This window comes from Dromiciops gliroides, chromosome 2 (genome assembly GCF_019393635.1).
Source record: "Dromiciops gliroides isolate mDroGli1 chromosome 2, mDroGli1.pri, whole genome shotgun sequence".
NCBI lineage: Eukaryota > Metazoa > Chordata > Mammalia > Microbiotheria > Microbiotheriidae > Dromiciops > Dromiciops gliroides.
The window spans coordinates 676,449,006-676,592,862 of NC_057862.1; the positions used below are offsets into that span (position 1 = coordinate 676,449,006).

At 45.3% G+C, this 143,857-nt stretch overlaps 2 protein-coding genes, 1 long non-coding RNA gene and 1 other non-coding gene across 10 annotated transcripts; 1 reads left to right on the top strand and 3 right to left on the bottom strand.

The window, feature by feature from the left end:
- Positions 1-12,436: 12,436 nt before the first annotated feature.
- NAGK (N-acetylglucosamine kinase) lies at positions 12,437-28,854 on the top strand. 2 transcript variants are annotated; one of them, XM_043989474.1, is made up of 10 exons: positions 12,438-12,659; positions 16,741-16,825; positions 16,994-17,092; positions 17,882-18,023; positions 18,997-19,107; positions 20,489-20,601; positions 25,217-25,304; positions 26,536-26,633; positions 27,700-27,778; positions 27,859-28,854. In XM_043989474.1, the coding sequence occupies exons 1-10, from the start codon at positions 12,631-12,633 to the stop codon at positions 28,038-28,040; spliced, it is 1,026 nt and encodes a 341-aa protein (XP_043845409.1). In that variant the 5' UTR covers positions 12,438-12,630; the 3' UTR covers positions 28,041-28,854. The 2 variants fall into 2 exon arrangements, with proteins under 2 accessions (XP_043845410.1, XP_043845409.1); XM_043989475.1 differs by lacking the exons at positions 25,217-25,304; positions 26,536-26,633 and having other exon boundaries at positions 12,437-12,659.
- A 4,090-nt stretch (positions 28,855-32,944) lies between these two features.
- On the bottom strand, positions 32,945-96,825 carry PAIP2B (poly(A) binding protein interacting protein 2B). 6 transcript variants are annotated; one of them, XM_043989272.1, is made up of 5 exons: positions 64,125-64,223; positions 63,916-63,969; positions 53,323-53,474; positions 37,217-37,393; positions 32,945-36,659 (listed from the first exon to the last, which is right to left on the bottom strand). In XM_043989272.1, the coding sequence occupies exons 3-5, from the start codon at positions 53,464-53,466 to the stop codon at positions 36,603-36,605; spliced, it is 378 nt and encodes a 125-aa protein (XP_043845207.1). In that variant the 5' UTR covers positions 53,467-53,474; positions 63,916-63,969; positions 64,125-64,223; the 3' UTR covers positions 32,945-36,602. The 6 variants fall into 6 exon arrangements, with proteins under 6 accessions (XP_043845207.1, XP_043845205.1, XP_043845204.1 ...); XM_043989270.1 differs by having other exon boundaries at positions 63,838-63,969; XM_043989269.1 differs by lacking the exons at positions 63,916-63,969; positions 64,125-64,223 and adding an exon at positions 96,675-96,825.
- LOC122744830 lies at positions 47,998-48,104 on the bottom strand. The gene has a single exon (XR_006355172.1). It is a non-coding gene; the product is annotated as a U6 spliceosomal RNA (small nuclear RNA).
- Positions 96,826-121,873: 25,048 nt separating the features above from the next.
- Positions 121,874-136,348, bottom strand: LOC122738084. The gene is made up of 3 exons (XR_006354626.1): positions 136,186-136,348; positions 127,767-127,934; positions 121,874-122,320 (listed from the first exon to the last, which is right to left on the bottom strand). It is a non-coding gene; the product is annotated as an uncharacterized LOC122738084 (long non-coding RNA).
- Positions 136,349-143,857: the final 7,509 nt, after the last annotated feature.

Below are 143,857 nucleotides of genomic sequence, written 5' to 3' on the forward strand. Positions count from 1 at the left end.
ATGCAGCTGTCATCACCACCGTCTTTGTTGGAGTTGTTATTGTTGTCACTGTTAGCTTTTTAAAGTAGTATAATTTTTAAAATGTTTTTCAAAAAGGATACGTGTGTGTGTGTGTGTGTGTATGTGTGTGTGAGATTACAAACTACTAGGAAAGACTGCTAAAGTTTGAGTGGTTAAGAGCCCCAGAATTTCTTAATCTGACACAGGCCCCAGGCTCCCAGCACTCACTGCCTTACACTCATGTCAATGTGCTGGGTCTCTGCCACTTTCCTCCCCATTATCCATTTCTGAGGGGAGCATTTTGTGAGCTTTTGTCCCGAGGCACGGGGAGGTTAACAGGGCCTCAGGTGTTGGTGCTGGGAAAAGCTCTGTAGGTTCCCAGGAACAGACAGATGAGAACCTGACAATGAGGCAAAGCCCTGGAAAGGTTCATTAGTCAATCAGCCAACAAACAGTCATTAAGCCCCCACTGGATGCGCCACTAAGAATACAGAGAATAAAACAGTTCCTATTGTGTTTGTGCTATCCAGCCTGCCTTAGGAGGGCATCTTCTTGGGTCCTTCTGTTAAAAAACCAAAAATCAATACCAATGTTCCTTTGATGGACCTCTTATCAGTTAGGCAGATTCTCAGATGACAGAAACACAATCCGTTGCTCACAGGGAATGAAAGCCCTTCCACCTTTGTAGGACCCGCCCAAGCCTTCATGAAGCCAAGGTCACTCCCAAACCTTGATGCCCTCCCACCCCCACCCGGAGGACTTGGGTCAGGAAGACTTGCCAAAAGTAAATTAAAACCACTATGCTGTGTACCACCTTGAAGCTAAATGCTTAAACCCAATGCTGGTGAGACTGTGGGGAAGCAGGCACTCTCACTGTTCTGAAGGACCCCGGCGAGCGGGCATAGCCATTCTGGAAACAACGCTGCACACAATTCCCAAACCATAAAACCGACCTGCCCTTTGGACCGATCATCTCATTTCTGAACTATGCACCCGGAAAAGAACAAAAAAGAAAAGGAGACTCCCTCCGCCCAAAGGCCTTTGCCTCTGTGTTGACATAAGAACAAACAAGAACCCCAGAACCTCAATGTAACAGAAGCTGTGTCACATGAACTTGAGACAAGCCAAGGGTATGGCCGAAGACAGGAATGGGGAGTAAAGGAGCAAAGGGAACACGCAGAAAACTGCATTCAGAGATGTGGCTATAGTTTAAAAAGAACCTTGAGCAATCGACGGGGGGCGTCCCTAAGTTTGTGCTTTTTCCACTGTTATTGCTGCTTGAAACTATCATTGATTTTTTTTAAATTTCAAAGTAAATTAAAATGATGACAATAAATCAACAGCCCATGATTTTCTAGATGTGGGGATGCCCTTCTCAGGGACTGATCACGACTCCCCCACAGCTCAGGGCAAAAGTCTCAGCCAGTTGCCTGAAACTCATAGAAACAGCAATTTGCCTTTGGTCACGGTAAGTAAGCCAGTAAGTGTCCAAAGTGAGATGCGAACTCAAGACTTGTTGGCAGCACTCTATAGCCTATTCCATGCTGCATTTCAATTAAATAATAATTATTGAAATCTATAGATAATATATTTTTAGTGGTCTAGCCCTAAGATTTTATCAGTATGGGTCATTCCAGAAGAGACTACCTTTACAGATTATCTGTAACCCATAGTCTTGGAGATTTTTCCTCGGGGGCATAAAAAGACTAAATGACTTTTCCAAGGTCATACAGTCAGACCCAGGTCTTCTTTACTTTGAGGCTGCCCCTCTTTCTACTTTGCCATGCCTACCATTTAAACAATAATCACAGAAAAAATTATATATGTATATTCATATACACATATATGTATATATTATACATATGTGCACACACATATAAACACACATATATATGGGTGTATGTACACCCATATATCCTCGGCAACCCCTGGGGAATCCTCAGGTATCCTTCCGTCAGGCATGCTTAGCCAAACTCGGGCTCTTCCTGAGACCAGGCTGAACAGCCGAAATATTTGCTCTTAGGAAGAAGTCTCCCAGGTATCAGATCTTCAAAGTTGCTTCTCTCTGCACCCATCTCCTTCCCCTCACTCTCCCCAGGTCATGAAGACCACCTGCAGCAGCTCCAAGGGAGCCGATCTTCCTCTGTACCATTTGCTGCAGAGGGCAGAAGGTGGGAGCAGTAGGGAAACACCCAAGGCCACCTTCACTACTATTCACACCCGCATATGCTCTTGGTGAAATATTTGTTGAATAAATGAAGAACACGCTGCCCAACACATATGCTGCATGCACATGTATGTCCAGACTCACATGGATACACACAACTGCACAGAAGACGCAAGCATACAAATCACACATCCACAGTCACAAAAACTGTTGCACACATTCCCATAAACACACAGAGCTACGGACACTCAGATTTGTAGATCTACTTATTCTCACATCCGCACACCAACTTGAACACACACACACACACACACACACACACACACTCACCAGCATTTTCCTGCATCTCTCCAGGCACACCAGGCATCAGCATCCTTCAGGACAAGTTCAGAGGAAGGCAGAAGTTGGTTCCTACTTCCCCTCTTCTTACCCTCCCCCTCCTCCCCCAGCCCATGGAGGCTTTGGGGACAGACTGGCTGGTGCCAGCCATTCACTCCAGCCTAGGCTTAATGAGGCTGCGGCCCAGGGGCCCTAGCTGCAGACCCCTCCACCCCAATCATTTCCAAGTTGTTATTGAGGCCTTCCCCATCTGGGGACAATCCAGCACCCTTCCCCCAGTCGAAACTGCTCCATTTTCCATCCCTAAGAAGGTGGAACAGGAGGCTCCTCCTTTCCATGATGAGAAGACCAAGCTGTAGCCCCCAGCCCCAGATCCTGAGAGAGAGAGGGAAAAAGAGAGAGAGAGAGAGAGAGAGAGAGAGAGAGAGAGAGAGAGAGAGAGAGAGGGAGAGAGAGAGGGAGAGAGAGAGAGAGAGAGAGAGAGAGAGAGAGAGAGAGGGAGGGAGGGAGGGAGAGAGAGAGAGAGAGAGAGAGAGAGAGAGAGAGAGAGAGAGAGAGGAAGCGTTATCTCTGTCCCAGCCTTCCTCATTCCAGTGTTTGCTGCCCAAGTCTGCATCCTCATTATCTCCTACATCACCCCACACATACATTTAGAGTCCAGTGGCAACCTCCAACTGCTTCTTGTCTTTCCTTCCTCCAATCCAGCTTGCACCCACTGCCCCTGGCCCCTGGCCCCTGGAAGGGGCTTGCTGATGTTCTCCTCTGGGTGGTCCCTCATTTTCCCTCATCTAGTCTAAGATATTGATGACAGAACCTTGTAGCAAATACAAGCAAACAAAATCCCCTCCCAGGTTGCCCCCATCCTAAAGTTGATTGGGGGACTAGAGTCAGAGTAATTAAGTTGCATAATAGACTCCTAGTTGGTTTAATGTCCAGTGCTGAGAAAAGACCCTCAACCAGAAGATGCATGCCTCCCCAGAGAGAGGTTGCAGGCATGATAGGTGGGCTCATGGAAAATGGGCCTGCGTTGGAGTTTATCCTATCTCTTTAATGATTGACTCGGTAAAACTCTTCAATTTCCCCCAGATGTCTCTGCAGTTGTGAATTAAAATAAGCCCCAGGTATCCACTTAGTCCAATCAAATCAGCAAAAACAGAAACATTCGATGTTGATGAGGCCGCAGTATAAACCGTGGCTGTCGCCGTGGACCGCAAAGCGGGCTGGTTGGTATTCACTCCTCATTCCTTCCTCGTTCCCCTCCATCATAACGTACCCACCACTCGGTCATCCGAGGACTTTGAGGACCTTCCAATGGGGGAGCGGGCCATCTCCTGGCTTGTTTATTCAACGTTGAAACAGCTGTTCCAGGGAAAGGGGGGAGCTGGAGTCACCCCAGACCAGGCCAATATCATCTCACTGGGACCGGCTGGACAGTCTCTCCTGTGCCCTCTCTAAAATCCCAACTGTATCTATCCTGGCTTGTCAAGGAAACCCTTCAAATGCTACTGAAAATGTCTCCACTCGGGGTCCTTCACTTTCTGTGTGTCCTGGGACCGTGCGCTCAGTATGTAATAAACCAGTTACTCATGTCTCTGAATGTAGGTAAGGGTGATTGTCAAAGAGTTCTTAAGAACAAATCCCTGAGTATTTTCTATCCTTAGCCACACCCAATTACATCAATAAACTCATTAGTGTCAAAAGAGAAACCAGAGGTTCGGTTTGAATTTCTGCACGCGGGATGGTTATAAAATAAATTATAAAATAAAACCAAAGCTCTTCGTGCCCCCAGGTGACATCTAGCTGGGAAGGAAACACCTCAGATCATTAAATGTCACAGGCTTCCTTGTGTGCACTCTTTGAACACAGAGACACAACTAGAAAAAGAATTTTTTAAAAAAAATTATATATATTTTAATTTTTCCTTTTTATTTAAAAATTTTTTTTCAATCAGCAAAAAAATCCATCTTCTCTCTCTCCCATCCCAACCACACTGAGAATGAAATAAAAACAAAACTCCTGTTACAAACATATCTAGTTAATCAAAACACATCTCCAGGTTGGCCAAATCCAGTATCTGTCTCCTGCTGCCTCTGACACCTTCACTTCTTTTAGGAGGTGGGAAGCAGGTTTATCCATTAAGCTTGGTCGTTGTGCTGGTCAGAGTTCCTAAGTCTTTCAAAGCTGTTTGCTTTCACCATATTATTGTAATTGTGTAAATTGAAACAATTGCTACTTTTTCTAGTTCAGGAAAAGGTTGCTATGGTGTGGGAAGTGATATAGTGGGAAATCGGGTACGGGTTGGGGTTGGGGTTCTTGGGAATTCCTCCTTAAAGAATTACACCCTCTTGCACACAAAACTGTGATAGTTTATTTAGGAGCAAGGGAAGGGAAGGGTGGGGGGAGGGAAACCATGAAAGAAATCCTTAGACTTTTCATGGGGAGATTTGGCATAAAGCACATGGCTCAGAGGTACCAAATCTCCTCAAACAGGAGACCGGAAGGTACTTTTATAGATGACCCATGGGGGTGGACCATCTGCCCGTGAAAAGTTCCTTTAGTGAGAGAGGACCATCCCCCACTGGTGGTAGCTGGGGGAATTGGGTGAGCAGTGGAGGACCATCCCCCACTGGTAGTGACTAAAGGAATTGGGTGAGGGGTGGCTACAGATCCCTCTTCAGAACACAAAGGCCGAAGCCACACCCAAACTTATCTCTCCAGAGTAAGGGAGACCGGAATGAAGGGTAGGAATCCCAAGCTAGCTCAGTCCGATTTGGTTCCTCTAGGCGTTATCTGTCCTCTGGTTTAGTTTCTCAAGGAGAAGATTCCTCGGTGTGCCCCAGAGAAATTCTGGGGTGCTCTGCGCCCCATGACAGAAGGGTTCTTAATTAGGAGAGTCCATGCACTTGGGGGGGGGCAATGAAAGTTAAGTGACTTGCCTAGGGTCCCACAGCTAGTGTCTGAAGCAGAATTTGAACTCAGGTCCTCCTGAATCCAGGGCCAATAATTTAAATATTCACTGCACCAATGCACTTTTTTTTTTAAAAAGTATTTTGACCACTTTATAAAATTTTATAATATCTTAAAATACTTTAAAAAGGATTTCAGAATAATCAGTTTATTTTGTAATCTTTTTGCACTCTATTTTATGCACTTAAACATTTAAATATACACATTAAATTTAAACATATTTAAATTATTCTGAGACAGACACATCAAAGGCTAAGAGCCCCTAAACTAAAGAAAACCAGATTGAAAGTACTATTGAAACAATAAGGAACAGTTTAAAATTTAAAGGATTTAAACCTTTCAGATAGAAAAGGGAGGGGGAAAAGAGCAGAAAGGAAAAAGGAGGCATCCTAGCCTTTCCCTGAAAAGTTTATTTAAATGGGTTTGTTTATCTCCCTCCCACCCTGGTCCCGATTCCCCATGCCCCTTCCCGGCCATCTAGTCGGCCTCCAGGGGAGAAAGGTGCTCAGTAGGGTGGTGGGGCCCTGGTGTACCTGGCACCGTCTTTCTCTACCTCTGCCACCCTCTTGTCCATGCTTCTCGCCCACCCCCAGGCACTTACTTCCTAAAACTTCCTAGGGTGGCGGTAACTCCATACCATAGCATCCGTTTCATGAGCTAGAAAAAGTAGCAAAAAAAACTCCAAGACCCAGAATCCTTAGCAAGGATCCAGATCACTTCCTCTTCTTTCCGGAGAAGAATCCGTCCAAACATTTGTTAACACTAATATGTTAATTCACTATTGCTACAGTGGTTAACTTGTCCAACCACTTTTAGAAAACTTGGGTTTTTAATAATAAAAGCCACAAAAATGATTTATTACTTTTGGTCTAGTGATCTCACAGCTAGATTCTGACCCCAAAGCATGTTATTGACAGTAAGAAATTATCTATCTGTAAAAAAAATTATATATCTATATATATTTACACATATAGATATATGGGTATATGTATATATGTATATATTGTGTATATATACACATACACACAGAACACTACTTGTAATAGCAAAAAGGTGGAGTAGTGATTAGAACACAGGATCTGGAGACGAGACCCAAATTCAAATCCTGTATCAGAAAATTTATTAGCTGTGTGACCCTGGGCAAGTCCCTTCCCCTCTATCTGCCTCAGTTTCCTTAATCTATAAAATGAAGGGGTTGGACTTTATGACCTCTAAAGTTCTTTCCAGTCCTAATCTTGATTGAGAAATGACTGAGAAACAATGATTGAGATTACCAACCAACAATTGAGAAATAGCTGAATAAACTATGGGAAATGAAGATAAGGTCTATGCAGTAAGGAATGATGAATATGAAGAATCCAGAGATGTGTGGGCAGGTTTTTATGAAATGAAATCCAAATTCAAAAAGCAGAACCAAGAAAATAACACGTATAGTGTCTACAATTATATACAACAGAAGTCTGCTCAAATGCAGTAGACAATGTCAGTACTAACTTATTAAAACACCTGCCCTCCCTTTAAAAAAAAAAATTATTTATTTTTGCGGGGCAATGAGGGTTAAGTGACTTGCCCAGGGTCACACAGCTAGTAAGTGTTGAGTGTCTGAGGCTGGATTTGAACTCAGGTCCTCCTGAATCCAGGACCAGTGCTTTATCCACTGTGCCACCTAGCTGCCCCACTTTTTTAATATTTTTTTTGTGTGAGGCGATTGGGGTTAAGTGACTTGCCCAGGGTCACACAGCTACTAACTGTCAAGTGTCTGAGGCTGGATTTGAACTCAGGTCCTCCTGAATCTAGGGTTGGTGCTCTATCCACTGTGCCACCTAGCTGCCCCTTGCCCTCCGTTTTTTTAACTAAAAGGCAGTTATGAACTCTGAGTCATAAGTGGTTTTTTAATGCTATTTTGTTTAATCAATTTCAGGGAATTTTATTTTGGCTGGGGATTTAACTGTGAATGGTAGGGGTTCTTCCACTTTTCTGCATCCTGGACCCCTTGGGCAGTCAGTGTGGTGAAGCCCATGGACTTCTTATCAAAATTAGGTTTTTAAATGCATAAAAATACACAAGAACATGTGCTTATATAATAGAAAAACATAAGAATATGAAAAATAAAATACAAAAGAAACCATCTATAATTGAAATATAGTCAGGGCAGCTAGGTGGCGCAGTGGATAGAGCACTGGCCCTGGAGTCAGGAGGACCTGAGTTCAAATCCAGCCTCTGACACTTAACACTTACTAGCTGTGTGACCCTGGGCAAGTCACTTAACCCCCATTGCCCCACAAAAAAAAAAAAAAAAGAAAAAAATAGATTTATGAATTAGGCTGGCCAAAAAGCAATAAATTGATGGTCAATGATTTATCTCTGTAATCAAAGACGAAAAGGGAGTAAGTCATCTTACTAAGCCATCTTAAAGGCCCATCTGTTTTCCTTTCAAATAAGTGATTTCTCTCCCTCTCTGTATTCTACTATTGCTCCAAGAAACTGTAGCATGTGCTTCGACCACACCCGGTAAATCATCTTGGCAGATGGGCTACACCAGTTGAGGGTAACTGACAGGCCTCAAAGCCTTGGGCACATTAGGGAGATGTCTACCCCAAGCATGTGAAGAGTTCCCCCAGTGCAACGGGCAGACGAGTACAGTTTGTTCCAATGGGCATGACGGTGGCTGAAACAGGTGTAATCAAAGAGCTTAGACATTGAAGACACCAAAGGCACCTGTGAGCCAGGCTGCCCTGGACTCTAATGAAGGGACCAAGGACACAGGACCCTTTCTGGGCAGCTCAGAGTAAACAATAGCCAGGGTCTCATCTGGGTCTTATGTACTATGAGTCACAAATGCTTTTTTTATGCTGTTTTGTTTAATCACTGTCAGCGACTGTCAGGGTGGGGACCATCTCAAAGTAGTCAGTGAGCAGATGCCTTGGGGATAGGCCATGGCCTTCAGAGACTGACTGTCCTTTTCAGGGGTGAGGTCTTGACAAAAAATAGGTGGGAAAAAAAGGTGGATCACAAATGAATAATTGGTTATTAATATAATAGGATAATATTAAGGTCTCTCCAAATCAAGTTCCCTGATATCTGATTAGTCAAAACAAAAATTACTCATTAAACAAAAATGTCCCTTGAGTCATTCTGGGATCCACTGGATATGCTTATTCAAATTACTTAAGGCTCTTTAGACAGCTTCTGGGATGGTTTTTTTCATGCCTTTGAAATCCCTGTGCCTGGCACTCAGTAGGCCCTTAACAAATATATTTGGCATAGCAAGTGATAATACAGCCCCACAGTGGACTCTGATTGGAAGCAAGTGTACATGTACCCCCCCCACACACACACACAGGAGGTTTTAAAAATGAATTGCTGGGGCAGCTAGGTGGCACAGTGGATAGAGCACCGGCCCTGGAGTCAGGAGTTACTGAGTTCAAATCCGGCCCGCAGACACTTAACACTTACTAGCTGTGTGACCCTGGGCAAGTCACTTAACCCCTATTGCCCTGCCAAAATAAAATGAATTGCTTTCAGTGATCAAGCATTTATTTTTTCTCTCCACAACCCTTCCAACAAATGATAATATATAGCATTTATAAAACTTTTTAAGACTTGTAGAACACTTTACCTATATTACCTCCTTTGATCTTCACATCAGCCCAGGAAGTTAGGCATTATTATTATCCCCGATTTACAGAAGAGGAAACTGAGGTACAGAGCCATTAAGTGACTTGCCCAGCGTCACACAGATAGTGAGACAGAATTTGAACGAAGGTCTTCCTGACTGTAAGTCGCCCTACTCTATCTCCTTTCTTTTTTTTATCGAGGCAATTGGGGTTAAGTGACTTACCCAGGGTCACACAGCTAGTAAGTGTTAAGTGTCTGAGGCCGGATTTGAACTCAGGTACTCCTGAATCCAGGGCCGGTGCTCTATCCACTGTGCCATCTAGCTGCCCCGCCCTACTCTATCTACTTTGACACATAATTACCACCAGATCACCACAGTCAATCAGAACAAATACCCACATTGCTGGTGTCCAAAAACATGTGTCCCATTCCAGTGGGATTTTTTTTAAAAAAGATCCTGGGAAGAGGAGACAGGGAGACGAGGAGGGAAGGGATGGAAAAAGAGGATGGCAAAGCTGATCCTTGCTTGGGTTTTTTTGTTTTGTTTTGTTTTTTTTAGGTGGGGAGGGGCTTTGAGGTTGTTCCTTCCCAGCTGCTGGACTCAGATTTGGGTAGTGAGGCCTTTGTACTGATGAAGTCTCCAGAGATGAAGCACCAGATGGAATGTCCCTGGACAGTTAGACACAAGATACATAGAGTAATCAGAGGGCTACCTTGGAAAGGCACTAGTAGCTGCCTCCCGCAGAAGATGGCCTTTGAGCTGAGTCTTGAAGGAAACCAAGTACTTCATGAGGTAGAGGTTGGGGCGGGGGGGGGGGGGGGGGACATTTCAGGAAAGAGGACCAGCCTGGGCAAAGGCCTGGAGATGGGAGATGGAGCACGCTGTGTGATAAGCAGCAAGTGGGCCAATCTAGAGCATAGAGAGCAACTGTAATTGTACAGAGACCCTGTTAACAAAAAGAAACTTAGTCCCTGCCTTCAAGGAGCTTACAGTCTAAAGGAGAAGTTGTTGCTGTTGTTCAGTAGTGCCTGGTTTGACTCTTCATGAACATTTGAGGTTTTCATGGCAGAGTTACTGGAGTGGTTGGCCATTTCCTTCTCCAGCTCATTTTACAGATGAGGAAACTGAGGCACATAGGGTGAAGTGACCTGCCCAGGGTCACACAGCCAGCACCTGAGGCCAGATCTGAGCTCAGGAAGATGAGTCTTCCTGACGCCAGGTCCAGAGCACTATGTACCATGGTGCCACCTGGCCTCTTCCAGTTCTTGATCTATGATAAAATAGGGTAGTTAACGGGCAGTGCTAATGGGCGAGTTTTGCCCTCAATGATCCCTAGATAGATGCTGGGTCCCAAAATGAGCTGGATTCATAAGCTTTCATTGCAGGGACAGGACATTGAGATTGGCTCACCTGCGGTATCAGGAGCTGATGGATTTTCTCGATATCCTATTGCTTACTATCTTAAAGAGTTCTTGCTTGTTTTTGTTTTTAAACCAGGAGATCCAATCGAAGTGACTTTTAATGCCTTGGGTCTTAGATTGAGAAATGGAAGGGACCTTCAAGGCCACTGAATACAGCCCCATCATTTTACAGGTGAGGAAACTGAGGCCCATAGAGGTGAGTGACCTGTCTAGGATCACACAGGCACAAAAGGACAGCGGTGGGACTCGAACCCAGGACCTCTGATTCCAAATCCATCTTCTCTGTTTGAACCCAGGTCTTCTCGGCTTCAGATGCAGCATGCTATCCGCCCCAGCAGCTCCCACCAGCAGCTGAAAAGAATGTAATAGAAGTCTGGGTAGTCTTTTTGGGGGAAGCAATAAGGAAAAGAGAACTGAGGAATGGTCCTTGTTTTCACTTCCTGGCAACATCTAGGGGAGAGGACTACCCTTGGAGGAAGGGAATAATCACTCCTCAGCATCCACAGGCCCCTGTGTCCGTGGGTCACGTAGGCAGGGGTGTGTATTTCTGTGAGCCTGTGTATTTGGCGTGGAACTATGGGTCAGGGTGAGCATCTAAAACAAAGGTTTGTAGCCAGAGGAGACCCCAGGGATCATCTCCTCCAACTCCCTTTCCTTTTCTTTTTTCTTTTTTTTCCCCCTCGGGGCAATTGGGGTCAAGTGACTTGCCCAGGGTCACACAGCTAGTAAGTGCCAAGTGTCTGAGGCCGGATTTGAACTCAGGTCCTCCTGAATCCAGGGCCGGTGCTCTATCCACTGCACCACCTAACCGCCCCTACTCCTTTTCTTTTAACAAGGAAAAATAAGAGAAATACTCTATTAGAAAGGACAGAATGCTGGGAACCTACAGAAAACCTGGCTTTCACTCCATCTCCGTTACCTGTGTGAAGTGCTTAGTGTTTGGAAGGCTCTTCCAGGTCTCAATCTTGAACCCTACTTTGCGGGATCTCCCCCACCGCCACCCCACCCCGGTCTGTCTGTGCAGATTTCTTTCCGTGGGGAAATGAATGAATGCCCCTCTTTGTGTATCTTCGTAGGGCTTCACCCTCTTGGTCCCAGGTTAACATATGCCTATGTTGGGGTGGGCAGTGTGTATGATGGGACAGACGTGGAGAGCGCGCTTGTGTGTCTGAGGAGCATCTATCTGGTGGCAGGGTCTGGGCAGGGACCCTTCTTTGGCTGTTTCCAATTCTTAGGTGGGAAAGAAGTAGATGGGTGGGAAAGCCACTCGCTGATCTGGGGGGCCCCCTCCTGGCAACTCGGAGCCTCCAGAAGACAGTCGGCTCTTTCTCCACTGGTTCCAGAGAGAGAGGGAGGAGGAAGGAAGCGAGAGAGGGGAAGCTGCTGACCCCAGCCAGCCCATAGCACGAGGAGGGAGGGCGCTTAGGCAGACCGACAGGGACACTCGGACCCACTCACAGGTACATTCACACCAGGTCTAGCTCACAGCTAAAAGCACGGAGCAAGCGCCCAACATCCTTAGCATCCTTAGAGAGGCACGCCCTGCTCCACGCTGCGGGGACACCTCCAGAGATGCTCGGCCAGCCCCTCCCTTGCAAGGCCCTGCCCCCACCCCGCGCTACCCGGTGCCCCCCGCGATCGCGCGCCCTGCAGACCCTCCCCCCCCATTGAAGGGCCTTGAGCCGGAGGCCGGTGCACGCGGCATCAGAACAAGAACCTCCCGGTGCGACGCAGGACACACGGTCGGTCCCCCGGCCTCTGCCCGCACCAGCCTTGGGGGTCGAGCAGCCCAGCGGCTGCACGGGCCGCGGCCCCGAGCCCACCCCGCCCCCAGACGTAACAGACACGCACCCTCCCCCCACAACCACACTCGCGGACACACACGGGGGCAGGCCCGCGCATCCTGGGGCGGGACCCGGTGCTCCGCCCTCCCGGGCTTTGCGGAAATCGGCTGCTGGCGAGACAATGAGGCCGTCACATGACGGGCCGGCCGTAGCCTGAGCCGGAGGTGGCCGGAGTCACGCCGCGCGGGCCCGAGGGACGCCCAGGCAGGAGCCAGCCGCGGGGATCGGCGCGAGGCGCAGCGGGGAGCCCGGCGAGCGGGGAGCGGCGGCCCCATGGCCGACCTGTTCGGGGGCGTGGAGGGGTGAGTGCTGGGAGTGGGGGGTGGCACACAAAGCAGAGGCCCCGAGCCCCGAGGGCCGCGGCCCCCAGCTGCCACTTCCCAAGGAAGGGGGGGTGTGCGGGGCTCGCGCGCCCGGGCCGTGTCCGCTGGTCGGGGGGGGGGGGAAGAGGGAGCACGGACCTGTGCCGCCGAGCGTGTCCGCCCGTGTTTGTGACGGTGTGGGTGTGCGTGAGCCCAAGTGAGCAGAGGACCCTGCCCGTGGGGTCTCAGAGTCGCAGTTGGAAGCGATCGTCCAGTCCCTCCGTTTTACAGGCGGGGAAACTGAGGCTGGGAGCATTCCAGCTACGCGACCCAGCCGAGCCTCTAGCTTGCAGCGCCGTCTGTGCACCTGGCCCAGGAGCCTCGTAATCTCCCGTCTCCTGCCTCCCTCTCCTCCCCCAAATCCTGGCGTTTATCGGGCACCTGTTATGACGGCCCTGGACGTGAGTGTCCGTCCTCCTCGCTCTCTCCCCCTGTCTAAAGGGGGAGACCACGTGGAGATAATGACATGCAAACAAAAGGATCCCCCAGGTAAAGTGGGGCCTTCTCCGAAGGAAGAACCGGACTGGGGACTGCAGCTGGAGGAGACTTGCTGGAAGTCAGGAGGCAGAGATAAGCAGGGAGAGATAGGTGGGTTAGTGGAAGGCAGGCAGGAGGCCAATGTCCCTGACTCACGAGTGCGTGGAGTTACCTGTAAGCAAGAAGACTGGAAAGGGAGGGGCCTGAAGAAATCCACCTCGGCTTGATTTTACATCTGATTCTGGAGCTGATAGGGAATCGCTGGCGATTGGTAAATCTGGGGGTGATGTGGTCAGGTTTGCACTTTAGAAAGATCTGTTTGACGGTTGAGTGGAGAATGAATCGGAATAGGGAGGCTTGAGGCCGGCTAACTCACCAGCAGGCTGTTGAAGTAGTCTGGGCACGAGGTGACAAGGGGAATAGGCCCAGTGTCAGAGGAGAAAAGATGAGAGTCTGTAAAGGTGCCATCCACAGGCCTTGGCAGCAGACTGGATCTGGGGGGGGTGAGAGACCGTGAGGAGTCCAGGGGCACTCCTAGTGCTTGGGGGGACTTGGGACCTGGATTGCTAGCTCACTCAAAGAATGGGAGGCTCATCACACATCTTGTAAAATAAAAATAGATTTATTAGGAGAGGAATATACAGCCAGGGAACAGATCACCTCGGTGACTGACCCACTGGAGTAAGAGATGACCTGGTCTTTTGTATCTTTACGAAACAGCGGAGGGAAGGGCACACAGGGAAACAACAGGGAGGGGATTTTAGAATAAAGGGGCATAAGTAAGACATGTTATCACCCATCCATATCTTGGATATCATCTTCCCATTTTTGTTTGTTTGTTTTTTTGTGGGGCAATGAGGGTTAAGTGACTTGCCCAGGGTCACACAGCTAGTAAGTGTCAAGTATCTGAGGTCGGATTTGAACTCAGGTCCTCCCGAATCCAGGGCCAGTGCTTTATCCACTGCACCACCTAGCTGTCCCCTTTGGATATCATCTTAAAGACCTTGATATTGCTTATCAGCATACTGGGGTCCTGACCTGCTATGGTACCTCAGCCCAGAGGGTCCCACTGCATTCCCATAATCCTAGGAAGACGGCAGTGCCTTCTCCAGTAATAGGGAAGAAAGGAGAGAAGGGGGTGGTGTGCTGTTTGGAGATGTCTGAAAGACAGTTGGACATTCAAGATTGGAGATTGGCATCGAGGTTAGAGCTGGATAAATAATAGACATGAGACTCCTGTGTACCTGCTGATTGTTCCTTTATTCAGTCTCGCCCATTGCACCATCCTCCTGCTCACTGATGCTGCTACCCTGGCCCAAGCCTCTCCTCCCTGCCTTCCAGGATAGAGAGATGTGGCAACCTTTCAATTCAGCAAGCATTAATTAGTTACCAGGTACTAGATTAGCTTACTGGGGATACAGAGATAAAAATGAAACAGCTTCCAAGAAGCACATGTTCCAGCATGCACACAGATGAGTTAATGAAAGCATTTACAAAGTAAAATAGGGAGCTATTGATTGAAGCAGGGAGAGGACGGCACCACCTGGGCAACCCTCAAGTAGAAGGTGGTCAGAAGGCAGGCAGGCAGCTGAGGCCTTTTTTGTTGTTGTTGTTTTTGGTTTTTTTTGAGAGGCAATGGGGGTTAAGTGACTTGCCCAGGGTCACACAGCTAGTAAGTGTCAAGTGTCTGAGGCTGGCTTTGAACTTGGGTCCTCCTGAATTCAGGGCCGGTGCTTTATCTGCTGCGCCACCTAGCTGCCCCAAGGGAGCTAAGTCTTGACAGAAGCTGCGCCCTAAGAGGTAGAGGTACATTCCACGCTTAAAGGCAAGGAGATGGGAGATAGATTGTCATCTGTGTAGGGAGGAGGGGGTGGGCTGGATAACCCAGAGGTCAGTTTGGTTGGAATATGAAGGGGTGTAGTATGGAGAGATAAGGTGGATCCTCCACCCAGACATTCCTCAAATACTACTCCATATCTCCCTTGGCTCTGGAGGGAGGGAGAAGAATCTTCAGGGACAGGTACCTACTTGTTTTCAGTGATGTTCAACTCTTCACGGCCCCACTTAGAGGTTTTCTTGACAAAGATACTGGAGTGGTTTGCTCTTTCCTTCTCCAGCTCATCTGACAGATAAGGAAACTGAGGCCAAGAAAAGGTTAAGAGACTTGCTCAGGGTCACACAGCTAGTGTCTGAGGTTAGATTTGAAGTAGGGAAGAGGGGTCTTCCTAACTCCAGGTCCAGCTCCTCTATCCACTTTGACACCTAGCTGCCTCTGAGGCATTTTCTATAACACTCGGACTCAATTCCTAGAGTACTTTGAGTTAGGAAAATTCCTTTCCTTACCACATTACTCTGGGGTAGGTCGTGTGAGTGCTGTTATTGCCATTTTCCAGATGATGAAACTGAGATTCAGAGAAGGGAGAAGTGACTTGTCCAGGGTCACACAGCTTCTTGTCAGAAGCAGGATTCGATCTTCTGTCCCTCCTGATCCCAAGTACAACTGATAGTTATTATGGAGGGATGTGATAGGATAGGATGGGATGGGATGGGATGGGATGGGATGGGATGGGAAAGGATAGATAGATATCAGTGTGTACCATTGTGTCACAGAATTTTTATATACTTAGACCTCATTGGATTATAGGGCCATTGGAAGTCATCTGGACCAACCCTCTCACTTGACACCAGCCCAGAGAGGTGGGCCCAAGGTGACGCTGCATCAGATTTGAACCAATGCTCATTTACGTCAGATTCAGCACGCTAGGCCACGTTGCTTCTTCAGAGGAAGCTTGGTCTTAAGACCACTGTGCTGGGAGACAAGACACTGAGGTTTCAGTTCCTAACAGTGAGAGCTCCGTATTTCACAGGGAGGCCCCTTGAGGTCAGTGACCTGCTAGCCCAACCCAGATTAGAATCTAATCACTAGGGACCTTGATGTGGAGGGAGAGGAGTGGCTTGGGGGCCTACAGGCATTTAACTAGCCAAGGTAGGAAGCTTGAATAGGCCCACCCCTGTTTTAGCAGAGGCAGCTGTGGCCTAGTGAACCAGAGCAGGCCTCGGAGCCAGGAAGATTTGCCTTCAGGTCTTGCCTCTGACACCCACTGGCTATGGAATCCCAGCTAACTCCCAAAGACCAGTCGTTCCTGATCTGCATGGGGAATTGGGACTTCCCTGCATCAATAAAACCATGGGTCTGTGATTATGGGATCATCTAGCCCAAAGCTTCTTAAAGTGAATGTAGGGGTTGTGAAAAATTAGGCAGTAAAGGTTTGGTTTGTGTACTTATTTTATATATCCATACAACTGGAGTCGCATAAAAATTTCTGGGGCAAAAAGGGGTCACAAGTGGAAAAAGTGTAAGAAGCCCTGGTCTAGTCACTGCTGAGAGGAGAAAGGGAGACAGAGCCCCCATGGGCCTTGGGTAGGATTTGATGAAGAGAAGTTAGGATTGCATCTGCTCCATCAGCCAAGGGGCCTCCTGAGGGCAGGGACTGTTTCTCTCTCATCAGACCAGAGCTGAGACTGAGTTTGGGTTATTCCCTAGGGGGGCCACCCACTCCAGGGTCGTGCTGCTGTCTGCAGATGGCCGGGTTGTAGCAGAAGCTACCGGACCAAGCACCAACCAGTGGGTAAGACAGGCTTGAGGGTGGGGTTGAGGGGAAGGGTTGCTTGGTGCTCATTTGCACCATCTAATTCTGTGGTGGGGGGGTGGGGTGGAATGGGATGATGGGAGGGGGAGGGGGAGGGGGCCTGCATGGCCCACAGCCTGGCTAATGCCTTTTCTCTCCTGGACCCAGCTGATTGGGCTGGAGCAGTGTGCAGAAAGGATCAATGACATGGTGAACGAAGCCAAGAAGAAAGCCGGGGTATACCTTCACAAACCGCTGCGGAGCCTGGTGAGTCTGGGGCAGGAGTCAGAGGGGGATCTGGGAAATCAGTGAAAATATAGGACTGAGAACCACCCCCGGAGATCCCCCTGGTCACCAGCAGGGGACACACAAGTGGCCAACAGGGCAAGAAAGCATGGGCGTCGTCTAGTCTGGTGAGATTGGGGCTGCTAGGGGGCGCCATAGCGCAGAGTGCTGGCCCTGGAGTCAGGAGGACCTGCATTCAAATCTGGGCTCAGAGGCTTACTCACTGTGTGACCCTGGACAAGTCACTTAACCCTAACTGCCGCAGAGAGAGATTGAGAGAACTGAGGTCTGTAGAAGTTAAGTGATGTGCCCAAGGTCACACAGCTAATAAGTGGGAGGGATCATATTTGAACCCTGGATTTAAATCCATCAATCCTTCTGGAGCGTCACACTGCTGCCATGATTTGCCAGTATTCCAAATTCAGCAGGTCCCAAAACAAGTTTCCCCTCTTGACTTCAATTCAGTATAAATTTATTAAGGGCCTACTGTGTTAGGTGCTGGGGTTTTTATTGATCATTTCCCCATGTCCCATCGTCCGTGCCAGAAGCAGGACTGAACACAGGTCTTCCGGACTCAAAGGCTGGCTCGATTAGAGAATAGCGGGGTGATCAGCTCGGTCGTGGTGGAGTTTGGCTGGAGCCCCGAGGTCTGGGATGGAGAGGTTGGATGTGACCCTGAAGACAATGGGGCTCCATGGAAGAGTCTTGAGCAGGCTTAGAGATGGTTCTGCCAGCCATCGGCCCTCAACTCTGACCTTTTGCAAACGACAGGGCCTGACCCTGAGTGGGGCAGAGCAGAGCACGGCCGTTTCCACCTTGACTGAACAATTGCAAAGCCGCTATCCTGACCTGAGTAGCAGCTACTTCATCTCTACGGACGCAGCGGGGTCTATTGCCACGGCCACAGCCATCGGTAAGACTGGCTCCCTTGCCAGGGCCCCCGTCAGGACCTCAGGCAGCCTCGGCTGGGGATGCTCAGAGAACTGGCTTCCTCCAGAATTCTCTGCTCCCCAGAGGAGGAGACCTTCCCTGGAAACACCTGGTACCGACTTCCTTAGCTCCTAAACCTCACTGTAGACGTCCTCTGAGCTGACTATCTGACTTCACCTTCTCCTGTCCACTTCAAGGTAGCCCAGAGCAGGATGGGAAGGAGGCATATTTTGATGAAGGGGAAAAAATGTTGGGGAAGGGTCCAGAGTTAGGGACCCTCTAGAGCAGGGGTTCAAGAACTTTCTCTCGTGTCATAGTGGGTTTTTTGTTTGTGAGATAATGGGGGTTAAGTGACTTGCCCAGGGTCACACAGCTAGTGTCAAGTGTCTGAGGCCGGATTTGAACTCAGATCTTCCTGGATCCAGGGTCAGTGCTTTATCCACTGTGCCACCTAGCTGCCCCATAGTGTTTTTAAATGTATAAAATAAAATATATAATAACATAAAATGACATATAAACCATAATTATATTGAAATATAGATATCAGAATATTAAAAGCATAAAAACAGTGAATTCATGGCCTCATGAAGCAGAAAAGTGTCCCCATGAGGGGTGGTCACAGGGACAGAGTTAAATGTTTGAGCATAGTATGTCCAAGTTAGGGTTTTTATAAAGAAGTAGGAAGAGAAGGGAGATCTGGACACTAGTCACGGGGCATGACCCTTTCCGGGACAGCCAGGGCTCAGATCACAGCCGTTTCCTTTCCATACACAATCCTCACTCCCTGGGAGAAAGGACTCAACAAAATAAGGTCTTTCCTGGAGTATACTCTGTTATCATCAACAGGGGTCTGAAAAGCATCCTCAGTTTCCTGCACCAGATCCTCTAGGGAGTGGGTGTTTAATGATGTCCCTGTCACTGGAAAATTGCTTGAGCCATCTCCACTCTCCCTCCAGGTGGCGTGGTGCTCATTTCTGGGACAGGGTCCAACTGCAGACTTGTCAACCCGGATGGCTCTGAGGAAGGCTGCGGTGGCTGGGGACACCTCATAGGTGACGAAGGCTCTGGTGAGAATGGGAGATGGCGGTGCCATCAGCCGGATCTCTCCCTGCCCAATGCCCTCTAGACTGTCCTGGTCACCCAATGCCATGGCCCCTCTCCAGGGCTTGGGACATTTCACATCCAAGTCTTTTATCCACAGAACGACGCAGTGTTGGAATTGTGGAATCTGATTTGGAAGGGAGGCCTTGGATGCCATGACTTCCAACCCTACCTTACCCGACAAGTAGTCGTCGAGATTTACTTGAAGACCTCTGGGGAGGGGGAACTCACTACCTACATTTCCACCTTCAAACCCTTTCCATATGTAGACAGTTCCAATGGTTAGGAAGTTTTGCCTGACGTCAGACCTCCATCAGTAACTTGGTCATACCTACCCATTGTTTCTGGCTCTAACCTTTTACCAGTTGATGCTATGCTGATGAGCAGTTAATAGTCAAATTAATTCTCCTAAAAGGCAATTCTGACCAAATCAACTTCCTGTTGCCTCCACAATCAAATATAAAATCCTCCAGCTTTTAAAGCCAATCTTCTTATACCTTAATTCCCTCCCCATGGACTCTGGCCTCCTTCTCTGTATATTTTCCCTAGCTATCCCCCTGGCCCAGAACCCTGTTCCTCTCTACCTCCTGACTTCCTTCACAGCTGAAGGTCCTATCCTCTGCAAGAAAACCTTTCTCTTCCCTCTTTTTTTTGTTTTTTTGGGTGAGGCCATTGGGGTTAAGTGACTTGCCCAGGGTCACACAGCTAGTAAGTGTCAAGTGTCTGAGGCTGGATTTGAACTCAGGTCCTCCTGAATCCATGTCAGTGCTCTATTCACTGCACCACCTAGCTGCCCCTCTCTTCCCTCTTAATACCAGTGGCTTCTCTCTACTGGTCATCTCTGGTGGATCCTCTGTGCATCATTTGTACAGAGCTGTTTTCATGTTCTCTCCCATTATATCTTGAGTTTCTTGAGAGTTAACTTTGAGAGGGAGTTTCCCATAATACACTAAATGCTGGCACAGGCCCAGACTTATCCCCCCTGCCCCTTGTAAAAAGATGCCACCTGGAGGGTTGTACCGAGTCCTGGGACCCAGCTTAGGAAGGACCATGGTTGCCTTGAGAGCCTGCCGATGGGGGCACATACAAGGCCCAGCTGAACAAGTTTGAATGCTCTCTTATCATGAGGGCCTTTCAGATCCTTAATGATCACCATCATACCCCCCGAGTGTTCTCCCCTCCAGGCCAAACTGTCCCAGTTCCTTCATCAGTGTTCATGGTCTCTAGACCCCAACTACCTTGGAGTGGAGACCAGTGGGCACAGCGCAGTGCCCAGTCTCCAGTTACCCCCGAAGGTGACGGGACACGGCGGAGGCGTCTCCCTAAGCTTACCCATTTCCTCCACAGCATTTTGGATTGCACACAGGGCAGTGAAGATCGTTTTTAACACCATGGATAACCTGGAGAAGTCTCCTCATGACATAAACTACGTCAAACAAGCCATGTTTAACTACTTCCAGGTAGGTGCATCCTCCCCACACCTGCCATGGTTGGGAGGGGAAGAAGTCTGTGTTTTGTCACAGCAGGACTCTGGGTAACCAGACACACACACATACACATGCAGCAAGAGCCTGGATAAATGGAGCAGGAGAGAGTGAGTCGTCTGGGATAATGTAGGATTACCACCGACCTGGGAGCCTAGAAGGATGGGTGAATGAGGCCAGCAGTGGGTGGGGGGAGGTCAGGGGCCATGAGCTCAGATGCTACTGAGTCTAACTCCCCCATTTTACAAATGAGGTTAAAGTCAGTCTGGCATGACCTACTCCCAGTGAGGCCCCTGCTGGCTCTTGTAATCACTGCTTCCCTTTCGAGATACTTACCAACCATCTCTTTAATCCCTTTAGTCCTGGATCTTCCCCGGAAACAAAGTCAAGTTCACCGGCCTAAAGTTTGCAGTCTCCTCTCTCTCTCTCTCTCTTTTTTTTTTAATTGGGACATTAGTCCTCTTCCAGTGTTGTGGTACCTCCCCCACTTTCCATGGGCTTTCTCATGCTAGTTCATTTAGAACAGGTAACTTGAATTCATCAGGGGACAACTAGGTGCCCTCATTCAAAGTTATGATAAGATACCATCCCTGTTTCCATGCAGGATGCTGTTGAATTGCATGGTACCTTAGAGGCATTTGGTGATACAACTGATAGAGAGCGTTGGTCCTGGAGTCAGGAACACTGGAGTTCAAATCCAGTCTCAGACACTTACTAGCTGTGCGACCCTGGGCAAGTCAATTCACCTCTCTCTCTGCCTCACTTTCCTCAGCTGTAAAATGAAGATAACGATAGCACCTCACAAGGTTTTTGTGAGGATCAAATGAGAGAATATCGTTCCAAAATCTGAGCCAAAGTTGGATGCCTTGGGTATCTCAAAATAGGGATGAGGATTGTTCAGCTATCCAGAATTATGTTGGAAAGGGACCTGAGAGAATCTAGCCCAAGCCTCTCCTCTAACAAGTGAGTTCCAGACAGTAACATGCATTACGTCACACAGCTAGTTAATGACAAACCCAGGACTGGAACCCAAGATTTCTCTGACAAGTGACCTGAGCATCCCTATTGTCTCCAAGGCAAGGAGCAGTCCATTTGTAACATGGTGTCCAATCTAGAAGAATAAAGGCTAGATCTGGTGGTATAGTTATAGCAGATAAACAAAGGACGTCTGAGTCAGGACACCTGGGCCCAAACACTGGCCCAGACACTTAGTGGTTGTTTGATAGTGGGCAAATCCTTCACTTGGGTGAACCACACTTTCTTCACTGCTACAGTAGAGGTGATAATGCTCACACCACCTGCCTTCTCCGGTGATTCTGAAGAAAGTACTTTGGAATCTTAAAAGCAATGTAGAGATGGAAATTGTTATTATTTAATCTCTCTTTTTTTTTTGGTGGGGCAATGAGGGTTAAATGTCTTGCCCAGGGTCACACAGCTAGTAAGTGTCAAGTGTCTGAGGCTGGATTTGAACTCAGGTCCTCCTGAATCCAAGGCCAGTATTCTATCCACTGCACCACCTAGCTGCCCCCTATTTAATCTCTTAAAAGAACTCTTTTTGGTTACATTTGAAGTTCTGAACTGTCTTCCTCCTTCCTTTCCTTTCCCAACCCACACTAGAGAAGAGGCAACCATTTGACAGAGATATTACTCTTCAAATAATATGGCTGTTACTGTGTACAATATTCTCTTGGTTCTGCTCATTTAACTTTTCATTATTTCATGCAAGTCTTTCTAAAATCAACTAGCTCATCATTTCTTACAGCACATTAGTATTCCATCACAGTCACAAACCACAACTTATTTAGCCATTTCCCCATGGATGTGCATCCCCTCAATTTCCAGTTCTTTGCCACCATAGAGAGCTACTATAAATATTTTAGAACATATGGGTTTTCTTTTTTCCCTCATCACCTTGGGAAAGACCTAATAGTGGTATTGCCAAAGTTCTCATATATTTGAGATATAGGACCTTCATCTGAGAAACTGTCTATAAACCCCCTCCCCAATTTTCTAATCTTTACTAAATGGGTTTTATTTGGACACAAACCCTTGGTAATGTAATAAAAATCATCCATTTTACATCTCACAATGCTATCTTTTATTTATTCATAACTTCTATCCATAAGTTTAATAGGGAATATGTTCCATGTTCTAATTTACTTAGGATCTCTTAATATCTAGGTTGTGTATCCATTTTGACCTTATCTTGATAATTGGTATGAGATACTGGTCTATACCTAGTTTCTGCCAGATTGCTAATTTTTCCAACAATTTTTACCAAATTGTGAATTCTTATCTCCAAAGCTTAAATGTTTACATGTGTTAAACACAAAGTTATTTTAATCATTAACTACTATGTATTGTATGTCTGCTCTGTTCCATTGATCTACCTTTCTATTTCTTATCCAGTACTAGGCAGTTTTTCTAATTACTGACTTAAACAGTTTTAAGATCTGATACTGCTAAATCTTCTTCCTTTACATTTGATTCCTTTGATGTTCTTGACCTTTTGTTCTTCCAAATGATTTTTATTAATTTTTCTAGTTCAAAAAAACAAATTTTTTTTGGTAATTTAATTGGGATGGCATTGAATAAGTAGATTTGTTTGGGTAGAATTGTCCCATGAACAATGAGTATTTCTCTAATTATTTAAATCTGGCTTTATTTGCATAAAACACGCTTTATAATTACGTTCATGTAGCTCCTGGGTCTGTCTCGGCCAGCTATACTGCTGGATATTTTATGCTGTCCATGGTTATTTTAAATGGGGTATTATTATCTCTTACTATCTTTTCTTGAAGGGTTTTGTTGGTGATATATAGAAATGCTGATGATTTACGTGGGTTTATTTTATATGCTTCTACTTTGTTAAAGTGGTCTCAACTAGCTAATTTTTATTTGAGTTTCTAGGATTTTCCAAATGTGTCTTCATATCATCTGCAGAAAGAGATAGCTTTATTACCTCAGTGCTCATTCTCATTCCTTCAATTCCTTCTCATACTGCTATTGCTAGCATTTCTAAGACAGTATTGAATAATACTGGTGACAATGGGGATCCTTATTTCATTCCATCTTACTGGGAAGGCTTCCAGCTTGTCCCCCTTACAAATAATGTTTGCTGAAGGCTTTAGGTAGTTGCTTATTATTTTAAGGAACAATCCATTTAGACTTATGCTTTCAAGTATTTTTAATAGGAAGTGAGTGTTGTCTTTTGTCAAAAGCTTTTTCTGCGTCTATTGATATCATGACTTTTGCTACTTTTGTTATCGATATAATCAATTATGTTAATAGTTTTCCTTATGTTACCCCATCTTTACACAATGTGTAATCTTTTGCGACATATTGTTGAAGTCACCTATCTAATATTTTATTTAGGATTTTGGCATCCATATTCATTAGTGAAATTTTTCTGTAATTTTCATTCTCAGTTTTTGCTCTTCTGGTTTAGGTATCAGCACCATATTTGCTTCATAAAAAGAGTCTGGTAGAACTCCTTTGCCTATTCCAAATGATTTATTTAATATTGGAATTAGTTCATTAAATATTTGGGAGAATTTACTTATAAATTCATCTGGTCCTGATGCTTTTTTCTTAGAAAGCTCATTTATGGCCTATCTGATTTCTTTCTGAAATAGGCTTATTTAGATGTTTTATTTCCTCTTCTGTTAATCTAGGCAGTTTATCTTTTTGTAAATATTCTTCCATTTTACTCAAGCTGTTAAATTTATTGGGATATAATTAGACAAAATAATTCCTAATAATTGCTCTGATTTTTTTCTGCATTACCAGTGTTTTCACCCTTTTCATTTTTGATGCTAGTGATTAGGTTTTTTCTCTTTTATATTCTTTCTTTCTTTTTTTGGTGGGGCAGTTGGGGTTAAGTGACTTGCCCAGGGTCACACAGCTAGTAAGTGTCAAGTGTCTGAGGCCAGATTTGAACTCAGGTCCTCCTGAATCCAGGACTGGTGCTCTATCCACTGCGCCACCTAGCTGCCCCTATATTATTTAATTCTTGAGTGCAGGTGGGGACAAAGTCTTGGACTGGAAGTCCAGGGACCTGTGTTTGGGGCTTGGGGTCAAATCCTGAGTACCTGTCGGTCAAGGCTTCTCTCTAGGACTTGGTTTTCAGTGGTAAAATGAAGGCTTTGGTTTAGACTCTCGATGGTCTCTGGTTTCAGGATGAAGTCTTAAGCATTAGCTTTTCCTACAGAAGAGGTTCTGGGTTAGGAAAAAGGCAGAAGTGGCTAGAGAGGGAGGGTGGTGTGAAGAGTGCCCTTCAATGACTATCTGGATTCCTGATCCAGATTTTGTAGTCTGGGACAGGTCCTTTCCCCTGTAAGGATCAGTGGATTCATCTGTAAAATGAGGGGGTTGGACTAGATGACCCCCAGCTCCATTCTCTGGCAATTCTGTGACACTGATTCTGTTTGGGTCACTTTGAACTCCATATCCTTTGAAAATATAATCCCCAGGTTTCTTAGGATTTCTATGAAGTCTAGCCATCCCTCCCGTTGCCTTTAAAGCACTGGTGGCTGCCTGGGAAAGCTCTCTCCTTTCTGATGACCATCTAAGCACCTCTCTGTGCCCTCAGGTGTCTGACCGGATGGGACTCCTCACCCACCTCTATAGAATCTTCGATAAATCCAAGTTTGCTGGATTTTGCCGGAAAGTTGCAGAAGGTACAGGAGGGATGGGGTGGAAAGTCATAATCTTGTGATCTTGTCCAGCCTGGCTCCTACAGAGCCCCCATTAGTGGAAGGGCAGTGGCAAACATGGGAGTGAGGAATTAGATAACATTCTAATCCAAACCCGATCAACTCTTGGTGTTCTGCTTTGGAGACTTTAAACACACACACACACACACACACACACACACACACACGCACGCACACGCGCACACACACGCACACGAGCATTTCCATAGCAATACATCACAAAAAGATGATTTTCTATGAACAGAATCTCCATTGCATTGTTTTCTTTTTAAAGAAATGATTTCTGCATGTTGTTTTCATAACTGTCTTACTTATCTGGGCTTCATTTTGAACTTTTTTCTGTTTTCTTCTATGCATTTTAAAAAGCGTTGCATTGACCCTCTTCTTTGGTGTCATTGCTGCTCAGTTTCTTCATCTTTCCAATGGGTAGACTCATCCTAGCTCTAAAACATTTGTTTTCTTTCAGTTGGCCCAGGTCATTGAGTACCTGTCTCTTTCTGGCATTAATAATGAAAAACAAAAACAAAAACCTTTGCCTTGGATAAATTTCTGGCTCCTTCCCTCATTCCTTTCTCTTCCTTATTTACCCTTAAATCAAGAAGACATAAAATTTACCAGTTCTGGACCCACATGTCCAATTGTCTACCAGCCCCAAGAGTCCTTCAGATACGTGTCTAAAACCACGATAATTCTCTTTCCCACAAATGCATTCTTCCTCTTGACTTCATTCTCTCTGTCGATGACACGACCATCCCTTCCATCCGCTATGTACATAACCTTAGATTTCCCTTTGAGGCTTTCCTCTGACTACCTTTATATGACAACACCTTTTCTACCTGTCCTTTCCTCACCATGCCCACTGCCACCACCCTCTGCCTGCCTGGGCTCTTGCTGTACTCTCTCGTCAGGAATTCCTACATCCGCTCTTCACAATCAGCTGCCAGACCAAGCTTCCTTGTGCATAGATTTGGCCCGGCTGCTCTTGTGCTGGATCAGGTTTCTCGGGCTACAATGGTAACTCCCCACAAGCAGTACATTCACTTCTCCCTTCTCTTCACTTCCTTGAAGCACCTAGCACAGGGATGGACATTTAACAGGTGCTTTATAAAGATTTCAATGGATGGATGGATGGATGGATGGATGGAACTGAGTCTGGGCTCCCTCAATCCTCAGTTTCCTTGCCTTTCTATTTTAGGTGCTTATCAGGGTGACACCCTTTGCCAGAGTATTTTCAAGGAGGCTGGAGAATTGTTGGCCAGCCATATACTGGCTGTGTTGCCTAAGGTAGACCCGGTGAGTGCAGGAGGGGAATGGAGAAGCTGGGCACTGTGGGGATGGCAATAGACAAGCAAAGAAATCCCACCTTCGTGGTTGCTGAAAATGAGGCTTACTTTGATTCCATTTTCATTTCTCTTTCTCTTATCTCTGCTATCTATTCTAGCTCCCCGTACCCACTCACCCACATCTCTGTCCTTCTCCCTTAACCTGAGTCTGTTTCTTCAAGAGGCAGCATGGTGTAGTAGACAGAGGGCTGGCCTTGGAATCAGGAAGCCCAGGGTTCAAGTCCTGACTCCCATAATGGCCGGACCACTCTGGGTATGTTGCTTCCCCTACTGAGAACCCCAGGCCACATCCTAATTCATTGCAATTCAACAAGAGTTTATTATTTTGAGGCCCCATGCTGAGGACAGAAAGACAGAAACAGAACCATGCCAGCCCTCTAAGAGCTTACAGTGGGTGGGTGACACAACATATGAGCGTAGGGGTGTCTGGCACTGTGAGGAAGTGCTGAATAAATACACAGAAGAGTCAATAGGAAACAGGGAAGTATGCTGGGGGATTGGGCAATGCCTCATGTAGGAGGCAGCACCTGGACTGAACCTTGGGAGGAAGCCAGGCATTCTCGGGGGAGAGAAGGGAGTGCATCCCAGGCAGGCAAGCAGAGAGGGCTCCCTAGCTAGCATCAATCTCAGGTGTAGACTCCCCTGCCCCACCCCAGCACCCACACCCGCACAGGTAAAGGGAAGCAGCAGAGTGGCAGGGAGGGGACACTGGTTGTGGAGGCCGCAGACCCACCTTAGAATCCTAGCGCTGTCCCTTAATGGCTCCTGTCGCACCCTGTCTGCTCTTGGCCAAGACACTTCCTTGGTCTGGCCTTGTATCGGGCTCCTGCGCCCTCCCCATTAGCTCCCTTCCATTTACTGTGAGGCTCCCTCAGTCGGGGCTCCTTTGGAGCAGGCCCAGCCACCACAAGCAGGTGGCCCAGTTGGGGTGGGGGAGGTGGGGCTGAAAGACCTTGAGCTGTTCCCCTCTCACCCTCCTAGGAGCCAGCATTAATAACTCTCTCATCTCCCCTCAGATACTTTTCAAGGGGCCACTGGGCCTCCCCATCGTGTGTGTGGGCTCTGTATGGAAGAGCTGGGAGCTGCTGGAAGAAGGTGAATGGGGCTCACGGGGAGGAGCAGGCTGGGAGGCCAGCTTTCCGACACCACTCTCACTATCCTGTCTCTCATCCTAGGCTTTGTCAACACCCTGGCTAAGGGAAAGGCCACCCAGAAGGCCTTCACCCACTTCACCCTGCTCAAGCTGAAGTACTCATCGGCCCTGGGGGGAGCCAAGCTGGGGGCGCACTATAGTGGGTACACGCTTCCCCTGGACTATAACAACAATTCAGATTCCTTCTTTACACACATCTTCTAGTTAGGGCTGGCCTCCCCACCTCGAGACCAAGGGACATCAGATGCTGAAAAACCGCAGTGCTTTTGTTAATCGATAAAGATAGCTAAAATTTATTAGTTTTATACATAGATCACTTCCCAACAGCCCTTGAAGGCAGATTCAAAAACATGCCCACACAATTTGAGAACTGGAAGGATCCTTAGGAGATACTGAGTCCAACCCACTCATAAAAGGAGTCCTCGCTATACAGTCCTCACAAGTGGCTGACCAGCTTCTGCTTGACCTGCTCTCAGGGGTCTGCCTAGCTCACTTGGAGATGGCTCTCATGGTTAAGATTTTTTTCCTGATTTCAAACTTAAATTGGCCTTTCTGCACCATCTACCCATTGCTCCCAGCTGTTCTCTGGGGCTTAAACGAGACCTCTAGTCTCACCGCCACATAATGATCCTTCAAATCCCAGAAAATGGGCACCGTCCCTGGGTCTTTTCTCCAGCCACACTTGGCCAGGGCCCTCGACCAGTCTTCCTGCATTATGGACTCAAGGCTCATCACCATCTTGGTTACTCTCCCGTAGAGGTTCTTCTGCTTATCAGTGTCCTTAAACTGTGGTTCCCAGAACCGAACACAGTGCTCCAGATGAGACCTGATCAGGGAGAGTGGTGGGACTGGCACCTCCCAGATGATGGAAGCTGGGCTGGGCCCCTCCTGAAGCGGGCCAGCGTCCCCTAATTCACATGGTGCTTACAGGCCACTCAAACTCCTGGGTACTTTTCTGAACTGCTGTCAAACTGTGCTTCCCCAATCTTAAACTGGATGAAGTTGATTTTTGTCCCAAGTGCAAGACTTTTCATTTATTCCTGTTAAGTTTCATCTTATTTGATTCAACCCATTTCCAGCCTGTTGAAATCTTTTTATAGCCTGTCACCCAGGGGGTTAGCTGTCCACCAGCAGTGTTTTACCAGTGCGAGAAACATACTCTCTGTGCCTTTATCCAAGTCCCCACTCCCCCCCATCTTATTGGTGAGGAAACTGAGGTAGAGGTTGAGTGACAAGTACAGGGTAAGCTAGTGTGTGTGTGTCTGAGGCAAGATCCCAAGTCAAGCGTCTATCCACAGCGCTGCCTCCCTGAATCAGTCCCATAGGAAACAAAAGACACTATCTTGCCCCCCATCTTCAGACAGGAGTAGTGTTGACTCCACTTTCATGCCAGGTACACATGTTCCTTCCTTAGCCTGGTTCTAGAAACAGATTCTGCCACCTGCTGGGAAGAGCCTAGGCCTAGGAGTCACCGCACCAGGATTCCCTCCCTGACAGCCACTCGTTCCTTTCCTTGTCTCTAAGATGTCCGCACTATGCATATGTGATAGGTGATACCTAGCGAGGGCCAAGGCTCAACTGCGGCCTCCTGGTCACCTAAAGGCATAGAAGGAGTCAGTGCCCTTTGGTCTTGACCAGTGTTCCAAGGGTGCATGAGTCACCACCCCCCCTGGCCCTGCTGACCAAATCTACTTCTGACTCTGGGGAGGAAGGGTGTTCTAGCCTCCCCTTTTTATCTTATGGTTAAATAAACTTCTATCAACAGTCACATGTCTCCTTTGATTCCAGTCCTTATTCTGAGCTACCAGACTATTATTAATAACCAATTATTTGGGGGAGATTGAGTTTCCCTTTTTTCTATGGTCCTCATTTCAAGTTCAGTCTCTTAAAGGACTTTACTGATGAGACTGAATTAATCCTCTTCCACCTTGGTCAGACCCCACCCCACCTCATAAGGAATTTAATCTCACAGGTTTGGGTGGGGGGGTGTAGAGATGGTTTCTTTGTCCAAGAGTAACATGACTGGAGCGAGCCCCCTTCTCATTGCTTCACTGCCATCTTCTGGAACATCCGCTTTTCTAAAAGCAATATAACCTAAGAGCCTGCCACTAGGAGGATCTCTGGCATTCGTGAGGCCGCTGACCTCCTATTAAAAAGCTTCATTATTAACAAAATGACTCATTACCCAGAAATTCTGGAACTTTTTAAACATCACAAGAGCCTAAGCGAAGCTTGCCTACTACACTTCAGCTACCTATAGCTATGGCTACGGAGAAGATGCGTTTCAGATTTTTATTACAGCCTTTCTTCACGAAAGACCCTGATTCAAATTTTACCTTTGGCACTAGCTCTGTGAGCTTTGGTCTTAATGGCTACATAGCTGTTAAGTGACTCCCTGGGTATAAAAGAGGCTGCGTTAGAGTTACCCCCCACCCCCCCCCCCCGCCCCCCAACCCCACGACCCCCAGCCACAGATTCCTCATCAAAAGAAATAGTTAACATAGTTAAGTTAGTGCCAAAGTGTTGGCATTTAGGCCCCGTACCACCTGGTCTACAATAAAGCTGCCTTCCCAGTTCATAAGCATTGAGGTGCCCGCTATACGTCAGGCTCTGCTGGGTCCCCGTTCTCAGGGACTTTACATCTTGTTGGGATACACGTCACACTCAATGCAGACAGATTGGTGGCAAATGGCCTGAGCACACAGCGGCCATGGAGGGCAGACCGGGGATGGCTTAAAGACGGCTAGTGCCTCCAGGCCGTCAGCCGGCCCACACGGGCGTCCGCGCATCAGCAAGCACCCACAGTAAGCATGAAGGGGCTAAAGCACAAGTCTGCTGGGTGAGGCTGATCCTAAAGGTTACAGGGAGCCACAAACACAGGATTTCTTGATGAGGAGAATCTTTTACAAGTTCTGCTAAAGCCCCCCCCCCCTTTTTTCCTTTCAGTGAGGCAATGGGGGTTAAGTGACTTGCCCAGGGTCACACAGCTAGTGAGTGTTAAGTGTCTGAGTCCGGATTTGAACTCAGGTCCTCCTGACTCCAGGGCCGGTGCTCTATCCACTGCAGCGCCCCCTAGCTGCCCCTAAAGCCCTTTCTTTGTAACCCCTTCCTGAGGAAGGCAGGACAGGCGTGATTCGCCTCACCGGACCCAACATAACACTAAGAGGTCTACAAGGGTCTACCCTGGGTCAGATGGCTAAGAGATGGCAGAACAAGGAATGGGACCCCCCCAGGGGACACACTTCTGGATCTGGAGTCAGGCAAGACCAAGGTTTCTCTCCACCGTGCTGTGTAACCAAGAGCAACGCTGTAGGATAAATCAGTTTCCCCATTGGAAAATATGGAGCATCATAACTGTAGATCCTGACTGCTTTGGGGAGGGGAGGGTTTAAGGACGCTGTCCCTCAAACATTTTGCAATCCATAATGCTGTTATGTAAATGGCAGCTATTCTGACTATCCTCATTTCAAAAAAGGATACCGAGACACAGTATCCTGTTCCCTGGAGGAACCAAACCACACAGCTGGCATCAGCACTGCCATTCAAACCCAGCTCCCCTGACTTCTTTGAGCCTAGGACTCATCCACATGATAGAGCTCACTCCTAGGACTGGGGGTGGGGATGGGGCTTCAAGGCTTTCTCCCCACTCTCCCTCTGGTCTCAGCTGTTCCACAAGTGCCAGAAACAAAAACCAGCGGCTGGGCTTTTTGCCCAGCTAGTCAGCCACTGCCCCCTCCTCACTTGCTTCCCTATCTAGTCAATCTCCAGTGTCGATGGTACTCTGTGCTAGGCTCTGGTGATAGACAGAAATGCAATGTTCCTATCGAGGAACAGAATTCCCATCCACAGAGACCTGCTCATGTAAGTGCACAAAATACAAAGGAATCTGGGGGGTGCAGAAGCGGGTCAGGAAAGCTTCAAGTAGAGTCTGGAAGAAAACAAGGGATTCTAGGAGGTACAAAGGAGGGGGGAGGGCATTCTGGCTGGGGGAACAAGGGACAATGTATACAAAGACACAGGGACTGGGTTTTTTTGAGAAACACCCACAAAGCCCAGTGTGCCTGGACCCGAGTATGGGAAGGGGCCGGGAGTCAGAACTCTTCCTAGCTTTGCACAGAACCCCACACCAAGGACTTAATACTTCATAGCACAGTCTCAGGAGAGCATCCTCACGGAGTGAGGGGGCCAGAAAGCTGTGGGGAGGAGGAGTGGGGAGTCCTGAGGTCACACTGCAGACACCAGAGCAGTCAGGATCAACACAAAGCAGCCACAGAAGGACTACCACAGCCCGTCGTTGCCTTCTCATTTTATTGACATTTTCAAGAGCTGCCATTTGGTCTGAATAGCAAAGTTCAGAAAAAGTAACTTGTTTTTTTTTCCTTTTTGACATTTTTATGAAAAAAAAAAATTTGATTTTAAACTCATGTTCTCCCTCTTCCAACAATTATAGATGGAAGCTCTTCACCCAACTACTGTGTAGCCCGTGCTTTACCAAAGTGCTTTTGGTTATTTCTGCAGGAGATGAAGGGCAGGAGCCACACCTGCAGATCTCCCCCAGCCCCGGGAGGGACAAGGGGCCCACTCCAGCAGCCGAAGCTCAGAAAGGCCATCTAGAGCCCCCCCCCCGTACTCACCTCCCTCCTGTGGGAGCCCCACTTCATCAGTCCCCCCCCCCCCTTCCCAACCCTCTAGAGCTCCCTCCTTCCCTTCCACTGCCCTCCCACGGAGAGGTCACCATGTTCATCAGAAAGCTGGTGTAGAGCCTGCTCAATGTGGATGCTTCCAAGTTATTCCATCATCTCTTCCATCATTAGATGCCTTGGGAGTCTCCAGAGCTCTGTGCGTGGAATGGATTGATCCAAGCTTTCTCATGACAGTTCCCGGCTCTTGGAGAGAGTGTATGAGACAGGCTGGCTCGGCAGAGCTGTGCTTTGGTGGCAGCCCTAGTCAGAGGCAGCTGTGCAGCAGTGGTGGCTGACAGCCACGGTGTGCTTTGTATTTGTGATGAAGTGTGCTCTTGAGAGTAGCCCCCACAAAGGTTTCCGAGTTCTTAGCCAGGGCAGAGTGATCATTTAGCATTGGCTACAGCCAACTGCAAATCATTATAGCTTGAAGGAACAAAAGTTTCTGCTTTTAAAATGTGCTTCTGTTTTCCAAGTGGGGAGTGACCAGCATGGTAACAGCCACTCAGCCAAAGAGTGTGCTCAGTACCAGGAAGACCCCAAGGCCTTCTCTCTCCTCTGCCTCCAGGGATAAGCATCTGAGCTGGGAAAGGCCCCTGTGCTCAGCTTCCTGCTCAGCCCAGGCGAGGCTGGCAGGGGAAGAAGAGAAAACCAAAGAGTTAATGGGAAATGGAAGACACAGTTTCCTTCTTCCAGGTCCAACACCCTTAGCAAGGAGGGATGGAAGTTTTAAAATTTTTTCTGAAACTTGCTAACCAGACTGTTGTCTGGGACTGCAACTCTAGTCTGTGACAGTAGAGGGCGCAGTGGACAGGCTTCCACAGGCCACTGGGGAGAACTGAGGGTTTAAAGTGGCCATTCCTGTGGGGATTGGGGGGGGGAAGAAGAGGCAGGAGGTCAGCTGGGACAAACCAGAGAGGAAGACTAGAGCTAAGGACCCTTTCCTACTCCCCTTCTGCCTACCTCTCCAATCACTGATATGGTGTACCCAGGAGGTGAGGGGTGAGCCCCCCGAGACTCCAAGTCTGACCACTTCGTCCAGACTGGCCAATCTCGCTCATCCTCTGTTGGGCACCAGTTTCCGACCCGCTCACAGACCTTCCCAGCAATTCATCACACTATCTGTGGGGCTCCAAAGAAGCCCATTAACCCAGGCCTGTCTCTCTGTCTCTCTGGCCAGGAGACAGGCCCCTCCATATTCCCTAGGACCATATTTCTCTCTTCCTACTTCTTTCTTCTCACACAACCAACAATCCCATTCAAACCGCGGCTCTTTTGCCCAGCACCTGCGCTGACCCTGAGCCCCTGAACCCCAGCTTTGCGCTGCCATCACAATGATGCTGGGTATTACAGCTACCACTGCAAACATAATGCAGGAAGACTCCTGCTACGGTGCCCCCCCCCCCCAACAACCCCGATGACAGAAGCACAGAGGCCATTTATGCCCTGGATGGATTTCTGGCTCCCCGCACACTCCCTACTGGCAAAGGCAAGGGTGACTGCCACCATGTCAAATAGCCTGTTTTAAAGGGAAAATTGAAAAAACACAATTCAATGGGGAATTTCATCATAATCATTAAACAGACCCTAAAACAGAACATCCCTCCTAACGTAGGATTGCCAGGCTTGCCCAAGAGCCACTATTGGAGAAGCAGCTGGGCTTGGAGTCAGAGACCTGAGTTCAAATCCAGCCTCAGACACTGACTCACTCTGTGACCCTGGGCAAGTCACTTAGCCTCTGTCTGCCTCATTTTCCTCACCTGTCAAATGGAGAGGTTGGACTCAATGACCTAATCTATGATTCTATAGCTACACAATTCCATTTCTGATTAAAAGATACTGAAGCTAAAAAGAGTAGTGACTTAAAGTACAACCCTCCCCCCGAAGGAGACCTCTAAAGGGCTGAGCACTAGGAGGGGCCTCCAGCAGCTCTGTCCTCCCCCTCCTCCTCCCTCCTGACTGTTCAGGCTGGTGAAGGGGGGGGGGGCGGGGAGAAGAGCTTTCCCCTGAACACCCAGCACCAGGGCAAAGCTGCTCCCTGGGCCTGCAGGGGCCTTAGCTCGGAGTTCAAGCAGCCTGGGACCAAGGGTTCCTCTGTCCACAGGGATTTGGTGCTGGCCAAAGAGGTGATGGGACAGAGGTGGTGCCGGCAGAAAGCCCAGACCATGGACATTCATGATCCCGGAAGCAGGAGAGAGAGTCTCGTTAGCACAGAGGAAGGAGCGGAGTTTCCAGGCCACACACGAAGGCGGCCCAGTTGTGCTCACTGTAATGGGGTATTCTCCGGGTTCCGTGATTACTTAAAGCCCCCTCCCCCGCACCCCCAATAGGGAGGCCAAGGGTAGAGCAGACCCTTCACAACTATCCCTTAAGGCTGAGGATGAAAAAGGGTCTGGTTTTGTAGGCTCTGACCCTCTGGGATCTGGGTACGTTAGCAGGAGTATTTGGCGCCCGAGCTCAAAGTGGGCTGCTATCATCTCTAGTGAAGGGAGGGATGGAGGGAGACCCTGCTGGCATCTCTGAATGGACAACCTGCTCTCCAAGGACCGGTACACTTCACTGAGCCAAGGGGGCGAGACAGTCTCCCCGAAATGAGCAGGGCAAGAAACACCAGGGTAGATTATGGAGGGAAGAGAAATGGGTCTGGAGTTAAAAAGATAACCCTCTTCTGGCTCATCAAGAAACCAAGGGCTTCCCAGGAAGTGGCTCCTCTCAGCAGCGGCGTGGGCACTCAAACACACAGCCACCTGGCCGCCCCACAGCTACTGCACACATGCCCAAATGGGCCAGCAAGTGCTGGGCCTTGGAGTGAAGGAGCTCTGGCCTGATTCCTCCCTTTGCCATGAGGCTAGTGTTGGGTTAAGTTTCTCATGAATACTAGCAACAGAGACCTCCTTCAGTAAGGAGGAGGGACAACCAAAGGAGCACACTCGATGGGATCAGGGCTCCCGGGCCCCTCGGCAGTAACGGACAGGGATGGAGTGTGCCCCTCCCCTCAGATCGAGGGTCCTCTGAAAGAGCCCCCAGGCAAAACTGCACAAGGGGGGACAAGCCCTGGAGAAAAATCTTTGGACATGACCCACCCTGGTGAGGCCTTTATGGAGAGCAAAGCTGGCAGAGGTAAAGAAAGTACCAAATGCTAACAGGTAAGCACTGTAAAAATCACAGTGGTGCAGTCCAACTTTTGAGTGAAAATAATGCACACAGGAATTCCCCAGGCCTGAGCTGCTGGTGGGCAAACATGGCATGCCACCTATGCCCCCACTGCCTTGGTAACACTGACCCCCTTAAGAGCCCAGGGACCCAGGAGGCAGCAGAAGGAGAAGGGGCCCAGGACACCCGAGAAGGAGGAGACCAAAGGTGCCTACAGCCAAATGCTTGAGAGCTCCATTTCAGGACCCGGAAGACCAGTGAGCATGGTGATGATGGATTTTGAAAGAATTCATGACTGACAGCTCCCTGCTGAATGATCACTGAGAGACAGTCCTGGGATGGAGCTCTTTGTAGAAAGAAAGGGGCCGTGGCAGCGGCTCCGACAGGCCACGGTCCAAAAGCCACTTTGGGGGAGCCCACACCCCACCTCTCCTCACCCCTCTCCCCCCTTCTGTTCAGCCAGCTTAGTGGATATGGGAAGGAGTTCTTCAGGTTTTCCTTGAATCTGGTAAGTATGCTGCAGGATAGGAAGGGCATTCCCTAAACACTAATGTTGGAAAAAGATGCTTAACACATACAAATGTCCTCTGTGCGAAAAAGAAAGACAAGAGAGACCACAATCCTCTCACACACAAAAAACCAAAAAAGGAGGAAAAGGCCATTATGTTAAAAAAAAAGAAAAAAGGGAAAAATTGAAAGAAAAAAGAAAAAAAATCCAAAGTGCCCCAATGCAGGCTAGCAGAACAAAAGAGATACGCAGAAGCTTGTAGATAAGATTGCCCGAGTTAGTGACTCGATTCACAGTGTCGAGTTTGACCCTCTGCTTTCCCCTCCCCTGAGCACCCCCCACCCCCTCCAGCTCCCGCCTCTTTGTGCAGTTTTGTCCCTGGACAGAGGGACCCACAAGTCCTCCTGAAAGGTTTCGGAAAATTCAGTACTTCACTCCTGGAATAAACTCCTTGGCATCAGGGTTCAGGTTACTTTTGCTCTGAAACAAGGAGCCAAAGGAAGACTGTAAGTGCAGGAAGTTAGACTTTGAACCTCCTCCTAGCACCTGTATCTCTTGTGGGGGTGTCCTGAGCTTCAGAGAGGGCCCCTATTTCCTTCCTCAGTGGGGCTCGTGTTCCATTAGACTAAGAGCTCAGGCCCAACCCCATGGCCAATCTGGGGCTCCAGCGGCCTTCCGCTGCCCTAAGTCCCCCGCGAGCTAAGTTCTCAGCCTAAGCACAGTCAACACGAGATAGGCCCGGCCTGTTTTTATTTGGACACTGTCTAAGGACACAGTCTAGGGACTCGGGGCTCATCCCCCCAACTCCTGATTTCAGAAGGCACCACAGGCTGCTGGCTAGCAAGTGAACAAATACTCAAATCCTTCAAAAGCCTGCAGGACCAAAGCGCTGCGGAAGCTGTGCCCGGCCAGGAGAAATAGAGGGCCCGGGTCCCTGAGTCCCCAGGCTGGCCTCCCGAGGAGGCTGGCTCTGCGGACGCGGGGAGGGAGGCAGCTACAGAAAACCCGCCGGCGCGCTCACGACCAGGGGCCCTTACCAGGATATCTTCTGAACTGTGACTGTCACTGACAGAAAGTCCATGGAGCTGCTGCTGCAGCTGCCCAATGCCTTGAGGCAGGTCCCGGGAGGGAACGAACCAGTCCCGGTCTTCTTCGTCCAGCATTTCCTGGAAGCAGCGGTCCAGGAAGTCTTGTTCCTCAAGTTCTTCCTCCACCTGGCAGCAAAGGAGGGTGGAAGAGTTACCGGAGGCGTGAAGCGGGAAGCCGGGGGAGGCAAGGAAGGGGCTCTGACAACTGATGCCGAGCAGGCGAGAAGACTGGGGAGACAACAAGCCCGAGGTCCCCAAGCCGGCCCAAGGGAACGCCCCGACCACACGGAACACGGAACCGGAGAAGGGGGAGCACACGTATCTCCCTCCCTGCACTGTGTCAAGTACGGAGACCTCTTCCCAACCTGGCCCCTGGCTGCCCCATCAGTCTCCTCTCCTCCGCCCTCCCGATGCTGGAGAGAAGGGGGGGGGGGGAGGGAGGAGGAAGGGGGAAGGAGGAGGGGGAAGGAAGAGGGGGAAGGAGGAGGGGGAAGGAGGAGCTGTCCCCGAGCCTCAGCACTGGCCACGCCCCTCTCCCTCCCTGCCCCTCTCTGCAGGAGGCTGTTCCTGGCTAAACCCTCCCGCTGGGAAGCAACCTTCTGCTTTCGTATCCTGAACCTCCCTGCCACCTCCCTTAGCATGAATGCAAGCCCCTCGAGGGCAGGGGCAGCTGGCGCCTCTCGTGTCCCTAAGAACTAAACTGTTACCGGCCGAACCCCGCGTGACTTTACTGGATCTCTTTCTCTCTTTGAGCTTCCTTACATGGGGAAAGCTCGGGGAGTGGTGGGCAGAGAAATGAGAAAAGACCCGATGACTGGGCTGACTGGGCAGGGGCTGGAGAACAGAGAAAGGCTGTTTCCTGATCCTGGGTTCAAGCAGGGCTTCGAAGGCCCCAATCCATGGTAAACTGAAAACGGGAGGTGGAAGCGTTTGCTCCTAACAGGATACGGGGCGACTTCAGGTGCCCGCTATCTCTGGGGCACTCTGACCGACTCTCCTTCCCACACCTGCTCCTTTTAAGTGGCTCTGTGGGAGCGCACTCAACATTTTATAAAAGTGAGGAACAAAGAGTGGCCGACGGGTCTGCCCAGTCATGTCACCTGGGAAGCAGCCCAAAAGTGAAGTGACCAAGACCGACGACTGTGCACTCCAAGTTCTTGTTATGAAGAGCACTAATGATCCACTGTTGGCCTTTTACTGAAAAGGACTTTTTTTTCATTCTTCAAAACTAGAAGAAGCCCATGAATGCCTACAACAAATCATTTCTGTTTCCTTAATGAGTATTTCTCTTTTTTAAAAAAGAGCCCTTTTAATTTGGCAACATCTGCAAAAACTGTATAAAATTATTTCAAAGATCACTTATAGGGGCGGCTAGATAGCACAGTGGATAAACCACCAGCCCTGGATTCAGGAGGACCTGAGTTCAAATCTGACCTTGGACACTTGACACTTAACTAGCTGTGTGACCCTGGGCAAGTCACTTAACCCCCATTGCCCCACCAAACAAACAAAGATCACATATAAAAACTGATCAGTATCAATCTGCAGGCTACACAGACCCTTTGCTTCCTATGATTCTACCTCTGGCTGCCTGACTTGCAGATACTTCTTCAAAGCTATTTTTTTTTTTTGGTGGGGCAATGAGGGTTAAGTGACTTGCCCAGGGTCACACAGCTAGTGTCAAGTGTCTGAGGCTGGATTTGAACTCAGGTCCTTCTGAATCCAAGGCCAGTGCTTTATCCACTGCACCACCTAGCTGTCCTCTTGCAGATACTTCTTAACTCCCTAGGAAGAGAAAACTGAAAATTCAGAAAATTAAAATGTAATTTGGCCACATTATTCCTTTAAATGTTGAGTACATGACATACAATTTTGACCTGTGAAACTGTTCATTATTTTGTTTTAAATGAATTTTTCACTGATACCTCTGTCGTTTTTCAATCTTAATAGCATTTTATTTTTTCTAGTTACCTGTAAAGATAGTTTTGAACATTTGTTTTTTTGTGTGTTTTTTTGGTTTTTTTTTTGTTTTTTGCGGGGCAATGGGGGTTAAGTGACTTGCCCAGGGTCACACAGCTGGTAAGTGTCAAGTGTCCGAGGCCAGACTTGAACTCAGGTACTCCTGAATCCAGGGCCAGTGCTTTATCCACTGTGCCACCTAGCCGCCCCCCTTGAACATTTGTTTTTATAAGATTTTGAGTTCCAGATTTTTCTCCCTCCCTCCCTTCCCTCCCCTCTCTGTAAGACAAAAAGCAATCTAACATAGGTTATATATGTGCAATTACATTGGACATATTTCCACATTAGTCATGTGAAAGAAGAATCAGAACAAAAGGGAAAAACCTCAAAAAAGAAAAGAAAAAAAAGTAGAAACAGTATGGTTCAATCTGCATTCAGATTTCACGGTTCTTTTTTCTGGATTTTCCATCATGAGTCCTTTGAGATTGTCTTGGATCATTGTATTGCTGAGAAGAGCCAAGTCTATCACATGATTATCACACAATGTTGCTGTTACTGTGTACAATGTTCTCCTGGTTCTGCTCACTTCACTCAGCATCAGTCCACTTAAGTCTTTCCAGGTTTTTCTGAACTCTGACTGCTCATCATTTCATATAGCACAATAGTATTCCACTACATTCATATACCGCTACTTGTTCAGCCAACTGATGGGCATTGCCTCAATGTCCAATTCTTTGCCACCACAAAGAGAGCTGCTATAAATATTTTTGTACATGTGGGTCCTTCTCCCTTTTTTATGATCTCTTTAGGATACAGACCTAGTAGTGGTATTACTGGGTCATAGTAATAGTATGCATAGCCTTTTGGGCATATTTTTTTTCTTGTGTGGTGCAATGAGGGTTAAGTGACTTACCCAGGGCCACACAGCTAGTAAGTGTCAAGTGTCTGAGGTCAGATTTGAGCTCAGGTCCTCCTGAATGCAGGGCTTTGCTTTGTCCACTGTGCCGCCTAGCTGCCCTGGGCATAGTTCTAAATTGCTCTCCAGAATGGTTGAATCAGTTCACAACTTCACCAACAATACATTAGTGTTCCAATTTTCCCACATCTTCTCCAACATTTATTATTTTCCTTTTCTATCATATTAGCCAATCTGATAGGTGTGAGGTGGTACTTCAGCAGTTTTAATTTGCATTTCTCTAATTATAGTGATTTAGAGCCTTTTTATACATGGCAATAGACAGCTTTGATTTCTTCATCTGAAAACTGCCTGTTCATATTCTTTAACCATTTCTCAATTGGGGAATGACTTTTCTTCTTATAAATTTGATTTAGTTCTCTATGTATCTTAGGCCTTTATCAGAAACACAGGCTGTAAAAATTATTTCCCTAAAAGCACCAGGCCTGGATTCAGGAGGACCCGAGTTCAAATCTGGCCTCAAACACTTCACACTTACACCCCCCCAAAAATTGTTTCCCACCTTTCTGTTTTCCTTCTAATCTTGGCTGCATTGCTTCTGTTTATACAAAACTTTTTTCTAGCTGCTTGCAATATTTTCTCCTCCATCTGGGATCTCTGGAATTTGGCTATAATATTCCTGGAAGTTTTGCTTTTGGGATCTCTTTCAGGAGGTGATCGGTGGATTCTTCAATTTCTATTTTACCTTCTGCCTCTAGAATCTCAGGGCAATTTCCCCCAAACAATTTCTTGGAAGACGCTGTCTAAACTCTTATTTTGGTTATGGTTTTCAGGTAGTCCAATGATTTTCAAATTACTCTCCTGGATCTATTTTCCAGGTGAGCTGTTTTTCCATGGAGATATTTCATATTGCCCTCTATTTTTTTATTCATTTGGATTTACAGGTGTTTTGGTTTCTCATAAAGTCACTAGCTTCCATTTGTTCAATCCTAATTCTTAGGCAATCATTTTCTTCAAAGAGTTTTATGTATCTCCTTTTCCATTTGGCTTTTCAATCTGTTGACTTTTTTCTCATGACTCTCCTGCATAGCTCTCATTTCTCTTTCCATTCTTTCCTCCACCTCTCTAAATCTTCCTTCTATCTCTCCTACTTTCTCTTCAAAGTCCCTTCCATGAACTGAGACCAATTCATATTTTTCTTGGAAGCTTTGGATGTTGGAGCTTTGACTTTATTATCTTCTTCTGAGGGTGTATTCTGGCTTGCCCCCAAAGAAACTGTCTATTGTCCTCTGTTTTCTTTGCTTACTCATCTCAACCTGGAAGTAGATGTCTCATTGAAATCTGATTCTCTATGGTCAGAAGCTTGGCGTTCCTGTGACCCTCCCCCACTGGGCCCCCACCACTCGAGTCTGCTCAGTGGTTCAGAACCAAGGCGCTTTTCCCCAACTCTAGCAGAGACCGCAGTCACTTCACCCTGGCCAATCAATGAACCCCGTCACTGGTCCGCAAGCCAATCGTCAGAAGAAGCTGCTGGCACCTAAGACTCTGAGGCGCTGGAGGTGCCATCTGTTCTAGGCTCAGTCCCTCGTGCTGAGCTCCTCTCTGAGCCTAAACAGGCTCAGAGGCGATCCAAGTTGCTGTCTTTGGCTGGAAAATAGTCTCATTCTGTTCTTATGTGGGTTAGGCTGCTCCAGGAATTGTTTTATGTCATTATTTCTGGAGTATTTGGATTATTTATCAGGAGCTTGGGGAAGTCACAGTCTTTCCTCTGCCATCTTGACTCTGCCCCACCCAGCCTGTACAAAACCTTTTTAATGTAATCAAAATGATCCATTTTACATTACATAATATTCTCTATCACTTGTTTGGTCATAGATTCTTCTCCTCTCCATAGTTCTGAGAGGTAAACTATTCCTTCCTCTCCTAATTTGCCTATGGTATCATACTTTGTCTAAATCATGTACCCATTTTGACATTACTTTGGTATATGGTGTAAGATATTGTCTATGCCTAGTTTCTGCAATACTATCTTCCAGTTTTCCCAGCAGTTTTTGTCAAATATTGAGTTCTTATCCCAGAAGCTTGAGTTGGGGTTTATCAAATAAATAGTAGATAACTATAGTCATTTACTACTGTGTCTCCTGTGCATAACCTATTCCACTGATCCACCACTCTATTTCTTAGCCAGTACCAAATAGTTCTGATGACTTCTTTTTTCATATATATCTTTAGATTTGGTATGGCCAGCCCCCATTCCTGTGCATTTTTTTTTCATTAGTTCCCTTGATATTCTTGACCTTTTGTTCTTCCAGATTAATTTTGTTATTATTTTTCTAGCTCTATAAAATAATTTTTAGGTAGTGTGACTCATATGGCACTGAATAAGTAAATTAATTTAGGTAGAATTGTCATTTTTATCATATTAGCTCAGCTTACCCATGAGCAATTCATATTTTTTCTAATTATTTAGATCTGATTTTATTTGTGTGAAAAGTGATTTGTAATTGTGTTCATATATACACATATATATAAAAAATATAGTTTGAGGTCAAAGTCCTATTCCCATTTCATCCCTACATCTTTTATTATTCCCTTTGATTTTCTAAATCTTTTATTTTTCCAAATGAATTTAATTATTTTATCAAGTACTACAATGCATATTTTGACTGATAGAGCATTAAAACTATAAATTCACTTAGGTGGCATTGTCATTTTTATTACACTGGCATGGTCCAGTCACAAGCACTTAATAGACCTCCAGCTATTAAAATTATTCTTTATTTCTTTAAGGTGCACAGTAATTGAATATATATATATATATATATACACACACACACACACACACACACACATATTTTGTGTGCTTTGGTAGATTGATATCCAGATAGTTAACTAATTTTGTAGTTATTTGAAATGGGATTTCTCTTTCCATTATTGCCTCTTGGATCCTGTTGTTATGGTCATACTCTTTATTTCTGAGGATTTATTTTGTAGCCTGCAACTTTGCTGAGGCTATTAATCATTTCAATTAGTAGTCCCCAGGAGCTTTGATTCCCCTTTTCCTGAAGCCAGATAAGTAGTTTCTTTGAGCACCAAATCCTTGCAAATCTACTCTTTGTAAGGTTTCCATCTCTCTTTACAGAAGGTCTCTCTTCTGCCATGGGAGTGCTCATCACTAAAACAAGATTTCCCCTTCTTTCCCTGTTTTGATCCCTCCTTTTGCCTCTTTGCCCATTCTCCTTAGGATCTCGTGCTTCTGGGGACTATAGGAGGTATTTTCCCTTGACTTAATTAGGGAATGTTACATATTAACCTCTCTCATCTTCCTCTTATGGGCCATCTCACTTTGGAATTTGGTCCTACAAAAACAAAATGAAGCCCTTAATTCATCTGTAAGTAGAGTGTTGTGAGGTTTAGTCTGTGATGGTTCAGGCCTATTTCTCCACCATCATGTATTGAACTTCTGTTTTTACCCTCATCTCATGTCCCTTTAGACCATGATGGTCTCTGTCATGATTTTGTTGTTGTCCTTGGCTGTCCTATTTGTTTGCCCTTCTTGTATTACTGGTGCCAGAGCAGATAATCTCTTCGGGTTTGGTTTTCTTCCTAGGAAAGCTTCAAACACCTCTTCTGACTGACCGTGCATCTTTCTCCATAAATGGTTAGGCTCTGGTATGCAGGGACTCCTCTGGACTTTCCCATTATGCCCCAGGAGCTTCTTCCTCCTGGAAGGTCATTTCAGCCCTATAGCTCATTCATTTCATTGGAACGTCAGTTCCTTTTGTATGTATGTGTGTTAGAGTTCAGCACAGTGCACGGCACATGGGCAGTACTTAGTCAATGTCTCCTGATTATGGCTGAAGCATTTGCAGCCATGCTTCTTTTCTTTTTTTTTTTTTTTTTTAAGTGAGGCAATTGGGGTTAAGTGACTTGCCCAGGGTCACACAGCTAGTATGTGTTAAGTGTCTGAGGCCAGATTTGAACTCAGGTATTCCTGACTCCAGGGCCAGTGCTCTATCCACTGCGCCATCTAGTTGCCCCTCATGCTTCTTTTCTACAGGCAATCTGTATGTTCTTTCAATGGCCACTTTGGTTTCTGTGTTCAGCAGTTCTGGACAGTTCTCCTGAATTATTTCTTGCCTTGTGAACACAGGTTTTCCTCTGGGAGATCTACAATCTTTAAGTTGTTTCTACACACCCTGTCAAGATCAAAGGTTTTGCTTGCCCCTGATTGTTTCCTCTTAACATTACTGCATCACGGGGGCAGCTAGGTGGCGCAGTGGATAAAGCACTGGCCCTGGAGTCAGAAGGACCTGAGTTCAAAGCCAGCCTCAGACACATGACACTTACTAGCTGTGTGACCCTGGGCAAGTCACTTAACCCCCACTGCCCCGCCAAAAACCAAAAAAAATTAAAAAAAAAAAAAGGGATATTGTTTGGGGCGGCTAGGTGGCGCAGTGGATAGAGCACTGGCCCTGGAGTCAGGAGGACCTGGGTTCAAATCCAGCCTCAGACACTTAACACTTACTAGCTGTGTGACCCTAGGCAAGTCACTTAACCCCAATTGCGTCACTAAAAAACAAAAAAAACAAAAAAAAACACATTACTGCATCACCTTGCAGATTGTCCTTCACTTCTCTGTATTCACATTCCAAATCAGTTATTCTCTCTTGTTTCTTTGGTGATTCTTGCCACAGTGGACCCAAGTTCTTCTAGTCTATCAATTATGTCTGCTTTGTGGGCCATAAATTCTGCTCTCACAATTCTTATTTCTCTTTTAAACCATTTTAGGAGCATTCCCCTGTAGTTCCACAATCTCTCAGAAATCTACTGGTTCCTCTACCTCATCAGGTGTTGATTCATTTTCCTTTGTCCAATATTGTAGAAACATTTATTTATGGATGTCTGGACTCTTTGGGCCGATCTGAAGGCCACATTCCTTTCTCTTATTAATATCTTCCCTGTTGGCTTGTCTGTTTATACACAGGGTCCTTCACTGAATTCTCTTCCTCTTGAGATCCCAGGTCATTTTTACCATCTTCCTTATATTCCCCTATTGTTCACTTTCTGACTCCTTTGATAAAGGTTTCCCTGGGGCAGGACTTCAGAGCTGTATCCCACACGGGGCAACTGACATTTCAGCAGCCTCAGTCCCTTCTCCAAATGGCCTCTGGGGAAAAAGAATCACATAGCCCTGCACAAGGTGTCTTGCCACGGTTCCCTCTGTTCTTCAGGTCTCTGGCTGAACTCTGTTGCAGCAGAAAGTACAGCCAGGCTTCTGGCTTCTGATTTTCTGCAGCACAGAAAAGCAGGGAAGGAACAGACCCAGGTTTTGTTGCAAACCTGTCGGTCTGCTTGTGCAGCCCTGCTGCTGGGGAGCAGTGAGTGGTGGGCGAGAGGGTACTGAATCTGCCCTGGGGGCTTCTATCCCCTTATGTGAAGGCAGCTGAAATTATCTCCTGTGCACAACCCCTTTTTAGGAAAAGTCTGAGAAGTCAGGAGGGTAGTAATAGCTGACATTTACATAGCACTTTAAGGTGTGTGTATATACATATACATTCACACGCATACACACACTTGTATGAAGTGGGGCAGACAGAGGTTAAGGGCCTGGTCGGGGTCCCATTGCTGACAAGTTTCCAAGGCAGTAACTGAACCTGAGTTTCCCCAACTCGAGCTCATCCCTCCTTGCTGGCCACCTCCCTATTAACTGTTTATCTGAAGCGCACTGATGTCTGTTCTCTGGGCTACATGAGAGCACACAGTCACAGGATCATAGGCTCGAAGCTGGAATTAATCTTGTTCAAACCTCTTCATTTCTTCTGGAGGAAACTCAAATGCAGAGTTGGAAGACTTGACCAAAGTGACGCGGCCAGTCCTGGAAGACGACCTCAAACCCTTCGTGTGGGTCTTCAGGTCACGCTCCCCACTATCCTCCATGATCACCACTGACAGCTCCTCCAGACCCTAATGACCTGCTGTAACCACCATCTGTAGCACTCCAGCTGGAAATCACAGCTGATGATGCCTGCCACCACCCCCACCACCCCCACCAAGGTAGCCAGTGGAGTCTGTCTGCAGCTGTTACTGGTCTGGGCACAGATAATCCCAGGCAAGGATCATGGTATCATGAGGGTAAGAAAACCTTCCCCATTTGTGCAAAGTGCCCTCCATCTCACCCTCCCAAACTAACCAGCTGCCCACTATTCCAAAGAAAACTTTCAGAAAGAACAGAGAACAAACCGTAGTCCAGCTCCTTTGGATTCCAGACTGGCCTCACTGACTAAAAATCGGGGTCCCTGATTTCTCTGGAATGCTTTCTTATTCACTGCACACTAAAAGCTTGACTTGTCTATCCAAGAAGAAACTGATTTGACAATAGGTATGGAAGTGAAATTGATTTTTTCCTCCTTAATTCACCCATGTCCCAGGTGCAGTTGGTGTAAGAAAAAGGTCTGGGAACCATTCCCAATTTGCCTAAGAGGATACACCGCAAACCTACAGTGTGCAATGAGTAACAGATCTGAAAACGTCAAAAGGCTCAAGGGGGCTGCACAAGGATACATGTTCCGTAACAGACAGAGTTCTTTAATGCCCTAAGAGGTTCAGATGTCCTTCCTTTCAGCCTGTTCCACTTCTATCTTACTGAGCTTTTACCCAAGGTGTTATAGGCATCAAAAGTCATAAGAAACCCCCACATATCTCCTGACGATTATCTAAGTGAAAAACATTCTGAAGGAGCATCATTTTCAGAGGCCCTCGCGCCACGTCCTTCACTAGTCGCTTGGGACACTGCCGTCCCCAGAGAACAATTCACAGGCTTACATCTCATCTGGTGACTTAACTAGGCTTTATTCCATGGCTTTTACAAGGAAAGGACAGTGTACAGTGGCTCAAATGCTGGACTTGGGAGTCAGGAAGGACCAGGGTTCAAAATCAGCCAGTGGCATTTATTAGCTGGGTCTCCCTGGGCAAACCACTTAGCTTCACTCAGGCTGAGTCAATCTATATAAAACAGAAATAATAAAACCTGTAGCACTTGCCTCACAGGACTGCAAAGGAACGGAACAAGCATTTACTATGTGCCAGGCCCTGTACAAAGAGACTTTTATAATTAGGATCTCACTTGGTCCTCATAACAAGCCTGAGAAATAGTGGCTATTATTCCCATTTTCAGTTGAGGAAACTAAGGCAAAGAGAGATTAATGATTTGTCTAGGGTTTATACAGCAAGGAAAAGTCTGAGGCTGGATTTGAACTCAGTTCTTCCTGACTCCAGGCCCAGTGTGCTACCCACTGAGCCTCTTTGTAAAGATCAAATGGGACGATAGGATCAGAGACTCAGATATGAAAAGGACCTGGTGGCCTTGATGGTACATTCCACAAGCCTTCAAAGGCTCTAGAAATGTTAACTGGCCTAGAGAACAGCCTGGAGCAAGTACTGCCGAGACAACTCCTTAGAGCTCTAGAACCGCTAAGATCTGCTCACTCAGACCCAGAGGCCAGACACCATTTCACAGAGGAGGCGCCCCGACTCATTCCAGTTTGGAGGGGCCCCTTCACACAAGAAAATAACATTTCCCACTCAGAACCAAGGTAGGAAATATGGAAGAACGTGCTCTCCTTGGGTCTTCAGGTATGTTTTGTCACCTCTCCAGTACAAACTTCTCAACCCAATGGAATGGTGCAATCTTTCCCTACTCATCACATGTGAAGCCACATTCTCCATTCAATCTTTGAAGCTCTTCCTTCTGGAAGGGTCACTGGAGAACAATCAAACCTTCTCTTTACAAATGAAGACCCCTAAAGTAACCTACTCAGGGGTCTCAATCTGAAACTCAGACTCCTTCCCTTCTACCTCTCTTCTTTTCTTCACGAATTTGCGTGTCATCCTTGCGCAGGGGCCATGCTAATCTTCTCTGTATCGTTCCAATTTTAGTATATGTGCTGCCGAAGCGAGCACTCTACCTCTCTTCTGTAGTCCAAAGCACCTCTTCTAACTGCATCCTCAGATAAAACCCCACACTGCATGGCTGTGCACGTGCAAAATGTGTCCATCAGAAAGGAACATTTTTTCTTTAAACAGATCACCTGAGTGACCTGGGAACAAATAATGACCTTCCCCTTCTTGGAAAAGGTTCATATGATTTAGTCAAGGGATCATTGCCCCCAAGCGGGAAGAGTCCCAGTGGCCATGTAGTCCAGCCTGAACCTGAATCAGATTCCTCGCAAAACAGCCTTGAAAGTCATCATCTATGAAGTTGACCATTTTCACTTTTTTTCTTTTCATGGTTCCTCCTTTTTGTTCTGATTCTTCTTTCACAATGGGAAATGTAGAAATAGGTTTAACAAGACTGAATATGTATAGGGGCAGCTAGATGGCACAGTGGATAGAGCACCGGCCCTGGATTCAGGAGGACCTGAGTTCAAATCCGGCCTCAGACATTTGAGGCTTACTAGCTGTGTGGCCCTGGGCAAGTCACTTAACCCCAATTGTCTCACCAAGAGAAAAAAAAAAGACTGATAACCTCTACCAGATTGCTGCCATCTTGGGGAGGGAGGAATATTTGGAACTCAAAATGTTATAAAAAATGAATGCTGAAAACTATTTTTCCATGTAATTGGAAAAAATAAAATATTATTCCCCCCAATAGGTTTTATTTTTTTAATTTGTTTTGCTTTTTGGAGTTTTTTTGGTGAGACAATTAGGGTTAAGTGATTTGCCCAGGGTCACACAGCTAGTGTCAAGTGTCTGAGGCCAGATTTGAACTCAGGTCCTCCTGACTCCAGGGCCAGTGCTCTATCCACTGCACCACCTAGCTGACCCCAAAATAAAATATTATTTAAAAAAAAAAGCAGTCATGTAGAAAGTGGTATTGGGCCATTTTTCAATAGTATCTTACTGTTAGTGACCCCATTGGTGTTTTCTTCACAAAGACATTGGAGTAATCTGCCATTTCCTTCTCCAGTTCATTTTTACAGAAGAGGCAAACAGTTTGACTTGTCTAAGATCACATAAGTACTGTCTGAGGTGGGATTTGAATTCAGGAATATGAATCTTCCTGACTTGGGGCCTGGTGTTCTATCCATTGCACTACCTAGCCTCCCTTATCTAGAAAATGCCCCAGGTAAGACCCTGGGCTAATTCAGACTAGTGATGTTCAAGAATGTCTCCAAAGGCCATAAGGTTGGGACCCTGTGTTTTGGAAGAAGTGACTCTTCCAGAGGGGAAAGAAAGGGTCAGGGAGATCCTTGGGGAATCCTTAAAAAGGGAGAAGGCACAATGGCAGTGGCAGGGATGCTGTTGAACTGAAGTGACATTATGAAAGAGCTGGGGATGAGAAGGAAGCATCCCTGTCACTGCCTCAACTCCCCTGTAGCCCTTCATCTCACTCTTCCAACATGCTCCAGATAATGCCCTTGGTTCTCCTGAACGTTCTCTGTTACCCCCAAACTTTCCTTCTAGGCCGGGCTCTATTTCTTTATCCTTTTTGGCCTCTATGACTTGTTAGGGTCCCGAGTTTTAAAACGTGCCGGGTCTCCAGGTTCTTATAGAGGTACACCCACTGGCCCATAACTTTCCTAACAGCTTCACTAGCTAACACCTCCTACCTCCTACCTCTACCACGTGCAGGTGCATGACCAAGAACTTCTTAGTAACTATCTATGCCCCACATAAAGGACAGGCTCATTCCTGGCTTCTCTGTCTTCTGTTCTCATTATTGGGGAGGGGTTGGGGGGGGTGCAATGAGGGTTAAGTGACTTACCCAGGGTCACAGCGCTAGTAAGTGTCAAGTTTCTGAGGCTGAATTTGAACTCAGGTTCTCCTGAATTCAGGGCTGGTACTTTATCCACTGCACCACCTATCTGCCCCCTCTGTCTTCCATTCTCAAAAATCAACCAGCCTTTTCCCTGATCTCTACAAATATGCTCAGGTTTCAGACTTTTAAAAACCTTTCTTAGATCCTACCACCCCTCAGGCTATTGTCCCAAATTTCTCTTCCCCTTCCCAGTCAAAGTTCTGGAAAAAACTCCACTTCCACTTGCTGTCTCCACACTTCCCCCACCCCTCACCTAGAATCCCCCTGTAGCCTCCCTCTCAAAGATTATGGATGGAAAATCATGCTAAACCCCGACTGTCCTTGCCCTCTTTGAACCCTGTGCCCTGGTCAAACACACCCTGTTCCTGGATTTACTCCCCTCCCTGGGCAGGGCTCTCTCCTTGTTTCCTCTGCTGGATCATCACCCCTCTCTCATCCCTAGGAGGTCCCAGAACATCTTCCAAAGCTTGGTCGGGCCTCCTTTCTCTTGGCTTTCTTTCCCCTCTCCTCTCAAGATCTCAGGGGCTTCTACAGATTGTGATAAAATCATGGAATTTGGTAGACACCCAGGAATCCCACCTGAATGATCTAGTACTGTTTGGGAAACTGGCTAGGTATCTACTTGGGATGATTGGATATGGGCCACACCTGGGTGTCCTGAGCGACATATGCTGCTGATGTCAGCAGGGGAACCACTCTTCGACATCCAGCTTGAAGGACCTCGCTTTTGGGGGAAGGAGAGTCAAAGAAGAAAAGGGAATGCTTGCTGAGGGGAGCTTGTCTTTCCTGTCGATGACCTTCTGAGAGCAGACTGCAGAAGGGCTGCACAGCTGTTTCCTATTGAAACTACAGACCCCAGGTGGTGAGTCAATAAAAACGAGTCCAGATCTTTGAATTAGCTGAGCTGGAAGCTGGAAGATCCCCAGATCATGATCAGTCTTTGATAGAGCCAGGGAGTTTATCCATTTTTCTCTTGTCCTTGACTTAATTAATTTCACCTTTGCTGTGTATTTTATTCCCATTAATAAAACCTGATTTGTTTGTGGAAAAGAGGCTGTTAATCTGCTTGGCCTGGGAGGAATCATTTTAAAAGGCAGTTTGGAAGGGAGGAAACTTTGGACCTAAAGGTCCCTCATTATTTTCTGAACCCCAATATTATGGCGAGCCACCCAATTAACTCTCCCCATATTAAATCTGGCCTCTACAAGATTTAGTTATATTTACTCAGATAACTCCCAAATAAATGTGCACAGGCCTGAATCTCCCATCAGAACTCCACCCCACACTGCCAACAACCTGCTAGTCATCTCCATGCCCATTATAATACACCTCAAGATTAATGTCCAAAAGGGGCAGAACGGCCAGGAAGAAGCCACAGCCCTGCTGCCCTCTGCCCACATGAGCCTCACAGAGAGTCGGAGGTCCACTTCTGGGCTGCACAGGTTAAGGACGACATTACAGAGAACAAGCATGACGGGGAAGGAAGGAGACGAGGGCACTGAGCTTGGAGAAGATGCAGAATGGACATGAACAGAGTCTCTAGGCATTTGAGGGTCTGTTGGCAGGAGAAGAACCAGCCGGGCACAGAGGCTGTGGGCAGAGCTGTCGATCCAGATGGCAGGTGAGCAAAGCCTTCCCTCAGTGAAGGTTGGCCCAGACTGGAATGGGCTGGCTACAAGGGAAGACAGATGGGGGGGATTCCTTCTGTGTCGGGGTGGGACTAGATGACCGCTGTGGTGCGGGAGGTGCAACTCTAAGGAGGCAAGTTCCTGCCTCAAAGTAGAAAATTACACGTAGTCCAGTTTCGTCCAATCCCCTGAACTGTTGTGCGCACCAACACTTACAGCAGAATGGCCTCTGTAAATTCTGTCCCTCTCCCAGTGTGCTTCTGCCTCCCTTTCAGGTCACCAGCCAGCGATGAAGCCCCTGGAATTCACATGAGGACACAGGGAAGCCCACAACGTATCTAGCTGTTCTGGACAGTCTGTTAAACTCATTCCAAGTCCACTGAGTCTAGGAAGGCTCCACGTTGAGTCAGACCCTTGGTCTCAATGGACAGTGCGCCTAAACCTCTTGCTTAGTCTTGGGCCATATGGATATTTGACAAACACCTTGATGGTTTTCCTATCAATTAGGCTTGTGAGAATCAGAATACCACCCCCCTGCTAAGAAAGACATTGTGAGAACCAGGGCAACGTCCCTCTGAGGAGAAAGCATGTAACTAGTGTCCAGGAGCTGCCTGGCGTCCAGAGGTTACATCTATTCATAGAACGGCCCATAAGTCATGTCAATCAATGCTACCAGCCAATTAGCTTGGAGCTGTGTGTGGGGACTGCCCCTCTTGTGGTCCCGCAGGGGGCTTCTACTCTAGGAGAATGGGGGATGATTCTTTGGGTTGGAGGTCTCGGTGGTGGCTGCAGGGTCAGGGTGGCTAGGCTTTTTCTTTCTGAACTCCACGTGTTCTTCCTCTCTTTTGCTAACTTCGAATATATTTTAATAAATGCCTAATGCCCAAAGACTGGTGCTATAAGCTTCTGATTTAAGGTGACCACACATTAGATTTTTAGTCATAACAGATTTTAAACATAACAGGTTATAGCCTGTTATGTGGAGCAGAAAAAGTCAAAGATTAGAAATAAGTAGAATAAAAAAGTGCAAGTCAGTGAACTAAGGAAAGAAGTCCACCTTAAGTTATGGTACTTTGTCCCAGTCAGACCACATGGGCAGCCGCTTGCGAAGGCCAGCTGGGAAGGCAGACTGCAAGTTAAGCTCACTGTGGCACAGTAGAAAGAACTCGGGTTGCAGTGAGGGAACCTGGGCCAAATACCGGCTCCTCTACACAATGAGAAAACTGGATCAGGCCGCCCCTTCTCACGGCTGAGTTTGTGACTGGGGGAGCTCTGATCTCAGAGAGCAGTCTGTCATTTCCTTAGTGATCTTCTCATCTTGCCCCACCCCACCCCCAGGCCCCCACAGGCCAGGGCATGGCCTCCCTGCCCAGCCAGAGCCAGCTCTGAGCCAAAGCCTCTCTGGAAGGCAGGCCCAGTGCTAAGTGCTAGGGAGACCAAGAAAAGCAGGGGATGTGCAGAGACAACCATGAAGCTTCCACGACCTGGGGAGGCAGCTCACATACAGTTATGTACAGACAAGACATATGCAGGATACATCCAATAGAATCAACAGAGGGAAGACACTGGCATAAAGGGGATGACAGGAGAAGCCAAGAGGTGAGTGGAGGGAGAGAGGGTAAAGCATATGGGCCTGCCCCAAAAAAGGCCCAGAGCAGACAGGCCCTGGGGGGGCAGAAGCCCAGAGGCTCTGACAAGTGAACAGAGCATGGGTACTCACACTTTCCTTTACCTGTCTATTGAAATCCTCTTCATTCTCCATCCACATGTACTCGGCAAAGGGGTTGTTCTCCTTCTCATCACGCCCATTCACCACCTGGTCCTCTTTGGATTTTGCATTGGGTGTTGTGTTGGCAACATTGGGCCCATTCATCATTAAAGAATCTGCAAACAGAAAAGGAGAGTGTGAACAAGGCCCCACACTGGCGTGCTACAGCGCACGGACATCTGGAGCTTAAAGCCACAAGCTTCTCAATAAAGCTGAGCAAAGTCCCTTCATTTGCGCCTCCTATTCACTCAGGACTAGGCCTCGAGTTATCGAGTATACGAGTGTCTGCACTTCAAACAAGTTAAAAATCAAAACACGATTGGACAACTATCCCCACGAAGCTGATGTCTCATGCCAGTTTCCGGCAGGCCTGAGGACATGTTACTGCGCCACAGATGCGTTACCTAGAAGCAGGAATATTAAAAAAACAAAACCCCAAATCGTAAGTAATCACTGCTTATTTAGACTGTACATCTTAAGGGCCTAGCTTACTTTTCCTTTCCTTTTAAAAGGGGGTAGGGGGCCTTTATTAAAGAACTCCCCAGGAACTACAAGCCAACTGCCCACATACATATATGTACTGGATGTGCCCTGCCTGTGAAACTCCAATCTGACCTGGAATAGCAAGGAACTGGCTCTAAAACCACAGGCGGGAGAGGTGGGCTTTAGCACTTACTGGCCCAGGCATTTACTCTCCAGTCTGATGGGGAGCAAAGAGCTTTCCCCTCTGCCTCTGTTTCTTCATCTTTACTGAAAATAAGGGGCTTAGCCCAGATGGTTGAGTACTGGGGTCCCTTCTATAGCTCTAAAACTTGTATGATTATTTGAAAGCTTCTAGTTAACAGTTCTAACACATGTATGAATATCCTCACAAGGTGATATGCTTCAGTCATTTCAGTTGTGTGAACCTGTGATGCCAAAAAACTACTAGAATAGTCTGACATTTCCTTCTCCGGCCACTCTATCCACTGAGCCACTTGGCTGTCCCAACATGGTGCTATCAATCAATCAATCAATTAACATTCATTAAGCCATTAAGCACTGACTTACAAAAGAGACAAAAAGACAGTCCCGGTCCTCAAGGAGTTTACAATCTAAATATATACAAAACAAGCTACATACAAGATAAATAGATGACTAACAGAGGGAAGGCACTAGAATTAAAGGGGGTAAGGGAAGGCTTCCAATAAAAGATGGGTTTTTAGTTAGGGATGGAACTTAAAAAGAAGCCAGGGAGGTCAGGAGGCAGAGCAGATAGGGAGAGCATTCCAGACATGGGGAATAGTCAGGGAAAATGCTGGATGCCAAGAGATGGAGTGTCCTCTACTTGTACATGGAACAGCCATGAGGCCTGTGTCACTGGACTGAACGTATGTGTTGGGAAGAAGACCAGAAGGTAGGAGGGGACCAGGTTATGAAGAACTGTGAATGCAGAACAGAGCACTTTGCATTTGTTCCTGGAGACAACAGAGAGCCCCTGGAGGGAGTTGGGGTAATGTGATGTGGGAAAATCCCTTAGTGGTTGAATGAAGGGTGGATTAGAGTGAGGAAAGACTTGAGGCTGGCACACCCACCAGGCATGAGGTGATGAGGGCCTGCACCAGGATGGTGTCGGCGTCAAAGGAAAGAAAGGGTCCATTTGGGAGATGTTGCAAAGGTGAAATCATCAGGTCTTGACACTAGCTTGGCTATGGGGGATTATGGGACTTTGTTAATACAAAGATTATGAAAAAGAACTGAGCAAAAAGAAACTTGTTCTTAAGACAAAAATCTACTAAAAGCAGTATGTCTAAAAGCTCTTGGGTGAGAAGAGTGTTTGATAAGCCAGGTGTAGGGAACCTTGGGAAGTGGAATTACTATTAAAAACCAAACAAACAAACAAACAAAAACTTCTGAGGGGCAGCTAGGTGGTGCAGTGGATAGAGCACCTGCCCTGGAATCAGGAGGACCTGAGTTCAAATCCAGCCTCAAGCACTTGACACTTACTAGCTATGTGACCCTGGGCAAGTCACTTAACCCCCATTGTCCCGCAAAAGAAAAGAAAAGAAAAAAAATTTCTGGAAAATTGTGTTGTTTCATAGGGAAAACTGGGACTGGCCATGTATCCCCCATAATCACCAAAATAAAATGGGGTCACAACCTTAGTGTTTTCATAGTGCACACAGACACATTTGTTCTTATCATAGAGCGAGGGTAATCTATATAATCAAACCAAAAAAATTACCAAAGACAAAAGCTGATGCTTGATTATCTAAATATAAGGATTTTGTGTATCAAATGCAATGTAACAAAAATAAAAAGAAAGCAACAGATTAGGAAAAAAAATTTCCAGTAAATAGATCAAAATGAAATCCAGAATCCAAAAAGAACAATGCACAACTATAAGAGTAATACATACATACTATTCTTGTTTGTTTGTTTGTTTTTGTTTTTATTTTTTTGTGGGGTAATGATGACTTGTGACTTGCCCAGGGTCACACAGCTAGGAAGTGTTAAGTGTCTGAGGCTGAATTTGAACTCAGGTCCTCCTGAATCCAGGGCCGGTGCTCTATCCACTGCACCACCTAGCTGCCCCCATACTATTCTTTGATGAAACAACATTCAAAAGCCATAAACAGAGTTTTTGAAATACATTTCTGAAAAATTTATTTTGAAATACAAATTGCTAATTATAACCACATGAAGAGATACCCAATATCTCTAACAATCAAAGAAATTCAAATCAAGACACCCTTAGGCTAATATCTTATACCTACTAAATGGGAAAACCTAGCCCCCCCCAATAATAAAATCCAATAGTTATTCCACATCATGAGTGTTAGGGGGCATGACACCCCCCACATACACCTCTGCCAGCAAACTAGAAAACCTGTGTAGAATTTTTTGGCCCCCCCTTCGTACCAGAGAAGAAATCTGAATTATTATGCAATTAAAAGATAAAATATGTTGATATTATGCAATACTGTACATATATTTTATGCATTTCTGAGTTTCTAAACTTTTTCTGTGTGGTTTGCAGCTTCCACAAAATTCCCCCCAAATTCCCATTTAATTCCTCAAGCTGACCCCTGATATATATCAAAACGGTGATGGGGAAAATCATAAAGTAGAAGGGATAACTGTATTTACAGAACTTCGAGGGAACAGACACTATTACATTACTGGTAGGACTATAGATGGATGGATACTTTTTGGAGAATATCATGGCAACATATAAAAAATGACAAAAGAGATCAGTCCCTAGGACCCAGTGATTCTCTTAAAAAGATTCTCTCCAAAAGAGGTCATGGGGAAAAAAAAAAAGAGAACCTGTCTAGGAAAACTGTTTTAGCTCCTTTGCTCTAGCTTCTGCCAGAGAGGCAAAAGTTTCTCCCGGCAAATGCTACCCCTCCCCCTTCCATCTCTCTCTCCTCTCTCTCTCTCTCTCTCTCTCTCTCTCTCTCTCTCTCTCTCTCTCTCTCTCTCTCTCTCTCTCTCTCTCTCTCATCCATTCGCTGCAGCTTCCCCAGGTACTAACAGGATACCCACAGAGCATCCAGCCTGTCCACCCACTACCCCCTGCTGCTGCCATGGGACCAATACATTTTCTTTTCCAATGAATCTATTTCTCTGATTCTATCCTTTCCTTTAGGTTTCTTCTGTAGCTGTTGTCATACTGTAGCCTGAACGCATGTGCAGGCACACATGCCTCTCCACTGTCCCTAGAACACATTTTTATTTCTCTCAAGACTTTAGTGTTGTCTAACTCACAGCCATAAAGCAATGGGAGAATGCAGCTAGGAAGAAAGATGATCTTTTGTTTCTGGTGCAAAGCTTGAGGTCATTAAAAGAGCTTTGTCATTTCCTAAAGGTGATCCACCCAATTCACTCTACTCTTCACCAACCCCCCCCACCCCCGTTGAAACCTGGCCTCAATTTGTTGACCATTTACCCTCAAATCCTCATCCAGAAAAAAGGCTTTCTTCATGCTTGGCTCTTCCTAAGGTGTGAATGATGAGGTGGTTAAGAACTCCAGCTACAAGGCTCCAGATGTCCCAGGGCTCAAGTAACTAGCTTGGTGTCACCCATCTCTGGTCCTCATTCACTGCCTCCTTCCCTATAATTTATCAACATGTCCAGGTCTCCCTCATCCTTAAAAAACCCTTCATTTAACCTTGCCCTTCTTCTCCCATCCTCTCCATCTCCTTTCTTTTCCAGGCCTCCATTTCTTAGCCTCACACTCACTTCTCTAAACTCACACCAACTCAAGACGTTCTCCAGGGTTACCAACAATCTCCCAAATGCTCAGTCCAATGACCTTTGATCAGCACTAACTCTGCTTGACCTCTGTGCAGTTTTCACAGAGCTATGAAAACTTTACTGTGCTATAAAAATGTTAGCACTGGACACCTCCTACCATGGCTTCTACACCAGCGCTACTGCTTGGCTTTCTCTCCATCATACCAGTCTGCCGTCTCCTCAGTCTCTCAGATTCTTGTCATGGGCATCCCTCCCAGCTGCACCCCAGGCCCTCTACTGTTCTGTTCATACACCCCACTTTGCCGATCTCACCAGCTCCCAGGGATCCAGTCATCAGCCTATGCAGACAACTTCCAGACCTAATCCCTCCCCCAAACTTCAGTTTGGCAACACCAATTTCCTGCATCACAAGTGCAGCTAGTGTGAGCCTACACTTGTACTCCTGAAGGATAGTGAGTGTGCATTCGTACACCCACAGACCCTCACACTTTAAAATGCCCCTATCTCCGTGGAAGACCCCATCATCTCTTTCTTTTTTTTTTTTTTAAGTGAGGCAATTGGGGTTAAGTGACTTGCCCAGGGTCACACAGCTAGTAAGTGTCAAGTGTCTGAGGCCAGATTTGAACTCAGGTACTCCTGACTCCAGGGCCAGTGCTCTATCCACTGTGCCACCTAGCTGCCCCATCTCTTTCTAATAACTCTCTCCACTCAGACTCTGAGTACTCCAGGTCCTCATTTACTCTCACCTGGAGAATGCAGCAATGTCCGGATTGGTCTCCCCTACTCTCCAGCCCATTTCTCCACATAGCTACCAAACTGATGTTCCTAAAACAGAGGTGACCAAGTCACCTCTGCTCTACTCAAAAGTCTTCAAGAGCCCCTATCACCTCAAGGTCAGAACAGAGATTGCCCGGCCTGACATTTAAGCCTGCCCAAATCTGGCTTCCGTGTACCCTTGCAGTCGTGTTTCATCTAACTTCCTGTCTCCCATGGTCCTTTTCCATCCAGTTGCTCTGGCTCTCCTCTCCTCTTCAGGTGCTGGCACCAGCAACCCCCCCAACATCTGGAACGGGCTCCCTGCTCCCCTCCACCTCACAGGATCGCTAGCTCAGGCTCTGCCCTCGACCTGGGGCCTTTCCAGCTTGGAGCCCCTCTCATGAACTGTGTAAATTTCTCCCCGCACTGGAGAATGACTGACCACCAGGCATCCACCTCCACGCCTCCCACACCTAACCCCTTGTCCAGACTTCTCACTCTGGACTATTTCAACGGCCTCCTCAGTGGTCTTGGCCCCAGGTGTCCCCCAGCCCAGCCCATCCTACACAGGGCTGACAGTCCTTACAGACCGATGGGGCACCTCCTCATTTACCACCTCCGTCCCACTCCTCCTCCTCCAATCCTTCCCAGGCCATCACCTGCACGGACAATACGGTCCCTTCCTTCACCCTCCCAAACAGCTGGTAACTCATTGCAGATCAGCCCCACTGTCTATGCTCAAATCCCCTGCCTCCTTGGCCTACCAGTGACCACACAATCCCCCCTGCTCAGCCCCCACCCTGGGATGACTCCCGTTCATCTACAAAACCCTACGAATGGAGCCTACTACAATTTATATTGCCTAAGCGTGCCTGGGCCAGCAATGCCTTGCTCCACCACCCTTATGGATTCACAAGCTCACTCACCACAGCAGCTGTTTCCAACATTCTCGTTTCTCAAGCCTTCCAGGCACCTCCACGCTGACAAGCCTCACCAATCAACATGAGCTCCCTTTTCTTTTTTTTTTAATTAATAAAGTATTTTATTTTTCTTCCGTTACATGTAAAGATAGTTCTCAACTTTTGTTTATACAAACTTTACAATTTCAGATTTTTCTCCCTCCCCCCTCCCCTAGACAGCAGGTAATCTGATATAGGTTATATAGATATATAGACATAATAACATTAAACATATTTCTGCATTAGTCATGTTATAAGAGAAAAAATCAGAGCAATGATGAAAAACCTCAAAATAGAAAAAAACAACAGCATCAAAACCAAAAGAAATAGTATGGTTCATTCAGCATCTATACTCTGCAGTTCTTTTTTTTTTTCCCTTGGATTTGGAGATCCTCTTCCATCACAAGTTCCCTGGAACTCTTTTGTGCCATTGCATTGGTGAGAAGAATATAATCCATCACAGTAGATCAACACTCAATGTTGATGATACTGTGTACAATGTTCTTCTGGTTCTGATGAGCTCCCTTTTCTCCTCTCTCATCTCACCATGCTCAGGTGCCTTGCCAAGGAAAACCTCCCAACATGCATCCTTCATCCCACCCTCTCCCATCTTCTCCAGCTGACTGCCCCCTCTCTATTATCTCACACTCTAACCTTCAATCTCCCTCTATCTATGACTCCTTCTCCACTGCCCATGTATTGTCCATCCTTAAAAAGCCCTAACTAGATCGATCACCTCAGCTAAGTTCCTTGAGAAAACCATCTGCAGAGTAGAGTCAAACTCAAATAGAAAGAGAGAACTGCAGGCTATTGCCCTTTTATTTATGTTGTTAAACATTTCCTGGCTCAGTGAGAGTTTGGCACCAGTGATGTACAAGAAGGCTGGGGGGGGGGGCGGCGGCGCTAGGTGGCACAGTGGATAAAGCACTGGCCCTGGATTCAGGAGGACCTGAGTTCAAATCCGGCCTCAGACACTTGACATTTACTAGCTGTGTGACCCTGGGCAAGTCACATAACCCCCATTGCCCCGCAGGAAAAAAAAAAAAAAGAAGGCTCCTGGGGGTCTTCTTAGCTTTCTACAGTCTGGCTTAGGCTGTCACTATTCTGCTGAACCCACCCCTGTCCTATGTGAATAGCTCTTAGTCGCAAATCGAATTGCCTTCACTCAATTTTCATCCTCCCTAACCTCTCTGAACCCATGGCACTGCTGATCACCCTCTCTTCTCCAGGGTTAGGGGCACTGCTCTCTACCTCCTGGTTCTGCTCTTGTCTGTTCTTGTCTCCTCTTAGTCCTTTGATGTATTTTCCTCCAGCTCTTTCTCCTCCAGCCATGGGTGTCCTCCAAGCCTCTGTCAGGGACCCTCTTCCTCCTCCCTGTGCTCCACCTTATTTGGTGATCTTAGCTCCCGAGGGTCTATGCCAATGATCTCCATGTTCATAGTCCAACCCAAATGCTTCTCCTGACTTCCAGTGTCTCACCACCAAGTGCCTGATGCACATCTCAAACTGGATATTCCATAGGTATCTCAAACTCAACATTCCCAAAACAAAACTCAGGATCTTTCTCCAGAAAACCTTCCTATTACTGTAAATAGCACCGCCATGCAAGTGGCAGAGCAGCAATTCACAACTAGGTCATCTTCCTCAGAAGTGTGTGTGTGTGTGTGTGTGTGTGTGTGTGTGTAGAGAGGGAGAGCGAGCGAGAGCGAGCGAGAGAGCGAGAGAGAGCGAGAGAGAGCGAGAGAGAGCGAGAGAGAGCAAGCGCATTTCTGCAGAGTTGTATCCTGGCTGGGAAGGGAGAAAGATGAATTTTCTACTCTCCTGAGCCAAGCTTGGTCATCAATCAAAACACCGATTAAGTGCTGGGTCAATGCACCGTTAGGCCTTGGAGGCAGAAGTACAAAGAATAAAACAATCCCTACTTGCAAGAAACTTATGTCCTAATGGGGAAAAAATAAGCACATACATATATGTTGGTGGTCCTGGTGGTCTTTTGTTGTCAAAGAGGACCAAGAACATCACAGGGTTATATCTTGACTCCTTCGTTAACTGGATTTAAGTGAGGCAGAGTTGAGCCAAGTTGTCAGCTTCACTCTCTCTTCCAGAGTCGTCCAGTTCAGTGGCAGGACAACAGTCAGGGTAGATGGCCCAGGATGCAGTGGGTGCCCTTGGTCTCTTCAACGTCTGACCAACCTCTCAGCTTCCCACAGAGCCTCTATCACCCACTTTTATGGCCACTGGAACAAATTATTCTCACCTGCCCGTTCTATCAGAAAGTCTTCACCTGCTTGTGGTCTGTTGGTTACCTTCCACCTGGTGTAGCCCATCTGCTGAGATGGTTTCCTGGGGTGCGGCTGCTGAGCATGCTACAGCTTCTTGAAGCCACAGGTGAGCTGGCTGAAGGCGGACACCAAAGGTGAATGAGCAGCCCTGAAAAGGGCACGCATGTATACATACAAACAAACATATATATATATATATGGAACACAAAGCAGATAAAGTATCCGTATATACAAGAAGTTAAACATAAGGTAGTTTGGGAAGAAGGGCACTAACTGTTGAGTGTGTCAGGAAAGGGAGCGTGAGCAGTGTCTTGAAGGAACTAATGGAAGGCCTCTGAGGAAGCTGTGCACTCCAGGTGTGGGGGGTTAACCAAGGAGCAGAGGTAGCGTCAATCTGGCTGGATTGAAGAGTACAGGAAGTGAAGGAATGTCCACCGAGGCTGGAAAACTAGCCTTCAAAGCGAACAGAGCATATACTTGGTTGAGAGGCAATAGAAAGTCACTGGAGTTGACTGGTTAGAGATCAACAAGAGTTTATTATTTATTAAGCACTTACTATGTGCTCAATAGTGAAGGGCAGAAACAGGGTCTCTGCCCTTCAGAAGCCTCCCGGTATAGATCTAGAAAATCATCAGTAGATAGTAACATGTATCCAGATATAGCTCAGAGAGAAGAAACTGGAGGAGGGAGAAGGGAAGAGCCAAAAAGCCATCCACCTTTACACTGGAATTGGAGCTAAGTTCTGAAGGAGGCAAAGGTATGAGAAGGGGGATGGGGGCAGCAGGTGAAAAGGCATGCATTAAGGAGATGAATTCCGTGTAAGCCACAGCCAAGAGGCTGGTGTCACTGAATTTGTAAACACATGGATGGGAGTAAAGTATAAGAAGTCCAAAAAGGTCTGAAGAGGCCAGGCTGGGAAGGACTTCAAAAGCCAAACAAAGGATCTTATAATCGATCCTAGAGATAATAGGGAGCCACCAGAGTTTACAGAATGGGGGGTTGGGCTGTGACTAGATCAGATCCATGCTTTAGGCAAATTGAAGAGGTAACTGAGTGGAGGGTGGATTGGAATGGGGAAGACTACCCAGCAGGCTTGTCACAATAATGCAGGCATTTAAGAGACTTACTCAGGGTCATACAGACTGTATGGTTCAGAGATGGGACCATGAACCTAAGCATATCTTCTTGGACGTGAGGCCGGCTATCTGCTTCACTGGAAGCGTCCAACATAGCTCAGAGGCTACATGTGGCCAACAACGCATCCCGATGTCACCCAACCTCATTAAAAATGTAATTGGGAAATAATTTAACAAAATAAGAGTCAATAAAACAGATAACATCGCATCTTAAAATGTCAATATGTGGCCACAGGGATTCTTATACACAGATTAGTGGCTCTGTGTCTATTTTAATTTGACACCACTGTTCTAAGCTATAAGTAAATGTCAGTAGAAATTAAGAGTGCCTACAAGAAGGGGGAAATACGAAGTTAAACAAGACTTGTTCCCTGCCCTGACAGAGGTCACAATCGGAGAATCAGCTTTGATTTTTAAAAAGAGAAATGTTTTATCTTTGCTTTTAAACAACCTCCCTGTCACTGCCCGATGGCTGCACTCTCTCCTTACCACACTACTGCCCAAAACTAATCACAAACTGCTGGGGTTTCCCCAGCTTGAGCTACGACCAGCTCTTTCATTTCCAGGCTCTGCAGACACCTTGGTTCAAGCCTTCCTCACTTTATACCTGGATCATGAGCTCTCATCGGTCTCCCTGTGGGCAAGTTTCTACTTCTTCCAGTTTGGGAGAGGCAGCTTGTGAGAGCAGAGAGAAGAGATCTGGGCTGGCATCAGGAAGACTCTGGTTCAGACACTGTGTGAATCCTGGGAACTCACTAGCTGGGGGACAACTCAGCCTCAGTTTCCTCATCTGAAAAAATGGTAGCCTCCAAGGTCCCTTTCATCTTTAAATAAATAAACTAACGACTGATCTCCTCAAAACCTGGTTTTGATTGTGTTACTAGACCCGCCACTGTTAACCACTTCAAACGCAGACTCTGCTTGGTTTGCAAACACCCCACCGGTGGTGGCCCTCGCCACCCTTCTTTCCCCATCCTCCCCAACATGACTCTTCCAGGCCAGTCTGACCAGCCTCTGCTCTCATGTCATACTAGTTAGGCCCAGTTCCCCATCTGAAATGCCTCCCTCGCTCTGGCCACGCTTCAAACAGCACCTAACTCGTCTCACCTACTCCCTGAAGACCTCTTCGATGAGTTAGTTCGCACTGCTCTTCTCCCTTCCTTAAAGGCAGACCGAAGCACTTACAGTTAGCTGCTCAGGGGCCCACTGCGAAGCACTCAGCAGTTCTCCTCCACCAGACTGAAAGGGAGGCAAGGATGGGAAATAACAGCTGGTTTAAACAGATGGCATGAGCAGCGACAACATCTTCAGATAAACCATCTCAGCTGATCCCAACACCCAGAAAGGGAGGCAGCAGAAGTATGAAGGAGGTTCCAAGAAGGCAGGTGTCTTACCCTGGGGCACACAGCCACAGTGTGTGCTGGGTTCTGGTTTGTGTTGGCCACATTAGGAGAAGCTTTACAAATGATAGTGCGTGCTGCTCTCTCCCTGGATCGTCTCTTCCCCCTCCCTGGTAGCTGGTATTTGACTTTCCGCCTTCATCCTTCCCACATGTGCCCAAAAGCTCTATCCTTCCAAGTCATGTGATATCTGACAAAAAGAGCCCATTCAATCAAAAAATGTGGGGCTGGGAGAACAGAACACTACTGGCATCCAGCTGCCACGTCACTCAGCAGCAACAATGCTGCTGATTAAGCACCTGCTCTGGGCCAAGCACAGGACACACGGAGCAAGAGACAGTCCCAAAGACAGGAGGAAGACAATAAAGAACAACTATGCACAAGCAAGATACTTAAAAGGATAAATTGGAAACAATTTCGGGGGAAGGCACTAAGATTTGAGGAGGACCAAAAGATGAGATTATAGCTGGGATCTGAAGGAAGTTGGGGGGCCTGAAAGAGGAGGAAAGAGCTCTCAGCCTAGGAGTTAGCATATGTAATGCCTTGTGTTCTGTTCAAGAGCTGGAAAGCCCAATGGCACTGGATCACTGAGTACACAGCGGGTAAGGTATAAGAGGAATGGAAAAGGCCGGATTATGAAGGACTTTAAAAGCCAAGGCAGCAATTGGAAGCCATTACAGTGTACTGAAATGGGGGCATTACCATGATGATGGCTGGGGTGGAGGGTGGACTTGAGACAGGGAGACTGACCAGTTGGCCCTTTCGATAATCCAGGCATGAGGTGATGACTGTACCAGCGCTACAGCAGCGTCAGAGGAGGAGCCCTAGAGGAGATATTAAAAAGGCCAAATCCACAGGGCTGAGCAACAGATTAGATGGGAGGGGTGTGCGTGTGCGTGTGCGTGCTCGTGCGTGTGCGTGCGCGTGCGTGTGTGTGTGTGTGTGTGTGTGTGTGTGTGTGTGTGTGTGTGTGTGCTCTCGCACTCCAGGAATGACACCTACGCTGTAAGCCTGGGTGACTGAGAGGACAGCGTTGCTCTGGACAGTAATAGCAAAGTCAGGAAGAAGAGGGTTTGGAGGAAAAGGACAATGGGTTCAGTTTGGGGTGTGTTCCATTTAAGATGTCTAATGGACACCCAAATGAGGATGTCTAATGGACAAGGTAGTTGGAGATGCAAGATGAGATCAGGAGAGAGATTAGGGCTGGACAAAGATCTGAGAACCATCCGACAGAGATGATAACTGCCACCCTGAGAGGTGACAGGATCCCCAGCACGCACAGGAGAGAGGGAGAAGGGAAGAGGAGCCAGGAGAAAAGCCCCAGAAGACACCCATTTTTAGTGGATCCAGCCTGGAGATGAAGGAAGGAGTGGTCAGTCAGGTAGGAGGGGCAGGAGCAAGGAGTGCCATGAGAGAAGGGGGTGATGGACCCTGTCAGAGGCTGCAGTGATTAAGCAGTAATGAGGGTTACAAGAGGTGCTCAATTTGGCCATTTCCCTGGAGTGATGAGGAGAAGTGGAGGCACCTACTGTAGATGGTCTTCTTGAGGAGTTTAGTCACAAAAAGGAGAGATATAGGATGCTTCCTGGCCGAGATGGACGGATCAAGCGAGGGTTTTCTGAGGACAGAGACGTGGGCAGTTTGCAGACAAGCAGTGAAACTGCCAGTACACAAGGAGAGACTGAATATATGTGAGAAGGTGAGTTCAACGGTGAAGGGGGTGATCTTGGAGAGAAAAGGGAGGGAATGGGACTGCTCTCAGCTGCCAAATGAAGGGGCTGGGCTAGATCCTCTCTGCGGTCCATGATCTTACAACCGTTTTACAAAGAGAGGCCTGTCCAAGGCCTAACGACTCGTCAATGAGGGAGTCAGAACTCAAAGCACTGGCTCCAAGCCATGTTCTCCAGTACCCCGCTCCCTAACAAATACCCTTCTGGTAGACAAACAAATGTGTAAGACAACAAGAACCTCCATGGAGGCAAACTTGCAACAAATACCTGAACTCGAGGAACCCCAAGGTCCCTTCCAGCTCCAAATTCCTGATCCCAAACCTAGGTCCATCCTTAAGAAGAATTTGTGCATTTGAAAACAACACAGGGTGAGGAAAGGCTTCTGCCTATGTTCACTGGCCACCTAATATGAAATTCCTCTCCCAGCCTCTAGAGGATGCTACCAAATACACTTCCTAAAGCAGCACAAGTGCACTCTCCATGTGTCGTCAATGTCATACAGACCACACAGGCAAGAAGATACCCTCAGGGGCAGCTAGGTGGCGCAGTGGATAAAGCACCGGCCCTGGATTCAGGAGGACCTGAGTTCAAATCCAGCCTCAGACACTTGACACTTACTAGCTGTGTGACCCTGGGCAAGTCACTTAACCCCAGTTACCTCACCAAAAAAAAAAAAAAAGATACCCTCAAAGCAGGACTAGTAAAGATGAAAGGCACCATATCAAAGGAACAGTTTCATAGTAACATTCTTTGCCTTGCTAAAGAGGCAAGCTACAGTGTTCCCCTTCTTTGTGGGGGGCAGGGCAATGAGGGTTAAGTGACTTGCCCAGGGTCACACAGCTAGTAAGTGTCAAGTGTCTGAGGCCATATTTGAACTCAGGTCCTCCTGAATCCAGGACTGGTGCTTTATCCACTGTGCCACCTAGCTGTCCCCCACCCCATGTTCCCCTTCTTGAAAAGCACTTGGTAGATATAACAAAAGGCAAGCTGATTTCTCCCTACCAAAGTGGAGAGCACCCATAGAAAACTAAAACTCAATCCTCTGAAACATCTGCCTATTGCAGAGAAATGAGTCTAATCTTTTTGTAAGACTGAGAGGAAGGAGAAATGAATCGCCCTATTGCTTGAGGAATGAGACAAGAATATAAGAAGCTAATCATAAGAATACATTCATGAAGAAAGTGGAAAAATACTGAGTTCCCATGAGGTAAATGTCAGGATGAACACCAAAAAGAATACAGACACTTCAGTGTATGCCTGGGATACACTGAGAGATGGGTTCTTCCCCCACACTAGCAGTGCACACCCACTGTCTGCTTCAATGCACAGTCCAACTTTCTGCCTCTTACTCTGCTTGTTCACAGAAATTCCTTATTATGGAGATTTCTAAAAGGCAACCAGAAAACAAAGGTACCCAGATTGCCTATCAATTAATAATAAGCATAATATCTGACACAGAGAGTTAAGGTTTGCAAAGCACTTTACAGACATCATCTTGATCTTTTTAACAATTATGGGAGATAAAAAAACAAAAACAAAAAATGGGGGCAGCTAGGTGGCGCAGGAGATAAAGCACCGGCCCTGGATTCGGGAGGACCTGAGTTCAAATCCAGCCTCAGACACTTGACACTTACTAGCTGTGTGACCCTGGGCAAGTCACTTAACCTTCATTGCCCTGAAAAGAAAAAAACAAAAACAAAAACCAAAAACAATCACAGGAGATAGGTGCTTTATTCTCATTCCCATTTTACAGGTAAATGCATTGAGGCTGGAAGAGGTTATATGACTTCCCCAGGGTCACACAGATGTTAAGTATTTAAGACAGGATTAGAACACAAGTTTTTCCTGACTCTAGTCCTCTATCCACTGTCACTTAAGATGCCCCAAATGGGAAGGGGCTGAACAAATTGTTGTATGTGAATGTAATGGAAAACTATTATACTGTAAAACTTGTATGACTGGGTGAAATAGGAGAGAGTGAAGTTAAGAGCTCCAGAGAAACTCTAAAAGGAAGATGACGGCTACATAATTGTGATGACCAATTTTGGTCCCATGGAAAAGATAAGGAGTCTCTTCTCTTGGCAGGCTGGTGGGGTCATTCAGGTGTGGAATGTTGCACTGGCCATGATGTTACTTGTTTTAGTTTAACAACACTCTGCCACAAGAGGGGTTTAAGGTGGGCACATGGAAGCAGCCAGGTCAATACTCTAAAACAATGTTAATGTAAAAACAAAAGTCATCCATTAAACTTAAAAAGGAAAAAAAAAAAAGGCTGAAGGGGTCTGAGGGCAGGCGTGGCAAAGGGCTGGAGCTGCCTCAGTGCCCCTGCAGCCTCAGTGGCGAGGCCTAGGAGGAAAAGATAGTGCCATGGAAGAGCAAGGCTTAGCTACAAGGGTTGGTGTTTCCCATCTCCTCAACATGCCTGTTCCCTGCAAGAAACTACAAAAGTAAAGCTGGTTCAAATCAGTTAACCTGGGTTTATTAATGGGGAAAAAATCTCAAGGCAACAAGCAAGAAAAAAATCCTTTGGTTTGATATTGAAAATCAAGGCATAATTCATGCCTCGAAATCAGACAGGAGTACAAAAATATTACATTAATTTCCAGGACACTCAGATAGACCTCAAGCTCTCTTTGGAGAACACACAGTAGATAGTTTACTTCTCAAGACATTTCCATAGGCAGCAGCATACCTTCTCAGGACATTGTGAGGAGCCAAAAAAGATGTGTCCAAGAGGTGGCACAAATCTTTCTGTGAAGGACTTTTCTTTTCCCTTAGGTCACTGAACTTCCTTGTGTGGACTCAGGCAAAGTCAGAGAAGGGATTAGCACACAGAGAAAGCTAATCTCCCCATTAATCATCACTAGACATTTCACCCTTTTAGCCTGGCACTTAGAGTTCCCAGGTACAAGCCAATCTGAACTGACAACATGGACTCTTGTGTTAAGTACAGAGAACTGGAAGTAAACACTACCAATCAGTATTCACTTAACATCCAAATGTGTGGGACAAGGAGAAAGCAAGTCAGACTGTTATGGCCCCTATTAAATATAGCCTCCAGTTGAATCACTCTTAATGCCAGTCATACTTTGCCTCTGGATTTAGTGCCAGAGCCCTGGCATCCCCATAACAGGAAAAGGGGCAGAGCCACTGAGACGCCCTTGTAATAGGATGTCTACATACAAAATAGCAACATACCAGGACTTAGCCACCCAAATAAGTAGGCTCCTTTAAAGTGATTTGAAAAGTCACTCATGTATTCATTCCAGTGATGATGCCAAACTCAAACCACAGGAGGGATCATCTTTGGAATATTCCCCATTCTAAAAAAGTGCCTTCAGAGACAATACAAAAGCCACAGAAAATAGCTCACTGCTTTAAACTTTAAACTCTGAGATGTTAGTAACCAATTTGACCACCCAGATTTAGCTTTGAATGACGTTTGGCTATCAGGGAAAAAAAAGATCCACCATCCAAAGATTCACCACCAGTCTGGACACCAAAAGAATGTTCACAGACTCCCAGAGCAGTTCCCCAAGTGCTTTGACGGAGGGCAGCATTGTTGGCATAAATTAACAACTTTTCGAGGAAACTTTGAAGAACAACCAACATTCAGTTATGTCAGAGGTGGGCTCATCACAGGAAGAGTCCTTAGACAATATCTACTCCGATCCCCTTCCTTTGTGGAAAGAGACGCCGAGACTCAGAGAAGTCTGGAGACTGGAAACCCAGAATCCTAAATCCCCAACCATGCCATTCAGTCAGTCCCCACTCCACTAGATTGCATGTATTTGTATAAGGAATCAAACCAGGACACTTCCAAAAGTCACCACTAGAGGGTGAAGGAAACAAACTAAGCAGTAGGTCAGGTTCACAAAGCAAGGAGGCTGGGGGATGTTATGCGTGTTTTCTAAGGAAATATATCCAATAGGATTCTTTTCAGTCACCGCCCTGGGGGCCCCAAGTGTGACTTGGTTTTATAGATACGCTGAGATCTCAGCAGAGGGACCGCTGCTTTAGGGGTCCGGAATCCATCTTCTGCAGGAGGAGCTGGGCTGGCTTTGGCGTCAGACCGGGATCTCCCACCTACTGAGACCCGGCAAGTTCTCTCTCATCTGTAAAATGAGGGGCTTGGACCAGAGGCTTTCTGGGATCCCTTCCAGCTCTCAATCCAGAATTCTATGACCCTAAGTCCAGACATTATTTTATCAGGGCTCCTCAAAGGGAAGCATGCTGACTTCTCAGGGCCGACAGAACTTGTACAAACGATCTAAACAGTTTAAGTTGTCAATAAACATTAATTAAGTGCCTACTGTGTACTGTGTGCCAGGCGCTGTGCTAAATGCAGGAGATGGTGCCTGACCTCAGGAGCTTATGGTGTCATGGGGAATACAACATGACGAAGGGAGCCGAAAACAATAGAGGGACAGTCAAGGACACCATGTCTTTTGCCTCTTTTTTTTGTCCCCAGCATCAAGTACAGGCCCTTAATAAATGTTGATGACTGACGGATGATACCCTTTGTCCTCTTCCTTAATAACAAGGGTGCTGTGGCCCCGAGAGGAGAGCAGTCACCCCTCTAGTCAAAGGGGAGATGACCCCAGGGTTGGGAAGTTAAGAGAGATAAATGACTATTATGGGCACTGACCTCCTTCCAGTCACCTACACTCACAAGTCAAGTGTCATCCTTCACTCCTCCATCTCTCCCCTCCAGTCAATCAGTTGCCAAGTCCTGTGGATTCCCCTCTCCTCACATCTCCCTCATCCTTCTCCCCCAACACCCTGCTGGGATGGGCCCTCTTCACTTGTCTGAACTGCTGCAGTCTCCCGGCTGGCTCGTGTCCCTGCCACAAGTCTCTTCCCACTCCAGACCATGTTCCATTCAGCAGTCAAAATATCTTCCTAACGTTAGCTTGGGTTTGACCATGTCTCTCCCTATTCAATCGATTCCAGTGGCTCCCTCTTAGTTCTAGGAAAAAAATTGCATGTTGTCTCCTGCGTTAGAATGTGAGCTCCTGGGGGCAGCTAGATGGCACAGTGGTAAAGCACCGGCCCCGGATTCAGGAGTGCCTGAGTTCAGGTCTGGCCTCAGGCACTTGACACTTACTAGCTGTGTGACCCTGGGCAAGTCACTTAAGCCCAATTGCCTCACCAAAAAAAAAAAAGAATGTGAGCTCCTAGACAGTCAGACTTAGATGTTTTTATCTTTTAAAAACAGGACTACAAAACTAAAATCCTCCCAGTTTAAAACAAGGACTAAGAACATACCATGTTTTTTTTTTAGACTAGCACCTTAAAAATCTATCCCTTTACAAGTGAGATTCAAAATGACAACAGGGGGTTAAGCTCTCCTCCATCTGGAGGTGGTGATATAGACAGAGCTCATCTAATGAAAGCCTTAGAAAAGTCCTGTTGCCTTAGATCCTCAATGGCCTAGCTGACCTTTATACACAGATTTAAATCCAATATTTAACACCTACATTGCTTTTAGCCTATACATTTTTCATCTAGTAGGGACTTGTCTGCCATCTCCCTTTTGAGGGAGTGAATTAACGATGATTTGACACCACCTTTGAAAAGTGGCCAATCCTGATCTGAGTAACAGTTAAACAAAGGATGGTGAAAAGCTGCCAAATTCATCACCTTTCTGTTACAAGATGAAACAAAAGACAAGTTACATTTTTTCTAAGAAAATATAACATTGTGAAGAGGAATCAAATACCTTCAAACCAACTAATTTCGTTCAGGATGTCTCTGAATATTCATTTATTTTCTTAATAATTCTGGGAGGCAAGAAGTCAATGAGGAAGACTACTGGGCACCCAAAGAACAAATACTCATCTCATTGCAGGTTATACAGTGAAGTTATCTTGGCAGAGGAGGTCAGAACTTTGCTTAAGACTACAATAAGCAGACAACTCAGGTGAAAAGTATTTTTCTGCCAGAATAATGAATAAAGCTTCACATATGCATTTAGAAGGGATCTATTAATAGTTTAAGTGAAAAAATATCCAGTTTTTCTTAGAAGGAGACATTTATCTACATCAACTGGAGCAAAGAAATCCTCATTTGGAGCCAGAATAGAGAAGAAAAACCATTGGGAGAAAAGAGATTTTTTTTTTCTTCTTTCTTTTTGTTTTTTTTTTTTAGTGAGGCAATTGGGATTAAGTGACTTGCCCAGGGTCACACAGCTAGTAAGTGTTCAGTGTCTGAGGCTGGATTTGAACTCAGGTCCTCCTGACTCCAGGGCCGGTGCTCTATCCACTGTGCCACCTAGCCGCCCCTAAGAAAAGAGATTTTTAAGATCACATATGAGTTGGGCTGATAGTTGGCCCAACAAATACTCTCAGGATAGAGAGTGTTACAACATCGCTAGGGATTAGATGCTACCTAACACTTAAAGAACTGTTCTGCTTGCAGATACAGGTTGCGCTGATGATCATGCACAGAATTCTCGATGGTCCCCATTTAGAGTGCAGAAAAAACGAATTTCACAGAAGTGAGAAACGCCATCCTGGACCTGAGACACCTGCTCCTGATGAGCACCAGACCCTCACCTGCGCTCTGCCCTCCAGGAGAGTCAATCTGGCCTTACCTGCCAGGATCTCATGTTCCCTGGTCTCTAACCCTCCTAACGAAATGCCTCTACTCCTGCACAACAAAAAACCAAAAGAGCGCATGCCTCCAAGAAGCCTTTGCGTCCCACCACAGCTGGGATTAGAAATCCCACTCCAATTTCTCTCTTCACATTCATACATGGTAGGTTCTATACATCTGCTGCTTGATTTTGAGGTGTCTATATCACCGTCCCTTCTGCCCCATTTGACTGGATCATCTCTTCTCTGTAACATCCCTAGGACCCAGAATGCCATAACACCTAGAGCAAGTGTTCAACAAATGTTAATAGCTTACTAACCAAGCAAGAGAAAAGCATCACTGGGTGCCATGATGATTTTACCCCAAAACAAAAGCCACCCCCCCCCATCAAGGCCTGAAAGTCACTACACAGCTGAGAAGCTTCTCATCCAAAAACCTCCCACCAACAAATGGGGCAGGTAAGGGGCTACATGCCTGGCCTGTGTGTTTCTGAAGCTGATAATAGATCTCAACTTATGTTCTGAAAGCCAAACTTGATTTTTTTGTTTTTAAACCAGACTCTTCTCTACAGAGAAGTTAATGAAAATTTTCTGAAAGATAGGAAACAGCAGTTGTGCCTTCTGGCTCAAGGTAGGAAGCATATGGTTCTTTTTACTACCCCGCAAAAAACCAATGCTTAAGCAACAATTTGGTCCAGGATACTCCACTAAGATCTGCAAATAAAAGAGACAGTGGCTGGCTGGGATGGGCCTGGGGCAGCTCACATCTAAAAATACAAGTATTTACGTAATTTTACATATTTTATTTACATAAAATCTCATGTACACACTTCATCAACTTTACACACTGAAAATCCACTTTTTTTGACCTGATACACCCATGCTGAAAACCAGATGCCCACTGAACCCCAAGGAGATCCTCCTTTGCTGTGACACTGTGCCTGCTAATTCATGCCAGTCTTGGAAGTGCTGCCTAAAGAACCAGAAAATGGCTGCTGGGGCAAAAACTAGTCACCTGCCCACTCGCAAGACTTCTCAGAACCTTTTCTGCTCAGGGACCAGTGGGATCCTTGGCCGTGAGCAGTCACAACGTGGTAGAGAATCTAGAAAGCCTGGCAGTGCACAGGCACAAGCCCCACACAACGCAGCTGAAGCTGCGGCATGGCTACTTTAGTCATTTCAAGCAGCACCGGCACAAGTTCGGGTTCCACTCCTTCTCGGTTTCCCTCTGATGTTTTCTAAACCAGATGCTGCCATGTTGGCAGCATGGAACTCTAAGAGCTGAATTGATCCTTCAAGGTCGTGGAGCCCACCCTCCCACTACAGGCAAGAGGGAAGCCTCTCTGCCCCATTGCTGCCAGCCTCTTCTTGCTTGAATACCGGCCAGGGTTCCATTTCGTTTGCTCTCAAAGCGGACAGTTCTCCTGCTATTAAGGTTCTAGTTCTTTCTGCCCTCTGGAGCTAAAGCTAATTCCTAAAGTCTCACCATCAAATTCTGAGAAACAATGTCCCACCAAATGGGGGGGCAGATCCTTTAGAGTGCCCATTAACTGACATTTAATCAAGTATTAGAATTCTGATGAATTCTGCCTGCTTGCCAAACTGTCCTGCTTCCTAAACTCCTTCTGCTCTCCTGACCCCCCTTCCCTGCCTCTTGCCCCCATGCCTGAGATGCGCTATCTATCTCTTTCCTCCCCCAACCTCTTTAGCTGCCACTTCTTCCAGGAAGCTTCCCTGATACCCTGATCTCTCTGCACCTCTCTCTGTCTCGGGTCACTCTCTGATCTCTCCTATGCATGTACTCATTTTCTTGCTTGCTTTTTAGTTACTACTTGTGTGTGTCTCATCCTCTCTACTGACTGGCGACTGGGGCTTTGTAGGCCAGCACTTAGAGGAGTCCCTTCAATGTAAGAAGTGCTTAGTGTTTGCTGAATGCACAGACCAGCCCAGTTTGACTGGCCTATATGAACTCCTCCTTCCTCTAGGTAATTAAGAGTTGCAGAATCCAATTCCATATTCCAGGAGCTACATCACAGACAGACTTGCCCAGATCACCTTCAGCAGCTCCATTTCCCCCCCATTCTTCCCTCACCCCTATGCACCATAGCTCACTTCTAACAAGACAACATATGACCTTACCATTGCTATCTAACACCCAGATTTCTTTAGTACAAAATTCTTTTATTTCTAGGTGTTTTGCAGAGTATTTTTCTTTTCAGGTTGAACCTCATTTTGTAAACATTTCCTGTTTTTATCTCCAGGGACTTGAGCAGAGTGAACTAACTACTTAAAGACTTTTTTAAAACTACAAAACTTTTCAAAGACAAAAAACATTTTAAAAATAAGATTTGGAATAAGTCAAATCCTTTGCATGAAAAATTCACAGCTACATATTCACTGTTTTCAAAAGCACTATCTGTCCTTTCATTAACTAAAGGAACCCCCTATTCTTCTCTGGTATCTCCAGGGAAGAAACAGAAGTTTGGGTTCAGTCTGTGTGTGTGTGTGTGTGTGTATGCACACATGCACATGCTTGTTTCTCCATCTCCAAGCCCCAACAATAAGATTCTATGTCAGTCTGAAAATGACTGTAATCTCCTCCATGCAGGGAACCATCCATTCTGTTTGCTCACCAAGAAGCATGGCATTCTAAGAGACCATGAAGGGATTCCTTTGCATCAGCCCCACATATGATGCATCAGCAGCTTTGAGGCACAAACATTACTGCCTTAGCTGCCTTCCATAAAATTCAAGTAAAAGCTGTTGCCTGTGCTGCCTTGTAAGCACACACATTTATTTCATTCACCCAAAGAAGTCTGACAGTGAGTGTTCAAAAGCTCAACATGTAAAGAAGCCAAGAAAGTGTTGGGGAGAAAGGGGAGATTGTCAAGCAATTGCCCATAGCAAAAGATGTTAAAAAGACAAATAGGAAACCAACTTGATTTTAAATGTCAACGACAAGCAGAAAAAATAACTCCTAAATAGGACATGTTCCTACTCGACCACATCAAGCAGGTAAAACCTATACCCCACCAAGCTAGTATCTTGCAAGGCCCTAGGGACACTGAGAATGGAACAGCATCATTCATCCACAGTGTGCTTTATGGTTTACCGTCCCTAACATTGTGCCCCAAGCCCTGGGATCACTCGGATTTTAGTCTGGACTTCTGATTGCACTGAGCTGGGGCACTCCTGGTAAGTAAGTTTCCTTCACTAATACAAACCAGAAGTTTATAGTCATGGCAGCAGTACTGTCTGATGAAGAACTGTGAAGGACTTAACTATTCTCAACAAAACAATGATCCAAGACGATCCCAGAGGACTATGGATGAAACATACTATCCACCTCGAAAGAAAGAACTGATATTGATGGAACAGACTAAAGCATGTGACTTTTCACTTTCTTTCATTTTTTCTTTTATTCAAGTTTTCTTATACAAAATGACTAATATGGTAATGTTTTGCATAATCATACATGTATAACCTATATCTGATTGCTTACTGCCTCAGGGAAGGGGGAGGGGAGGGAAGGAATGAGTGATAAAAACTGAAACCCAAAACTATAAATACAAACGTTTATTACTTTAAAAAATGTATAGTCATGGTTGCCTAAATTTCCCAAATACTAAGAATTTATTTCAACAATTTTGTTGTTCAGTCCTTTCAATAGTGACCCCATTTGGGGGTTTCTTTAGACAGAAATACTGGAATGATTTGCCATTTCCTCCTCCAGCTCATTTTACAGATGAGGAAACTGAGGCAAACAGGGTGAAGTGAGTGGCCCAGGGTCACACAGCTAGGAAGTGTCTGAGGCCCAATTTGAACTTAGGGAGATGAGTCTTGCAGACTCCAGATCCAGTATGCTACCCACTGTGTCACCTAGCATTCCCTAATCTTCTTTAGGCTCATAGTAAGATACCCTTAGTCCCCTTTAAAAGACACAGAAAGGTTCTCTCTGGGTTAAGACCATCTTGGATTCATTGACAATTAGTCACAAACTGTGTTCTGCTCTAACCAACTCTATTCCCTGCCTAGGGACCCGGCAAAGAAACATTTACCCCAAAGTCCCTTCCCCCAACCACCTCTTTTCTTCCCCATGGCTCTCACAGGGACATCCATGTCTCCAATCCCCCTTTCCCTTCCCTTTGTTCCTCCAACTCTTCCCCGGTTACCTCAGGACAATACCTTTCCCTCTCTTCTCCTGTTTCCTCCCTCTGTCCCTCTCTTCATTCCATTTGTGTGCCCAAAAAGGAACCGTGATCATGACTGGGAAGCACAAATGCAGTGTTAATGATAACTCTGTATTCAGGAAAAGGAAAGTCATTAAGTTAGAAAATGAAATTAGACAAAATAACCAGTATCATCAACCTCTAATGCCCTTGAAAGTGCCCAGAAGTCCCCTTCAGAATCTCTGCAAAAATCTTGATCATTTCTAACACTGTTTCCATGGGAAAATGAATTCCAAATTCTAAACCACCAACTTTTAGAATACACGTATGCTTTTTGGATGCTACGCTGTCTATCAGGTCTCCAGTCTCTCTGCAGAAAGAGCTTCCTTTGTATTTCTCTTTGGCCTCCAGAGCCCCGAGAAAGAGGGCACTAGCTGGACGATAAATCCAGGGCTGGGGTGAGCACACACGGGGATGAAGGAAGAAGCCTAGAGGCTGAGGGAAGAAAGGAGGAGGCCTTCTGAGCAATCACTGTCCTCATGGTAATTCTCTCTCGCTCTGAGAAGGGAAACATGGCAAGGCTGCTGCTACCTTGCCATCAACCAAGCTGGGCTTTGTGAACCCCAGCACTGGGTAAAGAGCAAATGGAAAAGTAACCTGAATGAGGCTGACTTGGGTGAGCAGAGTAAGAGCAATAATTTGGGGAGGAAAAAGCCATTAACGTTATTTAGCCAAAAAGACATGGTTAAGCAAACGCATAACTGGAAAGAGAGGTCAGCATGCTGCTGGTGAAGTTACTTTATATTGGCCAGGCCGGTCTGTGACCAGGGTCCCATCCAAACACTTTCTAGCTTGCAAAAACCTGGCAAATCTCGTGCAGCACCCGCCCGACTTGGGAGGACTATGGGGAACTCCATGCCATCATCACGAGACACGAGGCAATAAAAGAGTAACACTTCTAAAAAGGAGCAGCTTTGGCTGAGGATCGCCTAAGATCATTGAAACTGTGAAAATCCCCAAATGTGACCCAGCTGGATTTCTTCCTTTAATTCAGGGCTCAGCTCAGTGTCCATCTCTAGTGTCTGTTCAAGAACAACGTCCTAAGAGACCCTCGTTCTGTTTCTTAGATGACTGCTGGGGTGGCAGTCATCTAACTGCTTCTTGTTGTTGTTGTCCTTTGTTCTAGAAGAGGACCGCGATGTTGAGAAGCTGAGGGCGTGACTTTCAGTGAACTGGGTTTAGGTGAGCCAGGGCTGGCCTACATCAAACAGTGAAGGCCACAGAATTCCTGCTTTACCTCTAATATTACCGGAAAGGCCTCTAGCATTCCTCCATTACAGATAATGCTCGGTTCTGGCTTCATCTATTATTTGCTATATTAAGGAACAGTCCATTTATCCCTAGTTCTTGATGGTTTGGTTTGGTTTTGGTTTTTAAACACAAAGGAGTACTGCCCGGGCACTGCAGCCATCATTGAGAGAAGTCGTCCTGGAGCACTGCCACTACCAACTGCTGACCCACTGCCACCCAAGGGCATGTCAGCCTAAGAGCCCAGAAGTGGCAGCGCTCCCTTAACATCCCATCCAGCCTTCAGCCCAGCCCTCAAAGCCATCACCCAGGAGAGCGACCCCAGTGGAGATATGGCTTGGAAACTCCTTCTGCAGTCCCCCCTCCACCAAAGCAGCAGCTACTTAAGAGCTGAACAAGAAAACATAGTCATTCTCTGGCACCATCAAAGCAGAAAGTGTAACCAATGAGAATGACATTAAAGAAGCTATATTCTGCTCTCACTTTCTACAAGAAGACTTTCCTTCTCCCCCAATGTAATCGCCCTCCCTACTGATGAGCTACCAGTTGTCCTGCACGCATCTTGTTTGTCCAGGTTGTTCGAATGTCTCCCCCGAGATACGGTGGGCTCCTTAAAGCCAGGGGCAGTTTTTGCCTTTCTTTGTATCACTGGCATTTAGCACGGTGCCTGGCACACATCAGGTGCTTAACAAATGCTTGCTGACTGACCAATCATTGAGAGAATGTCAATAAAAACAACCACGAAGTTTTGATTCATGCAGAGCAAACTGGCAAAGATGACAAAGGTGGGAATAATCGATGCTGATGCCCCAGGAGGTCTCTGACGAAAAGAAAAGGCTCCACCGGCTCCAAAATAGTATATCAACACTTTTTATGGGAGCAGAGATCTAGGAACAAAGAAGATGCTTATCAACTGGACAGTGACTAGTAAAGTGTGGTACATAAGAGCAATGCTACTAGGATGAGAAAAACGAGTATGACGAATACAGAGAATGGACCAACTTACACTGAAACAGAGCAAAGTCTGCAGAGCCAAGAAAAAAACATATACAAGGACTACAACAAAGTAAAGGAAAAAAACAACCCCTGCAAAAAAATAAAAAACCAATAGCTATGAAAAGACACTTCCCCACTCCCTTACAAAGGCAGGGATGAGGGAGGGAGTGGGGCCAAGGGGGAGATGCATAGCATATAATGTTGGATTGATTCAATGTATGGATTGATTTTGCTGACATTTTTTTTTTATTTTAAAAAATTCTTTGTTACACAGAATAGATTGAGACAGGGAAGAGAGAGGAAGCACAGAAAGGGGAAATTTAGATAGCAATAAAAATTTAGTTTTTAAAAAGATTCATTACCACATATTTTTCTATGGCATCCTAAGAATCCTAGTGTTAGCTGCAAAAAAAAAGATTTTGACAATATTCACTAAGTGAATGTACAAGCATCTATTAAGTGTTCACTTTGTGCAAAGCACAGGGAAAAGTGCTAAGATATACAATTGGAAAAGCACAGCCAGTCCCTGCTCCAGCAATATACCAGCCTCTGCCTCCCCCAGGAGCAGAAATTATAGATGGGCATGGGGCACCAAGATGGCTGGAACTCTGGAAAATAAACATTAGGAAGAAAGTTCTTGAAAAACTTTGGGTGCTATCCCAAGAAAGCGGTATTCCAGAACTGAGAAATCAGCAGTTAAGTGATGGCTAGAGATGCTCCGAGATAGTTCTCACAGTGGAAACATTGTAAATGATTATTGATGTCTTTGCATTATTTGTTTTGTTTTGTTTCTTTGTTTTTGTTTTTTTGCAGGGCAGTGAGGGTTAAATGACTTGCCCATGATCACACAGCTACTGTCAAGTGTCTGAGGCCGGCTTTGAACTCAGGTCCTCCTGAATCAAGGGCTGGTGCTTTATCCACTGGGCCACCTAGCTGCCCCCATTATTTGTTACACTATTAATAAATTGTATAGCCAGCAGCTTTCATGTTTACTTTAAACTTAGGCGATTAAAGGTTTTGTATTAGAAAAAATAAGAATTGCTTATATGGAAAGAGATTTCTATAGTTTATTAAATAAATAATATTTAATGAACTGGGGTGGGGGTTTGGAGCTGATTCACTAATTAATGGGGTTAGAATTTTAGTAATTATAAAGGTGTATCAAAATATACCCTTGTATTACCTTCAAATGTGAGATGATAAGAATGAATATGGTGGCAGGTTGAAGGGACCACCCCAAAAATCCATTGGTGAGGGCCAACCCTACCCTATAGTTCAGAAGTATCACAAACAGGGTAGTTCTGTTACTATTATGTTAAATTTAGTATAAATGTAAGCAACTAAATAATAAAAGCTCACACTTTGATATACAATCCATTTAATCTTCTTTACATATTGAAATGTTCATGACTGTTGATATTTGTCACATTCATAATAAAAGAACTGTTAAAATTGAGGGTCTCTGCCAACCCCCCTCCTGCCCCCCATTCCACACCAGAATTCCCAACACGTCTTCACTCATCCTCCCCTCCTTTGTATTCTGCTAAAGAGGTGAGCCTCTTCTTTAGTAAGGACATCTCCTCCATGTGCACCCTGGTTCCTGTCCTAGCTCCATTCAATCCCTCTCTCTATCTTCAGTTTTTCCCTATGCACTGTAGGCTCCTTCCACGCTGCCTCCTTCTTACCAAAGCTCAACCACCTTTTCTTAGCCTTCGGCTGTTGATCCTGGACTATCTCCTCCTCCTAGATAGGCCTCTCCCCCTAATTTCGTGATGGGGCCCTTTCTAGTGCTCCGTTCCTCCTCATCTCACCATTCCTTCTCTGTCTTCACTGCTACAGCTTCTCAAGTGTCAGAATCTCCCAAAGAATGTTCTGGCCTGGGGCCCTTCCTCTTCTCTCACCATACTCTGTAGAACTGCAAAATCTTTTCCACATTGCCTTCCCTACTAGAACGTAAGCTCCTTGAGAGCTTACATTATGTTTCCGTTATTTTTTGTTGTCTTTCACTGGGTCCGTAACCTAATGCCTGGCATATAGTAAGTGCTTAGAAATACTTGCTGACTGACTTTCTGAGCTCCCACCCATTTCCAGGAATTCTGTTAGGTCCATGTAAATAACCACCCAATCTACATGGATGGCCCGAAAAAATTTCTCACCAGAATTCCAGCTCCCACATATTCAACTTCCCTGCTTGATAGCCCACTGGAATAGGTCAAGAGGTCAGTTGATTATTTTCCCTCTTAATCTATCCATCCTCCTGAGTTTCAGACTTCTCACTGAGACTAGCACCCAGGCCCCCAACCTTGATGTCCTCCTGGACTCCGCCTCCCTAAGCATTAGCTATCAGGTCACATCAATGACACTCCTCTCAATCCTTCCCCTCACCTGGCCTGTGCCAACAGCCTCCCATCACGCTTCCTCACAGATGCCAATGGAATCTACCCAAGGAACAAGGCTGACCATGCTAAGGCCCTTCTCAAGAACCCCAGCGGCTGCTCCCTACAACCTGGTAAGCCTTTGCCTGGTGTTTTAAAGCTCTGCCCAGGCTGGCTCATGCCAGCCTCTCCCGGTTCAGGTCCTATTCCCCCTCTTCACACACTCTAGATTGAAGCCAAATCAGATACTCCTTGTCAAGCAGTTCACCAGGCCAGCCCTGCCAGCCCTGCTCTACTCTGCCTCTGAATCCTCTGAAACTCTGCTCAGCTGAGCCTCTTGAAGCCCGCCTTCCCCCGCACTGTTCTTGCCTCTTCAGATCACTCTGTGGGTAGTTGCTCACTCCTACATCATATTCTCTTTCCATAACATAACACAAGCTCCTTAAGTACATTTATCATTTTCTCTGGTGCCTTCAATGTAACACTTGTTTGAAAATGTTTCCTGAATTGAATCTAGCCTCCTGTAGAGTGGGACCCAGGCTGCAGCATTTATGTAACAGCTGAAGGTTTGCAAAATGCTTTGTAAACACAATCTTCTTTGCCCTTACAACAACCCTATTCTTCTTGTCATTTTTAAAGGTAAGGAAACAACAGGCTCTTGTCAGAGGTGAAGAGGCTAAGATGAGGAGGTGGGCTGGGAAGCCAAGTCTCTCCTGACCCCTCAGACCAGCATTTTTTCTATTCCAATGCACTGCCTTGAACCTCAGCACACGGGGATGTTCTGAGGGCTTTAGAAGACAGGGCAGTCTTCACCTTCAAAGAAAAGTGAGAATACAGATGAACACAAGAGAAAAACACAGAGAAAACAGCGCCACCACTATGTGGACACACAAAAGGAATCTACAACTAAAAATACAACTGAGGGGTTCGAAATACAGTACTATATAACCCGTGCTGAAATAAAAGCGATTAAGAAGGAAATGAAAAGAAATCAGCATCTTCCCATTTCCTGGATTTGTGTGAAAGAAGAGTACAGATGCAGGGACTTTATACACAATGAACAGGGAATCAGGCATTTCAGGGAAAAAGAATTTACTAAGATGCACGGACACAGAGCAATACACACTGAAGTAAGGGAGTCGTTCAGGATTGCCTGGTGAGCTCTTGAAAAGACAACTTGGACTGAATCTTGCCAGAGCAGTCCTGGAACCCATTTAATGTTATATAACTAACAATCCACTTTAAGATCAATGACACCAATCATTTTACTGACCAAGGGCCTTTCAACTAACCTGCCAGGGACAGGCAACTCCATCCACAAAAATGCCAAACTCTCTTCTCTGGCCTCCGTTCTCCCCCCAAATCCCCGAGGCCCCAGTGCCATGGAGTAATCATGAAAGCACAGAACTTGTAGACAATCGACGGGTTCACAAATGAAAGGTATGAGCTATGAAGATGAGTGGGAAGAAGGCAAGGTCCAGACTCTCAACCAAGGGTGACATGTGGCAGCCTTCCTAACCCCCAAATCTCTTCCCTGATGTTGTTGGGAATTCTACCAATGAGACATTCATTTGTATTCAGTAAGGATTATCTTTAAAACTATTCTCATGAGCTAAAAGCAGCTCAATCACAGGAGACAGAAGCCTGAGTCAAGTTACCTATTTCTGACAACTTGCAGAGCCCAGTGATCCTGTGGTTCAGTAGGGACAGGGGAAGGTCTGGGGAGAAAATGCCCCAAACTAACTCCCTATACGTGAAAGCTGCTTTGGGACAGTCACTCACTCAGAAAAAAGGAGGCGATTCTCTCCCTCATCTCTCTTGTGCCACCTGGCCCACAGCTGACAGGACTACAAACTGAAGAGACGTACTGTGACCCTGGGAAGGGACAGGCTTCGAGGGCCTTTCTGCACATCACTCAGCCATTCCCTCCGCCCCCTGCCTGTGTCTTTGCACACTGCCTCCCCCTCCCCAACTCCCCACACCCCCAATCTCGAATGCCCTTCCTCTTCAGCTCCACTTCTAAGGATCCCAAGCCCCCTTCAAAGACTGTGTGGGGAATCTCGGGCCTGCAGCACTGGCTGATCCCCCTGACACACTCACAGTATCAGGCATACGTACGCCTTTCTGTTTACATAGCAGAATCTAAGTGCTTTTAGAGCACAGACTGTGTTTGGTTGTTGGGGGAGGGGGGGGGGTGTCTACCTATGTAACGACTGGAATGACGCCACCTGCTGGAGACTTACTGTAGAAGAGTTCCACCCATGAAGCGAAGGTTTTTGAGGGCAAGACCAGGAGTCAGGAAGTGACGTGGGCTAGTGGGAGGAGGAAGGAAGAGACTGGCGCTCGGTCTCGGGCTCTTTCCTTTGGACTCTGGTGGAGAGCGGAGCTAGAAATGTGCTCTCCCTTTAATAGATAGGAATCTAGGCCTTTCTCTCTTTACCAAATTCTTATTCTCCTAAATAAATGCTTAAAAGTCTAACTCTTGCTAAAGCTTATAATTTATTGGCAACCACTCATTAGATATTTTAGACAGTTTAGCTAGAATTTTAGCCCTTAACACCTATCTTCTGCTGGGTCCTGTCCCCAGCAGTATTCTCAGCCTGGGAGATACCTCTGCCCCTGCGGCTCCCTCCTCTGAGTGCAGAATTCTTCCAGAGAATCTCTAAGGAAGGAGGCCAGGCTCACTTTTCTCCTCTGCTCTGTCTGCACTCTACCTTGTCCCCTTCTTCCCCCATCCTTTCCCCTGACACACAGCTTAATAAATGCTTGTCGATTGATTGTTATGGGCTGTCTTCGTCCATTCACATGAAAGCTTCCTGAAGGCAGGGACTGTCTTTTTGCTTGTATTTGTATCCCTGTTGCTTATTAGCACCGTGGCTGGCAGGGAGCAAGAGCTTCCCAAATGCTTTATCTGTGTATATACTCAGGCCTGAGTCAGTGCCTCACAGACAGCAAGCTCCTGATAAATGCTAGCTGGACTGGAATGATAATTCCTTTTAATTGGAAAATACATTCTGCGTTTCAAACATTTTTCTCACCCTAAACACAATTCCTTCCCAAGTCAGGTCCTGCCCTGATAGCCAATTTATATTAAAAATCAAGTTTTAGGCCAGCTAGGAAATCATGAATATGGTCACAGAATGAATTAACAGCACAGCCAATAAAAGAAATTAACAACTGTGGTTCTGATGGCCGTCCCTTCAAACAAACTGCAATGTTAATCAGCTACAAAAATGACCCTACTGACCTCTCCTTAGTAGCTTAAGAACTTGAGTCTTATCCTCCTGCTTAATAAGGACTGATTTATGCTGAATGATTAGAACATTAAGGCCGCACCGCAGAGCTTGAGGGGAGCTCCAGTGCACCCCCTCACTGCTTCATCTTTATATCAGCCATGGAAAGTTCTTGAGGATCTCCTACAACTCTTGGCACCAACCTGGGCCTATGCCAGGTGCTCAATAAAAAATACAGGGTGAGTCTAGAGCACTATATAAGTCCTGGCTCCTAATCTGAGGCAGGAACACCCCTGAAACCACTCCCCATTTCCACGAGGTGATGTCATGCCAGTCTCCATCCCCTCCCCCACCCCCAGTTCTGAGCCTTTGTAATGAGCACATCAAGTGAATGGCTTTTCCTAACTGGTTTGTGATGTTATCATCAACACAGCAGACTAACTAAGCGATCAGGGACACTTGGCCAAGACTCATTATTTCAGAAAGAGGAACATCCCCCACCCACTGAGTAGCTACCTAGTAATTTTCGGCACTTTGTGACACCAGCTCAAGCATCGTGAGAACCAGACAATAACCTGAACACCTGAAGACGCTCCTTGAAATGGCACACTGGCCCGGAGACCAGCCCTGCTGAAGCAGCAGGGCTGAAGGAAGCTTCAGGCAAGGATCCCAACACATACTCTAAGGAGAGACCTGCATTCCTAAGAACCAAGATGCTTCTGAAAACTGTTCTTGTCCCCGACTCCATCAATGGGTAAAGAGCCCCAGCCCAAGCGCTTCCACAGCAAGGGGGCAGAGGAACTGCAGGGTGTGCTACAAGGGCAGGAACCATAGCATCCAAGCCAGGTTCACTTGCAAAACCAAGCCCCACAAGGAACCTGCCTCTCCCCAGACTCCAAGGACTTGGAACAAGTGCCTGAGATCTTGGGAAGGAACAGAGAACCTGGCCAGGATCTGTGCTACTGCAGTGGGAGTTCCACCCCCAGACTGGCCTCCCGGCCTCCCAGCCGACCTCAAGAAGATCTTGCCAAGCACTCGGGAAGGGCGCCAGCCCCAGCTGTGGCGTCACGCTCCTTGGCTGGAACAGTTTGCCAGATGTGTCTAGACGGCAGGCTCCTGCTCCACCCTTCCTCTGAGCAGGGCACACCCCCTCCCCTTGCTCCTCCTCCTGGGGAAAACAGGGCAGATGTCAGCTTCCAAGAAGAGACCCCACCACAGAGAGCGGCACACGATCCACCAGGCTAGCCCCCGAAAGGCTTCCCAGAGCCATTTCTGACTGACAGCCGAGCAATGGAATCCGGGAGGCTCTAGCACAGAGAAGTAAACAGACGAGAAAAACTGGCTGAATTCTTCCAAGAAAGTCGCAGGTGTGGCTTCTGCTTTCAAAAGGAAAAGACAAAAAGTCCAGCAGGGAAGCTTGTTTTTTCCCATTTTAAAAGTATCAGCGAGGGGCAGCTAGGTGGCGCAGTGGACAGAGCACTGGCCCCAGATTCAGGAGGATGTGAGTTCAAATCCGACCTCAGACACTTGAAACTTACTAGCCGTGTGACCTTAGGCAAGTCACTTAACCTCAACTGCCTCACCAAAAAATATATATATATATATATATATATATCAGCACCTACCTCACAGGACTATTGTGAGGAACAAATACATTAAGAGCTTTGATGTAAAAGTTAACTATTCTTATGACATAACTATGGGCGTCATCTAGATAACATTCCATGAGAATTACTGACTGCACATTATGCTAGGTATCCATACCCTAAGATCCAGCCTCAGAGGCCACCCAAGGTGGCCCGGGGTGTGAGCACCATGGCATGGTCTTCGATCTCAGAATTTAGAACTCTTCCATTAGCACCACAATGTCTTCAACTGAGATGAGAAGAAGCAATCAAAGTACAGTGGAGATGCTTCATGGAGTCCGAGGACCTGAGTCGGAGTCCTAGGCCACTTAAACCGGTGGCCCTCAGTTTTTCTGTAAAATGAAAGCATCTCTAAGGTTTTTTCAAGCTCTAAATCTTCTATCCTATGGAGCTTATAAATTAAACACAATAAGAACGCCAAACTAGGTAGTGTGAGTATGCGATAGGGTTCTCCCTGTCCTCGATTCCACAAACACTCCATTTAATAATGGGCTGATTTGTGGCCACGCTCTCCCCTGGAAGCTTGATGTGAAAATGCAGCTCTGGGGTGTCACTGATCCTGTGGTCACTCACTAGACCAACCCCATGCGCTGGCAACCGAAGGCTGAATTTTCCATCATCTTTTTGCTCCAGTTTGCATGGTTCTAGCACTTCACGAGTGCAACATTTCCTAGGAACTGTGTTTTTATCATATGGTCATTAGCACCAGCACAAAAATGAGACTGCTTCTTTCTCTAGGGGCTAAGCCAAGGATGGTATGTTTTATCTTGATAATTTAGATGCAGATATTCAATTATAAAGGAAAATCCTTTACTTCATGTTGGATTGTTTCCCTGTAATATTCTTGGCTCTAACTTTAAGGGGAAAGTGACAAGGAAACAAGTTTTACCAAGGACTTAAGGGAGATTCCTGGGCTAAAACGTGGGCCAATATCCTACCCTTCTACATTCCGAGGCTGATAACCTTTAAGGATCTTTGTGATGATAACCCTCAGGCATCCCAATCCTGATTCATCAAAGAAAAAGTCAATTATATTTGGTATACATTGCTTACTAAGGCAGGAAAATGGGATAATAACGCAGTTTGGAGAGCTATTTCTCAATTTTTGAAGGGAGGTTGTAACTGTCAGTTAACAAAAATATACCATTTGTAGAGCATTCCTGTTTCAAGTTTTCTCATATCAACTTCATGGGGTGCAGAAGAACAAGAGAAAGCAAATTTCTGCTTAATTATAATGGCTCAGTCAACAAACATGGTTTAAGCTTTTCATGGAAGAAAACAAGGAGAGGCTTCTCACAAAAGGTGGGATGTTAGTGGAGACTTGAAGGAAGTCAGAGAGGTCAGGAGGTGGAGATGAGGAGAATGAGCATTCCAGTCCTGGGGGACAGCCAGAGAAATGGCCCAGGGTTTGGAAGGGGAAGGTCTTATTCCAGGAACAGCCAGGAGGCCAGCGCCGCTGGATCACAGAGTATGTGAGCAGGTAGCAAAGGACCAGATTATGAAAGGCTTCAGGACTAAACAAGATTCTACACTTGATCTTGGAAGGAATCAAGGGAGAAGAGGCAGGACATGGCAACATTTTGGATTCAGGGGTGAGAGTGAGGAGCTGGTGATGGTCAGACCAAGGTCATAAGCCTGGGTAACTGGGAAGATGATGGCACCTTTGTCAATAATAGGGAAGTTAGGAAGAGGGCAAGATGTGGGGGAAAGATAAGGAGTTCAGCTTTGTATGTGTCTAGTTTAAGATATCTATGGGACATCCAGTTCTAGATACCAAACAGGCAGTGGGAGATGGGAGAGTGGAAGTTTAGGAAGAGGTTAGAAGTCAGAGCTGTATAAGTAGATGTGAGAATCGACAGCAGAAAGATGACCATTGAATCCATCGGACCTGATGAAATCAAGAAGCAAAATAGTATAGAGGGAGAAGAGAAGAGGGCTAAATCACATACATTAGAAAGGAATCCAAATAGAAACTCTGTCCAAGTCATTCCACTGTGTCCACTCATGCCCCGATGGATTAATTATGCTTCCTGATAGCTTTGGGCACCACATAGGGCCCATTCAAATGTGTTCAATGACACTTCGGACCCCTAAGGACAAAACACAGTACCCTGCACACAGTAGATCCTAAATAAAGATTAAAATTTAATCTTTGACTCGGCACAATTCCAGGGAGATGGACACCATCTTTACTTTGGATGGCAGATAGCCAAACAACCAGTTTAGCACACTAGCTAAGTGTCAAGTGTTGCCTATTCCTGCTACTTTTTAAAATCTCACATCACTATTATTTCAGAGTCCTCTAAGAGAAAGCAGCATTTGGGTTTTCTTCACCGAATAAAAGCAACATTTTTACTCATTCCTTCTTGGCATTGATTAGGTCCTTACTATGTGCCAGACCCTGCTCTCAAAGAGTTTATATTCTAACAGAAGACAACCACACATCTGGAAGAGTGGGGGACAGGAAGGTGTATTTTGATGAACAAAGTCATGGAGATAGTGAGTGGAGTCACAAAACAATGATCTGACGTGTCCTTTCCCAATATGGTAAAGACAATTTGGTGACTGCAGTCAGAACTGAGGGCAGCATGGTGAGAAGACATGGGAGAACAGCAGCATGGAGAGCTAGACATGGTCAATCGGCAGCCCAGGGAACCAGGGTGGGTCGGTGACGTGCCTGGCAGAAGGTGGAGTCTAGATCACAGGAGCAGAACATGACAGAAAAGCTTGGGGTCAGGCCAGAAATGATGAGAGTTGGCCCATCAGAGGGCCAGGGACTTTAGCACAACGTGCGGGAGAAACAGATGAGAAAGTGGAGGGATCCTTGACCTCGAGAAGCAAATAAAAACCTATACACAGCAGCTGGAGGGAGGGGGAGAGAAATGTGGCTGGGAGTGCTGTCAGAAGGGCCACTAGCAGGAAGTCAAGGAATGAAGAAAGAGAGAGAGAGAGAGAGAGAGAGAAGGACCGGTCAAGAACGATTCAAACTGTGAACCTGGGCTAATAGAAAGAAGCACAACAGAACCCTCAATGGTAACAGGGAAGTTAGAAATGTAGGCGGGCCAGAAGACAGGGAGAGAGAATGAGCTCTTTGAGCAAGCTGCTTTGAAACGTCAACAGGACGGGGCTGGAACTGTCCGACAGTTGAGCAAACACCACATGAAGGGAAAATTAAATCAGTTTTTATAGGCAGGAGAAAGAGAGGTAGAATCCTCCCCATTTCAAAAGTCAGAAGGTGAGTTCATTAATAATGACATGGTAGAGTTCCTTTCGCAATGCATTAGAACAGGGGCAGCTAGGTGGTGCAGTGGATAGAGCACCGGCCCTGGAGTCAGGAGGACCTGAGTTCAAATCCAGCCTCAGACACTTAACACTTTCTAGCTGTGTGACCTTGGGCAAGTCACTTAACCCCAATTGCCTCACCAAAAAAAAAAAAAAAAAAAAACCACAATGCATTAGAACTGTCATTTACAATCCCGGACGGTATGGAAGCTTTACACATGTATTAGACCTTAACATACAGCTTCACAAACCTTGTCACTATAATAGAAATAAGTGTAATACCACACGGCAAGGTAGAGAGCCCTTCTCTTTACCAAAGCCAACTTTCTACATGCCCAACATTCCGTCCCATCTCCTCCAGCAGATGTCACTTCCATAATCCCCACTCTGACCCTAATCTTCAAGCTCTTTCTGTCTACTGGCTGCTCCCCCACTCCCTACAAACATACCTGTGTCTCCCTAATCCTCAAATAACCTTCAGTTGGCCCATCCATCCTCGCTCCTTTCTACTGGAGAAGACGGCCATCCACAATAGGTGCCTACACTTCCTTTCCCCTCACTCTCTTCTGAACTCTTTGAAGTCTGGCTTCTGACATCATTCAAAAGAAATGGCCCTCTCCAAAGTTACCAGTCCCCTCTTCATTCTGGCAAATCCCAATGGCCTCTTCTCAGTCCTCATCCTTCTTGACCTCTCTACGCACCCTTGCCACTGTCCATCACTCTCTTCCCCGGGACGCTTCTCTAGGTTCTCAGGACTGCTCTCTCCCAGCTCTGCTCCTGCCTGTCTGACCACTCCTTCTCAGGGCTCTGTCCTGAGCCCTCTGCTCTTCTCCCTCTGCACTATTTCACGTGGTGATTGCATCAGCTCCCTTGGATTCAATGCTCATCTCTATGGTTTTGATTCGCAGATCTATTTATTAAGCTGGAGCCTCTTGGCTGAGCTCCACTCTGGCATCGCACCAAGATGTCTACTGGACATCTCCAACTGGATGTCCCACAAACATCCTGAACCAGATACATGCAGAACTGAACTCATTTCCCCCTAACACCTTCCTCTCTTCCTAACTCCCCTATTTCTGTCAAGGGCACCACTGTCCTACCAGTTATTCAGACTCAAAACCTAACTGTTTTCCTCGATTCCTCCCTCCCTTTCTCTCCCTCTCCAATCTGTTGCCAATTCCTATCAAGTTGATCTTCTTCCTGTCTCTCCATATGCCCGTTCTCTGCTCTGACACTGCCACCTGTCCAAGGCAGCCCTCCATCACTTCGTGCCTGGCCTACTACAGTAAGCTGCTGGTGGGTCTTTCTGCCACAAGTCTCTCCCAACTCCAGCACATCCTCTCCTCAGCTATCAAAGGTCTGACTATTTATTCAGTAAACTCCAGTGGCTCCCTATTTCCCCGAGGATCAAAATATAAAATCCTCTATGTGGCTTTTAAAGCCTTCCCAACCCGCTCCTTCCTCACCTTCAAGTCTTTTTACACCTGCCTCCAGGACTTAGCACAGTGCCTAGCACATAGTAGGCACTTAATTAGGGCTTTCCGACTCATTCTCCTCTGAATACCCTTGATGTGTGGCAGCACTGGTGGGGCTACCTTGCTCTTCCTCGTGCGATCTGCAGATTCCAGGCATTTTTGCTGGCCAGTCCCCTGGCCTGGAACACTTCTCTGGTTTCTTTCAAGTCTCAGGAAATCCCATCTTCTGCAAGACTCCTTCGCCGTGTTCTTTCCTTCCGTTATCATCACACTGGACCTGGAGTCAGGAAGGCTGAAGCTCAAATCCCCCCTCAGACACTGAGTAGTTGTGCTAACCCGTCTTCCTCAGTGTCCCCATGTGTAAAAATGGAGGTGATGATAGCACCCATCTCCCAGGGTTGTTGGGAGGGTAAAATCAGGTCACCTTCAATCACTCTAGAAAGCCCAGTGACCATCAGCAATCAGAGTTTTGGGGATATTGTCTCTCCTGTTAAACTGTGAAACTGTTGAGATCAGGAACTGTTGCTGCCTTTCTTTGCATCCCTTAGTAATGTATGGCACACAGACAAGGTGAGTAATAAATGTTTACTAACTAAAAGTTTACTGACTTGACTTGAACTATCTGTCCCAAATATACACACTAACATACTAATTCGACAGACTGGCCACCCACCTACATAGAGATGAGAGATGTTTTTTAAATGTCCAAAGTGTTAATACTCCAAAGAAAGCCTCAGGAGTCATCAATACTTTTTCTAACCCATTCCCTCACATATCCCTATCCTGTTAGGAATCCCATACAGTTTTAGTCCCATAAAAAATCTTTCTGGCAGTAATTCAACTCTGACCTGCCCTCTTGCTCTGAGCATCATTTAGAATTAATTTTTAAAGTTCATACAAAAGTGAGAATTTGGAATTTTTTTTTTAAGTGAGGCAACTGGGGTTAAGTGACTTGCCCAGGGTCACACAGCTAGTAAGTGTTAAGTGTCTGAGGCCAGATTTGAACTCAGGTACTCCTGACTCCAGGGCCGGTGCTCTATCCACTGTGCCACCTAGCTGCCCCGAGAATTTGGAAATCTTAGTACTTATCAATAGTAAGTCAGAGTTTCTCGACAGTTGCTTCTATGGGAAACAAAATCATCTGTTTCTTCCACAGCCTTATTAATACTGACACACATAGCTTCTCTCATACACATGAAAAACAAGATGCCAAACTGTAATGAAGGCCCTCTGAAAAAATCTAGCAAAAACAATCGAATGCTGTATTCATCTATAACATGACAGAATTTGGAGAAGGAAACTTACTGGGGGGAAAAAGCAGTTGGAAACAGATATACATACATATATAAGAAGAGACCCTTCTAGTCTCTCCCTTCAAAGGTTTGCAAAACTCCCCAAACAATTAAATGGCATGCCTTTAGCTCACCTTAATTTTCATAAGACATTGTTTGCAGGTACTGTGACCCTGCCCCATCTTACCAGGGGCATGCAATTCACGTAATGCTAAGCACATTGCTCTGGCAAGGTGACAGAAAATTAGTCACTACAGTCCAAGGGAAAACAAGTGTTCAGGTGAACAGAGCAGCAGATTAACTGAAACCAAATAATTGGGCTACTCAGCCCAGAAAGATGAGGCTTCTGTCTGAATGGATTTCAGAATCCCAATAATAAACAATAATTAGATCTCTTTTGATATCAGAAGACAAGACTCCTATATTGAACTGGTTTCTAATTCCAAATACTAATTCCTTGACCATTTTGGTAGTCTTCCTTGAAAATCTTTTTTTTTTTTTCCAAATGAGAAAACATTTTTTAAAAGGAAAAAGGTTTATTTCTCTGGAAAAAGCAAACATAGCCCCCTAAGAGGTCCTAAGAGTGAAAGGGATCTTGACTTGGAGTCAGAAGGCCTAACCCAACCCTTGCTCTGCTCTGCCACCTACAACCCCTGGAAGTCCCTGTTTCCTCATCTATAAAATGAAAGAAACCAGCCGACCCACAAGGTCTAAATACTATAACACGAGACTTGATCACATCAACTTTTTTTCCCAAATAAAAACTAAATTCCATATAATGGAGCCCAAAGTCTTTAACATTCATACAGCTGGGGAAGCCAACTGCTTGTTCCTCTGACAAGGAAATGAAGACATGGCTGCTACCAGATTCCCCAAGAGGCACCACACCAGAGAAATCACATGATCTAACTCCCTTTTGTGGAGTGGCTGGCTGCTCAATGAAATTCAATCCATACTCAACTACAGCTTTTACTAGAACGGCAATTAAATTCCCCTATCCCAGCATGGCTAAGGAATATAAACTTCAATGAATCAATCTCAACCAATAATGTATGTCTTTGTCCTTATTAATTTATAAGTCTCTAAAGATAGCTATCCGGTGCAACAGGTAACAGTGTTCTCACGATTTAATACATTTAAATATGAATAGGACCCAAATACTCCACAGATGCATAGCTTTTCCTAACTGATCATGATTTTTTTGTAAGCACCTACTGTGTGCTAAGCACTATGCTAGGCCTGTGAAGTCCTGATCTCTACCCTTACAAAGAAACTTGCATTTGATCTGGAGAACCAAGACTAACCCATGTAAAACATTCAGAGAACACCGTAAGAATAAATGCTTGTTCAATTTCATGATACAGATAAGTGAAATTTAATTAAGACAAATGAAAATGTTATACATGATTTCAAAAAGTCCACTTCATAAATATCAGATAAGGGAAGCATGGCAAGACAACAATTTGGGGAAAAAAAAAACCCACTCCAGGCTTTGGTTGACTTCAAGTTCAATCTGAGTCGAGAGCATGATACAGCGGTGGTCCCCAAACACAAACGTGATGTTGGGCTGCATTTAAGGAGGAGGTGCCTGGGGGAGGGAGGCAGTAACCGCTGTAGTCACGGCAGAAAGGGAATATTGCCAGCAGCTGGGAAGTGGCCTTTGAAGAAGGGCACTGATAAGCCAAAGACTGTCCAGGAGGGCAGGGCAGCAAATGAGAATCAGCCCAAGGAGTGGGGTGCTGTTGGCCTGGAGAAGAGAAACCTGGGGGGAGGGGAGAGGAGGGAAGCCCACCTGGGAGACGTGGCCCACGACGGCAGAGGCAGAGGACACGTGCTGTAGGAGAGCCGAAGTGGGGACGGGAGGCGTCTGGGGGCCGTGCATTTCCCTCACTGGCTCGCCAAGCAAAGGCCGATGTCACAGAAATGGAACCTGGCCAGCACCGACTGGACTCGGTGGCCTCCAAGCACCCTTCCAAACCAGACTCTGCCAGAACGTTCCAAAAAGGTATAAAACCAACCAATCTGGGCCGACACCTTCACACAGGCCCTGATGCTGGAACAATCTAGAACACGAGCAGTGAGAAGGCAGAAGGGAGGAGGGTGGAAGCACAGGCTTATGGGACCAAAGGGCAAGAGCAGAGGGTGAGCGTCCGGGGGCGCCCTAAGTCCTCCAGGGGACACATGCACAAAGCGAGTTTCGGGGAGCTTTCAGAACCCCACGACTCCCCGATGGTACAGGTAAAGGACAAGTCTGTCTGTGTTGTCGAAGCAAGCACTAAGTGGACTCATCCTCATACAGAACTTCAGAGTAGAAAAGAAGAACTCCATGGTCTACTGACTATGATCGGCTTCGTCCTCACACGCTACCTATGGGTCAGAAGCAACGGCTTCACTAAAGGCCATAAGCAAATGTTTAGCTGAACAATTGTCCTTTTCAACTCAGTTGAATTAAGTTAAATATTCTGATCTCTGTAAGCGGCGGCATGAGATTACTTTAGCAAGTGTGGGGAAGTGGAAAGAGTGAGAGGTCCTGGGTTCAAATTCAGACTCTGCCACTTCTTAGAACTATGAAGTCACTGAACCTCTCTGGGCCTCCCTTTCCTCAGCAGTAAAACAATGGGGCTGGGCCAGGCCAGCCCCAAACTGATGCTCCTACAATTGGCTTTAGAAAATTCAGCAAAAACTAAACAGCAATGCAGGACAGAGAATGACTGCCTAAGCACATGGGCTGAGCTTGACCATTCAAGAAAATTGCAGAGCAGCTTACTCAGAGTAAGGGCAGGTGTGGTGTAGCAGCGCGGCCTGTGGATCACAGAGGCACCCCCTCCACTTCTTGTAGGCCCCCACCCCCACCCCTGACAGCCTCTGGGGCCTGCAGGCTGCCCCACCACTTTTTGATTTAATGATAAAACCTGTCATAGAATGTCTGTAGCTTTAGAGACCTGCACTGAGCAGGCACTTTTCCCGCGGCTGGTTTCAATTGTGCCTGGTTCAAACATATGGACTGTAAGTACAACGTGTCAGCTCCGGCCCTTCTTTCAGACGCGGTTTGTTATTTTACAATATTAACTATGAAAAGTACTGTGAACAACCACTCCTGACTTTGTTTTCACCTAAATTCACAAGTCTCATCTTTTCAAAAGGGCCAAAGGTAAGTGTATGGGGATCGGGGAGGAGAGAGCAAGGGGATTCCCCTTCCAAAAGCTCTGCCTGTGGCAAACAGCCCCCATTCTGCCACTGAGCCGGGACAACCCAGATCCGTCTGGTAACCCGCGGGAGGAAGCAGCGCTTGGCTGAAGAGCACAATGCGGGGTTTTCACCAAAACACTAAAAGGGAAAGACCCCAGAAGGCTCCGATTTATCCTACACTCCTCTTTCATTCCATATGGTGGGGAATCGGCATGGTCTGGTGGCGAAAGGAACACTTCGGGTCCTCCCAAACCGGTTAGGCCATTCGGAGGGATCGTGTGGGGGCACGTCTGCTAAATCGTGGGCCGGAGCCCCCCAAGACCCCGACGGGCCCCCAGCTCCGGGCCGCCCGTAGCGAGGGCTGCGGATGCTCCTCGCTGCCTTCCCATTCATGCCCCAGCACATGCCCACCTCCTCCCAGCCGCGGCGCAGCCCCTCACTCTCACCCCGAGAGTCAACCCTTGGTGTAAGGGTCTGTCCCAAAGGGGGTGCGGGGAGTGGGGGAATGGGGTGGAGAAACCTGAGAAGGTGAGAAGAGAAGCGACACACCGGGAGGGAAGGAGACCCGGGCTTCGGCCAGCCACAGAGGCTGCAGGGGGAGAAGAGAACGGAGGGCAGAAGGGGAGTGACGAATGTCCAAGCTCCCCCCCAAAGGTCCCCGAGCCCCTTCCTCTCTGGGGAAGAAAGTTTGGTGATGAACATGCATTGAGCACAGGGTTTGGGGCTAGCGGAGCGTTCAGAAATCATCTGCAAAGTGGGGTGAGGGAAGAGCTCAAAAGACCCGGGTGCGAATCCCCCCCTCGGACCTCTTACTAACTTTGTGGCCCTGAGCCTCAGTTTCCTCCCCTGTAAGATCAGGGGCTAGGAACCCAATGACCTCTAAGGTCCCGCTCTAAATCTGAGGTCCTGGCATCTAGGCTCCCGGCTTTACAGATAAGGAAACTGAGGCCGAAGGACGCTATAAAACACTTGGTCAAGGTAAGTAGCTGCGCCGGGATTCGCACTCAGCTCCGACGGCTGGGGGGGGGGGTCTAAACCGCGCGCCCATTCTGGGAAGCCGGGCGGGGGCGGAATCCCGAGCGCGCGCCGCCGCCCCGGAGCCCGCGCGCACCCGCGCCGCCCCCCTCCCCTCCCCACCTGCCTCGGGGGCGCGTCCGCGGGACCGGAGGGCGCGCGCCGAACCCGGGAGCACGCGGCGGGGGGCGCCCAGCGGTCGGAGCGGAGCGGCGTGCGCCGCGCAGGCCCCTCCTCACCTGGGCCGAGAAGAGGCTTCTCCGCCCGCCAGGAGTCCGCCGCCCTCGTCGCCGTCACTGCCACCGCCGCCGCGGCCCTCAAGCACCAAAAGGGGAGCCTGAGCTCCGGAGCCCTCGCTGCTCTCGCCGCCGCCGATACCACTAGCTCCGTTACCACACTCGGCACACTCGCCTCGCACCCCGCCCCCGCGCCCGCCCTATTGGCCGTAGCTCGCCGCCCCTCTGGCCCCATTGGGTCGAGGGGACTGCCGTTCGGCCCCAGCGACGGAGAATCCCTAGCTCGGATTGGCCGAGATGCGAGTGTCTCCCCGCCCCTTCAGTTGACCCGTCCCGGCTGCTGGTTGGTTATTGTAAACGTCATTCCGCCCCCTCACTCCGACACTCTGGTTTTCTGGCGGGGGTCCCCTTCTGGGAGGAGCTTGACCACTACGGAAAGGCTGTCATTGATTGGCTAAAACCAGACTACGCCAACCCGGATCCGGGATTGGCCCGGGGGTTAATTCGGTCCCCACGTGGGGGAGGAGCCCTGGGCAACAAGTACCTTTGGGGATTTGTTTACACAGGCTCCTGCCCAGTTCGTGGTTCTATTGGTCCAAGGGGCTGCCATTCTGATCCGGCCTAACCAATCAGTATTGAGAAGGCTCTGAGTTAGGAGGAGGATCTTGATGGGATTTCCCCGGTTGTCAAAATTGTACTGAGAACGTGAAGTGACGTCTCTGCTTCTCTCGCCTAGAAGCAGCCGGGAGCGAGGAGCCGGAGCTTCCTGACGCCGGGCAGAAGCACGGAGGCTTCCGTCGCCTGCGTGGCAGAAGCAAGCGAAGGCTGCAAGCGCAGCTCTCCATGGCCGAGACACGGGCACTTGTGGCAAAGTCTGTAAATCTACTTCCATTTTCCCTGCGACTCGTGCTAGGCAGCTGGGTGGTGCAATGGTTAGAGCGCCGGACTGAGAATGGGACACTTAGCAGATGCGCGACCCTGCGCGTCAATGCACCCAACATCTGTTCCCCTCAGCTGTCCCCATCTGGAAGATGAGGGTAATAATAGCAACCCCTCCTCCCAGGGCTGTCGTGAGGATTAAATGAGATGTTTATTGCTATCTGAACCTTTGCAAATCCCTTAACCTCAAAGAAGCTCAGTATCCTCATGTACAAAATGAAGGGATCGGGCTTGGTGACATCCACGCACCCTCCCGTCACTAAATCTATGATCCAAGGATCAACACGGGCAAAGCCAAAATGCCTCCCTTCTTAAATTATCTCCAATTTTCTAGTGGTTTGCCTGTTTGCCCCCTTTAGATGGCCCCTCCTTGATCCTCACGGACGGTCTTTTGCCTTTCTATTCTCAGCACTTTAGCTCCATATCTATCACACAGTAGGCATTTAATAAATGCTCGTTGACTGACTGATGGACGGAGATACTGCTTTGAGAAATAAGAGGTGAGAGCCCCACCATTTTCTGCCGGAGTCAGATCATGCCTAGAATGTTGTTCAGGGTCCCGCATTTTAGGAATGTCAACGGGACTAGAACGTCCTCTAACCTGTGACTGGCCGGAGCCGAAGAGAGCAGGCTAGAGACAGGAGGGTCAGGAATTAAAGAGAAGTTTTGTTTTCAAAGTGAGGAAAACGGCTTGCAACCGAGGACACAAGTGCCATCCCCTTCCCTGATGGGGAGGCCCCAGGCAGTGTGGGGAGATCCCAATACTTAGACTAGCCGCTGTGCAAAGAGCTGTAACCCTGACAGTGAGGGGTAACTGCAAGAATGTGACAAGTTTGATTCATTACAGGACTTTCCGAGTTTATCCTGTGCTTGTCTGGCTCCAAGAACCCCTGGTAAATTATGTGATTTTGCCAGAGGGTGAGATCATACGGACAGTGATTGCAAAGGATTGTTGTCTTGCCAAGCTCAGGGCACAGCTTGCTTGCTGGGCCTTAGCTCTGGAAAACAGGGCCCTCCTAATATTTTGTCAGGAGGGATATTGATACATGGGGAGCCTTTGGAAGTGGGCAACCAGGAAACTGGGGATGTTTGGCCTGAAGTAGAAGAGACTTGGGGCGGTCATGTCACATCCAAGAGGGATTTACTTGTTTTTCTTGGCCATAAAGTTCAGACCTAGGAGCACTGGCGGGGGGAGGGTTGGCAGGGCAGAGAAGGAGTTGAAAAGCACCAAATTTAGGCTTCACTAAGCCAAAAGTTCTGAACCTTTTTGTGTTGGCCTCAGTTCCCTCATCTGTAAAATGAGCTGGAGAAGGAAATGACAAACCACTCTAGTATCTTTGCCAAGAAAGACAACCTTTGTCACAAGGAGTCAGACAATACTGAACAACAACAGTTCCTTATCACCTCTAGGATCAAATAAAAATTCTCTGTGGTGCAAAGCCCTCATGTCCAACCCCCTCCTACCTTTCCAGTCTTATTTCCTCCTCACATACTCTTCAAGCTGGTGACACAGGCTGTTTTGCTATACCTCTCACAAGCTACTCCATCTCTTGAGCGGACATTTTCTTTTTTTCTTTTTCTTTTCTTTCTCTTTCTTTCTTTCTTTTTTGCTGGGCAATGAGGGTTAAGTGACTTGCCCAGGGTCACACAGCTAGTTAAGTGTCAAGTGTCTGAGGTCAGATTTGAACTCAGGTCCTCTTGAATCCAGGGCCAGTGCTTTATCCACTGCGCTACCTAGCTGCCCTCCTGAGCAGACATTTTCACTGGCTGTGCCCCCATGTCAGGGACACTTTCTCTTCTCTCCACCTCCTGCCTGTCTTAGAGTCTGAGAACAAGAAGCCTTTTCCAATTCCCCTTTACACTAGTGTCTTCTCTCTGTTGATTATCTGCAATTTATCCTGTCCATGGCTCCCCCTTCGATTATATGTGAGTTCTTTGAAAGCAGGAACGATTTTTTGCCTTTTTTGTATCCCCATCACTTAGCATAGTGTCTGGAACATGACAGGAACTTAATAAAAAATGTTTATTGAGTGTCTGATGATCCTGTAGGTGCCTTTGACATCTTTTGTGGGTTTTGTGGGGTTAAAAAAATGACTGTCCTGTTCCCAATGCATACCTGGTGTATTTATACATGAACTGGAGGCTCTCATCTCCTCATTTGGGGAGACCTAAGCACGAGCCACACCAGCACTATGTTAGCAATTCGAGATGGCAGCAATGAGACCATGATAACAAATCATCCTCATGGAGGTCAGCCCCCGGTATTGGACTTGATCCATGTAAGTCCTGAGTCTTGGACAGAGCTTGGGCTAAGGGATGCTTATAAGCTTATATAATATGGAGACATGGCCTTGGAAAGAACAAGTCACCTGTTTGCCTTAGATAAGTAGAAATGTTGCCTGATAAGCAAGAGGGAAACTGCTGAGGTAATTTATCTGGCTGTATAGTGCCATTGGACTGGGAAGGCAGACAGCAGCCCCACAGCTCCTATGCATTTCTCTGCTGTGGGCCAGTCTTTGGTTGATGCTTGTAAAGCTGTTGTAAGAAACTGGTTCCTGGGAGGCACAGAAGGCAGCAATGTGCGGCCCAATGTGCGGACTCAATTTGTTACAAGGGAGGGTTTTAAAAAACAACTGGAATTGGGAGGAGATGGAGGGTTGTGATCCAGCTACCAAATGCTTTAGAAATATCAGTAGTTCACCATTAGAAGGGTCAGGGTCAGGGTTTATTTTTGAAATATAGTACAGTCAATTTAGAGCTCCAAGGACTCATCTGGTTTGAGTCCCTCATTTTACATTGATGACATTTACATTATTTATGCTTATGAAAAACTGAGGCCCACAGAAGGGAATAGCTTTGCCCACAGCCACACGGCTAGTCAGGGGCAGAACTGGGATTTGGATCCCATTCCTCTGACTCCAGATTCACCATTCTCCTAATAATTACTCCATGACATATATTTGCCCAAAGGCAGGGGATCCACTGCTCATTCAAAAGCGGACTGAAATTTTCTGGATTATATGGCAAAGGAAGGTTATCCGCCAGGAGTTAGAGGACACCTCATTGTCCTCCATAAAGGTAAAGGAAATAGATTGTCCTGAGACAGTCACACTGGGGCTCACACTCTCTCTCTTCTCTCTCTGTCTCTCTCTCTCTCTCTCTCAGTCTTTGCTGACAAGATTCTTGCCAGAGTCCTCCTTGATAGGCTGAAACTTCACTTGGGAAATGATCATGTACTAGGGAGCCAGTGTAGCCTCAGAAAGGACTGAGGAACAGTCCATATGGTGTTTGCTGCCCAACAACTCCAGAGAAATACCAGCAACAGAACAGAGGTCTGTACACAATGTTTGTAGACCTGACCAAGGCCTTTGATACTGTCGGTCATGAGGGTTCATGGCAAATTTGGTTGCCTAGAGAAGTTCATCGGTATTGTTCATCAGTTTCACAACCACATGCCTGCCTGGGTTCTGGATAATGGATGATACTCTCATCCTTTCCCAATGACTAATGGAATGAAACATGACTGTGTTCTTGCTCCCATGTTTTTTAGCATGATGTTTTCAGCAATGGTTTTTTTTTTTTAATTTTTTTTTAGTGAGGCAATTGGGGTTAAGTGACTTGCCCAGGGTCACACAGCTAGTAAGTATCAAGCGTCTGAGGCCGGATTTGAACTCAGATCCTCCTGATTCCAGGGCCAGTACTCTATCCACGGCACCATCCAGCTGCCCCTTCAGCAATGTTGTCAGAAGCCTTCAGTGAGAACAAAAATAGCATCAAAGTCATCTACTCCACTGATGGTAAATTATTTAACTTGAAAAGGCTACAAGCCAAGACTAAAGTGGAAGGAGAGTTGGTGCATTGTTTTTTGTTTGCAGATTATTATGCAATTCAATGCAGCTTCTGAAGCCGAAATGTAACAAAATATAAATAAATTCTCTACTGCTTGTGTTAATTTTGTCCTAACAACTAACCCCAAGAAAACACAGATGCTCCACTAGCCAGCACCACACCATCCATATGTGGAACCACCATTTACAGCAAATGGAAAAGTTTTGAATACTGTGGATAAGTTCACTTACCTTGGCAAAATACTTTCCAGGGATGTACATATAGATGATGAGGTTGACACATGCATTGCCAGAGCTAACTCAGTGTTTGGGAGGCTCCAAAGGAACATGTGGGAGAAAAGAGACAGCCTACAGGGCCACAGAGCCATTGTGCTGACCTCAATGTCGAATGCCTGTGAAATCTGGACAGTCTACCAGCGCCTTGCCAGGAAACTGAATCTCTTTCATTTGAATTGTCTTAGGTAGATTCTGAAGATTACCTAGCAGAATTAGATACCAGACACTGAGGTCTTCGTCTCAAGCTAAACTGTCAAGCAGAGATGACAGCTCCAACGGGCTGGCCACATTGTTCGAATGCCAAATGTACGCTTGCCTAAAAGACTATTTTATGTCACACAAGGCAAGTACTCACATGGTGCTCAAGGTTTCTCTGAAGAACTTTGAAATCAGTTGCATGACATGGGAGACACTAGTACAAGACAGCCCATCATGGCATGCCTGCCTGCATCAAAGAAAGCACTGAGCTCTGTGAGCAAAGCACAATTGAAGTAGCTTAAAAGAAACTTGAGATGCACATTTTTTTTTGGTGAGGCAATTGGGGTTAAGTGACTTGCCCAGGGTCACACAGGTAGTAAGTGTTAAGTATCTGAGGCTGGATTTGAACTCAGGTCCTCCTGAATCCAGGGCTGGTGCTCTGTCCACTGCACCACCTAGCTGCCCCAGAGATACACAAATTTAAAGACATTGCCACTCCAAATGTCCATATGGACTAGTTGTACCCAATGCTCAACAGAACTTTATTTATCTGATCAACCACAGTCAATCACACTGTACCTGTCCTCTAACCTAGTGATGTCATTTACATCCTCTTTGAGAATGAAGGTACTTGTTAGTACCCACCCAACCAACTCTCTCAGAGTAGGCAATTTAATAAATGTGCCAGATTGGATTGAATTGAATATGGTGGATGGGAGAGGAGTGAAGCCTCGTTTTATGTGCTGGGTTTTCTTTGAGGGAGGCTGCCTATATCCCTCTGTTTGGGGAATGATCCACTTTTTGGCTCCCGGCTCCCAGCTCCCACTGGGGTGGCTCAGCCCCCATGCTCCCAGAGCCACATTCTTCGGAATGCCTGATGCACTGGTGAAGGGAAATGCAATTTGAGAAGAAAGTCCCCAAAGACCCACCAAAGCCAGATATTGAATATTGGAGAATGATTTATTTGGGTTTGGTTGTGGTTTTGACCCGTCTCTGCCATCGCCGCTGCCTCCTGTTCGCAGGCCCTGAGCTCCATCATTGGTGCTGCTCAGGAGGGTGGAGGGAGGACTGAAAGTGTAAGGAAGGAGGGAGGGGAGGAGCAGCCATCAAGGATTACAGAATGTCTGGGGAAAGCACAGATACCTGCAGATGCCCAGCAGGAGATTCCTGTTTGTTTTTCTAATGGGGGAGGGGGAGGGGAGGAAGGGCCTTGCCCTAGCCTAGGGAAACAACCCATGAGAGATCTCTGACAAGTCAGCAAAAGAGACTGGTGCAGGGGCAGGATCAAAGGCCTGTCTGTGAGAATGAACCAAGCAGAAGGCTCAGCCCCAGAATGAGGACAACCACTACTGCTTTTTATAGAACCCTGGGGTTGGAAGGAACATGAAAGGTTGTTTGGGCTGGTCTCTCATCCAACGCAGTAATAATATCCCAGATAGATGGCTCTCCAACCTCGGCTTGAATACTTCCATTGACAAAGAGCTCACTACTTCTTGTCCTATCTTTGGAAAGCTCTAGTTGTTATAAAGGTTTTACTTTTTTTTTTTCAAATACAAAGTCAACAAGCCTTTATTAAATGCCTACTGTATGCCAGGCATTGGGCATTCAAAGAAAGGCCAAAAAACAGTCCTCATTCTCAAGGAACTCAGTCAAATGGGGAAGACAACACATAAACTAGTATAGACAAAGAAGATCATAGAAGATAAATTGAAAGGAATCAGTAAATCAAAAACTGAAGCTTCCCTGTGAATTCTTGGATTTATTTGGTCATACACTTTGGAAATGCACAGACAGAGCCACGTGGGACTCTCCTGCCCAACAGCTCACCAAGTCACCACATTCACTGTCATCCCATCTCCAGGGGAAGGTGGAGAACCTTCTGGTCAGACCCTGCCCGGCCAACTGATAAACCGGCCCAGCAGCTTCAGGGTTTCAGGGCTGTCAGCAGCTCAGAAAGTTGCCACCGGCTTCTTCACACAAGCACTGCAGAACCATTGGGCACATTTAAATCCTGCGGTTCCCCTGTGGAAGGACAGACTCCACCCAGCCTCCCTCCAGCCAATGGTGGGGACAGAAAAGAGGTCAATGCAATTTCCTTTCAAGACTTTCCAGGGTCTTCGGTGATGAAATGGCCCTGCCAGATTCCTGGGAGAGTCACACTAGCTGTGTGACCCTTTGGGAGACTGATTTTAGGAGAGGCCCAGACATTTTTTAAAAACAAAGTGTTGGGGCAGCTAGGTGGTGCAGTGGATAGAGCACTGGCCCTGGAGTCAGGAGGACCTGAATTCAAATCCAGCCTCAGACCCTGGGCAAGTCACTTAACCCCAATTGCCTCACTTAAAAAACAAAAAAAAAACCCAAAGTGTTATGAATTTTTTTTTGACATGGGAGCCAATTCTGCATGCTTTCCAATTAGCTCAGAGAAGGACAATTAAGCAGTACAATGACTGATTTGACCAAGTATGAGACATTCTACACCAGCAGGTTCCCACTTTTCTCCTGAAAGGAGGGTGGTCTATGCATTCCTTTGTTTGTGAGTTTGATTTTTTTGAAGGTGATAGGCTCCTTCAAGGCCAGGATCTGTGGCACTTTTCATTTCTGTATTTAGCACAGTGTGTAGCACCTAGGAGGTGATTAAGAAACATTTGTGGTATTGATTATTTAACTTTCTCTTTATGTTCCCATAATATATCTTTTCTATCTAGCTTGTTTAGCATTCCACTCAACTCTTTAATTTCTTTTTTTATTTCTTTTTGTTTGATTTATCAAATTCTGAGAATTGAGTATTAAAATCTTCTACCACAAAAAAAAGAAAGAAACATTTGTGGGACTGGAGCACATGGTCTCTAGGTGTTATAAAGACCAAACCTAGTTTCATGGCTCAGCATCCTGAGGTAGGAAAGTACTGGGACCCTATTGATGGAAGCAAAAAACAGTGACCAATGGCCAGTGTCCCCAAGTGGGGGGGGGCACCTACCTGTCAATTCCCCTAATGAATGGGAAGCCAGGATGGGACCACAAGAGAGGACAAGTCCAAAACCACAGATTTTGGTTTGGAGGGAGAGGAGGTCAAGGCACTAAGTTCAAAGGAGGGCCTATGGCCTGGGGTCCCAGGGTTCAAGTGTAAGTGATTCTGTTCCTAGGAAGGGCAGGCCAGGGGGATTCAGCCAGTGGGGATCTGCTTGAGCACAGCAGCCAAATTGGAGGAGGGGGTAAAGGGCCCTTCAGGGAAGATCTATAGATAGTTGGGAAGGGAGATTCCTGGGCACTCACTCATGGAGGTCAGATGCAATCAATGAAAAAGCATTTATGAAGGACACACTATGTGCCCCTTGGGCTTGTATGCTTTGGAAACAAAGACAAAACTGACACAGTCCAGACCCACAAGAGAGGGCTTTTGTGGCAGCAAAAAACTGGGAATAAAGTGGAGAGGGAGGAGCTGCAACAAATTGGATGTAATGGGACATTGTTCTATCCCAAGAAAAGGCGACTGTGAAGGATTCAGATGAACGTGGAATACTGCTACTACTACTAATAGCTAGCATTTCTATAGTGCCTACTGCAGGCCAGGCACTGTGCTAAGGGCTTTACAATCATTATCTCATCTGATTCTCCTAATGTCCCTGGGAGGCAGGTGCATTAAGTATCTCTATTTTATTGATGAGGAAATAAAGGCAAACAGAGTAAAGTGACTTGCCCAGGGTCATAGAGCTAGTACATATCTGCGGCTAGATTTGAACTCAGGTCTTCCTGACTCCAGTCTTAGTACTCTATCCATGGTACCACATAGCTTCCTGAATAACCAGAATGATGTAAATGAGTCATTGAAATGGTCAGTCTTGATCTGGAGGATAGGTAATAAAACTTCCGTTTGTCCTTCCTTTTGAGCGGGGATGGACCCCTTTGATTGTCTGATGAAGCCTGTGGATCCCATTTCAGAAGACTGTTTCTAAATGCATAAAATAAAATACAAAGTATTACAAAGCTAGGGGACTCACAGAGCCCTGGGCCTGGAATCAGGAATAACTGAGTTCAAATTCAGCTTCAGATACTTAGGAGTTATGGGACCCTGTCACTTAATTGCTCTCTGTCTCAGTTTCCTCATCTGTCAAATGGGGACAATACTAGCTCCCTGAGTTATTGTGAGTATCAGATTAATGAGTGTAAAGTACTTAGCATAGTGCAAGTGATTATTCCCCCCTTGTCCTACAAAAGAAGCAATTATATGGGCAGCTATGTAGCACAGTGGATAGAACACTGGATATGGAGTCAGGAAGAACTGAGTTCAAATCTGGCCTCAGTTGCAAGCTGTGTGACCCTGGGTAAGTCACTTAAACTCTGCCTCAGTTTCTTCAACTGTAAAATGGAGATAATAATAGCACCTACCTCCCAGGGTTGTTGTGAGGATCAAATGAGATAAGAGATTTGAAACACTCTGTAAACCTTAAAGTGCTATATTTGTTGTTTTCAGTTGTGTCTGACTCTTTGTGACTCTACAAAGGATCTTGGCAAAGATCCTGGAGTAATTTGCCATTTCCTTTTCCAGATCATTTTGCAGATGAGGAAACTGAGGCAAACAGGGTGAAGTGACTTGCCCAGGGTCACATAGCTAGTAAAGGTCTGAGGCTGGATTTGAACTCAGGTCCTCCTGACTCTAGGGCTAGCACACTGTGCCGCCTAGCTGCCCAAAGTGCTATCTAAATGCAGGATATTATCAAAATATAGCTCTTTAAAAATAAACAAACAAACAAACCAAAAAACAAGTTCATGGACCTCAAGTTAAGAACTCCTGAAGAGGGGCAGCTAGGTGTCGCAGTGGATAAAGCACTGGACTTGGATTCAGGAGGACCTGAGTTCAAATCCAGCCTCAGATACTTAACACTTACTAGCTGTGTGACCCTGGGCAAGTCACTTAACCCCAATTACCTCACAAAAAAAACAAAACAAAACACACACACACACACACAAGAACTCCTGAAGAGAGATAGGATTTATTGGTAAAGAATGTTGTATACACATCTGAGAAGGTCACTGTCTGGGTTGGGTTTGTTTCACTGTTTTTGTTATAAAGAAGGTTCCTTGGGGTGGGAGGAATTTATGTCTGTAAATGAATCAATGAATAGGCATGGATGGATGGATGGATGGATAGACAGACAGACAGACAGATGTAAATTGTACAAACAAAAGTCATCAATAAAACTTTTAATTTTTTTTTTTTTAGTGAGGCAATTGGGGTTAAGTGACTTGCCCAGGGTCACACAGCTAGTAAGTGTTAAGTGTCTGAGGCCCGATTTGAACTCAGGTACTCCTGACTCCAGGGCCAGTGCTCTATCCACTGCGCCACCTAGCTGCCCCAAAACTTTTAATTTTTTTAAATACATGTGAGGGGAAGGATGAAGATTGAAACTATAAAAGCCCACATAAGGGAAGAGCACTTAGTTCTGGGAGTTCTAGGTGAACAGGGAGATTAGGAAAGAAGCCTTGTCCTCAGCCATGGTTGGTGGATCAGGGGAAGAGAATGACTAAGTTATGGGGTTCTATTAGAAGAAGACTCTTATATTAATTGCTCATGGATAGGCCGAGCTAATATAATAAAAATGACAATTCTACCTAAATTAATTTACTCATTCAGTGCCATACCAATAAGACCACCTAAAAGTTATTTTATAGAGCTAGAAAAAATAATAACAAAATTTATCTGGAAAAACAAAAGGTCAAGAATATCAAGGGAACTAATGAAAAAAAAATGCACAGGAAGGTGGGCTAGCTGTACCAAATCTGAAGCTTTACTATAAAGCAGCAGTCATCAAAACTATTTGGTACTGACTAAGAAATAGGGTGGAATAGGTTAGGCACAGGAGACACAGTAGTAAATGACTTTAGTATTGTACTGTTTGATAAACCCAAAGACTTCAGCTTCTGGGATAGGAATTCAATATTTCACAAAAACTGCTGGGAAAACTGGAAGATAGTATGGCAGAAACTAGGCATAGACCAACATCTTACACCTCATACTAAAATAAGGTCAAAATGGATACATGATTTAGACATAAAAGGTGGTACCATAGGTAAATTAGGAGAGGGAAGGAATAGTTACCTCTCAGATCTTTGGAAAGGAGAACAGTTTATGACCAAACAAGAGATAGAGAATATTATGAAATGCAAAATGGATGATTTTGATTACATTAACTTAAAAAGGTTTTGTACAAACAGAAGCAATGCATCCAAAATTAGAAGGGAGGCAGAAAGCTAGGAAACAATTTTTATAGCCAGTACTTCTGATAAAGGCCTCATTTCTAAAATATATAGGGAACTAAATTAAATTTATAAGAATCCAAGTCATTCCCCAATTGAGAAATGGTCAAAGGATATGAACAGGCAGTTTTCTGATGAAGAAATCAAAGCTACCTATTCTCATATGAAAAAAAATGCTCTAAATCACTATTGAGTAGAGAAATACAAATTAAAACAGCTCTGAGGTACCACCTGACACCTATCAGATTGGCTAATATGACAAAAAAGGAAAATATTAAATGTTGGAGAAGCTGTGGAAAAATTGGAACACTAATGCTTTGTTGGTGGAGCTGTGAACTGATCCAACCATTCCGGAGAGCAATTTGGAATTATGCCCAAAGGGCTATAAAGCTCTGCATACCCTTTGACCCAGCAATACCACTCTTTTCCCAAAGAGATCACAAAAAAGGAAAAAGGACCCACATGTACAAAAATACTTATAGGTGCTCTTTTTGTGGTGGCAAGGAATTGGAAATTGAGGGGTTGCCCATCAATTGGGGAATGACTGAACAAGTTGTGGTATATGAATGTAATGGAATACTATTGTGCTGTAAGAAACGATGACCAGGCAGATTTCAGAGAAACCTGGAAGGACTTGCATGAACTGATGATGAGTGAGATAAGCAGAACCAGGAGAACATTGTACACAGTATCATCAACATTATGTGTTAATCAACTGTAATAGACTTGATTCTTCTCAGCAATACAGCGGTACAAGATAGTTCCAAAGGACTCATGATGGAAAATGCTCTCCAAATCCAGAAAAAAAAAAGAACTGTGGAATCTAGATGCAGATTGAACCATACTATTTCTTTTGGTTTTGGTGCTATTGTTTTTCTTTTTTGAGGTATTTCCTTTTTGCTTTGATTCTTCTTTCACAGCAAGACTAATGTAGAAATATGTTTAATGTGATTGTACATATATAACCTATGTCAGATTACTTGCTGTCTTGGGGAGTGGAGAGAGAGGTGAGGGAGGGAGAAAAATTTGAAACTAGGAATCTTATAAAAACAAATGCTAGGGGGCGGCTAGATAGCACAGTGGATAAAATACCGGCCCTGGATTCAGGAGTACCTGAGTTCAAATCCGGCCTCAGACACTTGACACTTACTAGCTGTGTGACCGTGGGCAAGTCACTTAAACCCCCATTGCCCCGACAAAACAAACAAACAAAAAAAAAAAACCCAAAAAACGAATGCTGAAAACTATCTCTACATGTAACTGGAAAATAATAAAATACTTTTATAATTAAAAAAAAGAAGAAGAAGACTCTCTGTCTCTGACTCCAGGGTTGAGAAGCAGATTCCAGAGCAGTGAGATGTAGCAGCCTGGCCAGCCAAGTCTAAGGCAAAGGAAGGAGAGCCTGGTTAGGGTCAAAGTGAAGATTTCGGTGGTGTGGCAAGAGACAACTAAGAAGAGTAGGTTACTGGGGCGGCTAGGTGGTGCAGTGGATAGAGCACTGGCCCTGGAGTCAGGAGTACCTGAGTTCAGGTCCAGCCTCAGACACTTAACACTTACTAGCTGTGTGACCCTGGGCAAGTCGCTTAACCCCAATTGCCTCACTAAAAAAAAAAAAAAAAAAGAAGAAGAAGAAGAGTAGGTTGGAAGTCCTGATGTCGGTGCTGAGGACCAGGACTGAGACAGCAGTGAGCCACTTAAACAAATATTCTTCTATCTGTAATTGCTCCCTAATATTATCTGCAAAGGGAAGAGAAATTCCCTTAGAGCTGGAGGACTTGGGTTGAATCCTGCCTTTGAGTTCTCTATATGACCTTGGGTAAGTTGCCTGACTTCCCTGGGCCTCCGTTTCTTTGTTTGTAAAATGAGTAAATTAGAGTAGAGCTTTTCTGAGTCTAGATGTTGGGATTACAAAGATTAAGAAAATGAAAGCCCCAGCCATCAGGAGGTCACATTCTTTTGGGGGAGACAATATGTACAAATATGAGCCAAATGAATGCCAGGTATTTTTAGGAGGGGGAGGGCATTCGTAGCCTGGGGGGAATAGGAAAGGCATCTTAGGGAAGGTAGCTCTGAAACTGAGCTTGGAAGACCAAGGGGAGGACAAAATTGAATCTCTTTTCATATAATATTTATTCAAGTACTTGAAAGCAGCCAGCATTGCCCCCCTAAGTTTTTCTTCTCTAGGCTAGACATGCCCAACCCTCCTATGTCACAAACTCAGGGCCCTTCCTCATCTGGGTTACTTTCCTCTGGACACTCTTCAGCTCATCAGTACCCTCCCTAGACTATGGTGCCCAGGGCCAGACAAAATAGTCCAGGTGTGGCCAGGCCAGGCCAGAGACACCATTATCTGTCTTCCTATATCTGGTGGCTGCACATTCTGGTAAAGTGGAAATAGCATCAGCTGCAAAGTTCAAGGACCCAGATTCAAATCCTCCCTTCGACACCTGGTGACTTTGAGCCAGATGGTCATCCTCTCTGGGTCTTAGCTCGCTCATCTATAAAGTGAGGGAGTTTGATGAGATGTCTTCTGTGGTTCCTTCCACCTTTAACCCTGTGCTGTTCAGTGGGTGTCCGAATGAATCATTCTTTTTTTTTTTTTTTTTAGTGAGGCAATTGGGGTTAAGTGACTTGCCCAGGGTCACACAGCTAGTAAGTGTTAAGTGTCTGAGGCCGGATTTGAACTCAGGTACTCCTGACTCCAGGGCCAGTGCTCTATCCACTGTGCCACTTAGCTGCCCCCGAATGAATCATTCTTAAGGCAGCATCCTCTAGGAGGCTGTTGTGTCACACTGCTGAATCATACTGAGCTGTCATACTGTTCAGGAAAGCCCCTGGAGGCCTGGGAGCTCTATTGGGTAGCTAGGAAACCCATTTGTTGGGCCTACCTGTGAGGTTTTACATGTAACCCTATAAAATTTCATCTTAGTAGATACAGTGCAATGTTCTGGAAGGTTGAATCAAGTCATACCAAGCATATAGTAAGCACCTACTGTATGCCAAACACTGTGTTAGGCTCCAGGGATACAAAGAAAGGAAAAAAAGAGTCCCTGCCCTCGGGGTGCTTACACTCTAATAGGGGAGACAACTTCTAGACAGCTATGTACAAATGGGGTGTATGTGTGTGTGTGTAATGGATTGCATATAACCACAGGGTGAAGGCACTAGCCTTAACTTCCTCCCGGATTCTGTGTGTCAACTCTTCTCTCTGCTGAAGCTGCATATTATAGAATCCTAATAAGACAAATACTTCAGTGTGATAAAATAATGGGACTTGGCAGCCACCCAGGAGCCCCACCTGAAGATTGATTTGGAATCAATTGAATTGGGTGAGACTGAGAGACTGGGAACCTAGTTAAGGTTGATTAAATTGAGACCACACATGGCCAATCCTGAGCAGAATGTGTTCTCAGAGGCCGGACTGCGACATCAACAGGAAACCACTCTCAACCAATCAGTCTGAAGCAGTGTGTGAGGAACGCCTCTGTTCCGGACCTATAAAAAGCTTCCACACTCAGTTTGAGGGGCAGTTCATGATTGGAACAGGCTTGTAGCAGAGGACTTGAGGAAGAACCTGACCAAGCTGGAACTCTAGGCTAGATAGGCCTTTTCCTAGCTTTCTGAACTCCACATGAATACCTGGTATGCTTTAATAAATGCATAATGCCCAAGGACTGGTGCTAAAGCTTCTAATTTAAGGCAACCACACATTTAGATTTTAAACATCACATTAGTCTGAATTCCTTGATCCCACCTGAATGTGAAGCCTTACCAATTGATGCTTTAAGTATCAATTCTGAAACTGTTATTCATTGAATCATTTTTAACCTCCTTCTTATTCAAGGACCAATACATGTCTAAGGGGCAGGGATCAGCTCTGGAAGGCCTCCTACCTGAAGTGATTAGGGTAATGATGAAACTGAGTGTTTGATTAAGACTAAGAAGTGTTTGCTTAATTCAATTAATAGATACATTTATTGAGTTGTCCTTCTTTTCATCTGAAAAAAGAATCCTTGGAAGGCACTGTTAAACAGTTTGATTTTTTTTTAGGAAAGTGATTCTCTAAGGTTCACCACAATTTATGTCTATTATTTTAGCTGAAATTTCACTGAGTTCTCTGTGTGCTATCTTAGCATACAATGTTGTCTTTGTTTAGGGATACTAAAAACCATAATTTGAAAATAATATATTTTGGAGGGCTTTTCTTTTTTTAAATTTAAAATTTTTTTGATTAACAGAAATTTATATTCTCTCCCTTCTGCCTCCAGACTTCCATTAAAGTAAAAAGAGAAAAACAATATTCTTTTTTTTTTTTAGTGAGGCAATTGGAGTTAAGTGACTTACCCAGGGTGGCACAGCTAGTAAGTGTTAAGTGTCTGAGGCTGGATTTGAACTAAATCAATATTCTTTTAACAAATATGCATAGTTAAGCAAAATAAGTTCCTACACTGGCCTTATCCAAAGAATGTGTCTTATTTTGTATCCTGAATTCAAGACCTCTGGGTCAAGAGGTAGGTATCATTCTTCATCATCAGTCAGCAAGCATTTGTTAAGCACCTACTATTTTTCAGGAACTTTACTAAGCAACAGGAATACAAAGAAAGGTCTAAAACAAACAAACAAAAATTAAAAAAAAAACCAAGGTGGCACAGTGGATAGAGCACTGGCCCTGGATTCAGGAGGACCTGAGTTCAAATCCAGCCTCAGACACTTGACACTAGCTGTGTGACTGTGGGCACGTCACTTAACCCCAACTCCAACCCCCCCCAAAAATAAAAAAATAAAAACAAACCCTGCCCCCCAAAAAACCAGTCCTAGCTTTTAAGGAACTCAGAGTCTAATGGGGGAAACGACACATAAATAACTGCATACAAATGAGATATACAAGATAAATTGGGACTCTTTTCAAAGGAAAGGCAGTAAGATTGAAGGGGTCTGGAAAAGCTTCTTACAGAATGTGGAATTTAGCTGAGATTTGAAGGAAGTCTGGGAAGCTAGGAATGGAGATGAGGGAGAGAGTCCCAGGCATGGGAGACAGCTAGTGAAAATGCTCAGCCAGGAGATGAAATGTCACATTCCAGGAGCTCTGGAATTATGGCTGGTCTTTGCATTGATCGAAGTTCTTACATTGTTGACTGTCTCTACAGCATTCTTACTATTATAATATAAATTGCTTGTCTAGTTCTGTTCACTTCCCTCCATATCAGTTCATACAAGTCTTCCCAGGTTTTCTGCAACTGCCCCTTTCATAATTTTTAATAGCACAATAATATTCCATCACATTCATATATTATAACTCCTAAATTGATGGACACCCCCTCAGTCCTTTGCCACTGGAAAAAAATAGGTATTTTGTACATTGGGGGCTTTTTTCTCTATCTTTGATCTCTTTGGATTATAACTCTAGTGCTAGTATCATTGGGTCGGAGGGTATGACGTACAGTTTAATAACTTTTGAGGCATAGTTCTAAACTGTTTTCCTGGATGGTTGAACAAATTTACAATGCTGCATCATAATGTACCTGCTTTCCCCTAGCCCTCCCAATATTTGCCATTTTCCTTATTTATCAACTTTGCCAGTTTGATGGATATAAAATGGAATCTTAGAGTTGCTTTCATTTGAATTTATATAATTCTTAGTGATTTGGGAGCATTTCTGTCATATGGCTGGCTACAGATAGCTTGAATTTCTTCCTTGGAAGACTGCTTTTTACATCCTTTGACTCTTTATTAATTGGGGAATGGTTTTTAATTTTATACATTTGAATCAATTCCTTATATATCTTGGAAATGAGACTCTAGCAGAGAAACTTAACTCACTGAAAAAATTTTTCCCCAGCTACCTCCTTTCCTTCTGATTTTAGCTGCATTAGTTTTGTTTGAAGAAAACCTTTTGAATTTAATGCAATCAAAAGAGGCCAGTATAACTTCTATGATCTGCTCTATCCCTGTTTTGGTCATGAACTATTTCCCTATTCATGGATTTGAATGCTAATTTTTCCCCTGCTTTTCAAATTTATTTGATATCACCCTATATCATATATTCATTTGGAGCCTAACTTTTTATATGGTGTAAGGGGTTGGTCTATGCCTAGTTTCTGCCAGAATGCTTTCCAGTTTTCCTAGTAGTTTTTGCCAAACAGTGAATTCTTACTCAATAACTGGAGTCTTTGGATACTAGGCTATTGTGCTCATCTCCTTCTCTGTGTCATATTACCATAGAGTCCTTTTCAAAGGTTGGGTACATTTCTGTCCCTTTGGAGTTTTTCTTTCCTTAAGGCAAAGATACCTAAAAATAGAATTATTTAATTAATAAATTTGTCTCTGGCAGGCTTGTGCCCAAAATACAGAGAACATCATTTCCCCCTCACATTTCCTAGCTTTGTGTCACCTGCCAATATGATAAGTACCATCTATGCACACTTTTATCCACGTCAGCAATAAAAATGTCAAGGGCCAAGCACTGATCCCTGGGGGTAGCCCACTTAAGCTTTTTTTTTTTTTTTTTTTTTAGCGAGGCAATTGGGGTTAAGTGACTTACCCAGGGTCACACAGCTAGTAAGTGTTAAGTGTCTGAGGCCAGATTTGAACTCAGGTACTCCTGACTCCAGGGCCGGTGCTCTATCCACTGTGCCACCTAGCTGCCCCACCCACTTAAGCTTTCAGGTTGTTGTGGAATCACTTATGACTCTTTGGCCATTCAGCCACTTCCAAATCCATCTAGCTGTACTATTGCCTAGACTAGATGTCTCCATCTTTTTACAATATTCCAATATCTCAGTGGATCTGTTATCTCATTGATGTAGAGGTTTCTCTTTCTTTCTTTCTTTCTTTCTTTCTTTCTTTCTTTCTTTCTTTCTTTCTTTCTTTCTTTCTTTCTTTCTTTCTTTCAGTGAGGCAATTGGGGTTAAGTGACTTGCCCAGGGTCACATAGCTAGTAAGTGTTAAGTGTCTGAGGCCAGATTTGAACCCAGGTACTCCTGACTCCAGGGCCGGTGCTCTATTTACTGTGCCATTTAGCTGCCCCCTCGAAGTTTCTTTCATTGTTGGAATTCACAACCCATCTATGCCTGCCCATCCTGCACCACTCTTCTTTGTGCCTTTCCATCACAGGAAGTCCACCCAATGTACTGGAGGCCTTCCTCACTTTTTGACACGGAGAAGATACCAGCGGTATACTCATAATGTCCACCTGTCATCCCTTTCCCTTGCCCAGGGACCTGCTCACTTTCTTTACCTATCACACATTTCCCTGATGTATCCTTCACTCTTTTCCTGCTTGGATGATCCTTATTGGTTATATGAGGCAACCTGCTAACCTTCACCATATGCCTCTTCTTTGCCCTTTGGTTGATTTTCATTTTTAGTTCAGGGGTGGGGGGGACGGGACATTATTGATTCCATATCTCCTAGCCATGCTACAGTGTTTCCAAAATCTAGGCAAACTCTATCTCCAGTATTCCTCTGATGGAATAGTCTAAAATAAAACAAGCTTGGTCTGAGGCGATCTGTTCTTTGACAAGTCATGATTGTTCTTGATGATTCTAGACTATATCCACTTCATGATTTCTAGACATCCACTAGCCATCCTTTTTAAAAACAGACCTTAGAATTTATTCAGGAAGGGGAGTGATTCTGTTATGGCTTGATAATCTTTTTTTTTTAAGTGAGGCAATTGGGGTTAAGTGACTTGCCCAGGGTCACACAGCTAATAAGTGTTAAGTGTCTGAGGTCACATTTGAACTCAGGTACTCTTGACTCCAGGGCCGGTGCTCTATCCACTGCACCATCTAGCTGCCCCCATGGCTTGATAATCTTAGAAGAAAAGAAAGGGAGGGGAAGAGGAATACACTAAGAGGGGAACAGAAGAACAAAGTTAAGGAACATTATTTCATATAATCAATATGTGAAGTAGACATCTATACAAACAAGGAGGAAAGGCTAGGGGGGATTGCTGACACTTGAACTTCACCGTCATCTGAACTGGTCAAAAGAGGGAAAAATACATGCACGGTTGGGTACAAAAATACATTTCATTCAGCAAGCAACCAGGAGGGAAATAGGAAGGAGAAAGGGGAATAAAAGAAGATAGACTGGAAAGAGATTTGTCCTAAGCAATACAAACTAAGAAAGTAGAAAATATTTAAAGCAGCTCTTTTTGTGGTGGCAAAGAAGTGGAAACTGGGAGGTTGCCCATCGATTGGGAAATGGCTGAACATGTTCAATGCATATGAATGTGATGGCATGCTATTGCCCAGTAAGAAATGAGGAAAGGGACGGCTTCAGAGAATAATTCTATGAAGTGATGCAGAGTGAACTGACAAGAACCAGGACAATGTACAACAATATTGAAAGACTTAAGAACTCTGAACAAACTAATGATTAGCCATGATTCCAGTGGATTTTTGATGAAACATGCTGCCTATCTCCTGAATGAGAGGTGAAGGACTCAGTGAAGAAAGAGGTAAATACATACATGTATATGTATGCACACATATGTGTATGTGTGTGTATACACATGGCCAATTTGGAAATCTGTTTTGCTTGTCTATACATATTTATAACAGGGGTTTTATTTTTCTTTCTCAGATGGTGATGGGGTGGAGTATTAGAGAGAGAAGGCAGATTTTTGCAAATTATAATTTAAATTCATTGACATTATTTATATATTCCTTTTTCTTCCCTTTTTTGAAATTTAGTATGTGTGCCCTTTTCCAGGCAATGTACAGTTACTTCTCCTGCACTGAGCTGAATCTAGTAAGATAAAATTCAATACAGATTAATATGGAAAGTCTTATGCTTGGGTTTGAAAAATCAGCTTCACAAGTATAAGATGGAAGAAGAAATGGTTAGATGGAAGTCTGAAAAAGATCTGAGGGTTTTGGTGGACTACAAGCTCAATCTGAGTGAGCAGTTGTGATGTGGCAGACAAAAAAGGTAATGAGATCTTGGGTGACATTAAGAGGGGCAGAGCTTCTAGGAAAAGGGAAGTGATAATCCCTCTGTTCTTTGCCTTTATCAGAACTATTATGAATATTACATTAAGTTCAGGGTACCACGATTTAGGAGGACAATCAAGTTTGGTGAAGGCTCTTAAGACCATGCCATATGAGGATGATCCATTGAAAGGATTGGAGATCTTTAATGTAGAGAAGAGAAGAACCAGAGAAGAGGTAATTGATGTCTCGAAGTATCCGAAGGGTTGTTAAATGGAAGAAGAATTAGGTTTGTTGTTTAATTCCAGACCATGACCCCAGTAATGAGGGATGGAAGTTACAAAGAAGCAAATTTAGGTTTGATGTCAGGAAAAACTACCTAAAAATTAGAACTCTCCGAAAGTGAAACAGACTGCTTTGGAATATGGCCGACTCTTCCTCCTTGGAGGTCTTCGAGCAGAGGACTCCTTTTTGTATATGGGTTGACTAGATGGCCCCTTTGAATTCTGAAGTTCCGCAGTTCTTTGAAATGTCACTGACAGTGGCTGGGAAATTCCATCAGCCAGTTCTGCCAATACCTGAGGATGTAATGAAGTCATCAAAGGCATCCAGAGACTGCCTTACTATCATGATACTCATCTTGGGTAACAATTCCCTATTAGCCATTTCTGTTATTTCAAATGCAAAGGTCATTCTCCCTGGTGGGGAAAATAGATGCAACATAAAAATGAGAAACTTTGCCTTCTCTTTCTTGTCAATTATTATTACATCTACCCCTGGATAGCTGTTATCACTTTTTTTGCTCCTCCACTTTCATTATAACACACATACCCTCTCTGTTTTTGTCTCTCCTCTATCTCTGTATCTCTGTCTGTCTCCTCTGTCTCTGTCTCTGTCTGTCTGTTTCTCTATCTCTCTCTCCTCTATCTCTGTATCTGTCTGTCTCCTTTGTCTCTGTCTCTCTCTGTCTATCTGTCTGTCTGTCTGTCTGTCTCTGTTTCTCTGTCTCTCTGTCTGTCTCTATTTTTGTCTCTCCTCTGTCTCTGTATCTCTGTCTCCTCTGTCTCTGTCTCTCTCTGTCTATCTGTCTGTCTGTTTCTGTTTCTCTGTCTCTCTCTCTCCTTTCTGTTCCTTGGCTTTCCTTATCAGCTCATTTTGAGTTTATTATTCCTGACACTATCCTTATAAGGAACTTGCTAGGCCTTCATATTCAGCCTCCTTTCCGGCCTTTGTTTTCTTCTGTATATAGGACAGACTTATGACCTTCTGTCCACATCCATTCAAAATTTAAGTTTTTGGTGAGTTCTCTAAGCGCCCACACTGGTCTCTTAAGATGGCTCTTGTTTTTCATCCTCACTGGAATTTCTTCCCTTTAGGTCTTCAGAAGTTTATTCTTGAGAATTCACCAGCCCTCATGGGAGACTTTCCCCAGTTAGTCCATGGGATTCTACCTATCTTTCCTCTGAACTCATTGAAATCTGCCTACAATCTAGGGTGCATGGCAAACTGTGCCTAGCTTTCTTCTCCTCAATCACAAACTCTAGAAAAGAATGGTCAGTTTTGTTACTCTCAAGGTTCTCATAATTTCCAGCTCAACAAAAAGTTCTTCCCTATTGACAAGAGTCAGAGATTAGGATTTCCCGTTGATGTTTTCTCCAACTTTTGATGAATTAAATCATCATTAAGAAAAATCAAAATGTTATTAGCTACTCTGCTTTTGGCAGGGAGAAAGGCCCAGCAGATGTCTGGTCCTCCATTACTATCAGTGTTTTTCTTATGATCTGTTTTCCATACTCCTCATCTATTTCTTCTTTCTGTCACAGTGACTCATAGTACAACTTGATGAAAAAAATTGCTTCTGTTCCTCCCTCCATTGATTTTCACCCAAATGTTCATCATAGTTCTGTCCCTGGTTCCTGAATTTTGTTTGTATGACTATATCTTTTTAGAATATCATTTTACTACACCCTTCTCCTTTTCCATCAATAAGCATTTGAGTTTTTAAATTTGTATTTATTTTAATTTATGGAATAAAACAAGCATTTCCATAACATAGTATAATAAAAAATGCACTTGAAACTACAAATCTATTGCATACAACTTGGATTTTAAAAAATATATAATAAAGTTATCATATAGAGAAAAAAAGAAAACAAAACTTTTGCAACAAATATATCTAGTCAAGCAAAATGAATTCCCACATTGGCCATGTCCAAAATGACATATTTCATTCTGCCTTTTAGTACATCCCCTCTCTGTCAGCAATTGTGGACAGCATTCTTCATCACTGGTCCTTTGAAATCATGGCTGATCATTGATAATGAGTATTTATCAAATAGCTACCATATTAACCTGCACCAGGTACTTTGGCAGGTGCTAAAGGTACAAAGACAAGAATTAAACATACCCTGCCTTCAGGGACTATTTTTATCAATGAATGCATCTATAGGTGTGGTAAAAAGTATGCCAGTTTTTGAAGGACCACCCTTTCGGAGAGGAGACTGTGAGGAACGGTAGTGCACTCCACCTCCGTCTGTTAGGCACTCCACTTCCAGGGTGCGAGCTTAAAAGGCAAGGAGAGAACAGAAGTGAGGTCTTTGGTCCACTCTACTTGTCCGCTGGTTGCGCTGCACTCACAGACGCTTACTGAAGTGCAACTTGGCCCGGTTCGCTGTAACAGCACGTGCTTGACGTGGCTCTCAGCTTCAGAGGTGGGCTTGGGTTTTTTGGTGAGCCCTATACAGGTTTTTGGTGAGTTTTATACAGAATATAGACTAAGCTTAGATTTAAGACTATTTGTTTGTATTTCTACTTTCCTATCTCTTTAATCAACATCACCTTGTAATTTCCAAACAATAAAAGCGCTAACTAGAGACCAGAGGCTTCTTCCACTTACTAGTCTGGGAGATAAATAAGGGAAAGGTTAAAAGGGGAGGTTAATGCTCTAGTATCCAATTTTAAATCTCACATAGGTATAAACAAAATAAACACAAGTGATTTTATGGGGGAGGATGTAGGGTAGAGAAGGTTTCATATAGAAGAACTTTTAAGTCAAGTCTTGAAGAAGATTAAGAATTCTAAGAGTAGAGGTGAAGGTAAAGAGTCTTCCAGGCATGGAGGAGAGCAGTGTGGAGGCATATGGATAGGAAATGGAATACAATGTATGAGGAACAGTAAGATCAGCTTGAGTAGGCTTCAAAATCTATGAAGGGGAATAATATGTAATAAGGTCAAAAGAATAGATTGGGGCCAGGTTGTGAAAGGCTTTAAAGGGCAGAGGAGTTGATATTGAGTTCTAGAGGTAATAGGGAGCTACTGAAATTTATAGAGAAGGGGAGTGATACGGTCAGACATTTGTAACACTTTGGCAGCTGTTGGAGGAAGGATTAGAGTAGGGAGAGACTTGAGGCAGGGAGACTAATCAAGGGGCCACTGCAACAGTCTAGGAAAGAGATGATGAGGTCTTGAAGTGAAATGGTAGCTTAGTAGGTAGAAGGAGAGGACAGATGTGCCACATGTTGTAGGTGTAATACATAGGCTATATACATAGGGGAGAGTGAGAGTTGGGGATGACACCAAGGTTATAGATGTGAGTAACTGGAAGGATGTTGCTGCCCTTAACAGAAGTTTGGGAGAGAGGTGGATTTGGAGGGCAAAATAATGAGTTTTGTTTCAAATGCGTTAACTCTGAGATGCCTCTGAGTCATGCACTTCAAAATTTCCAATAAGCCAAGGAGAGATATTAGAGCTGGATCAATATCTGGGAGTTATCTGCAAAGAAATAAAAGTTAAATCCAAATGAGATGGTAGAGACTGGGAAAAGATAACTAGGACCAAGATAGAACACTGCATGACAGAGATGAAGAACCAGCAAAGGACGCTGAGAAGGAATGGTCAGACTAGTTGGCCAAAAACTGGGAGGGAGCCATGAAATGAGAACACTGGAAGGAGAGAATAGCCCCCATTGAGGACAGAGCAGTCAGTAGTGTCAATGATGCAGAGATGACAAGGACAAGAAGGACTGAGATAATACATTAGTCTAGTGAATTTAGAGATCATTGATAACTTTGGGAACTTTGATTTCAGTTGAGTGATGAGGTTAAAAGCTAGAAAAGAGCAAGAGGTTATACACATCTTGCTACTGGTCTGCCCAAAGTTTGCCAGACACACAAACGGTCCATATTCTATTATATGACCATTAACTCAAGGTTAAATATGTTAAATATGTCTTATCTTTCTCCCAGAGTGTCCACCAAAGAACCACGGAGGTCTCCTTCAACCTGCCCTGAAATTCCCACCCATTGAGTCGATGATTATTTAGGCAACAAAGGTAGGGTGTTGATTCCAGAGACCCTCCTATTGATTAGTATATCAGCATTTCATTCATTCAATAAATACTTATTGAATCCCTGATATGCGCAAGGTATTTTGAAAGCAATATGTTGTAGCAGAAAGAGTGATTTATTTTGGGGCAGAGTATCTGGCTTCAAACTGAAGGTGTGATAATGAGTAAGTCCCATAAGCATTTCAGTTTTCTCACATGTAAAAACAAGGAGATTGTGCTGGGGTGATATCTAAAAACCTTTCCAATTTTAAATTCTATGACCTGTGGAGAATATAAAGATATATACAACACAATTCTTGGCCTCAAGGAACTTACACTCTAGTAGATAAGATAAAACACACAATACAAAGAAAGTAAAAGCATGATTGAAGTTAATTTCCTTTTTTTAATGCATGAAATAAAATAGAAGGAAGGCCAGAAGGAATCAGAGCCATGTTGGTTCTGGGTCACATGGGCAAATTAAACATTTTCTCCTATTCCCACAAGCTCTCAAACCTCCCCAAAACAGAAATTATGACTCAATGATTAAGCAACTTCATCTATTACCATGGTCTAGGACACCAAGAAGCCAAAAGAAGGTTAAAAACAAACCCAAACCCAAGAACTGTTGCTCACTGAGCCTGAACTCACTCAATACCCCTCTCACACCTCTCCCACTACCACCAGTGAGTCTCTACTAGCAGACCCAAAGCCATGACACAGGTCTACACTGCAGCAAGGTGGCACAGTGGGTAGAGTTCCAGGTTTAGAGTCAGAAAGACTCCTCTTCCTGAGTTCAAATCCTGTCTCAGACACTTACTAATTGTGTGACTCTGGGAAAGTCAACTTCATCCTGTTTCCCCAGTTCCTCATCTGTAAAATAAGCAAGAGAAGGAAATGGCAAAACACTTCAGTATCTCTGCTAAGAAAATCCCAAATGGGATCATTAAGAGTCAAACACAACTGAAAAATGACTGAACAACCACATATCCCAGTCCCCCCTCCTTCCTTCTGGTGCCACAGAGATTCCAACTCCAGGCTGTGAAAGTTTCCCTGGGTCTTGAAAGCCAGCTTAGTCAAAGCCCTTCAAGATCCAAAACTGGACAGGGGCTGCAGCCCAGGAATACCCAAAATGCAAAGCAGGCTTTCAACTGCCAGTGCATAGACAAAGTAACTGTCCATGTAATCACAAATACAGTCACACAACAGTGACAGGACACTACAACATCCTTCTATCAGTTTTGGAGAAGTCTAACAAAAAGATTTTTTTAAGGGAAAATATGAAGCTGAATAAATTTCTGGAGAAATTAGAGTTAAAAGACTTATGGCATCTTCTAAATGCTACTACAAAAACAAGCATATTTGTAGGGGCACTGGATAGAGCATCAGCCCTGGAGTCAAGAGGACCTAAGTTCAAATCTGACCTCAGACACTTAACACTTACTAGCTGTGTGACCCTGGACAAGTCACTTAACCCCAATTGCCTCACAAATTTTAAAAAAAAAATACAAACAAATTTGTATGTACCATATGAAATTTTAACAAAAATTGACCATGTACTAACTAGGACACAGAGAAATTGCAAACAAATGTAAAAAGGCAGAAATAATCAATACACCCTTGATAGTCTATAATGCAATAAGAACAGAAATTGGTTCAGGGACCACAAATGAAAGCTACATTTTTAACTTTCATTATATCCTTTTTTGTAAAGCAAGCTATACATACTCACACACATATAAAATACAGTATATAATCTAGATATACAATTTCATGTACAATCCTCTTTTTCTGTCCTGTTGGGCAGATGGGCCCATTTTACTTTCTGCTTATTAAATTCAGAAAAAAATTAATAAAAATAATTTAAAAGGCAAAGGAAAAATCATATGTTATATGTGGTGAGTATCATAAAATTTCTAAGAAAGAAAAGATCACTTCTGCCTGGGGTTATCTGAGGTCTCATGAAAGACACTTCAGGGAGTCCTGAGCCTTGAATGTTTTTTTCTGTTTGTTTTTTGCGGGGCAATGAGGGTTAAGTGACTTGCCCAGGGTCACACAGCTAGTAAGTGTCAAGTGTCTGAGGCCAGATTTGAACTCAGGTCCTCCTGAATCCAGGGCCAATGCACCACCTAGCTGCCCCTGTCTTGAATGTTAATAGGCACATATGGTGGCAGAGGTATTTCTTTGAATAGAATAAGCAAAAACCCACAGCCAGGTTCTGGAAGAGGGATCTGGCTTGTGCTTGGCAGAAATAGGAGGAAAGGTAAAAAGACTCTTGTCACATTTGTTGTAGATGTTGGTGACTTCCATCCATGAAATCCTATCATAATCAGCTTGGAATGGGGGAGAGTTCTTTCCCTCTCCTTTGCCCTCATCCTTGAAAGTAGCCAAAATATCTTCTTTAAGGGTTTTGTTACTTTAAAAAAAAAAAAAACAAAGGGGAGGGGCAGCTAGGTGGTGCAGTGGATAGAGCACCGGACCTGAGTTCAAATCCGACCTCAGACACTTGACACAAGCTGTGTGACCCCAGGCAAGTCACTTAACCCCCATTGCCTCACTAAAAACAAAACAAAACAAAATAAAAAAAAAAACCCAAAGAGACTCCTTCCCCCTCTCCACCCAATTGGTTTTATTGATTTAGGCATAACTTTCAGTATGGAAAATCCTTCTACCAGCGCAAATTGGCAACTCATCAGAAACTTAGAGAACTGCTGGCAGAGAGGGGTGGGCTGGGTCATGTCATATGAGAAACAACTGAAACACCTGGAATTTCGTTTAGAGCGGAGAAAATTGGAATAGGGGCACGAGTACTGTCTCTAAATCTTTGAAAGGAAGGAATAAATAAATGTATTTGGTGTTTCTCCAGAGAGTAGAACTAGGATCACTGGATTTTGGAGAGGGAAAGATTTTTCACATAGCATAAGGATGAATTTTCTAACAGAATAGTTCACATGGAATCTGAATACTATTTTCATTTATGTTGTTGTTTTTTTAGTTTCTATTTCTTCTTTCTCATGTTTTTTCCCTTTCTTTTGGTTCTTCTCTTTTAACATGACTAATGTAGAAATATGTTTAATATGAATGTAATGTATAACCTATATCAGATTGCTTGCTAGCTTCGAGCGTGGGGAGGGAAGGGAGGATGGGAGAAAAATTGAGAAGTCAAAATCTTACAAAAATGAATGTTGAGAACTATCTTTACATGTAATTGAAAAAAAAGATAAAATACTAAGGGGAAAAAAATAACGGAATAGTTCACCCAAGGAATGGCCTACTTTTTAAAGTAATGCGTTCCCTGTCACTGGAAATACTTAAACAGAGGCCTGTCAGGGCTTCTGTATAGAAGATTCTTCTTAAAAAAAATAAACATGAATTGTAATTATTTTTATTATTATCAAAATTTGTCATCCACTCATGATGCATTGTCATTATTTAAATTAAATTTTATTCTTTTATCAACAAAAACCTGCTTTCTTTTTCTCCTCCCATCCTTCCTCCCACATTGAGAAAGGAAGAATAAAATCCCTGTTACGAACATGCATAGCTAAGCAAAATGAATTCTTGCATAGGCCAGGTCCAAAAATAAATGCCTCATTCTGCACTGTCAGAAGGTGGGCAGCATGTTTTAACATGTCACTTCATTGATCAGTTCCTAAGTTTTTTAAAGCTGATTATCTTGACCATGTTGTTGTCAATATATAAATTGTTTTTACTGGTTCTGCTCACTTTCTTTTTCTTCAGTTCAAGCAAATCTTCCCAGGTTTTTGTAAAATCATCTCTTTCATAGTTTCTTACAGCACAGTTGTACTCCATCATATTCATATATCTTAACTTGCCCGGCCATTTCCTAATTGATGAGCACCTCAATTTCTAATTCTTTACCACCAAAAAAGGCTACCAGAAATAGAAATGTTGTCCACATGGGTCTGTTTCTTTGTAGAGGGGATTTTGAGGAGGTCAGACAAGATGACCTTTGGGCTTAGGCTTAGATGATTTCTGAATCTCAGTACCTACTTTTCCAAATCTTGGGATTCTTTAGTTCTAATTAAACAGCTAATAGGCACTGGGTGAACAGAACAATTGATGAGTGCTGCCCTCTATCTGCTGCCTAATAGGAGATACAAGGCAGGCAGCCATATTTTCAACAGAACTATGCACACACATAATAATAATGCATACAGTAATTACTCATACTACATGCAAGGCATTGGACTAGGTGTTGATGATACAAAGACAACAACAATCTACCCTCCACTGGATTAGGAGAAGAATAGTTTGTGGCCAGGGTTAGAAGTCAGTCTGTGTACAGGATTCATTTGGACAGTTAATGAATTCCAACAATGTACAAAACATTAGGATACTTGCTTCTCCTCTCTCCCAACATACTTTCTCCTTCTCTCTATAGGTGATCCGCCCAGCTTCCATGAGTAGCAGTATTATCTAGGCAGATACCACTCCTAGATCTGTCTCAGGATGAGGCAGCCTCACTCCTTGCCAAAGCTAACCCCTCTAACTTGCTCAAGCAATCCTATTCCATCCCATATCTAACAGATTTCCCCCTCTGTAATCCCTTATTCTTTCACTGATTTCCAATCTCTCCCTCTCTGATGGTTCATTTTTGCCAGCCTACAGACATGTCCATGTCTCTCTCATCCTTAAAAAACTCCCACTTAGGGGGCAGCTAGGTGGTGCAATTGATAAAACACCAAACCTGGATTCAGGAGGACCTGAGTTCAAATCCAGCCTCAGACACTTGACACTTACTAGCTGTGTGACCCTGGGCAAGTCACTTAACCCCCATTGCCCCGCAAAAAAAAAAAAAATCAATACGTGCAAAACTGAACTCACCATCTTTCCCTCTGATCTTCTCCCCCATTACACATACACACACACACACACACACACACACACACATATCATCTTCCCTATTGCTGCAGACTAGGTCACCACCATCCTCCCAGTGCCTCAGGCTCACAACCTGGGAGTCATCCTGAATTCTTCACTATCTCTCACCACACTACCCCAACCAAGCTACCCCTGGCCTGTCAATTTCAACTTTACAGCATCTCTTGTAGATTTCACCTCTGCAAAATCTCCCATCAATTTCACCTTTGCAGAACCTCTCAGATTCCCCCCTTTTCTCCCCTGATACTGCCCTCGGTCCCTGCCCCAATCGCCTCATGTCTGTATTATTGCAATAACTGCTGGAGGTTAGAGGGTCCTGCCTGCCTCAAGTCTCTCTACACTCCACTTTGTCCTCCATTTAGCCACTAAAGTGATTTTCTTAAAACACAAGTCCAACCATGTCACCCCTCCACTCAATAATCTCCATTGACTGCATCTACGAGCAAATAGAAAAATCTCCTTTTTGGCATTCAAAGCCTTCATATCCTAGCCCCCTCCTACCTTTCCAGTCTTTCTTCTTATACTTTACTCCCCAGTACGTATTCTTTGATCCACGACACTGACTTGCTCGATGCTCTATGAACAAGGCACTACATCTCTTGATTCTGGGTATTTTCTTCAGTTGTCCCTATGCCTGGAACACTCTGCCTCCTCTGCTCCAACTACTGACCTCCCTGGCTTCCTTTAAGTCCTAACTAAAATCCTGCCTTCTCCTGAAAGTCTTCCTCAATTCCTCTTAATTCTAGTGCCTTCCCTCTGTTAATTATTTCCTTTTTATCCTGTATATAACTTACTTCATACATATTTATTTGCATGTTGTTTCCCCCATGAGATTATAAACTCCTTGAGGGCAGGGACTGTCATTTGCCTCTTTTTGTATCATTGTACTTAACACAGTGCCTGACACGTAGTAGGCACTTTTTTGTTATTCAGTTGTTTTCAGTCATGTATGACTCTGTAACCCCTTTTTGGAATTTTCTTGGCAAAGATACTGGTGTGTTTTGCCATTTCCTTCTCCAACTTATTTTACTGATGAGGAAACTAAGGCAAACAGGGTTAAATGACTTGCTGAGGGTCACACAGCTATTAAGTATCTGAGAGTGGATTTGAACTCAGGAAGAGGAGTGTTCCTGACTCCAGGCCTGGTACTGTCCCACCTCACACTTAATAAATGTTTATTGATTGATTGATCTAGACCTAGTTTGTGTCTCTCCTGAGCTTCAGTCCCATATCAATAATAATACCAACAATCCCAATAATGACAACTAATATTTATATAATGTTTTAAGATTTGCAAAGCAAATTTACAAATATTATTTCATTTGCTCCTCACAACAACTCTGTGAGATAGATGCTATTATTACCCCAATTTGCAAATGAGGAAATTGAGGCACTTCTAGGGAAAGTTACTTACTTGTGGTCACAGACCTAGTGAGTGTCTGAGACAAGATCTGACTTCAGGTGGTTTCTACTCCAGGTCCAGTGCACTATTTTGCCAGATATCCAGTCACCTTGGTGTCTTGTATCACCAACTATCCATCGGACAGTTCCAGCTAGATGACTTCTGAGCATCTCAAACTCCCTATGTACAAAACAAAACTTATTTGTCTTTCCCCTCAAACCCACCTCCCTAATGAACTTCCCTATTCTGTTGAGGCCACTAACATATTTCCAATCATCCAGGTTCACAAACTCAGAATCATCCTTAATTTTTCATTCTTGCTTACCACATACAGTTGCCAATCTTGTCAATTCTACCTTCCCAACATCTCTCTTTTTTTCAAAAAAATAAACATTTTTTATTTATAGTTTTGAGTTCCAAATGTTATCCCTCCTTCCCTCCTTCTCCTCTCCCTTCCCAGAGGCAGTAAGCAATCAGATATGGGTTATAAGTGTGCAATTATGTAAAACATTACTATATTAGTAATTTCATACAAGAAAACTTGAATAAAAGAAAAAATGAAAGAAAGTAAAAAATAGTATGCTTCAGTCTGTGTTCCATCAATATCAGTTCTTTCTTTGAAGGTGGAGAGTCCTTTCAATTGTCCTTTGGGATTGTCTTGGATCATTCTACTGCTGAGAATAGTTAAGTCATTCACAGTTCTCATCAAACAATATCACAGTCTCTGTGCACAATATTCTCCTCATTCTGCTCACTTCACTATACATCAGATCATACAAGTCTTTGCAAGCCTTCCTGAAATCATCCTGCTTGTCATTTCTTATAGCTCCATAATGTTCCATCGCCATATACACCAACAGCTTCTTTAGCCATTCCCCAATGGATGGGCATTCCTTTGCTTTTCAATTCTTACCCCCCACAAAAAGAGCTGTTCTAAATATTTTTACACAAATAGGTCTTTTTCTCTTTGGGGGGGGGGAATGTCTTTGGCATATAAACCTAGCAGTGGTATCTTTGCAACATCTCTTGCATCCATCCCCTTCTCTCCACTCACATGGCCACCATCTTAGTTCAGGCTTCCTTCACCTTTCACCTGGACTGTTGCCAAAGCCTCCTCATGGGCCTCCCTGCCTCCAGTCTTTCCCATCTCCCACCTATCCTGCACACGGGGGCCAAAGGGATAGTAATAAATCATAGGTCTGATGGTGTCACTCCCCTGCTCAAGAAGCTCCAATGACTCCTTACCTCAGGATAAATTACAGGAAAAGTGAACTATTCAGAGAAAAGTTTGCAGGACTTTTTGTGTTCTACTTTATGTATGGAAAGGCTCATCTTATTTGTTGTTTTTTTAAAATTCAGAATAATAAATCAATAAAACTGAATGAGCTGCAAACTCCCCTAGCATTTAAAGCCCATCACAATCTGGCCCTAGCAGGGCAGCTAGGTGGTGCAGTGGATAAAGCACCAGCCCTGGATTCAAGAGTACCTGAGTTCAAATCTGGCCTCAGACACTTGACACTTACTAGCTGTGTGATTCTGGGCAAGTCACTTAACACTCATTGCCCCACAAAAAAAAAAAAAAAAAAAGAATTGGGCAGCTAGATGGTGCAGTGGATAAAGCACTGGCCTTGGATTCAGGAGGACCTGAGTTCAAATCCAGCCTCAGACACTTGACACTTACTAGCTGTGTAACCCTGGGCAAGTCGCTTAACCCTCATTGCCCAGCTCCCCCCAAAAAACAAAACAAAACAAAACAAAAAAACCAATCTGGCCCTAGCCTGCCTTTCCAGACTTATTATTCCTGGTTTGGCCAAACTGGCTCACTTGTTGTCCTTCACACGCTACATCTTGCTACTTGCCACCGGACCTTTACTTCATCTGTCTCCCCCGCCTGGAATTCCCTCTCTCCTAACTTCTGCTTTCTAGAATCTCTAGTTTCTTCCAGTAACACCAGAACAGGTAGGGATCATTGCTTAGGGCACATTTAAGCAGAGTTTTATCATCACTGCCCTTGATTCCCTCACCTCTTTTGTGTCTGGAGATTTGATCGGCTGTACACCATTTAAATAAATTATAATAATTAGCTCATTTTAAGCCCAGGGCTAACATAACAGCCTCTTAGGTTCATGTGGTTCCCTCCTCTTTTATTTTATGGAGCTTAGATCTAACAAAAGTTAGAAATACAATCACGGTTGCTCAGAGCTCCCAGTTAGGAAAACTCCCAATATTTGGGCAGAAGTTTGACTGTCTCTTGGCCAGCTGGGTGGTGCAATGTATAGAGCACAGGCCTGGAGTCAGGAAGACTCATCTTCCTCAATTCAAATCCAGTCTAAGATACTTACTAGCTCTGTGACCCTAGGAAGTAAACTTAACTCTGTTTGCCTCAGTTCCCTCATTTGTAAAATGAGCTGGAGAAAAAAATGGCAGAACACTTCAGTATCTTTGCCAGGAAAGCCTCAAAATGGGATTCTGAATAGTCAGACACAATTGAAAATGACTGAACAAGAAGAACAAAATAGCTAGGCCCTCTGCCTTAATTTCAGTTTGTATTTATTGCTGGCTAACCTTTGGCCTCTTTGTGTTTGAGGAAAAATTCAGATTACCAGAAACATTTGAGTAATGAATCAAGCAGATAATATTATAGTGTTTGCAATAGGCATAGGGGAAATTCTTTTCCTCAGGACTTCCCTCAGTGTTTAAAAAGTTGGGTTTGGCCCATGCCTTCTGATCTGAAATGCATGGAGGGTTAAGGGTTATTCTGGGTTCCTTTCTTCTCTGGGTCTCAGTTTCCTCATTTGCAAAATGGGTGCTTTGGTCCTATTTTTTCCTTTGGTCTCACAGCTCGGCCCTGCTTGTGTCTTTCTCCTTTCATCTGTTGTTCCTGTGCTGCTCATTCTTCTTAATCCAGCTCTTAAAGCCCCTACTCCTCTCTCTGGGCTGCCAGATTCTCAGATTTCCACATGTGGAGCTGATCTTCAATGTTATACAAATCCCACAGGGCTTAGCCAAATCTCCCCAGCTAAAACCAGCACACTTCCCTGTGTGGTATGATTAGTTTTAGGACTTTTCACATCTAGAATAAAGCCTTTGAAGTGTTTAGGTCTTACCCCTCTTATACTTCAAAGCTCACTTCAAATGCTACCTCCTCCTATCCTGATCCCTCCGGGTCTGAGTAAACTTTCCCCCTTAGCTTGTATTCACTTTGTATCTCCATGTGTACCTGTTGTTTCTCATGATAGGATATTGTCTGTTTCCTTAGACTGTGAGCTCCTTGAGGGTAGGGACTGTCTTTTGCATCTTTTTGTCTCCTCAGTGCTTAGTACAATCCTTGGAATATAGTAGTTACCTAATAAATGTTTATTTACTGACTGACCACTTGAGAATAGAGACCTTTTCACTTTTTCATGTCTTTCTATATTAAGCACTTTTTTTTTTTAAGTGAGGCAATTGGGGTTAAGTGACTTGCCCAGGGTCACACAGTTAGTAAGTATTAAGTGTCTGAGGCCGGATTTGAACTCAGGTGCTCCTGACTCCAGGGCCAGTGCTCTATCCACTGCGCCACTGAGCTGCCCCTATATTAAGCACTTTGATCACAATAGGTGCTTAATAAATGTTGATTGGTTTACTGATTCCAGAGGGAGGCCAAGAAAAAAAATCCAACGATTCCTGCCCTCTAGGAGTTTATATTTTACTAGTTTAGACAGATAGATAAAGCGCTTATTGAGCCTTCCAAAGGGTCTGGCACTATGCTAAGCACTGGGGTTCCAAATACAAACAAGCAAGACGGGCCCTGCCTTCAAAGGGCTTACATTCTAAAAGGGAAAGACAACAAAGGGGAGTTGAAAGGGGGGAGAAGAATGCTAGATGAGGGAGAGGGGCAGGGAATGATGATGTCATCGAACTGGGATGGAGGTCTAAATTTGGGCAAGGTGAGGCAAAGCTCACCTGTCAGAACTCATGGGGTGGTTTTAGGTGGGGAAGAGGTTGAGATGACGGTGGAGTAGAGAAGACATGCATGATCACCATGCAGGATCATGAGTGTTAGACAAATAGTTGGTGGTCAGGGAAAGATAGCTTGTGGTGGGGGTAAGGGAACAGCCTGTACCCAAGAGTCAGGGTCAGTCTGGGGCTCAGGCTATGGGACAGCCTGTGGCTACTAAACAGAGGGATGTGAAAATCCCTCACTCATTAGCCCAGTGCTCTTGGAAGAGGCCTAGGTGGGCTTTTACATTTTAGAGCTCACCCACAGTGGCCTCCCAGCTACCAAGAGCATCTACCTGGCCCTCTACCCAGATTCCCAAGGTGCTAGAATCTGCTCCCCAGCTCATGGCAAAAGCTAGAAAGAAATTTAGGGGTTCTTTTTCAATAGTTGGGCCCAGTCCAGGGGAGTCAGCAAGATTAGGAAGATCACACAGACCACAAAAACAACTTCCAGCAGCTAGATCTGAAGGTAGGGAGGCTGGCCTAATTGCTTTTACCAGTGGAAATGTCCATTAAAGATGCATTATAGTGGGGGCAGCTAGGTGGTGCAGTGGATAGAGCACTGGCCCTGGATCCAGGAGGACCTGAGTTCAAATCTAGCCTCAGACACTTAATACTTACTAGCTGTGTGACCCTGGGCAAGTCACTTAACACCAATTGCCTAAAAAAAAAAAAAGAAAGAAAGAAAGAAATGAAAGATGCATTATAGAGGGCAGCTAGGTGGCACAGTGGATAAAGCACTGGCCTTGGATTCAGGAAGACCTGAGTTCAAATCCAGCCTCAGACACTTAACACTTACTAGCTGTGTGACCCTGGGCAAGTCACTTAACCCTCATTGCCCCCGCAAAAACAAAAACAAATAAAATTTTGAGTTCCAAATTCTATCCCTCTCTCCCTCTCCCCCCCCCACCCTATAGTAAGCAATCAGATATAGGTTATACATATGTAATTATGTAAAATATTTCCATATTAGTCATTTTATAGAAGACTAAAATAAAAGAAAAAAATTAAAGAAAATGAACAATAGCTGCTTCAGTCTGTATTCAATCAATATCAGTTCTTTCTCTGGAGGCAGATGGTATACTTCATCATTAGTTCTTTGGGACTGTCTTGGATCATTGTAATGCTAACAACAATACTGTTACTGTATACAGCATTCTCCTGGTTCTGTTTACTTCACTATATATCAGTTCATACAAGTCTTTCCAAGTTTTTCTGAAATCATCCTGCTCGTCATTTCTTATAGTACAATAATATTCCATTACAATCATATACCACAGTTTGTTTAGCCATTCCCTAATTGATGGGCATCTCTTTGATTTCCAATTCTTAGCCACCACAGAAAGAACTGCTATAAATAATGTTGTCCAAATAGGTCTTTTTCCCCCTTTTTTCTGATGCCTTTGGGATATTGCTGGATCAAAAGGTACGCACAGCTTTATAGTCCTTTGGGCATAGTTACAAGTTGCTCTCCAGAATGCCAGCCCATTCTTGACAGAGTCACAGAATCACATTTTTGGATGCCCTAAATGTAGGGATTGGCTTTGGTTATCTATGCTTATTTGTGCTCAAGGATTTGGGGGAGAGGTGAGGAGAGAGAAGCTTTAGAGTTGTGCCCCCCCCAAGAAAGAGGAAGAAAAGAAAGAAAAGAGGGTCGTTGAAGCATTTAAAAAATAGTCCAGAAAAGAGCAGAAGGAAGTTCAGAAGCAAATGCAGACAAGGATCACAGCTTTGAAGTTACATGTTGAATATGTATGCATATATGTAGATAGGTGTGTCTATATACACACATGTCCATATATATTAAAGCAAGCAGTAGGTAACATTCATGTTTTCACAGTTCTGGTCTATTTTATATATGGAAATATCTGTTTGCATTCATTAAATTCATAATAGATAAATTAAAAACACTAAAAGAGAGGGGAGAGGGAGAAAGAGAGTCAGTTAGTTCTCCTGGGCTACATGAACCTGCACTAAAGGTGGGGCCTGGTGTCTATTAGCTGACCTCCAGAATGAGGGAGTGAGTGGTGATTCAGATCACCCCACCCTAGCTGGCCTTGTTGGAGCCATTCCCCACCCCATGGATGCCTAACCTGAAAAGGGTGGGACAGAAAGTCTTAACCCAGAGCCTTTCCTAGGTCCTTCCATTGTGCAGGTATAGGATAGTTGGGTTAGGTCTGGAAGGGACCTGAGAGGTCATCCAGTGCAAACACCCATTTTGGAGATGAAAAAACAGACCCCTAAATAGGGAAAGTGACTTGACACCCATCCACCCACTACTCTTTTCACTCTCTGAGCTGTCTCCTAAGCAAGTCTTCTATAAATTCTGCCTCTGGTCACTTCAACAAGGATGTCATTTGGGACAGCTAGGTGGCGCAGTGGATAAAGCACTGGCCCTGGATTCAGGAGGACCTGAGTTCAAATCCAACCTCAGACACTTGATACTTACTAGCTGTGCGACCCTGGGCAAGTCACTTAACCCCCATTGCCCTGCAAAAAAATAAAAAGATATAACAAGGATATCATTTACACAGAGCTATGCCAGGTGCAAAAAGGGCTACAGAGGTGGGGGGGGGGGGGCTGGGTGGCGCAGTGCATAAAGCACCGGCCCTGGATTCGGGTTGACCTGAGTTCAAATGTGGCCTAAGACACTTGATACTTACTAGCTGTGTAACTTTAGGCAAGTCACTTAATCCTCATTGCCCCGCCCAAAAAAAGGCTACAGAGGAAATAAAATTTAGTCCCTTCTCCTTCAAGTTATGGCTAGAATGGTAGATAGAGAGCTGGCCTCCTATCCTGGGTTCAAGATCTGCCTCTGCTACAGCCTGGTTATGTGATCTTGGGTGAATCACCTAAGCTCTTAGTGCCTGGCCTTGCAGGCTCCAGGCAGCTCCCTTTTGCTTCTATAATAAGTTGACCGAGAAGCTGTCTACCTTCATTGGTGGAGGAAGTTCTGTCCCCTGGGAGCACTCCATACCAAGGGAATCAGAGGTCTGGGCCCTATCCTGCCCCTCAAGGAACTCCCTGCCTCGGAGGGAAGAACCTTGTACATGAGGGACTGAGGAGGCACAGTGTGAGAAAGAACAACGAGAGGAGCCCTCGAAAGGGTGCTGATTTGGGAGCTAAATGACCAGGGTTCAAATCCCAGAGCTGTGTGACCTTGGGATAATCACTAACCTCTCTGGGCCTCATTTCCTCATCTGTTAAATGAGGCAGGTAGACTAGATCAGGGCTGCTTAAACTTTTTCCACTTAAGATCCCCTTTTGCCAGAGAAATTTTTGTGCCACCCCAGGCATTTAGATATATAAAATAGGCATGCATAACCTTTTACTGTTGCCAAACTTTTCATGACCCCCCCATTCAGTTACATGACCCTGGATGGGATCACGATCCACGGTTTCCGAAGCTAGGGCCTAGAAAACCTCTGAGATCTCTTCCAGTTCTAGATTTATGATGGTGTTGAAATTCAAAGGAGGATGAGACTGGTATAATTTAGAGTGACCACAGAAGCCTTCTCAGTGTCACAGTCTGGGGGATGTATGGAATCAGTCTAGCTGTTTAGTGAGATGATATTATCAGGACACACAGTTGCTGGCATCTTCTTATGGTGCTGTGAGTGGTGGGTCCCCACCCTCCATTATACCCAAAGAAGTTAGAGATATAGAGAGGAACACTCAGGTTCAATTCAGAAAAGATTTAAAAAGCAAAAGCTGCACATGAGTCCCTGTGTGTGTGTGAAGTTGGCTCAGAAATGCAGCTCCTGTTTTCTGAGGGAGAGAGAGAGAAACAGATAGAAAGGGAGGAGGGAGGGAGGAAGGAAGGGAGAGAGAGAGAGAGAGAGAGAGAGAGAGAGAGAGAGAGAGAGAGAGAGAGAGAAGAGAAGAGAAGAGAAGAGAAGAGAAGAGAAGAGAAGAGAAGAGAAGAGAAGAGAAGAGAAGAGAAGAGAAGAGAAGAGAAGAGAAGAGAAGAGAAGAGAAAGAGAAAGAAAGAGGAGAGAGAGAAGGGAGAGAGAAAAGAGAAAGACAGAGGGGGGGGAGAGGAGAGAGAGGAGAGAGAAGGGAGAGAGAGAGAGAAGGGAAAGAGACCTAAGGAGGGAAAGAAATCAAGGCAAAGAGGAGTGAGACAGAGACAGATGGAGAGAGAGGAGTGGAAGGAGAGAGGGATGGAAGGAGGGGGTGAAAGGGAGACTGAAGGAGGGAGGGGGGACAGAGAGGGAACGAGGGAACGAAAAAGGAAGGAGGAGACCAAGAGAGGAAGGGAGAGAGAGGGTTGCAGAAGATAGAGAAGCAGAGATAGAGATGGAGTTGGAGGGAGGGAGGGATGAAGGGAGAGGAAGAGAGAGGGAGGGGAGGGAGGGAGAGAATAGAATAGGTATTGGTGATATTGATCTATGATCCATGTCCAAGCCCTCCCTCCCCCGACCCACGCAGACCCCCGACTCAACAATACCAGTATTGGGGGCCATGCTGAGATTCAATATCTATGCAGGGTAGAGCTCTGACTTCCTTGTTGTCTCCATGAGGAAAGGAGGAAGGGAGTAGGGTGAGAGTGGGTCCCTGACCCAATCCCACCTCCTCCCAGACGTCCCAAATAATTAACAGGCTGAAGTGGTCAGCCTGCTCTGCACTCGGGGGCAAAGGGGCAGCCTGGCTCAGAGAGCCGGGCTTGGCTTGGGGCCACAGGGGCGGACAGTCTATTCTTAGCCCTGTCACACATTCCCCATCTGGCCTAGGGGGAGTTTCTCCTTCTCAGGGTATGTGTGAAAGTCATAAATGAGGTCCATTCTCAGCTCGGAGCCGGTGGGGAAGCAGAATTTGGATGCAGGATAGAGAAATCGTGATCAAAACGTTCCCCAACAGACAAGCATGAGCGAAGAGACCAAGGACATTGTTGTTCCACAATCTCCAGGTCCTGTTCCTGATTCCCTGGCATCCAACGGTTGTCCCTCATCTCGGTGGCCGCGGCTCCCAGCTGAGGCAGACAGCCTGGCCAAATGTGAGACTCCTCCGCGGTCGGCCAGACCTGTTCTGCTGACAGCTCTAACTGCGGTGTCTTTATGACTAGTGATGAGGAAAGGTATCGGAAGACTCCAGGCTGGCTTTAGCCCAGGTGCAGTGCAATTAGAAACTGGCCACATCAGCCATTGAGGTCAGCAGGGGATTTTCCATTACAGGAGGAGTAAATTTGGAACCAAGAGGTGTCCTCGCAATGTTGATTCTCTGGTGTCTAACCTTGGGACCACAGGGGTCATCGTATTAAGGCTTCTCCATTGCCACTCAAGGGGCTCCTCTGCTGTAGAATCAGCTGTGTCTGTTGTTTGGACTAAGTCCAATCTCGGGGAGCCTGACCTCTAATGAGAAGGAGCCCCCTTTTCTCACTCTCATTGGCTCACTAACCTCCCACCCTGGCATCCTCAAGGATGATTTTATATATGAATCATGTCTAGGATCTCCTCCAACATGAGAGGAATAAGAAAAATACTCCATGTTTAATATGAGTCAGGTTTGGGATAGGTAATTTAATCCTGCACACAATAGGAATGCTAACCCAACTGTATTTGACTAGACAAGCTTAGAATACTGTTCGGTAACTTAAATTCTAACTACTGTTAACAATCTATTGGAAGGCTGATACTTAAACTTCATTAGCACATGAAGTATTCTGCAGGATGCCAATTCGACATTTCACATTTCATCTCGGCACTGCACTGTCCAAATCATTCCTGGCACATATCTGCCGGTAAAACTTGGACGAATCTTCTTTCTAGAGGTTCTCCTGTCAATGCCACAACCAGGACCTCTAGACCTCTTTAATTCACAAGATTGCCTCCAAGCCTGGATGTATCTATAAATCACGTGAGCTATGTTGGTCAAGAGAGTTCTCACACTAACAGAATTCCATTTAACCCATGTAATTGATATACTAAAGGTAACATAGATATCATAGACAAAAATCCAGGTTTATTAAAAAAAAGATAAATTACAGAGCAATTAGTTTGCTTTTCAAAAGCATTCACTTTGGGTTTTTTTAATCAGCTAATTGAGAAATATGACTTGAACATCTATTAATATAAATGACACTGTCTAGGCTCTAGGGATTGGAGTAGGGATATGACATGCCACATGACGAGGTGGACGAATGATAAGGTTCACACTCATGCCATAGGAGTTCAGGAAAAGTGAGACCTTCACCTAGCAGCTCAGGGCTCTGGGCTCTTTGAAGGACCTTTTCTTCTATAATCCCTAGATAAACCTATGCCCCCAACTCCCCTTCAAAGCTAGTCTCTAGCACCTATGGGATGATGTATCTCAGTGTTCCTTCCACCCTGTGCTGCAAAACAGTCTCCTCAAAGGGAGGGACTATGAATTTTGTTTTTATGTCCCTGGTGTTCCCTATAGGAATGAAATTGTTGGCCCATTTCCCATCCAAGCACATTTGAGGTTGCTGGTTTTTCTTTAACCATACCTATAATTTCATTGATATGTGGCAGAAGTCAAACACATGGCCAATGGGCTGCCTTATGGCTCCTATGGGTGGAACTATATTAAATTATAAAAACTAAAATGTAAAAACTGGGAAATGTTTAACAAAGTAAATAAAAATACAATAGGGCATAGTTAATGTTAATATGTAGTTTTCTAAGGAAATATGCAGCTACCACAAAAACTTCTGGAGGATTTAGCAGACATCCTTTTTGAGTTTGAAGCCACTGGTATAGAGAACTCCTAATGAGGAAACTCCCTCTCCCCGTGCATAATGGCACCTGCTTAGCAACTTATGGGCAACTCAGAGAGTTCCCAGTGGCTCTCAGAGCCCCATACTCAGTATGTCCTGGAGGTGGGATTTGAATCCAGTTCCAGGGTCACCCTACCCATCACACCATGTTATTTTGAACAAGGTAAATAATAGTAACAATAATAACACACATATATGTGTGTATGTATTGCTGAGGTTTGCTTTCCATGTATAATCTCAGTTGATCCCCACAATAACCTGGTGTAAGAGGTACTATATTATACCCAGTCTACAGACTTAGAAACAGAGTCAGAGTGGATAAAGCACAGGCCCTGGATTCAGGAGTACCTGACTTCAAATCTGGTCTCAGACACTTGACACTTACTAAACTGTGTGACCCTGGGCAAGTCATTTAACCCTCATTGCATAGCAAAACAACAACAACAACAACGAAAATCCAACAGAGTCAGAGAGGTGATTGCCCTGGGCCACACGTATGGTTAGTAACCGAGGAAAGATTTTATATCAGCCCCTCCACAGTCCACGTCCAGTTCTCTATCTGCTATGCAATTCTACAGCCTCACACTATTTGGAGGCTGGGGGGGAGGGGGGGGGGCGCGTCCCCATAGATTCCATAACGCATGTGCTGAGCTGCCCTTTCAACTTAGAGGTCATTTATGGCTCAACTGGAAAGGGCTTATAGCTTGAGTGATCCTTCGTTCCCCTCCAAGCTCCTACAGGAGTGAGGAGGCTGCATCAGAGCAGAGAGGATTGACTAATGAACCCAGAAGCTACTGGCCACCATTCACGGAGGAGACTTTAAAAGGGATCCTCCACTCCCATCTTCCCTCTCTTCCTAGAACAATGCCTGGAATGTAATATGAACTCAAATGCTTGCTGAATGATCGAATCTCGTCCTTTCCTCTGTCTTGCTCCTATTCCTATCCCACACTAGTTGGTCTGAAGGATGGTCACTTCACATAAAAACTGGTTTTGATCCTGAGGATATAAAAAATGGAAAGAAAAGTTCCATATTCACCCAAGCATTATAGGAGTATTTGTGTGTGTGTGTATGTGTGTGTGTGTGTGTGTGTGTGTGTGTGTGTGTGTGAGAGAGAGAGAGAGAGAGAGAGAGAGAGAGAGAGAGAGAGAGAGAGAGAGAGAGAGAGAGAGAACAATGATTTGGAAATGAAGTAGATGCCCCTCTTTTTAAATTTTTAAAAAAATAATAAACATTTTTATTTATAGTTTTGAGTTCCAAATTTTATCCCTCCTTCCCTCCCTCCCCCCCAGGTGGTAAGCAATCAGATATGGGTTATACATGTGCAATTATGTAAAACATTACCATATTAATAATTTTGTATAATAAAACTTGAATAAAAGAAAAAATAAAAGAAAGTAAAAACTAGCCTGTTTCAGTCTGTGTTCCATCAATATCAGTTCTTTCTTTGGAGGCAGATAGTATGTTTCATCATTAGTTCTTTGGGATTGTCTTGGATCATTGTATTACTGAGAAGAGTTGTCATTCACAGTTCTTCATCAAACAATATTGCTGTATCTGCACAACTTAGTAGATGCCCTTCCATTAGAAAATGGCTAAAGAAATTGTGGTACATGAATGTGATGGTATAATACTGTGATCCAAGAAACAGTGAATCTTGAAAAACAACATGGTACAGTGGAGAAAGAGCTGGCCCCAAAGCCAGGAAGATCTACCTCTAACACACAAATGACAGATATTGACCGTGTGACCTTGGGTAAGTCATTTAACTTCTTTTTCAGTGTTCAGCAGAACTCTTTAAGATCATAAGTTGCAGAAAAAGTGTCAAACTGCAAAGGTAGATGGAATTCCCTATGGTTGTTGATTGATTGTTAGTCGTTTTCAATCGTGTCTGACTATTCAGAACCCCATTTGAGGTTTTCCTGGCAAAGATACTGAAGTTTTCTGTCATTTCCTTCTCTAGCTCATGTTATAGATGAGGGAACTGAGGCAAGCAGGGTGAAGTGACTTGCCCAGGGTCACACAGCTAGTAAGTATCTGAGGCTGGATTTGAACTCAGGAAGATGAGTCTTCTTGACTCCAAGCCTGGCAGTCCATCCAGTAAGCTATCAGGTCCAGACCATGTCCCTGTTCTTATGCCAAGCACTTGTACTAGATTCTTGGGACACAATAGAGGCTAAATGAACTGGTACAGAGTGAAGAAAGCAGAACCAAGAAAACAATGTACAGAATGACTAATACTATAAAGGAAACAAGAACCTTTGCAAATCAAAACTCAACACTGTGAAGTTATAATGATCAAACTTGGCCCCAAAGAAGAGGCTTCCCCTCCCCTCCCCTTCTTTCCTCTCCCCTTTCCTTCTCTCCCTCCCCCCCGCCCTGTGCTGCCTTCCCTTCCCTTCCCTTTTTTCCTTCTGCCCCTCACTTTTTGCAGGGATTGGGGACTTTGTGTATGGTACACTGCTCATGATGTCAAATTTGGCCGATGTGTTATTAAACTTTCCCACACTCCTTTCCCCCTCTTCTTTGTTGTAAGGGATAGATTTAGAAAAGGAGGAGAAAAGTATTAGAAAATGAAAGTGATGTAAAAAAAATATATAAAGAAAAATGTAAAGAAAACCAACTTCCTCTATGGTTCAAAATGGTGACCCAATTAGTGCCTGCTGTTCCCCCAAGTCTCAGGAATTGAACTCCAGTTATTGTTCATCAGATCCCATGACTTAGAGTTAGAGGGGACCTTATAGATCTCTTATTTGACAGATGAGCAAACTAAGGCCCAGAGATGTCAAGTGATTTTTTTCATGGTCACACAGCATCTCCACCCAGTCCTAGCCCATATGGCTAGCAATCCTGTAGCTCTATTCCGCGTCTCTTCCTCCACTAAAGGGTTCATTTCTGGAAGCGTGTGGTGACTCTACACTGGGTCCCAGAGAAACCCCTGGAAATTCCCAGTTTGGACACCAGCTATGGGTACTCAAAGGGCATTCTGAATCATTGCTTTGCAGAGACACATCTAGAATGTCCCTGGGCTTTGGAAAGTCCCATCCTGTGACACTGGGCTTTGTAATTCCTCTTACCATTCAATTGAAAAGGGGGAAAAAGAATCCAGCAACCCAAGCAGTGAGGTTAAAACACTGAGACTGAGACTGAGAAAATGGCTGCTGGCTGGCACCTGGAGCTCAGAGCCCAGGAGGAGCAGTGGGGTGACTGGGGGTGCCCTCTGGGGCTAGCAGCAACCTCAGCAATGTCACCGTGCCAAAAACCCAGCAAGGAATAGGCGCCAGAGAGAAGAAAAAAAGTTATCCATCCTTATAGCAAAAAAAAAAAAAAAAAAGGCTTAACTTATTTATGGAGAAGCCAATAACGAAGAAAGAAAGAAGTTGAAGCATGAAAGGGTCTTGCATCTCAACATTTTAGGTGATAAAGTGCAATGGTTTCAGAGCCACCTTGGTCCTAACAAAAAAGAGAGAACACAAAGAAAGGTCCTTGGGAACTAATGGAGAGTTATTTACACTGGGTGACAGTGGACTGGAGTAGATCGAGTTCTATAACAGTATCCGAGGCAAGGAGGGAAGGAAATGGTCATCGACCGGATGGTGGCACATGAATGGAAACCATACGAAGGATGTGGTGTGGATATTCCTGAGGTCATGAAGACAAACATCTGAGAACCTGCAGGAAAGGAGAGGGTGATCCCAAATATTAAGGTGAGAAAACTTTGTGCCAACAATGGAGCTTCTGACCAGGATCGGAAGAAGAACGGTGCCCTCCGAGAAGAGTGGGGAGAAGAGACAGCCAAGATGGATTGGGCAACTCAGATGAGGAGACGCCTGAAGTGGTCTAGCTCTGGTTTGACCGAAGAAGAAATAATTATAATATCATATGTTCAAACAATGCTGGCAAATATTCTGGTCATACAGGTTTACATGGTTCCACTCCTATTCTTGTCTGGGAATATTTGCTAGGCAGCTTCAAAAGAATGTGTTAATGAATTTTATTAGAAGAGTGATTGATGTTTTAATTTGAGCTACAAAAAGGAAATGGATGCTAGCGATCTTTTTACTTGAGTGTATCTGGATGAAGGGGAAATGAATTGTCATGTTGGTCTGGCTCTTGGTATCACGCAGAATGTTGGGCTGTGATGGGACCTCCCGCCCAACACAACCCTCCTACACCAATTAAAGTTCCTTTAAATGGACGTCTAGTCTTTGTTGTTGTTCAGTCATTGTTTGTTCATGTCTGACTCTTTGTGACCCCATTTAAGGTTTTCTCAACATACACACTGGAATAATTTGCCATTTCCTTCTCCAGCTCATTTTATGGATGAGGAAACTGAGGCAAACAGGGTTAAGTGACTTGCCCAGGGTCACACAGCCAGTAAGTGTCTGAAGCAGAATTTGAACTCGGGAAGATGAGTCTTCCTGACCCCAGGCCCAGCACTCCCTCCACTAGCTGCCCATCCAGTCCATGATCCACTCTATGAGGGCAGCCTCTTCCTCTTTTGGATAGCTCCCAATGTCAGGAAGCCTTTCATGACAAACCTGACCCTTTAATGATTATAACACTCTTCTTCTTCTTCTGTGCTTCCCAATGGCAACATTCATCCCTGGCATATTAATCCATAACTGCACAACCAAACAGAGTGGAAAAATGAATAATAACCCCTAATATCTTGTGTGAATCCCTGTCTTGCTTTAAATGGGCAGCAAATAGATTCAGACTGGCTTCCCTTGACTGTGTATGATTTTTCTGATTTCCCGTAATAAACCATGACAGATCTTTCTGTAGTAAAACACTCTCTTAAGATGGAAGAAAGCGCCCAGCCCACATGCATAGTCTCCTATGCAAGGACTCTTCTTTTTTTTTGGTGAGTCAGTTGGGGTTAAGTGACTTACCCAGGGTCACACAGCTAGTAAGTGTCAAGTGTCTGAGGCCGGATTTGAACTCAGGTCCTCCTGAATCCAGGGCTGGTGCTCTATCCACTGTGCCACCTAGCTGCCCCTAAGGAGTCTTCTTAAACCTTACACACCTCCCCACGTGTCTATGATTCAGTGGTGTCGACTTCCTCACTCTTCCTCAAAGAAGACTTTCCATCTACCAACTCTGGGCATTTTCTTAGGTGGTTGGTCCCTCATCCCTGGAAGTCTCTCCCTCTTTCTTTCCACCTCCTTGCTACCCTGAGTGTTTACCTGTCCCAGCTAAAATCATGCTTGTTCTGATCCCCTGTTAATGCTAGTGCCTTCCCTCTGAGATTACCTCCAATTCATCCTGTATAAAGCTTGTTTGTGTCGAGTTATTTACATGTCATCTCTCCCATTAGACTGTGAGCTTTTTAAGAGCAAGGACTGTCTTCTGTCTTTCTTCGTATCCTCAGCACTCAGAACA

Bases quoted from the DNA above. Each gene is read 5' to 3' on its own strand.
- NAGK (XM_043989474.1), top strand. From the start codon at position 12,631: ATGGCCGACCTGTTCGGGGGCGTGGAGGG. The intron at 18,024-18,996 runs GTAAGACTGGCT...CTCTCCCTCCAG, and splicing joins TGCCACGGCCACAGCCATCG to GTGGCGTGGTGCTCATTTCT. The intron at 19,108-20,488 runs GTGAGAATGGGA...TTTCCTCCACAG, and splicing joins CATAGGTGACGAAGGCTCTG to CATTTTGGATTGCACACAGG.
- PAIP2B (XM_043989269.1), bottom strand. From the start codon at position 53,466: ATGATGAATGGGCCCAATGTTGCCAACACAACACCCAATGCAAAATCC. The intron at 37,394-53,322 runs GTAAAGGAAAGT...CTTTGCTGCCAG, and splicing joins AAGAGGATTTCAATAGACAG to GTGGAGGAAGAACTTGAGGA. The intron at 36,660-37,216 runs GTAAGGGCCCCT...TCCTTGTTTCAG, and splicing joins ACAGTTCAGAAGATATCCTG to AGCAAAAGTAACCTGAACCC.